The 144,179-nt window shown below is 39.2% G+C and overlaps 4 protein-coding genes and 1 long non-coding RNA gene across 9 annotated transcripts; 4 read left to right on the plus strand and 1 right to left on the minus strand.

Annotated features, from left to right (window-relative positions):
• Positions 1-10,867: 10,867 nt before the first annotated feature.
• On the plus strand, positions 10,868-65,314 carry rbm20 (RNA binding motif protein 20). Its single transcript, XM_078268619.1, has 14 exons — positions 10,868-10,989; positions 44,667-45,714; positions 46,232-46,296; positions 46,656-46,765; positions 47,913-48,013; positions 54,777-54,923; positions 57,155-57,286; positions 57,367-57,446; positions 57,586-58,297; positions 58,390-58,476; positions 58,637-59,219; positions 60,215-60,280; positions 62,343-62,464; positions 64,353-65,314. Exons 1-14 carry the CDS (start codon positions 10,868-10,870, stop codon positions 64,419-64,421), a joined length of 3,444 nt encoding a protein of 1,147 aa, XP_078124745.1. The 3' UTR covers positions 64,422-65,314.
• A 2,377-nt stretch (positions 65,315-67,691) lies between these two features.
• Positions 67,692-77,630, plus strand: pdcd4b (programmed cell death 4b). 3 transcript variants are annotated; one of them, XM_078278755.1, is made up of 12 exons: positions 67,692-67,789; positions 68,252-68,362; positions 68,751-69,068; positions 72,571-72,665; positions 73,078-73,191; positions 73,351-73,572; positions 74,773-74,870; positions 75,226-75,340; positions 75,915-76,022; positions 76,437-76,547; positions 76,647-76,786; positions 76,912-77,630. In XM_078278755.1, exons 2-12 carry the CDS (start codon positions 68,320-68,322, stop codon positions 76,970-76,972), a joined length of 1,425 nt encoding a protein of 474 aa, XP_078134881.1. In that variant the 5' UTR covers positions 67,692-67,789; positions 68,252-68,319; the 3' UTR covers positions 76,973-77,630. The 3 variants fall into 3 exon arrangements, with proteins under 3 accessions (XP_078134881.1, XP_078134872.1, XP_078134891.1); XM_078278746.1 differs by having other exon boundaries at positions 67,692-67,776; XM_078278765.1 differs by having other exon boundaries at positions 67,692-67,776; positions 68,754-69,068.
• Positions 77,631-83,091: 5,461 nt separating this feature from the next.
• On the plus strand, positions 83,092-97,857 carry shoc2 (SHOC2 leucine rich repeat scaffold protein). Of its 3 annotated transcripts, none has more exons than XM_078278780.1 (9): positions 83,092-83,166; positions 87,683-88,743; positions 89,292-89,429; positions 89,537-89,667; positions 89,992-90,180; positions 91,552-91,674; positions 92,254-92,391; positions 95,504-95,621; positions 97,478-97,857. In XM_078278780.1, exons 2-9 carry the CDS (start codon positions 88,041-88,043, stop codon positions 97,684-97,686), a joined length of 1,749 nt encoding a protein of 582 aa, XP_078134906.1. In that variant the 5' UTR covers positions 83,092-83,166; positions 87,683-88,040; the 3' UTR covers positions 97,687-97,857. The 3 variants fall into 3 exon arrangements, with proteins under 3 accessions (XP_078134906.1, XP_078134916.1, XP_078134924.1); XM_078278790.1 differs by lacking the exon at positions 83,092-83,166 and adding an exon at positions 83,214-83,303; XM_078278798.1 differs by lacking the exon at positions 83,092-83,166 and adding an exon at positions 87,032-87,146.
• A 3,885-nt stretch (positions 97,858-101,742) lies between these two features.
• Positions 101,743-103,967, minus strand: LOC144535963 (uncharacterized). The gene is made up of 3 exons (XR_013503714.1): positions 103,829-103,967; positions 103,701-103,748; positions 101,743-102,977 (listed from the first exon to the last, which is right to left on the minus strand). It is a non-coding gene; the product is annotated as an uncharacterized LOC144535963 (long non-coding RNA).
• Positions 103,968-111,360: 7,393 nt separating this feature from the next.
• Positions 111,361-113,272, plus strand: adra2a (adrenoceptor alpha 2A). The gene is made up of 2 exons (XM_078278817.1): positions 111,361-111,652; positions 111,837-113,272. Exon 2 carries the CDS (start codon positions 112,037-112,039, stop codon positions 113,270-113,272), a length of 1,236 nt encoding a protein of 411 aa, XP_078134943.1. The 5' UTR covers positions 111,361-111,652; positions 111,837-112,036.
• The last annotated feature ends 30,907 nt before the right edge of the window (positions 113,273-144,179 follow it).

Here is a 144,179-nt window from a genome sequence, read left to right on the forward strand (position 1 = left end):
ATTAAATTGAATCTAAATAAGCAGGGTTTTTTTGGCAAAGTATGGGCTTGCAGTGGTAGTTTGTATGTTCAGCAGGTGGGAGTGACATTAGAGACCTCCCCCTTCCGGCGATTTAATTATCTAATTTCCCCACATTGTTAGATTATTATGGTTGAATTTTGTATGGTGATTTGTTAATAATTACAGCTAACTGTATGCTGTCATGTAAGCAACTTAAATGTTTTCCTGTGAACGCAGCATCACACTTCTGTTGCGTGAACTGCTCAGACTCTTTGGTTTTCTACTGAGGTAACAAACTGATGTCTCTAGTTATCATATTTAAATCACTTAATGGAGCATTTGCCATAAACCACAACCCACTTTGTTGTGAGCTGCTAAATTATTTAGGCTACATTTTTGTTCACTGCACCTCTAGCTAGATACACTACGTAGCTTATTTTACCTGTTGTACATCCATGGTTGTAACGGACTAACCGGTAACTGCAGTAAAGCAAACTTGCTAACGCTAAGATTAAGCTGACTAGCTAGTTTGTAAGACTAGCCAGTTAGCTTAAAAAAAACAACAATGCTTAATTTAAAATCTTACAGGTGAGTTAACATGACATCTCTGACTGAACAATGCAGCTGTTGATTGTCCAAAACATTTTTATGTTACTGTTATTGCAGATTATACAGATAATCAAATGAAGTGTTTCAAGCGTAACGACCTTTAGGCTAACTGCCGTACCAAGGAAAGGACTCAGAGATGAATTCAAGTCCTGGGTAAGTTGTAACACAAAACAAACGACTCATTTTTATAGACAGACATTTAAATTGCCATTGCTTGTGTAGGTATGTATTGTTGAATTAAACTACATTTAAACTACAAACACTTCTTTAACCAAGAAAATATCAGTGAAAATATCACTCTCTTTTCCAAAATATATCTTATATTGACCATAGCCTACATACGAAAGCAGAAGCCAGGACTGTTAACATGGGAACCTAAATGAAAAGATGCACGCCATGCTCACGTAACGCGTCTAGTGTGAACCATTGACTTTAAGATTAATTATGTAATACAGTCTATGGTGTGAACCCGGTATGGGATTATTTTTGTGCCTTTAATTCCAAGCAAAACTTACTCAAGTATCAAACAAAGAACACTAACTCAAGCAAAAAAATTGTCACCTCAAAGGTAAAACTTAAAACTTGCAAACAAAACATTTGTGTAGTCGTAAACTATTGGTCTTTTATTTGTTTGATAATATGTCCTTTTGTTTACAGTTCCCTCTGCTTCTTTCTCTATGATCAGTCTTTTGCTCTCTCCGTCACGTTTGCAGTTGCGCTCCCAGCTTTCTCGTTTGCGCTTCCAAATTCTTTGTTTGCAATTCTGGCACAAACCTCTCGCATGGGTGGGTCTTACAGGGGTGTGTTCCCATTGGCTAATGAGTTTTTGGAGTACATTTGAGTGACAGCTCAGTGCCTGGCTGCCCTGACGTTTCAGTGCAGCTAACGTTGGAGACTTTGGAGGACACTCTACACAGCGGATTCCTACAAGATTAATAAAGTGTAAGTATTGATCATATATATTGTCTGTGATCTACGTTGCAAGCATGGTTACTAGACATTTCTTGTTTTGTTGTGTTAAGTTACTAGCTAGTAAAGCTGTGTAAATTAGCATTTAACCTTAGCTAACTGCTAACATTATCTAAAACAAATGCTAGCTTAAATGCTTAAGTTTTACCTTTGAGGTGACCATTTTTTTCCTTGAGTTAGTGTTTTTGTTTGATACTTCACAAGTTTTGCTTGGAATTAAAGGCACAAAAATAATTCCATAGGCTTAAGGCATTTATTACGGTAATAAAGATACCTTGCTTTTTTTTAAATAGCAAGGTATCTTTATTACCGTCATGAAAAAACAGGATACTGTCTTACCATATTGCTGCCGAACCCGACTTTTAACATGTTGCCTTCCATCTAGTGGCTTCTGCACACTGCAACAAAAGATGTTTGCTTTATAGAAAAAACTAAAAAGTTGTATTTAATATGCCTGGTAACTACTGTGAGCGAATGAACCACTAATGCTGCGGCTGTTAGCGTAAAGGTATGAGGTTTTATATTAATCTCCTAATTTTATCTCCGAATTACTAGAATTGTTGGGACATTATAAATTATAGAGTGTGGTCTACACCTACTCTATCTGTAAAGTGTCTCGATATAACTCTTGTTATGATTTGATACTATAAATAAATTGAATTGAATTGAATTCGCTCGGCTGACCGCTCCGTTGCCTCGTCGGTCTGGTCTCCGGTCTCCTTCTCCGCCGCCACCAGTGTCTAGACTCCATCGGGGGGTTATGTTCCTGTTCTCTACCCCTTTAAAAATATCATTAATTCAATGGAGTCTAATCTCGAAAAGACATTGTACATTTTATCATGCAGTTGTACAATAAATATTTTTGCATATCTGCAAATGAAGTCTCTCCTGATTGAAATAACGTTATTTGCTCTATGAAAGACATCGACAAAGACGAAAACTAAGGATTTAAAATTTTATTTTTATTTAGTTAGTTTTGCAAACAGATATTACAGTTTTAGTTTAGTTATCGTTTTTTTGTAATGCCTTGTTTGTTTTTATTTCAGTTAACGACAATATTTTTTCCCACCTAGTTTTCGTTATTTGTTCGTTTTCGTTAACGATTATAACCTTGCGCATGTGTGACACCCAACAAAGATGGTACAGAATTGAGATGTCTCACTCTGTAGCTAAAACAGAGAGCTCAACACACAGGGTCAAAAGAGGAGCTGCAGCAATGTGCAGTACAACAAAAATATGGTGTTTTCTGAAAATTAAACCATGTAAACCTATTCTGGTACAACCTCTAAAACAAGTATGAGCCTAAAAATGAGCATAATATGAGCACTTTAAAGGAACACGCCGACTTATTGGGACTTTAGCTTATTCACCGTATCCCCCAGTTAGATAAGTCCATACATACCCTTCTCATCTCCATGCTACTTGGGCGGAGTGATTTGCTCACAGCACCTGAGAAGCCCAGTGGTGAGGAGCAGAGAGTAACAACGGTGCTTTTCGGGTGTTGCGCTAATCACTCCGCCCAAGTAGCAGTGCTTCGACTTCTGAGAATATAACTCCCAGTTTGTATACGGTTAGAAGATGGGTGTGTCTCATGTGACCTTGTTATTTGTACACGCTGTGACTATACAAATCACAACATGTAAATAGGAAAATGTTGGCGTTAGTTTGTCACTTATTGGGAGCAGTAGGCTAGTTGGAGCCGGTTACCTCCAGGATCTGTGCTAAACTAGGCTAGTGGTGGGTGCGCCAGACAGAGTTATGACACGCACGGAGATGAGAAGGGTATGGACTTGTCTAACTCTGGGGGATACAGTGAATAAGCTAAAGTCCCAATAAGTTGGCATGTTCCTTTAAGATTAATCTGATTTCTTACCATTTTGTCAAAACAAGCATGAAGTTGTGGCTGGTTTAGCTCAGTTGATAGAGCATGTGCACATAACTAAAGGTTTACTCCTCAATGCAGTGGCCATGGGTTCAACTCTGACCTGTGGCCTTTTGCTGCATGTTGTTCCCCCTCTTTTTCCCCTTTCATGTCTTCATCTGTCCTGTGGAAATAAAGGCCTAAAAATGCCCCCCCAAAAAAACCTTAAATAAAATAAGCATGAAGCTTACATTTAATTATATATGATTATACCTGTAAGTAATATCAATAAAAATACTGAGTAGAATTCAAATGAAAGAATAACATTAGTTTTGAGCTTCTCAGACTAACGTGTATTTACCTGACAAGAATCTGCCTGACAGAGAGACATTAAGTTAAGTCCTGTGGTCTGCTGATGAGCTGCTGGAGCCCTACAGCAGGCCCTGGCTCAGACTCCGTGGAACCAAAGGTCACCAGCTGATCTGGCTCCTGATTTCACTATATGACCCTAGCTGCTGGCCCGAGGCCACGTGTAATGTACTCAAGGAAGCTCGGTGTTGTTTTAATAGCTTATTCTGTGATTTACATGGCTTTTTAACCTTCTGTAATTTAAACTGAATTGCTGTAAAATTGTCAAAAAAACACAACAGGAGTGTTTTGAAGTGGTTATCTTTAAGATTTAGTTATTCATTTCTATTATTTTCTAGTACTAAACTGTCTTTGTGCTGTTTTTGCACTTCACTTCAGAGAGATTACTTGTCAATCAAACGACATGGATGACATTTGTCATAAAAAAAATTATCTTGTTAATATTTGAGATTCACTATAAATCTGTGCCGGGGGCTCATGGTGTCTATGGCTGCTCGTGCTAACTATGAGGTTCTTCGTTCAAAAAGAGGCTGCGTGTCCTGAACATCGCAGGACTTCTCCAGGGAAAGACCTACCCAGTACCAGGAATTTCATAGCAGCAACTTTAAAACCTTTGATAAACTGGCAATATGTTGATTAATTAAATAAATAAACAAGAAGATTGTAGATTAATATTCTAAATATTACATTTGAAGGCTTACATTTCACTGTAAGTGATTTATAGAGGTCTGGCAACAATACTTGTGTGGTTTATAAGTAAACAATTATTAGTAGCGTCGTTATAACAGAGGCATTTTCACTGCTATTTAAGGGCATTCTACAATCAGAATTTCTACTTTTTTGCCTCTAAATAGATTTTTGAGTAGTATTTTCACCAATAATCCTGAAAGGTAAAAATGACAGAGTAGCCTATAGTTATGCTGCTACAGTTTAGTCAGGAGAATATTTCATTTCATTTTGCTGTTAATGTCTTTTCTGTGACACTACAATCTTTAAGCAGGTTCTTAGAAATGTTCTTTTATGGAGAACAGATCTCTGAGTTAAGGAGGGATGGTTGGCAGGGCGTATACAGAGATGCTGCAGTCAGGATTTCACTTTGATGATTCCATTGAAATCACATGCAACTAAGTAACTGAAAGCAGCCAGAGCTACTTTCTTAACATAATAGTTTTTTTCTCTATTTGCATTCTGCTTGAGTCATATTTAAGTCAAGTAATAGTACTTCTACTTCAGAATCATGTTATGACTCTTTTTAATCCCTGACAGGAACCTCGACTCGTCTTTACAAACTGTTACCCATCAAAGGATTATTATGGTAAGTGTGAAGTTGTAAATTCACAGTTTAATTTGTATTCACGCATACAAGTTAGAATACCAAGTTAACTACAAGAATCTGTTCAATCTTTTTTTATTTTTATTTTTTTAAAAGACTTGCCACTTAGTTATTTGTAAGTTAGTGTAGGGGCTGTTTAAGTCTATAAAATGTGAACGTGTTAACAAACTCTTTCCTAATCTCAGGTGTTTAAAGCTTCTCAGGTTTGGGACTAAATCCATTTACACAGGATCTGACGCAGGTTCCATTGCTGGTGTTACTGTCATTCATGGCTATAAAACTTTAACTGTGCATAAACTCACTTCTACTTTTGGCTGTTTAAAACAGGCTTTTTCCTTTCTGTGCTCCATTAAGCCAGTAACATGATTAGACGATAGCGATTCTGTGGCATGGCTGTGTGTCACTGTGTATTTTAGTTCAACAATAAAGGCAATGTGTATTTTAGTTCAACAAAATGCAACTGCTGTCAAAAGAATTTACAGGCTGTTGTTGTCAGTGATTGCTAGTGCCTCATTCTTTTTTTAAGCTGGTTTTATGAGGGCATATGTTCTCTGGATCCATGGACAAATGCTGATAGCTGGTCATGACTTCTCAGAAGTCTGGGTTAGCCACGAGGGCACCAATGTCTGTACTGCAAATGACAATGTTTTTTTGTAGTAATTTAGACAGTGTGTGTCTATATTTTCCAGGCTGTAGATGTATGCACATGCTTGGGTTCTAAACATCTGTAAATTGATCAATTGGCACACTCATAATATGAGAGAAGTGAAGCTATGTTTTAAGCCAAGTAGCTTCAGGACAGAAAAACCGGCAATGGAAACTGCAAACCCTTTAACCTAAGACTTTTCTTGGCATTGGATTATTGGTGAATGTTAGTTTGATTGTGTAAATGCTCTGCCAGAGGCTTTTTCAACCTGCAAAGTATACACTTCTGAGAGACATTTTGAATCCAATTAAATGTTTGTTCTGTTTGACAAGAAATGGATAATTTAAAAAGATACAATTATCTTTAAGAAAAATAACCAAATAAACACTGTTGTTGATGAACATACACAAACTATATATGTCATTGTTGCTTGCTGGTGTGCCTGTTCAAGTGTGCACGCAATAAAAGAGGCCTGCTGAAATAGATACCTTCTTCTCATGCAATGACCATAACCACTTATGACCTTCAGCGTGTATGTGTGTGTATGTAAGTGTGTCACATGTGTTTGTGAATGAATTTGTGAGCTTTGGCTTGTCACATACTTTTGCTTGCTCAGTTCTCAACATAGAGGTCTCACTCTAATGAGGCTAAAGGTAGAATATTAGAATGGCTTTAATTAACAGACTAAGCCTGGTTAATGGCTTCACACATGTCAGCTTAAATCCACTGCAAAATAAACATTCCCCTCTTTATGGGAATGCTCAGCTTCAGAGTGGAATTCCCAGCTGCACCCGGAGCATTTTCTGGAAAACTGATCGCCTGGAAAGGGAGATGTTCTTACTTAGCACAGTCTTACTTTGGTATTTGGCAAATGGTATGGATTGTTAGGGTTGTCTTTGTTTCACTGAATTATTGTGTCACAAAATATAATGGTGATACTGATACAGAGATGTGCCATTACATTTTTCATCCAACCAGATTAGCACAAACCATTTCTCTGTTACCTTCATCCCCGTAAAACTAGAAACACTCTAAATACCTCATAATTTTCTTATAATGACTGCATGCATGGTAAGATATACTGTACTGCTAAATTCACACATACCAATTTTGGGACACACTGTAAGCTTAAGCACGGACACACACACACACACACACACACACACACACACACACACACACACACACACACACACACACACACACACACACAGAGTTATGGCCTCATACCTAAGTCTGCCTTGATTATTTTCCAAAATATATATAAAAAAATGGGACACACTTTACTTGAAGGTATCTACATAAGAGTGACATGACACTGTCATGACACATGAACCCTAACTCTAACTCTAACCCTAACCCTAACTCTAACTCTAACCCTAACCCTAACTCTAACTCTAACTCTAACTCTAACTTGTCATGACCAAAACCAAATGACACTTACTAAAAGAAGCGTTACTTATGTCATAAACGTTTATGACTTGTTTATAATGTTTATGACACGTTCATGACAGTGTCATGTCACTCTTATGTAGATACCTTCAAGTAAAGTGTAACCAAAAAATGTTCTTTCCATACAGACATTTACAATATTTCAGGCAGTTCAATTTAATCATATATTTGCATACCACAGAGACAACTTCTCCCGTCATACAAAACATGCAGTCTATCGAGTAGGGCTGGACATTCCTATTTTTAGTATGTATCAGCAGTGCTAGAGAGCATGGTTGGATGTTTTGTGAGAGACTCAAATATTCTGAGCATTTGATTTCTTCAAAAGATGAATTCCTATAACATGTAGAATCAATCATTTCAAATGTAAAAAACAATGCAACGAAAGCAAAAGGCTTAAACTTGTTTTTCAATATATGCACTAATAAGTTAAAGCATGAAACAACTTAAAAGACATTTACAGACAATTGTTGAGTAATGTAAGTGTTCAGTGGGGATTTTAGTACAAGAGTAGTAAAGGGCAACCACTTGTTTGCACCCCTAGCTTCAGGTAAATCCTTCTGCAACGGAGAGCCGTATCTGCAAATCTGGCTTTTCTTGTCTTGTTGTGACTCAGAGTTCCACACTTTGTCATCGGCTAGTTCTCTTGTGCCACTCTCCATCATCAAAAATTACTTTTCAACACTCAGTATTTCAACCCCAACTGGCTACACTGAATATGACGGATCACTTCTCAGCATGTTCTCAGTTCACACGACTGCGCTAATGTTAGCTCGTGAGGAAGCATTGGTGAATTATGGGAAATGTGGTTCAATGGCACACTTTTAGAGTAGTGAGAAGGCTTTACTGATATTCTGATTGACTACTAATACCATAATGATTAGAACCAGACAGCATTTTTACACGGGCAGTAAACAGTCACATGCACAGACTCAAGTACTTTGACATGGGTGTCACTGTGATCATTTTTAAAGGTTGGATTAGCAGCAGTAAAGTCGTATGTGTGTACTGTATGTAGGTGTTCATTTTCAAAAAAGTTTTTCCATTCCATAAATGGCTACAGTGCAGTGGCTCATTTGTTTGAATATCAAAGAGGATGGTGATGTACGAGAAGGGAATTGTTAAAATGTATGTACAAGAAACATCCTTTCAGTACATTTGTGAAAGTAACTATTTTATTAGTGATGTGGATGTTGATGGTTCTGAAAGATTGCTGGAGATTCACTGGGCAAACAGTTGCAGTAATTATTGTAAAACAGTAATTGTAATTCACTTATGTTACTGCCATGCTCAACACTGTGTCATTCAGACGAGCTCCATTATAAAAACCACTTCATGCTACAGTGGTATCTGCTTTCTCACAGGGCCAAAAATAAGTTGGGGGATTGTTATGTATAGTCACATGACTATATGCACATGCTTGCAAACACGCAATGCTTAGCAAGTGTTTCCTGGTGGTTGCCAGCAAGGAATCTATCAGATATGTTTTGACTTTTGCCATTCATCATCGAAGCAGACAATGTGAAGATGGAGAGAATGCTCTCTCTCTTGGTGGATTAAGAAAGTGTTTTACCATGATGTATGATTCAGGTCCTTGTGCACTGCTGGGAGAGAGACAGCGTGCTTTTGTCTGCAGTCGGCTGAGATTTGAACTGATCAACAATGTCCCTAGATAGTAACTCTGAAATACACAACACATTTACATTTGACCATAAACTTGTAGAATGCGAAGCAACTTTTTGCCTTGCCTTATTTGCTCGAATTTGACTGCTAGACTGTTTTTGCAGTCTGTGTTTATTTTTCCCTAATAGCCGCTAGCTGTAACTAACGCACCAACCATGTGTGTGTGTGTGTGTGTGTGTGTGTGTGTGTGTGTGTGTGTGTGTGTGTGTGTGTGTGTGTGTGTGTGTGTGCGTGCGTGCGTGCGTGCGTGCGTGCGTGTGTGTGTGTGTGACAGGACTCGGATCTCAGAGCTCACCAAAAACTCCAGTTTTTTTTTTTTCCTCTGGTCTCTCTCATCTTTGTACATTTATAAAGTAGATTCATAAAGTCCTAGAATAAGTCAAAATATTGAATTACACTATAAGAATGCTTGCGTTATGTGAACTTAGGCCAATTGTTAGTGTTTGGTTCACATTAGAAAACTTAAAAATAAAATCCATTCATAAAATTTACACCACTTTTCTAGGTTAAAGCAGAGTAGCACATTTTCTTTGTGTTTTGGCTGTATATAATCTATATATCCTTGCTATTTTTTTAGCTTTTATTTATCGTCTTATCTGGTAACCTTTAAAAGGTGTCACAATTTGTTGTGAATCCTATGTCATACAAATCATTTGTAAGCAAATATCTATTTTTTGGTTTCATTTCATTTCATTTATTATACAGGAAAATTAAAAGTAACATTAAGTTACAATATAAACGGGCCTTACTCAGTTTAAAAACTGGCTTCCAGCAGGTTCCTGTTCTGCAGAAATATAGAACATTGAACATAGTTACGGCACATGAGGACAGAAACATTTGTACAGGACATCAGCAGCATTAGACAGATACAGATACAGGTTTCTGGAAATAGACATGGGACTTCAGATTCTCAGACTGATCCTTTGGAAACAGTCTTTGCTCCCAGTCACAATATTAATCCCCTTGCCAAATGACAACATATCTATCCTATCCTATCAAACCAAAATAAATAAATAAATAATAAAAACTCCAACCTGGCAACACCAAGCTAGACCTTGTCTCTTCCTTTTGAGGTGTGGTATATCCTTTGAGGATTGTCGATGTGCTCTCACTCAGTACTATTCTTCTCCTAATGGTGATTTATTACCAAACACGCCCCACCTTTTGGCTCACAGATGTGAAACCTCAGACTGCCAGACCATTACAAAATGTGAATAATCTGACACGGTGTTTCAGGGGCTGGAGATCGGACCCGTCCAATGATTCAGCAGCTAAATTGATACCGACACCTACTGAGTGACTGATTGCATTCCCAGAACCCCAGTGCTTCCCTTCATTGGCCAGACTATGTGAGGGTGTGTGTGTCTGTGGGTTTGTGTTTGTGTGGGACTGTAGAGGTGATAATCAGTTGTGGCAGGAGGGACTTTCTTTTCCCTGTTGTGCCGCGTGGAGCTGTCCCGGGCAGGGACTCCCAGTTGGTCCCTTTCAACTCACCCCCCTTCTGCTGTCCCCTGAGCCCACCTCTTCTGCTATTCTCCCTTAAACTTCACTCAGTCAGCGTCCTGTTTGCCTTTGAAGAGGCTCTGATCTGATTCCCCCATCTTTTGACACTTGAGAGAAGAGTGAAGGAAAGTCTTGTAGGTATACATTGCGTAGTTCATAGGGAAAGCGAGTTGGAGAGAAGAGGCTAAAGGGTGCTTTGCTGCCTTTGCTGCCTTTGCTGCTGTCGATCAGGACTAGCTGAGTAGAAGAGCCCCTGCTGAAAAGCTCAGCAGCCGGTCTTTTCCTTCCTGCTGGCCTCTCTGTCATCTGTCCATGCAGTAAGGGGAGAGAAAAACAGAGCAGGACTTACTGTCTATGGGCTGTGGTAGTTATTTTTGAAGGGAGTGTTTGGGGAGGTTCGGGGGGTTAAGGCTGCAGGTGGTGCTAGGGAGTTTGTTTGGCAATGCAGCAAGCTTGGGATCGGACAAGTAGCACTGACAGTGTCAAGAGAGGCCATACAAAAATGCTGGGAAAAGGACAAAGTGGCGGATACCCCCCCGAGACAACGAGTGAACTCTTGCAGAGGTAAGAGAAAGTTATGTCCACCACAAAATCAGCAGGTGTATACAGTATAAGCACATCCCTGGTGCTCACATGGCTGTAGGAAAAAAAAAAGATATGTTCCACAGGGATTTGGATGATGGTATTTGTGATTACACTGTAACTTCCAAATGTAGCTGTGGTGGGGGGAAGTATTTCTGGAAGATGAATTATATATGTGCTGGAATGTCCGCCCTTATGAAACCTCCCGCAGTGTGTCTGGTCTGAATTACATATCAATAAAACTACAATCTGCAGTTTGTCTCGTAACTAAGTATTTGGATATTTCTCATAAAGTAGTATGGGTTTTTATTTAAAGTTAGATTAATGTGAAGTTGTACATAGCATAAAGGTGTTTGTGTTTAGGTAAAGACTAGCCTGACTTCTCAATATAGGTGAGAGACAATCATTGTAGTAATTTGTATTATACACTATTATACATATACATCCTTGCAACTAACTAATGTTGCACAATTAACTGTTAATTTGTTTCTTGTATTACGTACTTAAGACAAAAAAATGGGACTAGGTTTTATTTAAACAGAAAATGTCAATTTGCTTTAAATTCTTTTTAAAACAACTCATGTTCTTAACTTTATCTGCCACAAAATCAAATCTTTGGTTGGCGTTTTACAAAGAAACAAATTTGGGACAGGGTGCAAAGTTGAATCTTATCTTACATTTGTACAACTATTATATGTATTGTGTACATCAAGGAGAATAAAATATAATTTTAAAAGCTATATTAATACAAAAATGTCACAAGCACATATTTTTTTAACACTGATCACATAAGGTTTAAAAATGTTTAATGCTTGTTTATTTAATATAATTAGCTAAACTACTTGCTGCTATGTTATCTTTTTTTTTTTTATCGGCATCTTTCACCACAGTAGTAGTTAAACACAAGCAATCTTTTAAGTGAATGTGGTTATCAATACAAATCTGTTTCTGCTAGTTACATTAAAATGATACAAAATAAGTTTTTTACTGTGTACTGCATACAAAAAAATGACCAAATTCTTCTAATTCCTGTAAGATTCAATCTTATCTGTGAGACTTAAATTTTGGTGACATTTAAAAAAAAAAAATTGTTAATTCAGAATTGGGAAATTACAATGCAATGTGTCTAAAACAAAAATGCATCTGCTGAAGTCATTTAAGTCAGGCTGTGAAAACATGTCAAGGCCCTACATTCAGTCTGTCAGTTTCGCTATATAGCTGTATTTCAGCACTGGGTGAGGTAATAAAAAAGTTGACATATGTCACAGCTAATTTGCAATGCAACAAAAATGTGCTTTGCAGCTTTGTGTATTAAGTGCGGACTGAATTGTTTCTTTTTTTCTTTATGAATTAGTATTGTCCACATTACAGCAGTAATGGACTGAAAAAAGATTGAACATCAGATTGTCACCGTTTAAGACAGTGTAGTCCGTTGCAGCCTTACTGTGTGGTTTAATGTATACTGGATGCTCCTCAATGCCCTGGAAGCTGGCTTTATTGGTCAAAAATGTGTCATGGACATAGGAGTGATAATGAATAATTGCGAGTGTGTATTTTGTGTTGTTGTGGCATCATTTAATTAGATTACATGCTAAGCGACAAAGTAAAAGGGTACAGCAGTCCATACATGGATTTTCAGTCTGCTGCTTATTTTAGATCATCACCTCATTAAGGATGTGCCGCCACACCTGATATCCAGCAGGGTTTTCTAAGATTTTGTTTACGAAATGTTTTTGGTCTGTTAATGCACAACTGCTCAAAGCCATATACACCAAATTCCATGTTTATGCTATTATAATTGCACATCTGTCTGTTTCCATTTCACTCTAATTGCTGAACTGTTACAGAATATACTTAATACAGTTACACTCAATTGAATTGATTGGCTTTACATTGAAAATACTTAAGATTTACAATGTAGTTAGTTACATAAAATCAAGTCAATTTTATTTTAAATTGCCCATCACAATTCTTTTTTTTTTTTCCTGTAAGGGGCTTTACAATCTGTACTGCATACGACACCCTCTATCCTTTGACCTTTCTTGTTTTCAAGAATTTCAAATTCCAAAATGTAATGGATTAGGAATGCAGCTCGGCTTTATGCAAGAAAGCACAACATTGAATTATCCTACTGGTAATAGATTTATTACTTTATTTAATGATTAATTATCCTACACGTTTTTCACTTTCTTATTAAGTGAGGTTTATTTATATAGCCCAATATTATTAGGCCCACGTTAACAATGGTTCCTGGCCCAGACCAAGCTTTCTAAGCAAAACTCCCTAAAAAAGTCTAATGAGAAAAACGGGTTTTTTTTTAAAGGGAGAAACTCGGCTACTCCAAGAGAGATCCCCCACCTTGGACAATCCTCCAACATTGATAGATGTTGTAGATAGAAAAAGACAATTAAAATAATCTAACAAACAAAACAACATTAACAGAACATTGTATAACAATAATAGAAACACATAGTCGAACAATATCACATTTGGATATAACAAACCAATATAATTAATCAAATAGGCCCAGAGGGAGTAGCTCAATTGAACATAAACAGTTCAATAGCAGATCGCTTGGAGGGACAAGCTTCCTATATATTTTTCTTTTTTTAACAATCTCTTATCAATCTCTCTTAAATCCTCTCTTTTCTAGTAAATAACCTTGTGTAAAGGACCTTGTTTGTTCTGTTTGAGTCAGAGTTTTGATGTAATCATAGTTGCCGTTTCAACACCCGTCAGGGTTTTTTCAGTGATACTGTTACAGGATAAAAGTTGTGGTCTTAAATTCTTAGGTTTTGCTCTTAAGTGATATACAAACCTGCCATTTGTTGGTCATTCTCTGAACAGGCCATCAAATATTAAGACCAAGTTGTCAGTTGCATTCATTCCTGTATGTATATATTTTGTATAATTAATATAACAATAAGTAAAAATCCATAGTACAAAGCTTTAAGCTCAGGTTGAAATGCAGATAACATAAGGCCAGGGTAAAATACACGGTAGTACTACTTACTTTTTACTTACTTCAAGTTAGAACTACTTACTTTTAACTCCTTATATAGCTCTAACATGATAAAATAAAATGATCTAAAAAGGTACTCTATGTGTCTTTCCTAAGGTAGGTATGATGCATTGGCCTATGCTTTAGCATGCATGTCCGTCTAGACTTAGCGGACTTTCTGTGACTGTTAAGAATGTGAACCACCGTCTACACTTGTGCATAATTAACAGTGAAAGTCGTATGGTTAAAGCTAGACAATCTAAGACAATAGCAAGTCAATCTACTGGCCTTTTAATGTAGCTCTGTATTGTGGACCCAGGCAAGCAAGTTCAACAGTAGAAACTAGTCAGAGACAAGTGATATGATGAATTATGATGGTACTGAAAGATCCACGTAGCTAGAGTTATAGTCTTGTTTTTCCTTTGGTTTGGTGATGAAGTCTTTATGATGGATTGTTCTTCAACAGATTTGTGGTCAAAAAGATTAGTTAAGCATGGTTAACATGTATTGTCTCTACATTTTCACATTAACATTCATCCATTCCCTCTTTTTGCTATTTCACGTTCCTCATCTTACCGCTCTTTCCCACCTGCTGGCTCTATATCACTCTGGCAGCATGTCACAGAAGGGAAAGTTGTCTAAGCAAATTTTACCTTGTACCACAGTCCCTGCAGCTCTTCAGCAGCACACTGACGTGGGAAAATGCCACTGGAAAGGTAAATCCGACTGAGTTGTGCTTTCCTGTCATTTATTCTGCTTTATTGGGGGCCACGCTTTTTGTTTGCGGGGGGGAGTTTTTTCTTGAACTGTTAAGCCAGCAGAGCTGCAGCCTACATTTAATGACATAATCCTGAAGGTACCAAATGTTGTTATATTGCCATACTGACACTCAAGATTGTAAAGCGAGAACGTTTTGCTGTAAAGTACTATAAAATAAATCCTTTAGATGTTATGTTGCCTTTTTTGTGGCACGTTGGAAAAACACTCCTGTGTCAATTTCAAAAGCATTAGAACAGATAGCTAAGTAATGACTGAGTAATTCCCATATTACAAAAAGAAGACATTTATCTCCCATTTCTTTACCCCACCCCTAGTATTTTTTTGTATTTAAAAAAAAAAAAAAATCGAATTTCATATTTAACCATGGCTGACTGAAAACAAAAACTGGTGGCATTGTCACTGATTTTATGGAAACAAGCAATTTATTTTGTGCAGTTACTCTATTCTACGTTCTTAAGCCAATAATTTGTTTAGCTGAATCTTGCACCTTTAGGTTTGTTATGAAAAAGGATTTTTCTGCCTATAGCGGCAGGTGTGATTTTGCATGTTTTTGTTTTGTTCTGTAACTGACCTGTGATCTATTCATCTACCCATTATCTCTGTCTGTTCATGTGATGAAATATTTCAAAATATTAGAAGAAACACCAAAGGTAGGCCCTAACTTAAACAGACTGGTGAAGTGAGAGTTTCCTGTCCCACTGAAGGTCATTAACAAGAGCTAATCTGGCGGGCTTTCTTGCACCTCATATGGCTCTACCCAAAAGCTTGTCTAGACTTAGATGTGGCGATTGATTAGGAAGCTGGCTTTACAGCTCTGTGACATTGCGGGTCTCCTTTGAAATCCATGGAATTTGTTTGAACAAGGCTGAGTAAAATAAATGCAGTGAGTATTTTAATTTGTTGTTTCAGACAAGGAACAGACACAGGATTTCAGACACGTTTCTTTTCGTAATCCTGCAACTCAGCTGTGGTTCAGAATTCCCCTATACAGGCTAGGTGGTTGTACGAAAAGGAAAGGCAGTGTATGAACAATGGTCAATGTGTCTATTGCCTCCTACACAATTAAAATGTAATCTAAATTTTGAAATACCATTAGGAGGATTTTTGTGATATTTACATTAACCCCTCACAGAGACTAGACGTTATTTCTTCTTCAGCAGCAGTTAAGTACAGAAGCAAGAGAATAGTTATGCCCTGGCCTCACTTGTAGGTGAGAAGAGTTTTCTCTCAATTTGCCAACAGAAAGTGTCTATTTATTGTCATCTCCTGTAGTCTTACTACCATCTCCCCCCCCCCACCACCACCATCACTACCTTAAGCATGTGTTCATTGCTGTGTTGACACGTGGCAGCAACTGTGGCTAATCTTGATGTTAAATGGCTGACAGTTGCATGGCACCAAGCAGGGGCCTCTGAGGCCAGTCTTCTTAAGTGGTGACATAAGTCAAGTCTAGGTGCATCCTGTACATTAGTAAATCAGCATAAGATTGTTATGTAAAAAACACCCATGATATCAGCCTAAATCACAACATTGTGCCGTGAGAAAAAAAAAGTACCATTCCCTCCAATTTATTTGCCCAAATGAAATTCTAGTGGCAGGTACATACACCTCTCTGTGTCTAATTTAAAGTGACATTATAACAGAAAAACATAAACTTGTAACTCAGCACAACAACAACAACAACACACTTGCACTTCTAATTTTAAAGACATCTAGTTCTTGTACCTTCTGACTGAATCGTTCCACGCCATGATTCCATTGCCAAAACTGTTAAATGCATATTCTTAAACCATTTTAGCATACGATCTGTAAAATATGTTTATAAAAAACATCAGCACACTATGTAACTCTTCTGTATGGATTGGTTGGTTGGTTTCGGTTGGTTTGTTGTATTATTGTAAACATCAAAGAACAGTTTGAAGAAAAGTTGTCATTTGGCTTTCATTTTACTGTTACGCCAGAAATTGTACAACCCCGGGATGTCAAAATTCATTCGTAAACTTCACCAAATATCTAACTGTACTGTATATTTTTCTCTGTGGTTCTGATTCTGCAGCATACAGTATTATTATGTCCTAGTGGAAGGGGGTTTGCAGGTGTTGAATTGGTAGACTTAGCAGGGCTAACTACAGTGGTGCTCATAAGTTTATGAACCTCTGCTAAAGTTGACTAAAAAGAGGAATAAAAAAAAATCATCTTTTGGAAATTGATCTTAATGCCTTAATTAAAAAATGAGGAAAGATCCAACCTTTAAGGACCCCAATTTTCTCTGTGAATGAATAATGTATGGTAAATAAATAAATGTTCTTCCTTGCAATACAGGGGGCATAAGTAAGTACACCCCTATGTTAAATTCCCATAGAGGCAGGCAGATTCTTATTTTTAAAGGCCAGTTATTTCATGGATCCAGGATACTATGCATCCTGATAAAGTTCCCTTGGCCTTTGGAATTGAAATAGCCCCACATCATCACATACCCTTCGCCATACCTAAAGATTGGCATGGGGTACTTTCCATAAGATCATCTCTCAATGCAAATCCAACCAGCTATTAGGCTAACTGAAATAAAACCATGCCAATCTCTATGTATGGTGAAGGGTATGTGATGATGTAGCAGGAATTGACCTTAGCTCAAACTACAGGAGAAAATGAATCAAGTTCTTAGTCCTTCATCACTACCCAGTCCTTAATGCTTAAATATATGAGCTGGCAGAGTTTAAAGGTCTCGGTGTAAGCACAATCTAAATTTAAAGGGTTGTTCATATGAAACTAATGAAGTGCAATGCCCCTTGGGAAATATTAGAAGCAGGCTGCAAGACTCATTAAGATGAGACTAGATTAGATGAGATAAGAATAAATAATTTATTAATTTGTGTTTGTATGTATGTTTGTCTCTGTGTGTGCATAGTGACTTTGGTTTTGTGTTTTCATGTGTTTGTGGGATGTGTTGTGGTGTTTTCTAGTTTTTGTATGTACAAATATGTAAATTCTGTAAAACTTTTTTCCACAATGAAATGTAATTATTGTTTCTAGAGATTTTAAATGAATGTACTCGAATTTAAGTTTTTTTTAGTAAAGTATAAGGATGGAGTTAACTACGTAGAAGAAAAAAAACATACTTTCTCAAAAATGTCCACTTGAGTTTTCACCATTCTGTTGATTAGGTACTCTAGGTACTAGTGTAGGTAGGCTGGGGTACGTGGGCACTTTGCTTGAATACAGCATTATTAATTCCCCCATTAGGTTCCATGAGTCATAAGTGAGTCAGGCACTGTTTTAAGATCTTGTCAATACTGCCACTGCTGTCCTATTTTCTTTTGACTAGGCTAACATGAGTAAGAGGCCTCTGCTCATTGTTATCAGTCAGATGCTTTTGGTATTTGTTCAAGAGATAGTGAAGGGAGGGAATAGGGAGGATTGAATGTTGCTGCTACTTTGCATGGCAGATACAGTACAGAGTTGTTTTTGTCGACAATGTAGACAGTGTGCAAAAGCCCATACTGACTGACCAAACTGATTTTTGTCACTTTTTGTCACAAAACCAACTGTCATAAAGGAGCTACTTAACAGTAAAAACATTTTACCTCTTTGTTTTGGTTGTTTCATTGCTGTCTAAGGTGAGTGCACAACATTGACTTTTCTATGTTATAAACCATATACACATGGGACCTTGCTGAGCTAAGGGGACAGTGTTAAAGAATGCTATGAAGAACACAGGAACAACCCATTATTTAAGCCTGGAGTCTACCTCTCTGAGCAGAGCTAGTTATTTTTCTAAGCAGAGAGAAGTTTTCTGCATACAAGACATAAGAGGCTTTATTGTCATTACTGACACTACTGTCTTACAGTATCACAACGAAAGTGTGTTTGTATTCGCTAAACAACAACAATCAAAACAAACACTAAGAATGTAAGAAGCAATTTAAATTCTGGACGTGTATTGTCCTGAATCTCCTACCAGATGGTAGGAGCCTGAAGAGGCATGGTGAGCAGGGTGGGTGATATTGGTGGCCCTGCTTCAGCATCGGGCCTCAAAGTTGTCGCCGACTGCTGGTAGTTGAGTTCTGATGATCTTCTGGGCTGCCTAAGTGACCCTCTGCAGTGCCCCCTGTTTCATTCTGTTGCATCTGGTATACCATGCTGGGATGCAATAAGTCAGTATGCTTTACCACCTTTCCAAGTTAATGAGGAGGTTTTGGACATACAAGGGTCTACAAGGAAATGTTCCACAGTTGACAGGCTTGTAGGTACAGTCAGCGAAGTCACACAGTTTGTACACGGGGGGGACATGCGGTCCGCAATTTTGCAGATGACAAAATTTCATGTCACTTGTCTCACAAACTGTCCTACCTACATGGATGCGAAAGTATCATTTAGGCCTTAGTGAACACATTTTTTATTTATTATTTTAACCTCCACAGTGCCCAGCATGTGGAGACCAGCATGGTACAGACCATGCTTGGTCTGTACGGGGACTTCAACCGGCGACCCTCCAGACTGAGCTACTGCCGCCCCACAGCTCTCTTGTTTATAAAGCAGTATATAGCGTTATGGTAAAAGCCCTTGAGAATGTATAGAAAGCATGTTGCCCTCAAGGTTTAGCAGTTGAAAAGTGGGGGTATCTAAATGACACATAAACCCACCCGTTTTAAGTCTTACACAGCCACTCTGCTCTGTTCTGTTAGGCCGGCACCAACAGCTGAGGCCAGGGGAGATTGTAGCACGTGTGGTCACCCCAAAGGCATTTTGCTTTTGTCCACACGGTGACAGGGACAGAACACAATTTTTTCTAAATTTACAGTACCTCTGCCACACACGTGAGGCAGGCAGACCAAAAAAAGATACAAGACACATGACATCAGAAGAGTCAGTTATAAATTACGGTTTACATAAATCAAAAGAGCGAGACTGTTAGAGATTATCAGACCAAAACGGTCTACAGTATTCAGCAGTAAATCACCAAGAAAATCTGAGTTTTTCTGCTTGGGGTGTAGATGTGTTAACATTCTGAGTTTTTTTTTAATTTGTTAAAAATCTGCAGACAATTCCGTGTCCGCAGATTCTGTGTTGCCCTGGTGATTTTATTGAATTAGAGCTTGAATTCTATCACTGTCAGTGTGAGGATGAACAAGTGGCCCCTATCTCATCATTAGGGCTGGCTATGTATAGGCTTGGCCTTGAAAGAAATAGGCTGCTCAAGAGGGAATACCAGGCAGTCAGAAGGGGGGCATGGGGTGTTAATTACCTCCCTATAATTATTAATAATCCCCAGATAAATGATCAGTTAGGGAAATATGATTCACCCATCCTGACATCAATGAGTAGGACGTGGCAGTGCTTTAGACCAGGGAGATAGTCATGTATTTGTTAGGCCACAAAGCTTTTGGTTAACTTTCCATAGGTAAAAAAAAAAAGTTGGTCTAGTTTTTAGTTGTATCAAATGGTTAATATGATGTTAAGCCTACTCGTAGCCTTTGTCAAGTGTTAAGATGTTGCAGTAGGATGCAGTGACAGTGTAATGTACTGTGCGCTAAGAACTTGGACACAATTCAGTGACAAGACTGTGTGCCTCCCTCTTACACTGAATTACATATACCATTGATAGATGCATTGATACACACTAGACAGTACAGCAAGCATGGGCGTAAATCTGATCTAACAGTAGGGGGGGACAATAAACAAAATTTCTGAAGAGCAATTTTTGAAGAGGACACAAATAATACAGCCACAATTATACTCGTAGAGGACATGTGTACACAGATGAAAGCCTTTATACCATCATTAGTGTAGCTTGGAGACTGTACCATTATCCTTCTTTTCAGCGTTTCTCTTGATTCAATAAAAAAGCTGACAAAGTTGACCAAAATATTCTTCTTTAAAACCATGTATTTATTTCTAAGTTGTTTACAATCAAGCCACAAAAATACCTTAAAACATAATGACTTATTTTGAAAATATTTCCCCATATGAATGAATTACAACGCTTTTGTACACTTGTTAAATTAGCTGATCATAATGTAAATTAGTGAGCCACTGGTAAAGCTCATCTGCTCACCCTGACAGCCACACACCTCCAAAAATATGAACTAAGCTCAACACACTTACCTGAGACTCTACACCTGTCTGTCCCTGGTCTCCCTGTTCCTCAGGTCTTTCTGTCTTTTCTCTGTCATTTTTAACAACAACACAAATCTTTAACGTCAGATGTCTAAATATGAGTTAGTTTCATAGGTTCACCATATTATAATTCTAAAATGATCTTGCCCTCCACATAAATATTAGGTTTCTTGTGGGACAGAGGATATATATTTAACTGATCAGCCACTTAACTTCATATTCAGCAAAACACAACTGTAGATCACACACATAACGTTAGGTTTATCGCTGTGGTAACGTTAGTTGTAGTGGGTGCATTTCTATCCAACAAGCTATTAAATAAGCTAGGTAACGTTACATTATATTAAACTAACATAGCGAACTTTTTGTCATGACTAATTCGTTAATTACTCAGCATCATTTCTATTTGAGAAAAGAACAACTTCATCCGATGTTTAATGTGAATAAAATAGCACTGAACCGCCCACTTACTACATTCTTGTCACTACCGATGTGACTGAGTGCAGATCCTAATTTACAGCAGGCAGTGGACCAAACCACTGTGAGGCAAGGGAGGGGGGACTCAAAATGTTTCTAAACTTAAAAAGCATTTTTGGGGGTTTGTATTGTTTTACTACTTACACAGATATTTTAAGTATACATCATTATGTTATTTACAATACACAGCATTGTATTAATGATATTTCTAGGGGGGGACAACCATTAGATGGGGAGGGGTCCTGACCCCCCCGACCCCCCTGGGATTTACGCCCTTGACCGCAAGGGGAATTTTTGGCTGGACTGCGAAAGACTGTTGCTGAGTGAGTGAGTGAGTGATGAAGTTACACCATTGGTCGGAAATGGCCAGTAACTATTCATATTTTACCAGGCCCTCAACAGATTAACATTGTTTTGGCTGGTGAGTGAAGCAAATCTACCACCCACTTGCATATTTTACCAACATTTGGCTGGTGGATGGTGCTAATTTTGTACTCTGGTTGCAACCTAGGTGTGGTCTGTTTAACAAAGTAACATTATTTACTCTGTAACACTTTAGATGAGTAATCCAGATTCTTTTTTTTTTAAATAGCATGATTATATTGTTGAATTCTTTATATTAAAGCACTCCTCAATTATCTGTCTCAAACGTATTTAAACCACTACTTCAGTAGACAACACACAAGTATTTCACGATCATACACGGTCCAGCCGTATACTAGGTTTCAACATAGCCTTGTTTTTTTTTGGCTTTAGGTATAAGCAAGTCATCTGTTTGTGGTAGGCTGCCTTTTAAGTCAAGGGAATATGTGGCCCAAGGGTGAAGGTGATAAAATATTGGTATTTGACCTTTGTACTATAATCTGGCCACAAGGTTAACAGTTTTATCCTTAGCAATTTGTCAACTTTTTAAAAAGCAGTTTTGGCAAATTCATAAAGGTCACCAAGACAAACTTTCCTCAGAGTAATGTGATACACATTTGATCCACTATCAAATCACTGTAATAGATAAACTTTGAAATATTACAAAGTGTTATGACATGTTATCTAAGCCCATTTGATTCAGGTTAATGTCAACCTTCCAAATTTGGTATTTTCAACAACTTTATATGGGCATACAGTATGTCCTTGTAAATATAACAGCTTTTGGCCTGGAGGAGTTTCAGGGCCAGTTTACTTTGGCAGTAGAGTTAGGTTCAAATGCTTTCGTCACTGAACTCTAGTTGACTGCTCCTGGAGGTAAATTTAGCGGCAGGACACACATTGGCTTGTACAGTTAACGATACGTTTTGCATATTTTGTACCATTTTTCCGCCTAATGCAATGTAAAGAATGCAGAATTAGACACAGTAGAGTCTGGCATTTCTAGAAGTAGGCACGTAGGTATTTCATTAAAATAGTATATCACGCATAGTGGTTGCACACCATGTGTGATTATTCAGTTTATTTATATTTTACATATCTATCTTGTGTGTGCAAAGCACTTAAGGATTACCAAACTGATTTGTTTGCTGTTTGTGTAGTAAAGAGACATGTGCAGGTTGTAAATAAAAGCTTTTACGTGTTCAATCCATTACCACCAGATTACTCAATCTAAGTAACTGCCTCTGTTTCTTCACCAAATTATTACACTCTATGTATGAGACTCTCCTTAACATGTAGCAGATGAAGGCTCATCAGCACCGTTCACACTTCTATACACTTGACCTTATGTGCCATTGAGCGGCAGCTTGAGGAATCCTGGTGATTGTTGTGGTGTTAAAGCTACACTGTGTAAGAATTTCCCCATCTAGCGGTGAAATTGTATATGACAACCAACTGAATATTACTTTCTAGCCCCTCCCATTCCGATCGCGTCTTAACTCCTACGGTGTCCGTATTATTCCAAGAAGTACGACTTTGTCCGTGAGTGTTCCTTCCAGTGTAATAATAGTTTTACCTTTTCGTTATTTTGGTACCATTTCATTGCTAACATCAGCTATCAGGTTTCCAAAAGAATGCAAGCTAATGTTAGTAAATTATCAGCGTGATCCTCCATCTTCAACAGGCTTTCAAATCTGCCAGCAGTCACGTGTAATCTCACCCTGGCATTCGTCACGGTGCCACTGAGTGTAAAAGCGCGAAAGGCGGAGGTATGTCCCTCTTTGGCTAATGTATTTTAAAGATGGAGTACATACGAGCGACTCGCTCGTATGTATTATAATAGTATATATGTGTATAATAGAGTTGGCTCATGTTGCTTTTTGACCCGTTCCTATTTGTTTACCCCCTTCTGAGATGAACTTAAAACTTGGCTGAGGCAGTACATGGTACACTGCTTTCTGTCTGGCACATTCAGAAATGCTGCATGAAGGGGAACCAGGTGGGCAGTGTATAAATTATCAGACTTTCTATGTCCCCAACACACCCTCCAGCCCTCCCCACCTTAATTTACCAGCAGGTGTATTTGCAATACTGGCCAGGTTTGTACTCAGTTAGGGGTTAATATATAACTGTAAAACTCAGCAATTGTAATTACAAATATAATCTACGCCAATGTTTTATGGATAGAAAAGACTTACTTATTGTATTTCATTGCTAGGGATGTAACAGACATATGTTTTGAAGACACTACCAATTATTTATTTTAGGTTTACATTCTGAAAGTTAATTTTCAATCTTTTGCAATCAAAGTTATTGTTTGACTCATTTGTCATCCCATTGTTGTAACATACGTTGCTTTGTCGTGCCAAAAATTAGAGGTGATAATACATGACAAATTAAGCGTGCAATTTCTTGTTTTGCTTTTTTGGCTTTTTTCCACTTTCTCGCTATAAATGATTAATTTTACATTTGCCTTTTGTGTGATCTATATATAATAATATATAATATAATGTATATAATGTTGATGATGTTGTCTACAGTGTCTGTTTTATGTAGTAATTTGTGTCTCCTGGGTCCTGTATAGAGTGCAACCTTTGCTATAAAAGAACTATATAGCATCTATTTTGTAGAAACGCTGCAGCTACAGTTGCACATTAACCTAACCACTCAAACCCTTACACTATTTCACACTTTAGCCACAGATTTTACACCAGTGGGATCCCACAGAACTTTAGAACAGATTAACATTAAGGGATTAGATTTAAATGGGCTGAGCAGAATAGGAAGATTGACTCTCATGAGACCACATTGCCACCAGTGAGAACCACTCACTCTGTCACCAAGCCCACTTTGTATTATCTTTCCTGTAATCAAAAACCATGGCACCATGCCAAACTCTGCACCATAACAGTACATTAATTAATGGCAGTTTTTTTTAAATATGTTTTCAAAACTCAAAAACAAAGGTCATTTCACAATGCTTTTCCTTTAACAGTACCTTAACATCTTTGCGTGCCAAATGTTTTATCGACTGCCTTTACAACAAAAAAAGATTCCACGTTATTGGGATACGGGAAAAGAAAATTAGAGAATAACAGTGTGCAATAACATGGTTATTAAATGCATTTACACACAGTTGGTCAGTAATCAGAAATGGACGTAAAACCTAACATAGTTTCAACTAAGACTGGCATATGTAAAGTGCATTCAAAGTAATGTTCTATAAATGACCTGTAGCTATATATGACTCTGCAACTTGAGAATTTGTATTTTTCTCTTTTAGGTCGAAGCATTTAGGCTGACTGTTCTGTAAGAGGACAGGCTCAATCAAAGTTGTATCTGCTGACCACTGACCAGCTCCTCTAGAGCAGTTGAAGGTTAAATTACTTGCTCAAAATCACCTTAAGGTGCGTTCTTTAGCTTTACCAGTTCTACCCAGATTTATACTGCCAGTCTGGAGATCTTTCAGACATAAACTTGTTTCTCTACGCTTCAGGTGACATCATCAACTGTATTTATTCATTTTATCATCATAAAACATATGCAGTGATTCAACAAATGCAGTTTCATGTTAACTTTCGGAGTAGCCATGGCATCAGCATATATATTTCTAAGGAGGTGAATGTCAGTTCCAGCAGCATTAAAGCGTAACTCTCGCCAAAATGCAACCTAGGGTCATTTTGTGATTGTACTTGAGTCAGACTTTAGTTTAAAAGCATAATTAGGACAGAAACGCCACTTTTAAGATTCACCGTATTTTTGTTTTTTTGGTCAAATGGCCTTTTGAATGGGAGTGCTAGGGGCACTTTTATGATAGCATCAAAATCACTATTTTTAAAACACTAAGAAGGCTCGACACAACATGAAACTTTGCTCGAAGTATCACCAGGGGCTCTACACATGAACTCGAGCATTGAGAACATTGTTTGTGTACCCAGAGTTTACTAAAAAGAAAGGTTTTGGACAACTCACTGTAGCTGTTGTTTTTCCGGTCGAGTCGAGGGAGGAGAGTAAAGATGGAAAGCTCCTAAAGCTTAGTTCCATATAAATGCATGGATAATTTATTGTTTTGTCGTTAGTGAAACACAATATTGACCTTTTAGTTGAAAAAGGAGCCTCATATAAGAATGACATTTCCTCCTATGGAGTCCGTTCATTCGCATTCGGAGATCGACTATTTTTGACTGAAAAAATGGCGGATAGCGTAAACAATAACTGCTAACGTGAGTTGCATAACTTTCTTTTTAGTAAACTGTGTACACAAACAATGTTCTCAATGCTCGAGTTTATGTGTAGAGACCCTGGTGATACTTTTGCCTTTTGTTTTAAAAATAGTGATTTTGATGCTATCATAAAAGTGCCCCTAGCACTCCCATTCAAAAGGCCATTTGACCGAAAAACGAAAAAACGGTAAATCTTAAAAGTGGCGTTTCTGTCCTAATTATGCTTTTAAACGAAAGTTTGACTCGGGTACATTCACAAAAAGACCCTAGGTTGCATTTTGGCGAGAGTTACGCTTTAACTGCAAGGTTATGTGCCTCCCTGATGCAGTAGCATAAATTGACCTTTAGTCTGCCATCTCTTCTTTCTAAATCTAGTATATTTTGCATGTTACAGTGGTGAGTCATGTAAAGGTTTGTGGGTCTGGAGCAAGCATAAACCTTACATAACACTAAAACAGTTATTTTGGAAACTAGGATATATCATGCATCATCGTCGTGTTGATGTAACAACAAGTTTGAAGCTCAAATTAAATGAGTTTTTTTTCTCTTTATTAGGTAGTGATTATTATTTAAATTGCTTGATCTCTTTAGCTTTAATAGCAATGTCAGTATTGTTCTTACAGTTCATTGGTCATGTAGGTTAATGGCAAATGAGTGAGTGAAAGCAAAATAATCCTCTCCATTTCATCATTATACTTGACTCATTGCTGTTATGCAACTCTCTTGTCTCTCAGTCTGTCACTCATTGCTCTTTTTCCACCAGTACCATTTTTTCCTCATTTACTCTTCCCAATACACATTTGTGTACTCATACGTATACACACCCACACACTGGGTTAGATGACCACACATAGGTGTGATGATTACATATATTCTTTGGTCCAACCCATGTCAGAAAAGTTTACAGAATGTAATTGCACATTGTATTTGTTTTGCTTGACTTTTGGTTTGAGATTTTGTTGGAGGGTGTAGTCCAAAATAATCTTATTCCAGTCCATCCAGCTTTAGACAAGACAACTTGGAGACTGATGAACTAACTTTTTTTTTTTTATTATTATTTTCAGGAATTAGTTGGGACAAAGGAATTAGCCTTTGTCCCACCTACCTACCTACCTAACCACACCAACAGCTAAAAAAACTGTTATCACACTTAATGTTATCATAGACATTGCTTGTACATGTTTGTGGCTCTACCTGGAATAATAGTTTAAAATTACTCCTTTATAAAGACATCTTTGCATTCTTAAACTCATTTAAAAACTCACCCATTTTGTACATTAACTCATGGTGCTGGTTCCAAGCTAAAAACAATGTTATGTCAACCTATTCCTAGCCTTTGGTATCAGCCTCACTACTATCGCTATCAGGGAGTGTCAGGGACGGATGAAGAGATGTCTATGTATGTATGTGTTTGTGTGTGTGTGTGTGTGTGTGTGTGTGTGTGTGTGTGTGTGTGTGTGTGTGTGTGTGTGTGTGTGTGTGTGTGTGTGTGTGTGCGTGCGTGTGTGCGTGCGTGTGTGTCTGGGGAGGCACAGCTAAGAGAGAAAGAAAGTGGGAAGGCAGAGAGGGTGAAACAGAAAAAAACACAGTAAAAGAGGGATGTAGATGCATACACAGACAAATAGAGAAAATGATAGAGCAATGCTGTCATGACTGGCAGTTTGAGGAACAGATTAGAAATCAGGCATGCTAATGGGCCACCTAAAATACCCAGTGTGATGAGGGAAGTAGCCTAGAAGGTCTCTGTTTGTCAGCACAAGGTCAAAACCCATACCAGAGACCGATTATTCTCCCAGGTGATCGATTGCACCTCAGGGAGGTTGGAGGGCGCAGGTGGTGGCAGCGTACATCCCTTTTCAGATAGCCGTTATTAAGTAATTGGCTATAATTGCACTGCTGAAATAAATCTCTTCCCTGCCTTCCACATTTCTCTGAGTAAAACAAACTGTTTTAGACAAAACTTGTCAGAGTGTACACTGCACATAAATAAATAAGATTGCATTTATGTTTTAGTGTGTGGGTCTGGAACAGCTCAGATACAGCTGTCAGTGAGTCATCAATGTGAAGATAGCAGAGCAGTAACCTTCCTGCCTCCCTGCAGTGTGTGGATTTGCCCGTTTCCCCCTTACAGATAGTAAACTGAAGATAAAACTTCTCTATCTCAGATTGGCTCAGTGTATTGTCTTGCAGTGCAAATACCTTCCATTTAATGCATGAGCACTTTCTGGACCTATATAATGGACAAGCACTTCATGGACAAACAAGTCAAATCCTAATGTATTATTTTTCTTCAGATCTGACATGCTTCTCCCTTCCCCTGGCAGCTCTGGTTTCCCCAGTCTTAGATGCTGTGTTAAAGGACAATTCCGGTGCAAAATGAACCCAGGGGTTAATAACATATGTGTACCTAGTCTACCGTTCTCTGGGACATGTTTTCATGCTAATCGAATGCGTCTCTAGCTTGAGACAAGCTATCGGCAAACCGGTTGTTAGCTGCTAACGCTACCTTTCGGGGCAGAGGGTAAATCGCTATTTTATACCACTAACAAGGCTCAAAATAGCACCACACTTCAACAGTTTATTAAAAAGATAGATTACAAAGACCGTTTCGTTCATGTTTACAAGCAGGCGCCATCTTGAAAACAGTCATGAGCAGTCGAATCAAGAACGCTGTGTTTGAGCTATGTTACTGGTTGCACGGCGTTCCTCGTTCGACTGCTCATGACTGTTTTCCAACATGGTGGCCGCATGTAAACATGTACGCTACTGTCTTTATAATCTATCTTTTTAATAAACTGTCTGTACACTTACAAAGTTCTCAATGCTTCGGTTTACATGTAGGGACCCTCATTATGCTACCGTTGAAGTGTGGTGCTATTTTGAGCCTTGTTAGTGGTATAAAATAGTGATTTACCATGTGCCCCGAAAGGTAGCCTTAGCAGCTAAACACCGGTTTGCCGATGCAGAGACGCATTTGATTAGCATGAAAACATGTCCCAGAGAACGGTAGACTAGGTACACATATGTTATTAACTCCTAGGTTCATTTTGCGCCGGAATTGTCCTTTAATTTATTTTAGTTTAGTTTATTAAGTAAACCAATAAATTAAATTATTAAATTATATGTGCATGAAACTAATGGTAGATCCTGTTTATTTGAAGCTATAAAGTTATGAAACACAAAATTAAAAGACTTATTTTATTGTTTCTATCTAATGACCAGGCTCCACAGAGAAGTCCCTTGATGGTCATTACTCCAGGGCATAGCCGACCCATTCTGTCCACCGGCTTTGAGAGGGATTTCTCACTTACACTGGGATTTTGCTGAAAAAGTTGCTGCGTTCACTCACTTTCATTATTTTGGTAATTTGTACTAATGGCTATTTGAGCAGCCTATGCCTGCAGCTTCCTGGGATGAGACATGTTGAGCCATATGGCCACAGTGCCCTCCCTATTACTATCAGACCTGTACGTATTCCGTCCACCATGTGGGTGCAGGCTTGTGTGATTGGCTGTTTTCCCCAAAATATTTCACCCATCTGTTGTCTTTACTTTAAAGATATCACTTTGGCTTGTGGTGTGCCTGCTGATAGCATGATAATGTAGTATTTCAGCATTTCAAGACATCATTTTAATCCATTTTCGTTTTCATTTCATCAATACTCCACACAGTTTTTGACGGAATCTATCTAACAGTTGTCAGTATTTGAATTTTAGAAGAAACAAACATTGGACCACATAAAAAAGAAATCCAACAGATTCTCAAATATTGGCATTAGAAATCCATTATTTACCCTATACTCCTCATAACATCCTAATTTTCTCTTTCAATATTTAACATTAAGTCACCTAAATGTGCCAAATATTACTTAAACGTATTTATGGGACTCAACAATAGGCCATACTATTATTCATCATATGTCTTTCATTTTCTTCCTTTAGACCTGTTTGCATTAGACATATATTACAAAGGAACATGCATAACAAAATAGAGATAGTCTACTATGTTTATAAATACAGTGCCGATCACTTTATTTTGTTAAACCTGAGGTCCCCTAATAATCTCATGCATGCATGATTAGTTTTCCTTGATAACTGATTATGCACCAGGGTTAAATAGCAGGGATTTTATTTGTAATCTTTTGTTTCCTGAACAGTCTCAAACCACATTGCTTCCCTTGGAAATCACGTTCAACCACCTGTTGCAGTGGTGCTGTACTTGTACTGTTTGTTTACTTTCAATACTGTATGCTTGATTTGATTTGAAAATGTACAGTTTTACGTATTCACCATGAATACACAATAATATAAAAATAGGGCAGGAAACCCTAAGGCTATCCTAATTACTGTTCAAAGGCAATGAGATAATTAAAAACATTATGGGAGGAGAGAAGGGAGTTGTACTGCCATTGGCTAGGAAGTCAGTGATTGGGACAATGCAACTGGGTTTGATTGGTATTTGTAAGCACGGCAGCAGTGACAGATGGTAAATTGCTTTGGACTGAGATGGAGTAGAGTGAGAGTGAGGTAAGAATGAAGAGAGGGGGATATGGAAGGAAGGAAGGAAGGAAGGAAGGAAGGAAGGAAGGAAGGAAGGAAGGAAGGAAGGAAGGAAGGAAGGAAGGAGAGAAGGACTGAAGGAGGGGTTGTGGGAATCATCGCTACGTCACCTTGTACACCAATATAGCTTCGATGTTGCTGACCGCTGTCGGGGAAGACTTCAGTTAGGTGTTCATGCTGTACCCTGCAGCTGTTCGTGAATAGAACAAATTTGCAGCCTGAAGAAAGTGTAATTGTCTATTTTATAGGTTTATATTTGGAACTGCAGAATTTCATTAAGAAAAAAAGTATATACTTTTATTGTGTCACTGGACAGCACAACAGCTAAAAGAAATTTACTGTCTACACCCAGGCAGCAGCTATAAATAACAATTTCAGAGCAGCAGGAAAAATGGCTCGTCAGGCTCAGTTGTCAAAGCCAACACAATCCCTCCCCCACTCCTCATATTTCTTCACCTCTGAGTCTTGTGACACTTCCTGTGCTTAAATCCCTAACTGGCAAATATTTCTATAATCCAATTTAAACAACATTAACTTGCTAAAGAAATGCTTTCTTATTTTGTACCTGATTTGGGCTTGCCATTTAACTGTAATTCTCCCTCTTATATACGTAGCTCCTTCTCCCTCAGCTTTTTTGAGTGACTGGAAGTTTAAGGGAATGTTCTTTTGTCAAACTTGTGGCTACCGTGACAGGAGCTATAGCTGCTGTAAGTTTAGACTTTCCCTTTAGCCTGTGTGGTCACCATCCCTTCCTTTTGATAGCAGCAACTTTGGATCTCTGATGTCACTCTGTCCAAAGACCAAGAAAGCTGTCTCAGCACCCAGTTTGACACTCAATGTCAGTGGATCCCAGGTAACTGGAGGGCTTTTCTTAGCTCTTGTCAGCACACGCAAATCAAAACTGACCATAGAACACCTGATAGGCCAGAAAAGAGGGGCAAGTGTTGATAATCTGTCAGAAAAGCAGTGGTGTTGGAATTCATAGTTTACATTAGAAAGCTTTGCTGGTTTACTTTACAAATGTGCATGATGAGCACATTTTTAGTCCAGGCAAGACAGCTATGAATTGTGTTTTTACACTGTTGTAAAACCGTCTTCTTGAGTCTTGATTCTTTTAATTTTTAGAGGTTTATCTTCAAACTTCTTAGCAAATGCCCCAAACAGGTGTTACTCTAAAGTCCTCACATGGGCACTATGTCAGCAGAGCTTGTAAAACTAATTGCAGATTTCCTGCTTAGGGCCATTTTTTTTGAATGCTTTTAAAGTTTTATAGTTGGGAGGCAGCTGTCAAGTCAGAAGCTTCCTTTTGACCTGTATGTTTCTCTGTGACCCCAATATCCCGTGTTACGCTGTCCTAATGGTTGAAACAAGATCACCTACAGCTACCATGTGTATGTGAGAGAGAAGTGGAGAAAAATGTTTCTCCCGCCTAGCCTCTCAGGGTTTAGTGTTTCTGGGTTTAACTTGTTTGTCTGTGACTCAGTCAGTGACTTAATCTCAGGGATGTGAACTTATAGGTTTATTTGACAGTGGAACGCCAAGCCCGGGTACTTGCGGTTCTAGTTACCTCACAAACTTTAGTTTACGTTTTGATATCACTTCATAAAACCCTGTGACTGATCCCGAGCATACATCTGACTATTTTACAAGCATTTTCAGAGAAACATGGAATGAATCAAAGTCATGCCTTATTGTGAACGCGCCAGCTTTATGGTGGACATGAGGGGCCAGACCCTGTGTCTCTGTTGCCAAGATACCTCACCCATTGCTAGGGTGCCGTAAATCAGGAACCACCCCCATTTGCAAATGTGCCAAATGCGGAGCAAGGCAAGCTGACCCTGCTTCCTCACCCATACCTCGCCCCTTGAAACCATCTCATCTCATGGCATGATGGTGGCTATGTGTTGACTATGCAAGCCATGGCTACATGTCTGATTTGTTGAAAAGTTAAATTAAGGCTCTGGAATGTCAGTAACTGTTTATGCCATATTGGGAAGAGTCAAGGTTGCATGGTCTCATGGTGTCTTGAGTCGCATATTCTAAAGTTCATGTGTAATTGTATGCATATCTCTTTAAACATTTGCTGGTGCATTTGGTGTCTGCAATGAGCACTCTGTCTATATACTGTATAAGGTTTAGCCAACTATGTATAAGGACTTGGCAAAAATGATCTCTTAAGCACTTTTATCCTATTTCAAAGGTGACTTACCAAAGTAACATTACATAAATGATCTCTTAAGCACTTTTATCCTATTTCAAAGGTGACTTACCAAAGTAACATTACATTATGAGTCACAATATGTAAATCACAGCCTGCAAATATAAGCATTGTGGCTCCCATTCTAGCAGGTTGGGTAGGAACTTCTGATCAAAATAAGTACAGTGCCCTCATATGGCAGGCTGATACATTCTTTTCAGACCTCCCGGGGCCAGTTATGGAAATATGTGGCACCACCTAGTGGGCCACGTAAAAAGTGTTCTGTAAGACACCTATGCTGTGTCTGTGTGTGCCTTCACCAGCCTCTGGCCATAATCATAAACTCTGTCCTATCCAACACACACACACAGTGGCAGGAAACAGCAGATTTGCTAAACAACAAAAACAAAAAATAAAATATACTACTTCATAATATGAAATCAACAGTGAGTTGAAAGGGTTTAGGTAAACACCAGTGACTTCTCTGCGTCTAGGATTTCTTTCAAATCTCTGTTTCCAGCTGTAGTTTAAGATCAAAAACTCCTAAACTCGCCTACCAACACCTACTTGCATTTACAGCTGCTCATCACAGGAGGGCAGTTTTATGAGGACAAGACAAGTCTCAGGGGCTCCTGGATAGCTCACCTGGTAGAGCGTGCAACCCATGTACAAAGACTCAGTCCTTGTCATAGCAGCCGCAGGTTCAACTCTGACCTGCGGCCCTTTGCTGCATGTCATTCCCCCTCTCTGTCTCTCTCCCTTCACATCTTCAGCTGTCCTATATAATAGATGCCCAAAAAAATAATAATAATAAAAAAAACACTTAACAATGCAAACTGAAATACACATGATAAAACAGTTTGATTATCACTGTGCAATAACATACAGTATTACTGCATTTGTCTATTAGATCTCAGCTCTAGTGAGATATCTTACTAGGTCTCAATTTAAACAAAAATTGAAATACGTATAATTATACATCATTTTGAATTATATTATTATTATAATCATAATCATTAGAATACAAGGTCATACATTTGAGTTGTTTTAACATCAGTATTAGACCATATTGTGATACCTGTGAGCCCACATAAAAAATACCTCAGTGGGCACTCATCTGTATGGCAGCATAAAACCTGGCCAGGCCTGACTGTTGTTGTTATTGCTGTACCCTTGTCTCTATGTTCAAATTACTTTGTAGTTCACTGCATTAGTGGGCATACACATAATAATGATATGAATAATAATAATAATAATAATAATATATTCAGGTGATATGCCTTTTGATTATCATATATCATATTATATCATATTGTATTAGCACAGAATAAAAAGCGGCTTGTTCTCCTCTGCCCTCTGGGCGTGATGCTAACAGATGGAGTGACTATAAATCTGTCAGGGTGATACCTCCCTTGGAGTTGAATGCTTGGTAAAGCGCTCATTTGCAGCTGCAAAAAATCCACAGATGGAGCTCTATAGAAGAAGGATACATAAGAAAAATTATGTATACAGTAGCCTTACATGTATTTTGATGTAAGATAATTTTTTTCATGGGATACCTGTCCGTACTGTTCATACTGGTTGTTGTTTTTTGTCTGTATAAAACTGCAACAAACTGTTTTGTGTAATTCTGAATACAGTTGGAGTACATGCCATAAAATAACAAAATAGTGAAAAAGATAATTAACGGGGAAAAAAAGTATTTTTCATTTTTATTTTACATATCTTTAATTGAGGAGTGATATAACATAAAAGCGAAATCGTAACAGCACCTTTAAAGAATGGTATATTAAAAATAGAAATGGAAATTAAGTACAAATGTTTGCATTTTACAGCATTACATTTTTGTAATTTTATTGTATTAAATTGGAAATAATTGGCCTCATATCCCTTTATACACATTAAAAAGAAGGAAATCCTTTCATTGTAAAAAAAAAAAAAGAAGAAAAAAAAGGAGAACATTTAATGTGATTAACTTATTCACACAATGCAGGCACTAAGGGACATAAAGAACACACAAATAAGTTGTAGAAAATCAGCTACTCTGGTTGCAGTGTGTTTTAAGCTCATCACACATTAGTCACAATTATTCTTTCAGTCAGGCCAAAACGACTACATATTTTCATATTATTGCATGGTTGTTATATTATATTTTAATGTGAATATCATGCTTTATGTACCTAAAACTTGTATATCTTCAGCTTACCTAATGTGTAGCATATGAAATTTAAATTAATTAAGGATAAACATTCCTATAAACATAGGAATAAGTTACCAGTTATTCAAATGGCAGAGTCAACAGTTGGCTTATTGGTTGCCTTTACTATAAATAATTTATTTTAAAATAATGCTTTAAAAAATACCCTTTTTGAATTTGTTTAAAAAAAATTGTATTTGTGAAATGTTCAAATGAAAAATATTTTTTACATACAGTTAAATGGAGGTCAGCTTAAAAGTTGATTTGAAATGTTACAAGCACAGGAATGTCTGAGCTGCACATATTAACTTGTAAAGAGATACCTCACATAAAACCTCAGTCAGTAAAATAGATTAAAACACTTCATGTTTTGCAAGTTAATACATTTCACATTAACTTTTTATTGTATTTGTTTTAATCTATGAAGAGTAATGCCAGTGCATTTTCTTGATATATTTGTGCAAGTAATCTGGAAACTCTTCTCCTTTACATTTTCCTTTTTGGAATAAATAGTTGGTGGTAGAGCTTTTTTTTCCACTGTTTGAAGTCTTATCATTATCTAGTTTGCTGTGACCGAGATGAGTGTGTACATCACATTATGCTCTGTGTCTGTCGATCACCAGGCACACTCATGAAGGAAAGAGTCCATCAAAACCATTTTACCTCACAAACTAAATCGGCTATATCTGTGAGTGGCATATTGTTTGGTGTTCTTTAAATAATATACAGCTTTGAGAGGGGCAATTATATGTCACTACAAAAGATGTGTGTGGTAGTAGGTCAGTAGTAATTTGCGGTTTTCTACTACTTTGAACTTGACTCCCGACTCTACTTTATTTGGGCTGTGGAAGCAGCCGCTTAAAGATTGCACAGCATGGCCCCCTCTGTTAATACTTTCCTGTGTTGGTCTACCCCCGTCCTCACACACACATGGTGACCACTTGTGACTTTTCATCACATGCGTCTCCTCTGCCTGTCCGGTGGTCAGTAACACAGGAGAGCAGTGTCACTCACATAGGGTGAAGACCAGTAGCTGTGATGTGATGCTATTGTACATGCTAGCACTAGTCGTCATGTTAGAGGGTAGAGCCATACGTCAGTCTCAGCTGCTGTGCAGAGGTCAGGCTACATAGAAGCAGTGCAGAGTTTAGTGTCAGAGGTGTAACTTGGACCTCCGCTGCCTGTCTTTTAAAGGTTGGTGTGTTTCTGCAATACCTCCAGGTGTGCTTTTCAGTATGCCTGTTGTAGCGTACTGTATGTGGTGGTAAGTCTTGTCAGCTGGACTGTGTTGGGGATCCACATGGAGGTAGGATTTATAGCTGTCGATTGAGCTGTACTGTGTTTTAACATTGTGGATTATTTTGTTGGATGTTTAATTGGACTCAGTGGAGGGTTATTCTATAGCTGGACTGGACTTGAATCCTTCCTCTAATTTGTTACTTCCTCCACTGAGGATCTGTGAAATGATTGGGCCCATGTGGCGTTTTATTATGACTGTGTAGCTGTCTTTGATCTTTGTGAAAGTGCCCGTGTGTGGGTTTTTTTTTTTTTTAACTTTGTGACGACAATGTGGTTTAGAATTAGACTTTCAAAACAGAATGTTTGTTCTCCAAAGCTGTCCTGGAAAATATACATATTTGATGCAGTTTGCTTAAAGTGTTATTATAACATGTATATTGTGTTGCTAGGCCACTGGGCATACATTTGCACAGAGAGATGCTGACCTTTTAGATTAAATGTATTTTTCAAATATTTATGCATGTTTAACTTTAAAGTTGAAAGTTGTGGATGTACCCTAGAAGCTTTTAATACATGATAGGAAACCATTATACATCAATGTCTATTGATGTTGGCGTCAGCTGTTTATGGTTTGCATTTAGACTATTAAATCCCAGATGAGTTCCTTTGCAAACTGAATGATGCAGCACTGAGTCACATCTGTAATAATTGGCAATTGTTGCAAGTAAATGTTCACATTTAATTGTTACCTGTAGTCTGTTAATAATTTAATTGTCTTATGAAAAATGTTAATACTACGAGTTGTTTTTCTTCTTAATGTAAACTTACTACTTCTTACCTATTCTTTTATTGATGCATGACATCAATTAGTTGTATTTCACAAGTATTATGTTGTTTTTATTAGGGCATTAATTAAGAAGGCATGTGTTAAGCAGGGATCCTGCTAGACATTAAGAATATCATATTTTCTTGTAAGGCTTTGTACCTGGGGCTGGCCGCTGGAAAGCCAAGTCTCTCGAGCAGATACAAGTTAAAAGTAATTTCAAATACCACAGCCATTTCTCCATGATATATGATTATTTGCTTCAGTTGGAAATTCAATTCTAGGTGTTTTTACAAATTGATCCGTAGACCTACACCGGACAGTTCAATTTGAGGTCCAGATGAGTTCCAATGCAGAAGCCTACACATTATCACTTAAGGCAGTGTAAAACAATTACACTTTCCCATGTTGTCGTAGTAGATATTTGGTAAACGTAAAAGAAATGAGTCTGGACAGGCAGAATTGGCAACAGAAGTCCCATTGCTGAGCTAGAATGGGTCAAATAAAATGGGACCGATCAGACAGAATACAATTTCACTCAGAAAAATTTACATTCTTATTTTAAAAATGAATAAATAAATAAATAATATATATATCTATATCTATATATATATATATATATATATATATATATATATATATATACTATATATATATATATATATATATATATATATATATATATATATTAGCCTATAGTATTTCTTTTGAAGCCTCATGAGCTGCTGGTTAAAACAATGTGAGCTGTGGAAGTACAGTACTTTGAACACTACAGGTGACTTACAAATGAAACAAGATCTACTACTCCGTACTTTAACGTGGCTGTCGTGCAGATATTGCATGATTTTTATTATTGAACCTGCTCTTCATTCTTTACTTTATTACTTTTAAGTTGTGAAACAAAACAGAAATACCTTGGCATGTGTACACTTACAAATGTGTTTACATGTAGGAGTTTTTAAATGACCACATGAAGCTATTCTCAAGACTGAGCTCATGAACTCTGCTATGACATACTGTAGCTTTGACTGTGAAGGCTTTTTTCGGCGGTCAAAGGTTCAGTCCCGAAGAGCACAGCAACACATGAACAACAGACTGGCATTTTATTTGAAAAATAAAAAAAAAACATAGAAGGGTCAAAACATCACAGCCAAAACAAAACATCTGCATACTGTTTTTTGATCTCATACATAATGTTATGAAATGTTTGCAACAGTTTTCTCTTTGTGATGCAACAACACAAGTGTGTAATGGAATTGTAAATAATGGGAATTTGCACACTTAAATATACATCGATCCAAGCTCAATACAACTTTTTCCTCATAGACTTTCTAAAAACGTTTGTCTTTGTTTGCACCTTTAATATTTTGTGTATTTTAAATTATGTGAATTGTCTCTTGCTTTCTTCCTCATAAACTGACTTTATGACTAGATTTCATTCTTCATAAATTTGCTTTTCTCTGCTACTGAAAGCCTGATAGCAGCCCTAATTGCCTGCATTAAATCAATTAGCAAATATTCTTGAGGTAGGCTGTCTCGGTTGCTCCACCATTGACATGCCAGTAATGACATTTTTTAAAAGCAGTTTGTATTCCCAGTTGAAGCGTATGGTAGAAAAAAAGAGTAGATAATGCATAAATAATGTGGCTTCTCTGCTCTCTGCTCAAATGCAGAGACCATACAATGCTCGTTTCGCCCAATTTTGGAATCACTTTAGTTTATAAATTTGTCATTTGCAACAAAGAGCAGCTCATTTTTGTGTTATTTACTACACATAGTTAGCTACTCTCTGTGGTACTCTCTGCTAACAACGCATTTGAACATGCTTTTTTAAAATGTTATTATGAATATAGTGAATATAATTAAATGTAGGTTGATATGTTCTTTCAAAGATGTCAATTCCACTGCAGTTGTAGTAGTAATGTGTCCATGTGGTGTGGCTGTGTGTACTGGTCCAAATTAAGATGAATTAAATCCCAATTTAACACATTGTGACTCATTTTCTTAATACTTTAATGAGCAAGCTTTACTCTCTTTCCATCTACCTTGACACCCATAGTCCTTATATCTACATCATAAGATTGGTCTGAAGTGTCCAGCACTGTGCCAATAGCCCAAGAGTCCATATTAGTCTATCAAGAACACTGTTTATCAGGATGGCAGAGGGCAACTCCAGTATTTATAGCTTTGAGTCATAAGCTGGAATGGTGTAAGTGTATCTCTCCATCAGCATGCTTGCTCACTTAAGAGGGTGTACAATCTGCAGTGGAACTTGGAACTGTCAATTGTACGAAGTGAGTTAATTACCATAATTACGTGTGTAACTCCTCAAACTCTGGTATGTGATTTTAATATAGGTCTCTTTTATGTTTTTGTTATTGTATTTATTGCAAATACAAAAAACTTAAACCATGCTAAAACACCCATGTGATCCTTGAACTTAATGCACATCATTTTGGTGTCTATTAGAGGTTTGTTCTAAAACACAAACATCAGTACTTAAAATAGCATTTTAATTTATTTTTAAGCAATCAGCTTTTATATCAGTAACACTTTTAGTGATTGAAGTTGCCTTAAATTAAGTTTTCATAAATCTACCATTACCATGTGTGAAATTGGTGGGGCAAGTGAAAGTAACACAAAACAACACTGGAACAAGTATGCCGAAAGCAAAGATATATTGATGTCATTAAGTCATTGTGATGTAGAACTGTGGACACAGAATCTGTCATCAGTTGTCTCTAAATTGATTTTGGATTGTTTGGTTCTATGATGGTTATATAATTACTTTATGCCATTATTTGCCAGCCATTACACTTCATTGTAAAGTTGAGTGATATAAATGAAAACTGGAATTGCACAACCTTAAAAATCTATGCATAAATGCAATATTTTAATATTATGTCATTATTATTTTATGTCAGTTACAGCATTAAGGTTTTTAAGTCCCCAAAATTGACATTGTTTCCTTGAGTTTTCATTTTGGATTTGTGGTATAATTTCAGAAACATATGTCTACAGCAGGATAGTTTATAGCTCAGTACAGCTTAGAGCATGAATTATGGTGGTGATATGAGGAGTTTATGATGTGGCAATGTAATCACAAGACCACATCACAACTACATAAGCCAGTAGGAAGACAGGCCCGGAGGTAATAATCCTCCGCAAGATTCAGTTGCATAAATTCATACTGTATTTAAAATTGTCTTCTGAACTTTAGTTACTATATTTAAGAAGAACAATAAAAACCTCTTTTATAATCCACCTATCGACATGCGGAGTACAACCTTTTAAGAAGAAGCTGTGGAAACATGACCACAAATAACCATTATTCAGTGCATCACTTTCTCTGCGTGCAAAACTTCATGGCTGACAAATCATTGTTTAGAACAAATTGGGATTTTGACACGTCTAATCTGATTGGCCTGTCACCTTTAAGCAGGGTTAGTAGGAGCAGTTTCTAGATAGGGCAGTGTCAGGTGCTTAACATAGATGATGTGATGAATAGTTGAGTAACTAAGTTTAGACAGCATGCGAGAGCATTCATCACAAAAGGACAGGCCAGTCAAACAGGGTAACAGCACCAGTGGGTGATGTAGTTCTAAATGGTTCTATTAGCAGTTTGTGTTGTAAGATGGTGGTGTACAGAACAATATAGCAGTAGGAAAATAGGCACTTAGGCAGCTAACCTCTTGATATTTGAACCATGCTCTATACAGCTGTCCTTGTTTTACTTCAACTACTCTCTCTTTATCCAAGAAATTGAAATGATGTTACACCGCCTCTCTGTGGAAGGTGAAATCCATAATTGTCCATATGTTGTTAAGAATGAATTGAAATTATGTTTGAACTACAAAAGATGGCAGAGCTTCTAGAATTGGTCTTGTTATAAAAGTTCACAATGTTGTGTGTAACCAGCTACAAAAAAATGATATTATGCTTGAGTAAATAAAACCCCAATTAACAAAACTGGTTAAAAAAAATGATATTAATATTTAAATAAATCACAGGAGAGTCCGGTACAGCCTGACTCTGGAGATAAAACTGAGATTACCTCTCCTATTCAAGTTTATGTTCTGCTTGTTAAACGGTTGTTTGGTAAATTACTCTTAAACACATTAAGAGAGGATTTTAATTGCTTTTTTATTTTCAATTCTTATCATTTTGGTATGATTTTCCTTTGGTGGCTGGCTAAAACCTCTTTGGGGGCGGCGCCAAAAACTCCTCTATGCAGGAAAAAGCCTTCTAAATCAAGGAGGAACCTTCAAATAATCTGCTGGGAGGGGGCCTTTCCTCTTTCATCATATCATCTTGTCCTGGGCACAAGCAAGACACACGGTGGCCCTGAGCGGAGAAGAATGAGCAAGTCTGTCCATTTTACCTGTTACTCAACTCGACAATCATATCTGTGAAACTAGGAGACAGACAGGGGTTGAAAATCCTAGGACAACTGTTGCTACATCATGCCCTCCACATTGACTTCATTCCCAGTTTAGTATACCTAGACCATTGTTGTCCCTGGTTCTGCTGCTTGCGTGTAGAACCGAGTTGCCATGGATAGTCTTCTCACTGTCACTAGTAGTTCACACAATACAGTGCAGTAGTAAATGGTGACTTAGCAGAGCATGTGTTCCAAAAAAGAAACTATGAAATTATAAAATATAAGATATTCTCGGCGCAACATTTGTTCCACTCAGCTGACATAACCATCTTTCCTAGCTACTTTCGTCAGCCATACAACCAACGAAAAATACATTTGCTTACCATAAACAAGCACATTTGTTATGTTAGAGAACAGCATCCAGCTGTGCGATACCTCTTGGCACTGATTATTTCCTTTGGTTTATCCTAAACCCAGCAATACTGACAGCCAGCTGATGGCTGTGCCCAACTGCTGGTCCATCTGCTGGTTGGTCACTTAGAGATTTGCCTTGTCAGCAGATGCTAGCTGTGAGGCACACAATTGTGTGAATATGGGGAGCTGAAACTTTCTGAAAGCTACCGTCAACAAGAATAGGAAAGCAGTGAGGTAGCTACTGAGTAAATGTCTCTTCATAATGCCAGTGATATCTTTTTCTGTAGTTCTAAGATTAATGAAATTAGCTAATGTAACATAGCTGCCGATGGCTGCTAGTTAGCAGAGCCTCATACGAATGTTCTTTAACCCTTTCCAACTGTACAAAAGTGGTCATTGTTTGGTAGTTTTGTAATAGTATACTAATAATATCTGTATAAAGCATTTACTTGCTCCAGCCAATCTGTGTAACATGCAGAGCCACAGTTGTGACACACAGCAGTCAATTATGTTATGAAAATGGTGTAATGAAAACAGTGTGAACTTAACTGAAAGCAAAGCAATGCTATTTTCTTTTTTCAATATTACAGTTTTTTTCCAACTGCTTAAACACGTTTTGAAAACTATGTCTTCTTTTTTCAAAACTCTACACACAATTCCCAAAACTGCACACATAAAATGCAAAATGCCTCACATCTCCTTCAAAATGAAACACTGCATTCAAAATGCCATAAACACATCTCAAAATGAAGCATTTGCATCAAATGGCAAACACTTTTTTCATAATAGTACATTTTTGGATATACACATGGTATATCCAAAAATGTTGTAGAACACACTGTTCTAAATCTAAAGCTCTTTTGTCTTTCATAGGCTTATATCTACATTTACAATGTTCTCGAGTGAAAGTAGTCTGCTGAGAGTGGTTGAAAAGTGCACTGTAAACAACAATGCAATGTTACAGTAAAACAGAAAATAATTATTGGGCAAAACATTATGTTTGTAAGAGTAGCACAGTGTTGTATACAGTAGCTTGAAATAAGAAAACAAAACTACAAACATATGTGAACCAAAGGTATTATTTTTAGAATAAAGAATATGGGTTTGTGTGTGTGTGTGTGTGTGTGTGTGTGTGTGTGTGTGTGTGTGTGTGTGTGTGTGTGCGTGCTTGTGTGTCGGGGCGGGGGGGTAATTGTATGCACTTTGTGCAAAACAAAGTGTGATTGATATATAATGCTGAAATAGCCATTAGATAGTTGCATGCCTGTTATCATTTCTGAAGGTTTGAAGTATGGACGCCACTGTAAAGCTACTCAAGATGGGCTTCTCTCATGGTCAATCCGTGGTTGATCCCATGATGAATACAGTTTTTTCCAATTGCTAACACACTAAAATGGCATGCATAGCACAATTATTTAAACTGACACAGAGAGTAAAACCTCTTCTCAAGTCTAAACACATTTTCTGCTTTGCACACATTTTGCAATTCAAAATGGCACTTTTTACACTGAACACGGTTCTCTGCATGAGACACAACAATCTGACATAAAGTCACGTGTTTGCCATTTCAAAACACTGCCATTCAAAATGACACTACATGAGCTAATTGGCCAATATATGCGCCACCTGGCCAAACACCTAAATAGTTAATTGTGACCACTTCAATCAGGAAGTAAGCACTATGAAAAGACCACAGGTGAGCATCTTTTTTTTATATATATATTTTTCTGCAATTTTCTTTTTTCTTTTTCAGTTTACTGTTTTTTTGTGAACATATTTTAGTTCAGTCCAATGTAAATATATCTGCTGTGCATATGTTGCACTGACTTGTTGGGTGAAAAATAATAAAAATAAATGTTTCAACAGCGTGTACATGTGTGTGTATCTGCAAATAGTTCTGTGCATGTGAACAATCTGAAAACTTTTCTACAGTTTGAAGTATTATTTACTACTATTATTACTATTTTAGTATTATGGCAAAGCATACTAAAGATGAGAGTGCTTTTCATTATGCCTAACAGTGTGTAGGTGGTCAGACAAAAATCTGGTAATTTGAATGAAGTGTGTGCCATTTGGTGCAAACGTTTGAGTTTAATAATGCTATATGTAGTTTTGGTTGCAGTGCTTATTTTTGCAGGATATATGAGGTATTTTGCAGTTTGGGTGTGTAGTTTTGTGAATTACACATGTGAGGAGTGTGTGTGTGTGTGTGTGTGTGTGTGTGTGTGTGTGTGTGTGTGTGTGTGTGTGTGTGTGTGTGTGTGTGCCCTGGTAAATAAGTGTAGCATTTTGATTGGTTGTCACTTCCTGTTAGATTTTCGTGTCTTAGGTAGAGAATTGTGTGTAATGTTTTGAAAAAAGTGTTTTATGCAATTGAAAAGTGAAAGGCTGAGAAATAGCTTATGGCTTTGGAGATTTGGTGTGTAGTTTTGCACTTTGAGTGAGAGGTTTCAAAAATCGTGTGACATGAAAAGATTTTGTGTGTAAGCAGTTGAAAAAAAAACTGTAAGATAAAACGTGCTGCTTTAAATAAGGTAACATTTGAAATACTATGACATACTATTATGAACATCCATTGCTCTTCCATGCCTCTTTCCTCACCTTGTAATTAAAAATGGAAAACCAGTCCCAATCACCCCCCATTAATTCTCTGTGTATTAAGTGTATTTAATCGGTTTAAAATGTATAATAGACACTTTCTCTTCCGCCACAATTCAACCACCCATACTTCTATATTCAAGCAGTAGTTATCTTGAAAAACAAATGCCTTTAACATCAATTGCTGAGTTACAAAACAAATATAAAGTATTATTGTGTGATATTATGGAGGGTGGATTTGTTCTTTGAGGTTTCTAAAGTATGTGATGTTTATCTTTTTTCCCCCATAGCCTCAGTGCGGTGCCTGTGGACAGCGCCAATAAGAAGAGCCTCCAGGTAGGGGGCCAGCTGCCAGGCGGTGTGCAGGTGGGACCTCAGCAGCAGAACCAGCAGCTCCTCCTGACCCCAGCCAGCCTCCAGCTCGCTCAGCTCCAGGCCCAGCTTACCCTCCATCGCCTGAAACTGGCTCAGGGGGGCAATACAGCCACTGCTGCCACTGTTCTCAATCAGGTTCTTTCCAATGTCGCCATGTCCCAACCTCTGTTCAATCAGCTACGGACTTCAACTATGGTTGGGAACCCTCAGGGTGCCTTCCCCACGGGGGTGCTAGGTTTTTCCTCCTCCAATTCAGCCTTGGGGGCCTTGGTGGGTGGTGGATTCAATCAAAACCCAGGGAATGTGAGACTGAACCATCCTGGTGGAGGGGGCACAGTGGGCCAACAGGGTGCAGAGTATGGTAAAACCTCAGGATCAACATACCCTTGTGATACTGACAGGCGTGTTCAGTACAACTTAGTTGGGGGGACATCTGCAGCATCAGCCACTGCTGGTGATGGACAGTACACAGTGATTAACACTCAGGCAAAAAACATTAAAAATGTTGGTTTTCAGAGAGATTTCTATGGGCATGATATGCTGGGGCAACAATCTGGGTTTAGCATCAATGAGCAGAACATGCATGTTTATAACTCCACTGGGCATAAGGAGCAATGGAAAGGCCCTGCTAACTTGAGCCACACTGGAAAAGCGGATATGGTTTCTAACGCTGCAAATGTGTGGACAGCAGCTGGGCAGCAAATTCGGCCCAGAACGGAACTGTATAACCCAGAGGAGCCAACCCCTGATCCCAAGTTTAATCCCAGTAGTGGGGTTTCCTCTTTTGCTTCCAGTGGAACACAGGGGTTTGGGGGCTACCAGCCCCTGCATGGAAGTGAGGAAACCCTATCATCAGGCACCAGGACACTTCAGCCTTATCAACTCAATGATTACCATGCCGTCACACCAAATCAACTGCCACACCAGTGTAGCATCTGTGACAAGAAGGTCTACAACCTCAAAGTGAGTAAACTGATCAGTCAAAATGTAAATGCTTGTACTTATGTAAATTGGAGGTTTGTAAACAACGGTAGCTGTAGACCACCTGAAACTAAACAGAATGATTCACCTGCAAGTCTATTTTTCAGCTCACACCTCAATTAAAAATGGGAAATGGAGAATTGAGCCACCTGGCAATACAATCCTCATGTAGTTTGCCTTCCAATAAAACAAGGTCATGTTATGCTTGTAAGATTTTCATGTCCTGGATTTGGATGATACAATGGCCTGAAAATAGCTGATATACTGTATCTTAATGTTTTGATTTGAGGGGCAGCCACGAATTTACTAATCCAAGATGTCACATAATAAAGAAACAACATCTTAGTGGCTGCTCTCAGACATGAGCTTATACAAGGGGTATGCAAGACCTATCACACTGTCTGTGTGTGTGTGTGTGTGTGTGTGTGTGTGTGTGTGTGTGTGTGTGTGTGTGTGTGTGTGTGTGTGTGTGTGTGTGTGTGTGTGTGTGTGTTTTTAGGACTGGGACCAGCACGTGAAGGGAAAACTACACCTGCAGAACCGAACCTTGTACACAAATGAAAGGTGAACTAAAATCCTTTGGACAGTTACAAGTTTTACTTCTGAGTGGCAATTTAAGATGCACATGGTTTATTCTGATTCTTGTTGATTTGTTTGCTTTTCTTATTATCCTTTACCATGGGTTGGCCATTTCCCCAACTCGCTTACCAGCTATGTTTAAATGTGGTTTTGTTTAAGCTTTAGCACTATTTGATCAGTTTGGAGTAAATATCTCTCTTGAGTGTTGGAAGCCTTTTATTTAGCTTTTCCTTCCTCTATATACAGCTGTCTTAATGTTTCTATGAATATGAGCTCTGTCACAAGATATGAGTGAGCAAGGCAGGGGAGAGGCAGCTAAAATCAGCCTTCTCTGATTGTTGCAGCTCCGCAGTGGTATCAGCTGGAGCTGTTCACTACCCTCTCAGTAGGTCTTCTGATGGAGGTCTAAACCCCGGAGGGACAAACTCCATGGTCTACTCAGCTGCAAGTCAAGGTAGGATAACCCATTTGTTACCACAAGTGCCTCTATTTGCTCATGATGTTCTACTGATGTTTTTCTGAGCGCTGGAATATGTGAAACAGAGTGATAGATGGAGGTCAGGGAGTATTTTTAGAGTTACGTGAGGGAATGAGGCAGCATGTTTTTATAACTTGACACAGTGTATTTTAATACATTGATGTATGCTGTTAGAATATCCAAAATATGGTGCACAACAACACTTAGCCAACCCTTAATTTGCACTTACTACTTTTGGTGCACATATTATAACAGCAAACCCACCAAGCTAATGACGCATGCGTAGTGCTTTTCTACACAGAATCAAATTGAGGACATGTTTTCTATCGCATCGCTAGTATCTGTCCACCCTGTATCTATATTCCTTTCTATATCCCTTATGTATAATTACTTTAAGACAAACCACCTGTGGGTGGCTGCGGACAGCCTGAAAGAGCCTTTGCACCTAACCCTTTGAGCAGCCTGGGAGAGATTGTTCTTCAATCAGAAATACATGGTTACCAATAAATATGTGACCTATAATTCTTCTTCTTTCAGTTAAGTATTCAGTGTTTGGTGAACATTAGCGGTAAATAAGAAGGAAAAATGTTCTTCTTTTGAGCTACCCAGGACCCACAACTGTTGTAGCCAGCACTGTGGGCCATTGTTGAGATTTAAAGCCAAAAAAATGAATTGTAAGTTTTAAAAAATCTTGTCTTTAGAATTTAAATTAAATCTTGAATTAATATGTGTAGGTATATTTTAGAGGTACCCTCAAACTTCCATTTAAAAGGTGTTTTCAAACTGTCCGTTTTAAACACCAACCCACAGCTGGAAAAACAAACCATAGGGTATTCATGAATCTGACAGTATATTGACATCACAGTAAAGTGTCACTAGTAGCACCAGTATCATATATCCCAGATGTCAGTTCTTAGCACTGATGGATGTTTTGAATCCTTTTATTCCAACCAAGTGTTTTCAAATTTCCTAATAATTATACAACAAATAAACTAATAAGTGAGAAAAAAAATAATAATGAAAGTTGAATGATAACATTGAGCCTTTGATTCAGCAAATGTAACTTCATTCCACATTTGGTCAACTGTATAAGGCAAATCCAAATTTCAAATTGTTTCCACAGATGTATCCTCAGGAGCCAATACATCATACTTGCCAGCTGCAGCCATGAAGCCTTATACCCCATCAGACACAGGATTTGCCGCACACCAGCCAGAGTCAAAGGTCAGACAAATGTATGGTTTTTTTTCCCTCAGGATTATTAGAGCTTGCCCGTGGCATATAACTCAAATTTTGTGACAGGCCCTAAAGAATGCTAATGACAAGAAACAAATGAATACGGCTATAGATTGATTATATCTTGTTAAAGGGAAATGTTCAAAGTGATTTATAATTCATATTTGACTCATATCAATGACTGCTGCAATAACAGACTCTGAGGGCAGACAGAGCGATGCCAGTTTTATCTTTTTGTTATTCTTGCTAGGCAACCACCCAATAACCTGTTCTCAGCCAACCGTTATTTTGCTGTAAAGTTAAATGACATCGGGCGCTTTTCCGCTCTGAGTTGAAGTTTTTTCAACTCGATGCATTCAGGGCTGTCCTGCAAAAACACGAGGCGCATAGAGCGGAAAAACTTGAGGCGCTCAGCAAAAGCAGCGAGCAACGCTTCACTCTCATTGAAAGCAATAACAAAAAGCCGCCCCAGGCTGCTAAAATGCGCTCTGTCTGATCAGGGTGCAGACTGATGATATTGTTGTACGTTATATTTTATCTCTATTTACCTAGAATACTGCATTTCTCCTATATAATGCATTTCTTCCATGTATCTATAAACAATTTGTAGCTCAGCAGCATGAAAAAGTGCATAAGGTGCTGAATGAATGGACCCAGATCCTCTTGTTGACAGCTGCTGGGGCCCAACAGCAGGCTTTGTCTGAGCTTGACAACTCTTTTCCACTAAACTGGATAGCCTGGCAAACTGTGTCATTAAATGTTGGCTAGACACTACGTGTTGAGATTTTTTAAATATCCTTGTTTTATCACTTAATGATTATCTAGCCCCTGGATACAATTTATGCGGTAAAATGGGGATATATGATAAAATAGCTTCTGTATTGAGGAAGATAAGATAAGGTAGGATAAGATAAGATAAGCTAAAACTTAAACAAAACACAGACAATTTTCTTGCATTATTCATACTTATGTGTTTTATGCTGCATTATCATGTTTTTGTTATTGCTAATTACATTACTGATTCATCAGTTCCACATTAGGCAGGGGGAAACACATTTGACATTTTGAACTGCGTCCTGCAAATGTGTTAAGGCCAGACATAACTCAGCAGTGTCTTAAATTGTCTGCCTTTTTCAGAACAGAAAGAGTTTTTTGTTAACCAAAGCAGCTGTCCACACAAGCTCTGCACAGGCTCATGCTCCAACTACATTACACACATGTACTGTGGAGCTAACTGAACGTGTTTATTTGTACTTAAAAATCGTATTTACTCTACTTATACACGTAACCAAGCCATCATGTAATTACTGTGACTGAATAGAAGTCTTGTGGACGTTGATAGAGGATTTGAATAGGCTTTTGAAGGGCTGCTGCTGCAGTGACGCTTGCCTGGCATGACGTGGTAAAAAGAAAGAGATGAAAACGAGCAGTATTATTTATCCACATTGTACTATAGACAGAACAGAAGTAGTACTATATTATTTTCTATGACTTTTTATTTCATTGCCAGGCGACAGAATCTGTAAACATACTCAAATTTAAGACTTTGATTACAGTGGAGGGTGCAAATATAATACATTGTAGGAATGTATAGGGTTACCAATAGGTAAGAAATGGTCTATGTTATGTTATGACTATGTCTTTGGCTACAATTAAATAAGATTATTTCTTATAGCTTATTTTTTACTCCTTGCTGCCCCACAGTCAGTTTGCCTGTCCAAAAGTGTTAGCGTTGGGTTTGAAAAACAGCAGCTGTTGATAGGCATCCATACGAAGGCAGGTCTCTTGTAAAGCACAGTGCAGATGATGAGCGAGGTGATTAGCCCCAGTGAACCTGTGGAAAGCCATCTCTGGTGCCCTGTGCGCAGCTTTCAACAGTCAGCAGGCATTAACACGCTTACAATGCAGGAGCACATACCTGCACACAGATACATGCTGTACTGTACACCCTGTACTTTATGTATTTTAGCTGCAGTTTTCTTAACTTGAAACATATCCTACCAACCCTTAAAGAAATTGTTCAAGTTATGTCCAAAAAATACATCGGCTCTTTAATGAAGCCACAGTATATCACATTTATACTAATCACTATACAAAATGTAGGCTGTTGTTGTATGACTAATAATATTTACTATGAAGTAATACTTATTATAATATTGAATGAAAACCATATAGGGTAATGAATCAATTTATAAACATTTTTACTTGTATTTCAGCATGATGTATTTGGTATATTTTGACATTTTGTTTTTTTTTCATAAATGTGAAATGCACAAAAGGATTGCACTTAAAGAGAATATAAATAAATATTACATGCATTTACATACAGATAACTTAAAAAGAAAAAAAGAAGCTAGTAGTATATAGTAAAAAAGAAATATCTAGTACGACTAAAATACAACGGATAATTTGGGCCCCGTAGAGAAATGTGTATAAGATCTAAGAATAAAGAATGATGTGGTTGATGCTGGCTGTTCCAGATTTGAGGCCATGTTGTTTACATTACATCCCCTCTACTGTAAAAGGACTTCTTCCGTTCCAACAAACATGCGTGACTCTGCAGTTTTATCTTAGCCAGTTCCTTTTCTTTTGTTGCCAGTGGAACCAAATTTAACAGGAGCCTGAACTCAGTGATGTGAAAGTCAAATGCTTCATTGGTTGGTTATTGACAAAGGCTTTTATTGTATCAGTGGGAAAATATTTATAGGCTGTGCTTCATGAGCTAATGTTGGTTGCTATAAACACACACCTGTCGAAGCAGAACAGGTGGGGTTTTATTGGTTTTAGAGCCCTGTGTTGAACAGAGAGCACTTACACAAATGCACACGCACAACCACATGCATAATCATAAACTTATTTTTGGTTTATTAAGTTTCATTTGTGTATGTTTGTCTATGAAAATTAAAAAGTAAACACGTACATCTCAATGAAATAGATGTGATTTTGTGATCAAAATAAACAACAATTACTACAACCTGTACAGAGAAGCTCACACACATGTGCATAACATACAAGCATACCACATGCATGCTTGCACATACACAGCAGTCAGTAGTTTGGACTGCAGTTTCCAGCTGCCCAGTTTGAAGTAGCACAGTAGCTTCATATGATAAGATACCTCAAACAGAGATAAACACAGGATTACAGCTAACTGCTGTCAGAAGCACAGACCTTAAGACCCCCGGGTCACACCCCCAGGCAGCGGTGTAACGTTTCAGACTGGTGAGTGACTGGTAAAGCGATCTGAGGGATCGGCGTGCCAGCGCCATGCGAAGGAACGTGGGGAGAAACTGTGAAACCAGACTGACCATCTCCCTGGGTCCTTCAACATGGAACCTACTTTGTACAAATAAACAGACGTGTCTTTAGGAGAGATTCCAGCTAATGTCAGTCAGCACGCTGTCAGTGAAAAAAGGAAAGCACTGTGTGAAATGGTTGTCCTTTACACCATTTGGCCCTAGTTCAGTTGGTCATAGGGTTGGCCGGTTGGGAGTCCTTCAGCAACAGAACATATGCCTGAACACACTGTGGTAGATAAAGCCATTACCTCTGATGACTGTAGTGTAGGGTACAAATTGTCTCATCCGTACGTTTATAGATAAATACATTGAAGGAAAAAAATTGCTGTATTTTGTGTTTTCTTTGTGCTGAACAACTGAAAAGTAAAATGTAGTGTGATAAAGCCTATATTATGGAGAAATGTGAATACACAAGGTTTTAATCATACTTAATCCCCAGTTCAATAAAAATTATATTTTGATTTATAGCCTAAAACTGAGATTGTTTTGCTAAGGACTTGTGTCAACTGAAAATTCATTGTTTCCAAAAGTTTTGTTTTTGTTGTTCTATGCATTGAAAGTCTCAACCACCAAAGTGTGTATACTGTAGTGCCTCCTTGTGAGTAGGCAATGACATGGCATAACTCTGCGCCTCTGGTTTGCGGTTAACAGAAACAGCTACCGTTCAAAGCCTGAGCCAACCTTGACAGTGATATCAGTGCTGTAGACAAACTGTCTGAGCTTTCAGACACAGACAAGTCAGACATTAGTGAGTGCAGTGAGCAAGACTCTTGTTCTCTCTAATAGTCCAAGAACATAAACAGCCTATTCCTGGATCTGTTTATTGAGCCCAACCTGCACTGACCTTTATGTGTTCTGGTGGTGGCTCAGAGCTGTTGAATAAAATTATCGCTCTTATCATCTGAAGCTGTTGATGTCAGCTTGCTGGCCAGAAACCATTAAGTTGTCATAGAAATAAAGTGATCTGGCTCATCCAGATCATTTGATCAGTGTTGTATGAATAGTAATATGGCCTTTTCACAATTTGTGAATAGAGTATCCCATTTAAAAACATGTGTCCTCAGTTTATTAACTACTAATATCAGGATTTTGTGAGATACAATCACATTATTTATGGATTTTGTGATCAGTGCTTCAAGTATGTTTTGAATACTGCCACACTTGCATCGGATTATGTTTCGACATGCATAGTAAAGTGACTTTGAGATTGTAAAAGTTTCCTCCTCCCCTTTAAACATTCTACACTTCCCATCTATTGGTCCCAGTATAAAGTGTATGTTGGTGTTGGGTTTTCCCTGAACAAATTCCCTGTAAAAACAGAGACCCTTGCTGCTGGTCCAAGGTGGAATTAGGACCTCGTTCTGTCCCACACATGGAACTGTCTGTCAGGTCTGTCAGCCAGAGATGCAGGAAGGAGGAGGAGGGGCACTGGAAAACTTGCAGTTGCAGCACAATGTTTGCAGAAATAAGACTCCAAGACATGACGAGCTGAATTTACAACCGCTTTCTGCAATGATGTTAGAGGAACATGAGGTGTCAGACAGTATGTCCACCGGCTAGTTTGATGATGAGTAAAGAAAGACAGATTCAATCAGTCAGTGGTTTGCCTTTGCGTTCTAAATGTAGTATGTACATTGTTGGGAAAGGTTAAACAACAACTGAAAGCGTGCATATGATGCATGACGGATGCTGGACTTCTTCTTCACATGCCTCTGAACCAGGCACCCATAGTCCCTTCTATGGTGGAGCTAGTTCTCTATAAAAGCTATAAAAGTAAAAAATAATCAAGCAATAGATTGTCAGAAATAGTGATAATACAATACCTAAAACCAAAACAGATTAAAGTAGTTTCACTATCTCTGTACTGTCTCTCTGCAGCCCACTAGAGCCACGATCGGGCCCAAAAAAATCTGACCTGAACCTACATGAACCAGCATATATTTCTGTGCAAGCCTGACCAGAGCCGAACTACGGCAGCAGTTTCACGCCCGAGCCCGGTTAAAAACACAAATTCATATTAACAAATTTAATACAAGCTAAAGTCAACTAAAGTCTTTTCAGCGCGGTAACAGACATTTGTGACCTTATCTCCGATATGCACATTCTCTAATGTTCAGCACAGCCCAAAAACTGTTACTGTATATGCCATATTAAATAAAGATTGCATAACATTTCTCCATATCGATGAGAGTCAGTGCTGTCAGTGACATGATTTTTGAACAGCAGCGAAAAATCAATGAGACAATCAAATGACCACGACATTACACAGATAAGGTCTGCATGAAAAAAGAAACACCGTGACATTTGCGCAAACCCGACCAAATTCAAACCCGGGGAAATATTGAGAAATAACAGAATCCGGCGGCAATGCAGGTCAATATAGTTGGCAGCCCAGAGGGATTTGTGTCAAATGTGTGAAATGTCTGGGGCCAGTCAGCTGACAAGTCTCTAAATCCAAACAAGTAAACTTTGATTATCACTGTTGCACTACTGCCAAGGAACTATTAATAGATGGAATGAGGTGGGTTGTATCAAGAAGGGAAAGTGACATGACATCCTGTGTGATAGTGTTACATTGACGTTAGATGGACTAGTTTCCTACAGTATGATTGGCTTTGATGTGCTACACATCAAGACAGAGACTTTTGGAAGAATGTTTTTTTTGCTATCGAGCCCACAGTTAGATAAGGAGATATAATTTTAGTTTCCGTTTCATCTGTGCATATCTGATTGAAAGTTATGCCTACAATTACTGGAAGCAAGGGGAAACTGCTAGCCTAGCTATTTCAAAAGTGAAAAAATAAAAACTTTGAAAACTTCTTAACTGTCTATTCACATGTTATATCTTGTATATTTGCCTATGTAGAAATAGAAAAGGAAGTGGTTGGAGGCGTTGGCTTACACATTGCAAACTAATTCCTTGACCTACGACAGATGGGTTCAGTGCACGCAGGATCTTAGAGGTTCTTATCATAGGGTTGGCAGGTTTGCGCACTAAAGTTAACAACTGAACAAAACCAGATGACTTGCCCAGTTCATGGTGTTGAAGCTGCAGGGGGTAGAATGCAAAAAACGCCATAGTTTGAATTAGAGTGAGACCTCTTCTCTCTCTCTCTGTTGCACAGGCAATGTGTGCACAAAACAGAGCGTCATCTCTCTGAAATGACCTGGGATTGACAAAATCCTACCGTCACAGGCTAGATTTAATTAAGCCTCAAAACAGAGCCCAACGGCAAAAATAAGGTGCCTCAGCCAGCTTTAATGTAATTTTAAGCAGTTACTTTGACTCTGGTTTGGTGCAAGTTTGAATGTTTAAATATTGATATAACAGTATTAGGGTTGTTGACATAATTCAACACATTTTATTGTCAGATGTCCAATAGTTGTTTTGCTAATGATCTGTGTGATATTTAAATAATATTCATGGTTGTAATTGTTTTGATTATTTGCAGCCATTTTCACCCAGAAAGTCCACAGCAGGGCGAGTCATTCACATCTGCAACCTCCCTGAAGGCAGCTGCACAGAGAATGATGTCATCAACCTGGGACTACCCTTTGGCAAAGTCACCAACTACATCCTCATGCGCTCTACCCATCAGGTACAAGAACCTTATTGTTGAGTCATTATTTGTTATTCATATACATGTCCTGATGACAGAAAAGGTGTTGATCCTGTAAATATTTTGTGCACATAACATGCATCAGATCTCCAAGCTTTCATTCCATCCCATCTCTTCTGGTGTTGTATGTGATGCCTTGCAAGCTATTAATCCCAGGGGTTCAATTGGCAGGGACAAATTGGATCCTTTCTTTCTTAAACTGGCTGCTCCACTTATTGCTGAGCAATTAACTCATATCTTCAACCTTTCTATTTCAACTGGCATATTTCCCAGTATCTGGAAATTGGCACACATAACTCCACCTTGCTTGACTCCTGGAATCTCTGGTAAATAATCAACTTAAGGTTTTCCTCAGTAGTTCTGCAGTTTTGAGTCCTCACCAATCAGGATTAAGAGCCAATCACAGTAGCATCTCAGCTGTTACATTAGTCGCAAATAATATTATAGCTGCCCTTGATGAAAAGAAGCATTGTACCTCCCTTTTTGTCAACCTTTCAAAAGCTAGATGATAAGTCATGTGATTGCTTTGAAAATTATTTACATGGGAGAGCTCAGTGTGTAAAGTCCGGAAACATCCAATCTCTGTTCTTGCCAATTTCTAAGGGGGTCCTGCAAGGATCAGTTCTGGCACCTGTCCTTTTTTATATTTATATCAATAATATTGTTTCTTCTTTGAATGACTGCCATGTCCATCTTTATGCAGACGACACAATTATATATTGCATTGCAGATTCTGTTCAGCTTGCCTTGGAGAAGCTACAGCTTGCTTTTAATGCCCTACAGGAAGTGCTGGTTAAACATAAGCTGGTTCTAAATGCAAGTAGGACAAAATGTATTTTGTTTACTAAGGCCAGGAATATTGACTATATAGCTTGTTTATACACACTGCAAGTAGATCAAAAATAGAGCGTGTGTCCAAGTACAAATATCTTGGCATCTGGTTTGATGAGAAGTTTTCGTTTCTAGAAACTAGGATTCCTTTACAGAAACAAATCCTGCTTCCCTTTATCAAGCAGAAAAATAATTCTTGAAGCAGTTTTTCTTCCAGTGCTTGATTATGGTGACGTTATTTAAAGAAGTGCTGCTCCATCTAATCTCATATGCCTTGACACAATTTATCACTCCGCTCTAAGATTTATCACTGGAGAGAGCTACAACACCCATCACTGTGCACTCTATGCTAAAGCGGGTCTATCTTCATTAGCAGAAAGACGTGAAAACCACTGGTGTCTGTTCATTTTTGAGGCCATTAACGGTAAGCTCCCTCCTTATATTTCTGCTCTGTTAGAGTGGAACTCAGGGCCTTATCAAACAAATCTAACAACCAACTTTTACTTAAGGTCCCAAGGGTTCAATCAGAACTAGGGAAATCAGCATTCTTCTATAATGCACCAACCACCTGGAACACGCTACAACAATCATTTAAATTAAGTTATCTTCCAACATATGGGCAGTTTAGAGCACTGGTTTTAAATACTCATAATTTTGGATGTAATTGCTTTTAGTCATTTAAATGCTAATTTTATCTGGATTCCCTTGCGATTGTATTTATAAGTATATATGTTGATTGCTCATAATTGTTATTAATGATTTCTACAGTCTTTGCATTGAGTATTTATATATGTGCAAAAATTGTAAATTGTGTTCTAAATTATATTGTGTATTTATTTTATGTTATCTCAGCTACATTGAGAATGAGGGCTTGCCCTCAATTGTACTCCCGAGAACTAAATAAAGGTTGATGATGATGATGATGATATTTTCACTTGGAAAAAAAATTATCCAAATGCAAATCACCAAGTTATTTATGTGCATTTTTGTGATTTCATCAGCTTTTTTCTGCTGCAGCTGTTATTTGATATCATGTACTTTGACACAACTTACTAGATGTTTAACTACCAGTACATGACAGCTCACTCAGGTTCCCAGGTTTCAGATATCATAACTGAACTACACCATTAATATCACCCCTATCAAATTTAAAGCATTCATAATAAAATTGTCAGTTACAGGGACTAAAACAACTGTTCTGATGATTTATTATGGCAATGATATGTGATACATTGTGATGATGATTTTTTTAAAGATTTGCTTGCATCCAGTCTGACATCGGAGATGTGAAACATGTTTGTGCAGATGTCCTGCAGGACAAACCATATAACTGTCAGAAGGGGATTATTGTTTACAGCACTTTTCTCTTGTCCTACAAGGCATTTCTGGAGATGGCATATGTTGAAGCAGCTCAGGCCATGGTTCAATACTACCAACTTACTCCAGCAATGGTTAACAATCAGAAACTACTCATACGAATGTCTAAGAGGTACAAGGAGCTGCAACTCAAGGTAACACTGAAGAACAAAGTAAACAGCAGGTTATAGGTTGCATTAGCCAATTACTGAACACAAATGTATTTTCTGTATAGAAACCAGGTAAAGATGTTCAATCGATCATCCAGGATCTCACCTCTCAGAGGGAAAGGGATGAGATGCCAGAAGTTGAACAGTAAGGAAACTTTTCATTTGTTTCATTAATTATCATTATTGAAGTTGAGTCAGTGTGACATTTCTGACCTCATAAATAACAACACAAAGTACATCTTTAGAGGATTTCTCCATGTAATCTACCCATCATCTCCCTCCAGCTACATGCCAGAGAGAGCACGCTCCCGCAGCCCTATCAGCCGCTCTCTGAGTCCTCATTCCCACAGCCCCAGTTTTACATCATGCAGCTCAGCCCACAGCCCCCAGGGGGCACCATGCAGGGGTCCGGAGAGAGGCAGCAATGGCTTGGGCCCCCGCCGGGGCTCTTGGGATTGGTCATCACACTTACGCAGGGGTGAGGATGAAAGGGAGAGGGATGACCCATGGAGGAATGGGGGCAACGTGGATGACGATCGGCCCAATGGAAGGGCAGCTGACCGTCGGAAGGCTTACCAGAAACCCTTGGATCATATCAGCTCGAGATCTGCAGATGAGCGAGGAGGAGGAGGAGGAGGAGGAGGTGAAGGGATGAGGGGCAACAGAGACTGGCACCCACGAGGCAGCCCTCAAGGCATGTCCTTCAACTCTTACAGGAATATGGAGGACGATTTCTACATGAAGGAACAAATGTACAAGTCAGACAAGCCACCCAGACCTCCATACCAAAGGCATGATGCAAAGCCAAAGAAGAGGGATGGTGGTGACTACCACAGTAGATCGAGGCATTCAGAGTTTGAGATAACTGAGGAGCCACTTCGCAGAACACTAGAAGACAAGAGGCAGGGTTCACCAGACAGGGGCAGGAGCAAAAAGATAAGCAGGAGGCACACCACTGTGGAAAAACATGAGAAAGAAAATGCTACTGAAAATACCGTGAGTTCCTTTTGTAAATATATATTATTTGTTGTTGTATACTTACTTTGCATGGCACAGCCTTTTAGCTGCTAAGTCATTCCTTTTTCCAGGATCGCCAGTCAAAAGAAAAATCTGTTTCACCTCAGCAAAGCAATATGCCAAAAGAGGCTACTGAATGTAGTACAGAAAGAGACACTGTAAGTAAACATTTTTATCAAACTCTTCAAACTCATTCACGCCCCTATTTGACCCTACCGGTTAACTGTAAACTTGTGTACATCCTCTTTAAAGCTACAGGTTGCTACTACTGCAGTTGGAGTAGAATATTAACAGCTCTTTTTCTTGATCACTTTTAAGGTGAAGGAGTGGGGAAGTGGAGATGACACTGATGAAGAGTGTTGGTATCCTAATAACATGGAGGAACTAGTCACTGTAGATGAAGTGGGAGGAGAAGATGATTCCATAATTGAGCCGGATCTTCCAGGGCTTGAAGAGTATGTATCCTGCCCCAAAGAGTCTGCAGAGGAAGAAGCAGTCGAGGAGCATATATTACCACCTACCTCCTCCTCGTCCTTGGAGGTCGGGGAGACGTCCAACGAGAAGTCTAACCAGGAAAAGGATGCTGGAGGCCCGGCAGAAACATCTGTAGACGAGAAACCAGGGAATGTTTTAACTGCAACCAGTCCTGAAGACCAGACACTCAGTCCAGAGATTTCAGAGCTCCCAATCACTAACCTTAGTGACTTCCCCAGTGAGGAGTTCAAGGCTGCACTGGAGGAGACATGTTTAATGGAAAAAGTAACCAAAAGTGGACCCCCAGAGGAGCCACTGGAAAATCACATTTGTGTATCAGAGGACAGCAAAACCCTGGAAGTAGGACAGGTCACAGAAACAATCAGTAATGGGGTTCAACACAAGGATGCTGATATGCTTAAAAAAGGTACTTTTCAAAAGAGTTGTCAAATCTTAATAGTAGATTCACGTGTAGTCTCGCTTTACCAGACCTTCCTCCACAGCACTGCGGAGGAGGGTCTGGCTAGTCCACACAGCATTCCAGGATGGGAGAAAAACATGCTCTGGTTTATTGCCATTTCTTTAAACCAATCACAATCGTGTTGGGCAGGTGCTTAGTACCCGACAAAGCCACTTTGCCACTGCAAAATAACCTCGGGAAGGAACTCGTTTTGGTGTAACACGTGTACTTTCAAAAGTTGTTTTAGTCGTGGAACAGAAAACTCAGATTGGACAGATAGTCTAGCTAGCTGTCTGGATTTACCCTGCAGAGATCTGAGGAGCAGTTAACCATAGTCCTCCTAAATCGACCGGAGTTTAAAATTCCAACACAAAGGAAGCGGAAGGTAACGGACATCCCGGCGAAAAGAGCGTGATCCGGCGGAACCGGAGCAATCCCAGTAGTGGAACGTCGTGGATATAGACTAATTCACGTGAGCTCCAGTGTTCGGTTACATTAAGAATCCTAATGGATAGGTTTAGATGTTTTTAAGTCTATCTCAACAGGATGGATTAGGCAATTATCAAAAAAATCAACTCAACTAACTTCAATAAACTATCTTGCTAAACTATTAATCATTTAAGTATTTACGTTTAGTCCAAAAATGCATTCTGAAGTTCAAAAAATAAACAAGAGTTTCACATAGTATGTGTAGGACCACAAAATGGTCTGTAGTTAATGGGCTGTGGTCATGATTACAATTATAGAATATCTACATTGCCTCCAGTAACGACTGTTGCAAACTGTATTTTTTTATCTTGTTTCAGATATTTCCTGCAACTCTGTCATGTAATGTCCTAAACTTGTGTCAAACATTTTTATATATTTTTGAGTAAAAGTCAATACGTAACATGCCCCCAAAGAGCATCATTTGTAATGTTTTGTGCATCATGCCTTTCTAATAATTGATATGTCTTTTACAGAGATTGAGGCCCCCTCGCCGTCTCGTGAGCAAGACAAAGCTGTCAGTGAACACAGCATCCCTTTGGGTAAATGTAACAAGTTTCATTATCACTCTGATTCTAACTTGAATGTTTTAAAATACATTGAAAATGAGAACAATACCCACTATATTTGAGATCCTCAATGATTTTATTCATTCTGTCCGCAAATATCAGGTTATGTAAAAAAGATTTAATGAAAATAATGATAAAACCAGATCAGATTTCTCTGGCTGAATTAAACCCAGTCCAAGGGTCCTTGAACTGGTCTATATTTAATCATTGTCACAGAGACAAGTTCATTGAGTCTTCAGCTTGTGGTTTTAAGGCGCTGACACACCAACCCGATTATCGGCCGTCGGACAGTCTGGCGAGGTCAGTGACTCGAGTCTGTTCGAAGGCCGTCGGCCTTCATTTGGGCACATTTGACTTGTTGACGGGCAGTCGGACTCAATGACCAATCTGATTGGTGGAGTGCTAACCCGGAAATGATGAGCGGGATGAGCATGACGAACGCCTCTCATAATCTGACGGAAATCTTTTAAATTGACCTTTGGCGATCTGAAATGAAGACAGATTCAGCAACTGCATGGCCTATTTCTTGCTCAAAATGTTTTCAGAAACACATTTCGGTGAAATGTTTTTATAAAATACGAGATCGAATTTTGAACGAGCCGCCATTAAGGTCGGTTTTGAAATTCGGGAGAAGCCAGACCCGCATGACGCGTTCGTCCAATCAGCTGCCGGTTTTAATTTTTTGGGCGACAATAAAGATTAGTGCCGCCTGCTGTTATGGAGACGTATAACGTCTCACGCACGTGCAGAACGTACGCTCAAGTCGCTGTCGCTTCGGTGTGTTCCGTGGCACTTTTTTGACCAACTTGGGGTCAGTCTGACTGCCTTTTCTGCTGACGGTCGGCCGTCGGGTTGGTGTGTCAGAGTCTTTAGTCCTAAAGATAAAGTCGTATCATGTACCCCATTAAGTGAACTGACAGCCTGTTGCATTAGCACTCTAATTGAGTGGAATTGCTTGGTCACTTTGCTGACCTATTTCTGTGAGCAGGTTGTGAAATGCACCCCTGAGAGATGAGTATTTATGTTATCATTAGGGCTAGAATGACACAGCCAAGCACATGGCCAGTGCTGGGCCTGCTGCATGGAGACTGGTGCAGTGTAACAACAATAGGACAACATGAGACACATGAGTGTGGCTATTTCTGTTAATAGTATGATGCCCTGAGAGTGTGTGTGTGTGTGTGTGTGTGTGTGTGTGTGTGTGTGTGTGTGTGTGTGTGTGTGTGTGTGTGTGTGTGTGTGTGTGTGTGTGTGTGTCCACAGCAAACTGTGTCCACTGATAGCACGGCTGACACAAATGTAACACTAATGAGTCATGTGGTTGTTGTTGTTGCCATTTTGGGTACCATTTTTTTTTATTGTCACAGCCAGACATGAGTCACCTTTTTAAGGGACTAAAATAACATGCATACTAATATAGGAAATAAACCATTAAGTAACAGAATAGTGTCACTTCCCCTTTAATTCATTCAACATTGATGTTGTTGATACATCCAGTTTACTAACATCCAGTCTCATGGTTTCAGCTTGTATAAGTTATTTGTTTCCAGATACAATACATTTTGCTGTCAATGTGTGAAGTTCCTCTCTGAATAGAGTTACCTTTAATTTGTATTTCATATCTGAGTGACATAAAACACTTGCAAGTAAATTAAAAAAGTTTTCATTTTGGTTGTATCTTTTTTCAGTAATATATGTTGTCCCTTTTTTTCATTCCTTCAAAAAATATTATGTTGACGAGAATTGATCATGAAGTTAATTATTTAGCTTGCTGTTGACAGAGGCATGCTTTAGTTTCTTTGTGTCGTTTTGAATAAAGAGGGTGACAAAACAAATGAGGATCCAGTACAGTAAATAAAAGAAACATGATATTTTTACTTTCAAAATTTGGATACAATTTCCATTTTAAAACTAAGACAAATTGCAGCAACTTGCCTCAAGTACTATCACTTTAAATATGCTTTGTGAGGACCCTCATCTGTCAGGTGTTGGTTTCTGCGATTGAATTCTAATAGTTGTGTTTGCCGTCTAACAGGTGTTGAGTTTGTTGTGCCGAGGACCGGCTTCTACTGTAAACTCTGCGGACTGTTCTATAATAGTGAGGAGACTGCAAAGACCACTCACTGCCGCAGCACCGTACACTACAGGAACCTACAGGTACACACTGCACAGAGACACACTGGTCCTTCAGGTGAAGTTGGTGATGATGACGAGAAGGAATAAAGTGATAATCGGGAATTATACAATTCAACATTTTATTCATTCTTTAGTGAATTATATGAGCATGCTAACCCTCGCTGAGGTAGATCTGTTTATCTGACAGTTAATGTACATGTAGTACTGTATGTACATATACAACATGTCTGCATGTGCATTTGCTGTCACACCTTTTATACTAGCAAACGTAATATATATATATACCAACCAATATATATATATGTATATATATATATTGGTTGGTATATATATATTACGTATATATATATATATATATATATATATATATATATATATATATATATATATATAAAACATTTGAATATGTATGCCTGTATGCTCCACTGTACTGAGAGCACTGCTGGTGTGGTCCACTGTTAGTGTGGTCTGGTAGCAAAATTCACAAGATTTCACCACCTGTTCCTGGGTTGGTAAGTTATCTCTTCACATACATGCAGCACATGCATTTTATATTAATTTTGTTGCCTTTCTTCTTTTCTTCTTGTCTAATTTTGGGGATACATTTTACTTTAAATGTTCAATTAAATATGGCGTTTTCTAAACAGGACTGCAAAAGACAGTGAATATAGCCTACTAATAAACTAATCATATTAGTTTTAATAATTGAGTAACTTTTTAAATGCCAAATTTAGTGGATCCAGTTTCTCAAATGTGCAGATTTATATGACTTTAAATGAAATGTCTGTGCTTTGTACTATTTGTTGGACAAAATAAAGCAATATAAAGATTACTACAGACTACAGTCTTTTTCAAACAGTTAATTGAAAAAATAATCAACAGATTAATCAAAAATCGAAAATAAAATGCACAAATACTGTCTCACACACACACACACACACACACACACACACACACACACACGAACGAACATACACATTGCATGTAAAATTACAACTGTATTAGGTTTCTGATTATTGGCCACTCAGCACCGAGCCATCTTGTATTTCTCTTGTCCCCGGCAGCACAGCTGAGGCAAGCCTGAGGAGCAGAGATTTAAATGTTTGATGGATTACATTCCAAGAGGAAAAGAACAGTTTGAAACAGTTGTGCTGTCTGTCAAAGCTCTCTGTGTGTATGTGTTCTGGTGTTTAATACTTTTAGATCATTTTTTGTCCTTTTCTTTTTACCATAGATTTCTGTTTAACTCTACTCACTCATCTACGTAGTTTAACTTTAACACAGAGAAGTGCATATCTTTTTTCAATTATTATCAATTCAGTTTAAAATACAACACAGCATCAGCCACAGCTTTTAACCAGTCTTTAACTGCTGTACAAAAAAAAGAAAAGAAAAGCGAAGAGAAAGTGAGCGAGGCTCCCGTTCTCAGATATTTGAGTCAAGATTAACTGAACTGAAGCTAATTGCTAATTTTTTATTCATATACCAAATATTTGGATTATAATGTGTCACTTCATTATTGTATTTCTGGAAACTTCTTTCAAAATGGATTTGGACAAATAGGGACTGCAGTTCTCGTCACTGACACTTATGATCACTCAACTGAAAACCATTTTCATAAAATGTTTAAATAGCTCTAAAAAAAAACGTTCAGTAAAATCCAACATGCTGGTGGTGGAAATGATTGGCCAGCTGGTTGTTTGCAACGCTGACATTTACCAAGATGCTGCTTTCTTGTCCTGACCTTTCTTGAAAAAGAAACATTTTATCTCAGTGGAGCTGCCGCAAAGAGGTCTTGGTTGTAGTTTGGAGAAAACACTTTACCATGTGTTAACAGACCTCTGTGCAGTCAGATTAGTCATTTTGGATTGTAAATCTTTGCTTTTTCTGTTCTTCTACTCGTCCACAGAAATACCTGTCCCAGCTGGCAGAGGAGAGTCTGTCGGGCATACTTGCTGAACCCTCAGCTACACACTGACATCAGCTTGACCTCTCAGGTCTTGTACAGCAAACAGCAGAGGAAAGATTCTCGTATGTGTGCTGTGTGTGCAAGGCTATGGACAACTACAGCATAGATAATGTGACTCATGGAAGCTAGAGCATGTAGACAATTGCACTGCTTTTCTTATTATGGGAGAAGGGATGTGTAGATGTCTTGAATGGTACTGACAATCCCTGCCAAATGTGTACAAAGCTGAGGTGTAATGTATATGGAGGCTACAATATGTAATGGCATCTTTGGGGGGTTATCAATTTTCTTACAGTTTACTTCACTGGACTGTGTGTGATAAAAAATGTTTTTGTTATATTCTTTTTGGAATGCAAATGTATTTGCAATGATGATTATTACTGAAAAGACACATTTTACAGAATGGGCTTCATGTTAGTCAATTTTCTGAGTTTGAATCAATTTTAGCAATGATACATTTACATCTTCAAAATGTCTTGAAATATGTGCCAAGGAATGTTTTTACTCAGTTAAAAAACTGAGTCAGATTCTCAGGTTTGTTGTATTTGTTTAATAGATTGCAATGTTTAGCTTAGTACACAACATTTCATTTGTATTTCATGTGAGGCTTTTAATGTTTTCTTTTCATCTGTCAGGTAAAAATGTAAATCACTTGGATTGATAATCATGCAACTACGCAAAAGGATATTTATTTTCTCAAAGTTTTATATTGGATTGAATTCATAAGACAATCCCAGTCATATTTGCCGACATATGTTGAACGCCTTCAATATCGAAGACCTTAAACTGGACCATGTGTTTAATTTATCAGAGTTAAACATGCAATGTTTCATGTTTAGTGAAACATGTCAAATGATTTGTTCAGAGGGATTATCACGCCAGACTCTGTTTTTGTATACTGTGAATACTGATCCTGTGACATCAATTATAGTGTTGTTTTCTTTGACAAACTTTTCATATGATTTTTGATGTAAAAAAAACAAAAAAAACATGAATAAACATTTTAAACGTGTCTCAAGTAATCAATGTGTAGAGTCTAACATATTGTGTATGCTATGTGATTTATAATGGCCACACAGTCACAACACAGACAGGTAGGCTACAGTGCACCATCCATCCATCCATCCATCCTTTTTCTGTACTAGTTTTTGGTAGGACTTGAGTTTGGAATGTTGCAAAAGAGCTCCCCCAAGTGTTGAGGCAAAAAACACATCTGTGTGTTAAAACTAGGTCTAAATACAGGTGTTGGTCATATAATTAGAATATCATGAAAAAGTTGATTTATTTCAGTAATTCCATTCAAAAAGTGAAACTTGTATAATGTACAACTCTGTCACTCCACACAGAGTGATATATTTCAAGGGTTTATTTCTTTTACTTTTGATGATTAGAACTGACAACTAATGAAAACCCCAAATTCAGTATCTCAGAAAATTAGAATATTGTGACAAGGTACAATATTGAAGACACCTGGTGCCACACTCTAATCAGCTAATTAACTCAAAACACCTGCAAAGGCCTTTAAATGGTCCCTCAGTCTAGTTCTGTAGGATACACAATCATGGGAAAGACTGCTGACTTGACAGTTGTCCAAAAGACAACCATTGGCACCTTGCACAAGGAGGGCAAGACACAAAAGGTCGTTGCTAAAGAGGCTGGCTGTTCACAAAGCTCTTTGTCCAAGCACATTAATAGAGAGGTGAAGGGAAGGAAAAGATGTGGTAGAAAAAAGTGTACAAGCAATAGGGATAACCGCACCCTGGAGAGGATTGTGAAACAAAACCCATTAAAAAATGTGGGGGAGATTCACAAAGAGTGGACTGCAGCTGGAGTCAGTGCTTCAAGAACCACCACGCACAGACGTAAGCAAGACATGGGTTTCAGCTGTCGCATTCCTTGTGTCAAGCCACTCCTGAACAAGACACAGCGTAAGAAGCGTCTCACCTGGGCTAAAGAGTTGTCTGGGCTGAGTGGTCCAAAGTTATGTTCTCTGATGAAAGTACATTTTGTATTTCCTTTGGAAATCAAGGTCCCAGAGTCTGGAGGAAGAGAGGAGAGGCACAGAATCCACGTTGCTTGAAGTCCAGTGTAAAGTTTCCACAGTCAGTGATGGTTTGGGGTGCCATGTCATCTGCTGGTGTTGGTCCACTGTGTTTTCTGAGGTCCAAGGTCAACGCAGCCGTCTACCAGGAAGTTTTAGAACACTTCATGCTTCCTGCTGCTGACCAACTTTATAGAGATGCAGATTTCATTTTCCAACAGGACTTGGCACCTGCACACAGTGCCAAAGCTACCAGTACCTGGTTTAAGGACCATGGTATCCCTGTTCTTAATTGGCCAGCAAACTCGCCTGACCTTAACCCTATAGAAAATCTATGGGGTGTTGTGAAGAGGAAGATGCGATACGCCAGACCCAACAATGCTGAAGAGCTGAAGGCCACTATCAGAGCAACCTGGGCTCTCGTAACACCTGAGCAGTGCCACAGACTGATCGACTCCATGCCACGCCGCATTGCTGCAGTAATTCAGGCAAAAGGAGCCCCAACTAAGTATTGAGTGCTGTACATGCTCATACTTTTCATGTTCATACTTTTCAGTTGGCCAATATTTCTAAAAATCCTATTTTTGTATTGGTCTTAAGTAATATTCTAATTTTCTGAGATACTGAATTTGGGGTTTTCATTAGTTGTCAGTTCTAATCATCAAAAGTAAAAGAAATAAACACTTGAAATATATCAGTCTGTGTGGAATGAATGTATACATTATAGAAGTTTAACTTTTTGAATGGAATTACTGGAATAAATCAACTTTTTCATGATATTCTAATTATATGACCAGCACCTGTAGCTGTGTAAGTCAGTTTGGATATTCTTGTTTGTTTGGACATTTAACCTTGATCATCTGCTAAATGATTGTACTTTTATTAAAAACGTCCCGGTCAGACAGTTATTCTGCTTACTCACATAGTATGTTTACACAGTGAACTGTTCAGACTGCATGCTTTGGCCAGAAAAACAAATACTAATTTGACAGAGTCAATTAATCTTTATCATCAATATCATCGTCGCCATCATCATCAATAATGACTAGAATGTTGTAACCGATGTGAAAATATCCCAAAATAGAAAGAGCTGTTTCTAGTACCGCAGATAGGGAGCAACGCTTTGTAAACAACATAAACTACACAGAACATGCGAGAAGAAAACCGTGTTGCATTTTCATTGGTTCTTTGCTTTAAAAACGCACACCCCCAGCCAATCAGAGAAGGAAAATACAGACCTACGTGCCTGCGTTGCTGGGTAGATAAAACAAAAAACAACAGGATTCGTGTTAAGAGTTTGAAGCTTTGGACGCAAGACAGACGGTCAGTTTTCATTGTGAGTTATTTAATCGACAGAGCAAGGCAGATAGAAATGCATGTTTTATGTCAGTGTTGTTAAGACTTACAATGTTTTCGCTGTAACTAAAAAATGTACACCGAGCTAGCGGACAGTTTTTATATTTTACTGACGTCTGAGCTTCAACAAACGATAAATGGCGAGTCAGTAACATCAACGAACGGTCAGCTAATAAACTGTAAACTGCATATTTAGATAAAGTGTATGAGTAGGATCGTTTTATATGTGCAGTTAAATACTCTGGAGACAGTAGAGTCTTTTGACGCAGCTCTTCATTTTGACACTAACGCTAAACATTCAAGCTAACGCAACGCTATTGTTTATCAACAGTGTCACTTTGAATGAATAGGGGGAGGGGAGGCTGTTGCGTGGCATCATATGTCTGGGCATGTTATTAATCTTGTCTGCATATAAAATCCTGTTTCCTCTTCAACATTGCAGGTTTTATTTGAAATAATTTTTTTGCACGCTGTTCTGCTGCAAAATCTCTTTTCTATTTAAAAAAAAAAATGGCAACTGACTGCGAGGCCTGGCTGAACGCAAACCCCGTTGGTGAGTGTGACAACAATTTAAATGTCTCATCCGCTGTGTCTTATTATATGTGTTATTATGTGGGGCACTGGGGATTTTTCATGCGGAAGTGGTTGACTGCTTATTTTCTTGCACTGCCTGCAGGTTCTGTGATGCTGAATGTAGCATTGATGACATTCTGCTATTCATCCTACATTTTGTGGGTGACTGCAGATAGAAATTGACTGAGTATAATTAAGTCTGACATCAAGCATCTTCTCCTGAGTTTATTGGATTTGCACATGGCCCCGGCTGAAATAAATACTACGAAGAACAGTCGGCTCTAATCTCCCTGATCTGCTCTGCACAGAAAAACAGTACCACTTACTCATCAACTTAAACTCTCCCCTATTTTGTCCTTGAAATCCAGCAGAGGCGGAGGACCTGAGTGACTCCTTTTTATCTGGCGAGGAAGACAATGCGGGATTGGTTGTCAACAAAAACTTCAGAAATGAGATAAATGGCAACTTGCTGTCCTCGTCGAGCAACAGCATCCATGAAGCACGTCTCAAGGCGAAGGCCAAGCGGAGGCTGAGAAAGAACTCGTCCAGGGACTCCGGCAGGGGGGACTCTCTCAGCGATAACGGGGACGTGGTCAGTGGAACCTCGGTGGCACCAAGCAGCCCTAAGAGCAAGCTGCTGGACAGAAAGTCCCGACTGGGCAAGGGCAGAGGTCTGCCAAAGAAAGGTACGAAGATTTAACATTTCAAATGAAGAAGTCAGTCCAGTTTACTTTTTAATATGGCAATATTATATTGTCAATACTACAATATGATGTATGTTAAAGTCATTTCTGTGTGATACCAAAGAGATCAAATGTCTCAGTTTCTCTAATTTTCATAACCTTTTGCTTAAAATTACCACAGGCGAGTAAAAGTAAATCAAAGAGCCTCTGGTGTTTTAGTGCCCTGTGCTACAAAGAGAAGGCCTTCATCACTGTGTGACTGGCCCTCCATCTAGGAGCCATAAACCAATTAGCATGTACACAAATGGCTAGGTGATTGTGAGCAGGTCATGCCCATTTAAAAGCACCCTTTTCTTTTAATCTGCTCCGCCAAGCTTTTCTGTAAATTTCCATTAGAGGTTAAATAATAATCTTGGCAACATTTGTGTTTAGTGTACCAGAAGTTGCTTTTGTTTGTGATAATCTGTCAACCCATTGGATGTGACATTATTATTTCACCTTTTGGACTGCCATGAGTGGAGACGGAGACAGCTGGCTGTTATTTGAAGGGAAATTGACTGGAATGCTCCTTTAATTTAATAAGGTTAATGGAGCATATGTCTGTCCTGTGTATGAGATTTGTTAACTGTTTTTGTGTTGCTGGACAGCCCAATGACAGCTATATAATAATAATAATAATAATAATAATAATAATTGTATTTGTATAGCACCTTTTAAAAACATTAGTTTACAAATAGCTTTGACAGGAGAAACAAAAGCACATACAAATAAACATACAGCATACACATTGTAATTGTGTAAGATAGAAGATGGGGCAGCTTTGAAGGACAGAAAAACGACAATATAATACTTTCTTATTGGGTGACCCTAATGATAACAGCATTAGGTATTCAGCTGATGCTGTATAATGGCTTACTTGCTTTATCCAATTTATACATTAAACCAAATATAGCTCCTCTGATCCGCCTTTCCCCGAACTGAACTTTTAAAAGTAACACTGATACATCACACACATACTCTTACTGCGGGTCCTCATTCAGTGATGTAAGCATGCACTATATGCCTATATGTCCCAGCAGACTGCAGTACAGTTCAGTCACTTAGCTCTTCCCGTGGAAGAGAAGTGTAGTTTCTCTTGGCACAATGTCTGTCCATTTTGCTGGTTGCATAACAGAACTGTCACGTCAGTGGGGCCCTGTTATTTGAGCTCTGAGCTCTCCTGCATTAAAAGTTCATGTATTGCAATTTTGAAAGACAAATGCAGTGGATGTGCAGAATCTCTGGCGAGAGCAAACTAGCATCCACCATGTTTTAATGCTGAAGTGGAACAGTTTTTCCACAACCAATGTGGGCTGTGCTAAATATAGTGGCATGTACCACTGTGCCTGGTTGGGACTAATGGAGGTTTTAGCTGCTTGATACTGGGTTCTTAAGCTGTCTTCAGTCTGACCTCAGACCCAGCAGATGTTTGTTTGTGTAACACAAACAAAAGCGTCACCTCCCTAGATACAGGGCTTATATCACAGCATGTTTGGTCCTTGGGTTACATTTCTTTTAGCATGGGTATTAGTAGAGATAACACATACAGATAATGATCCATATAACATTAGTAATATTATAACAACTATATTATTTCTTTTTTGACCGCTGGACAAGACCTTCGTGAAGTCTAACTCATGTTATAAACTATAGCAGAGAGATGTGCTGTGTGATATAAGGAAGTCTGAAAGAGAATTGTTGTGGGTTATTTTGGGTACAGAGATCATATACATGAAGCATCATTGGTTAAAATCTATTGTGTGGTTTTGACTAAAACACTAAGCAACTGCCTGCACAATCAGTTAAAGGCCTATTGGTTGACAGTTGGTCAAAAGCATCTCACTTTTCTCGACTGCTATTTCCTTCTTGACGTTAGAACTGTTACTTCTCCTTTAAAATGAATCCAAGAGGCTTGACACTGCAAGGCCTTTAATGATAATATTACACACATTTGAATGGATGTCTCCAGAGATGTTTGGAGGTCAGGTCAGGACAACAAAATAACCAGTGGGGGTTGTCCCCCATATTGCGCATGCGTCACTTTGCGACAGCCCCACACAGGTAGGCTAGCAGATCTGTTTTGCTGTTTGCTGCCACAGAATAATGAGATAGGTACATTACATAGCAGTAATTTATTATTTAGCATAAGGCATCACATTTTCACGACATGATCCCTGATGTCAGTTCTAGATTAGAGGCTGAAGTAGCCTACAAGAACCTGCTAACGAGAGACTTCTGTAATGTCAATACAATATAAATGGACATGCATAACGAAGTTCGTTCACTGCTGGCTACAAGTTGGCAATCAAACCCAACAAAGGCTGTCACTTGAATGGCGTTTTGAGCTAACATTAGCATTCAAACAGTCATAGATAGCTAAAACGTTTGCCGGATCCCTCGGCGTTATGCCGTAAACCGTTTAAATCTGAGCATGTGCAACTCACATCTGCACTCGACTCACATCTGGTAGTGACAGGGGTTCTGACTCTCATCACAGCATGGGGGTGGTCAGTAGCCTGACAAGCCAGACCCACATCAAGGTCTGGGAACTCACCATTGACAGGGCTCAATCCGAGGGGCGGGATAAACGGTTGTCTTTCATATTCCCCTGCACTCATAGCCAACCAGAGCAACGCTAGTTGATAGATTAAACTTTTGCCGTTTCCGGTCGGCAAAACTCTGAACACATCTTCCTTTTTTAAGAATGATTTCAGTGCTTAACTCCAAGTCTTCCAGAGTCGCGGCCAAAGCCGATTCGAAAGACCTCTGTTCGCCAGCAGCAGCAGCCATCTTCTTTGTTTTCAAGTAGCAGGGAATTCACGCAGAACAGTCGCAACTCTGCCGTCCTTATGTTAAGCCCGCCCACCGACTCTATTCACGACGTGATTGGCCTGACCAGAATTTGGTTTTTCCAGCTCGCAAGCCAACGGAGAGTTAATAGACTACATTTGCTGCCGCTAGGGTGCGTCTAGATTTCTAGGCTAGGTGGTCAGGCTTTTAATGAGCAGATTCTGAAAATGTGACTGGGTTTTGTCTGACACTAGCACCATACAGTGGGTGTTTGACCCTAAGTTGCTCATAAGATTTAATCTGAAAAAGGTTACAAAAACACTTCCGATTCAAGACGTTTCCCTGCTATAGATCAGCATCCCCTTTCTGTTTCCGTGTCTCAATCTTTACCCTCAGTACCACGACACCACCTTCTTCTTATGTCTGCTTTGAAACGGCTTTGAGGGTGTTTCTCAGGAGTTATATTTCAGGGACATCATGTTCAGAGATGAGATGTTTTCAGAACAACTCATGTTTCAAGTAACCAGAGATATGTGCCACTCAATCTTTTGAAAATGACACTGCTCATGGCCTTGGTTTTTTTTTTTTTTTTTTTTTACCATATTGCCTTTTAAAATGAGCCATCAGGATGTTGTCAGATCTCATGTCGAACATCGTCACTGACGTTTCTCTGCAGGTGGGGCTGGAGGAAAAGGTGTGTGGGGCCGATCTGGTGAAGTTTATGAATTGGAGGAGGTCGATCAGAAAGACCCCAACTATGACGAAGCTCAGGTACTGACTGTGGTGTTGACATCTTTATTATACATGTAGTGTTCGGAATAGCATGGTCACTTGTTAAAATCTGATGCAATCAATGCAAAACCCTGCAATAAAAGAAATGTATGTGGGGCTTATAACGTGTAATGTTTGTTGAGACTTTGTTGCTATGTAGTAATTTTTGAAGGTGTAGTTTATGACGTTGCTGTACTAACTTGCATCATATTGTAGGTTTTTCCCATTATTTGTATGTACGGTGAATAAAATAACAAGTGTCGTATTAATCTGTCATATAAATACCAAAAACTGTACAAGTGAGTCATTTACTGTAAATGTTAATTCTTGATAAAACTACCAGCATGTGTGGCAGCTCATCCTTATTTAATCTCCCAAATGCTTGACCTAGAATGTGATTGTGTTTTGACAGGAAAACTGTGTGTATGAGACTGTGGTTCCCCCGCTGGATGAGAGGGACTTTGAGAAGACAGTCACCCCCATAGTGCAAGAGTACTTTGAACATGGAGACACAAATGAAGTAGCGGTAAGTGTGCAGGAAACATCCTGTCGGTGTACTTGTGCGTGACAGCAGCAGAAAGAAACGGAAATCTACATAGAAAGTTCTCTAAAAATAACAAGAATTGAAAGACGGGAACACAGCCATTAGAGCCCATGCCAAGTTCATGTTTCTCTCCACATCCAGGAGCTGCTTGCAGAACTGAACCTGGGACCGATGCAGAGCAAAGTGCCGTCGCTGGCTGTGTCGCTGGCCCTGGAGGCCAAAGCCAGCCACCGGGAGCTCACCTCCAGGCTGCTGGCCGACCTGTGCGGGCCGGTGCTGTCCCTCAGCGACATGGAAAAGTCCTTCGACCAACTGCTCCTAGAGCTGCCCGATTTGGTCTTGGACACACCCGGAGCCCCACAGGTGAGTCAACTGAGGGTCTGGAGATAAGTGTGTACACCCGTAGCTCAATTACCAACTTATAGCTGGGCAATAATGGCCAACATCTTCTATCCCGAATTAGGTAATTTCATATCTCAATCAATATACAGTATAACACAATATAGCATACGTTCTGGTAATTAAATAACCACATGGTGAAGCCTATTTTTGTATACTCATGTAAATTACGATATGTATCTGTCAATCCATTACAGTCAACACACAAGACTTGTTTCATACTGAAAGTATGCATTCTGTTTGAGGTGAATGTTGAGAGAGATAGAGAGACCCCCCCCCCTTTTCAGCCTGCACGGACATGAGATCTCTGTCCATTGTCTGTCTGCTCTCACAAAATGCAAGCTCAGCAAAGGACGCTCAAAGGGTTATTGGTCGCCACCCCTCACACCCTTCCTGTCCCTGTCTCGTTGGGGCTCACTAGTCATTTCTGTCCTACTTTCACAGTTCTCTGTGGGTAATGACTCTGCCTTGCCCCCGCCTCCCTCCCTTTACCCATTTCACTCTCTCTTTCTCAGTTTCTCTCACACACATTGCACACTCCTCTCTTTCTCCTCATATGCCTGCCAGTCTAGACACAGCCACGGGTCAAATGAGACGGAGCTGCCTCTTGTCTGAACAGGAACAATGATCAGTGTTGAGCACAGGCTTTGTGGAGGCCAGAAGAGCAAAGCCAGCTCTTTCGTTTCCCTAAATCATGTGCTTGCACTACTGTAAACAAACCCATACACACGTGCCCCTGAGGCCACTGCCAGTCATCTGTCATGTTAGTGTTTTTGTGGGGCCTCCATGTATTCTCATGCAACAAAACTATATTCTATTTACTGTTGCAAGAAGACACTGTTCCTTGAAGTAATGGAATAAAACAACTTTGCGTTAGTGATTTTGAAATATGACTTTGTCCTGTATTTTCTATATAACAAATACAAATTAATTCCCAGATTACAAAAATTAATCAATAGGGAGCCATAGAAATGCCAGTGTCTTTCTGAATAAATGCTTATTCCTCACTCATCCGTAGAGCTGGAATCGCAATATGAATGTGAATCGTTGTTTTTTTTTGTTTTTTTTTTGCACACCCCTAGTGTTTTACGTGTCAGGCATTCATGAACATGAGGCCCTTGACTTTCATACATTTTTTTTCCGTCTTTTGTGTTCATTTTCCAGTTGGTGGGCCAATTCATTGCACGCGCTGTGAGCGACCAAATATTGTCCAAGAGCTACATCGATGGCTACAAAGGCAGAGTTGACTGTCAATACACAAGGTATGGGATGTTTGGCCGAGCTCAGCTTGTGCCGTTATTTTGGTTTCCTGTTTTATGCTCTTATTATGTAAATCCTTAGTGATTATGTCAGGGTTTAAAGTAAGTACACTAATGTGATAAACAAAGGTTCTCTCAAACATTACAAGCAACTTTTGGTAAAGGGGCTCTGTATCAAAGCCACAGCACCCACAAAACAAACATGCGAAACACCAGATCTTTTGTATATTGGCGGAGAAGCAGTGAGATCACTTCCATGTAGGAGCGATGGGACAATAATGGATGTAGGTATGAAAGAAAGTGTTGCAGTGTGACAACATTGCCCCACAAACCTTGGCTGTTTTTTTTTATCTTCCAGAGTGTCACTAGACCGGGCAGCGGTGCTGCTGAGGATGAGTATGGGTGGCCTACGCATAGACAACCAGTGGGGGACAGGCGGGGGCCAGAGACCTGTCATACAGCTCATTAAAGAGGTAGATTACATAAAGCAGACTTGAGAAGACACCAGTAGTAGACCTGTTGTTTTTTTATTTCACTTTTTCTAACTAAAATTCAGTAGACTATTTTTTTATTTTTTTATTTCTTTTGTGAAATATTAGCGTTGTGTGTGTCTGTGTTACAAAGCTTTATCTGGTTCAGTAAATTTGCCACCACAAGAAAGACATTTTTGATGGCTGAGAAACCTGAACCGTTTCATCATTTCTGTGCAAACGCTGCCCTAACTTTTATCAATGAGGCACCCCTTGAGGAAAACAGTGTTCAGGTTTACTTCTCAAACGCTCAAGAACAAACAGTACTACATTAACAATGTTTAGCAGTTTCAATGTACCTGTCTGGCTCACTGTTCTTTTGAGAAGGGGGTTTCTATGAATATTGGGTGCGATACCATGATTCCTAAACCTCTATTCCGCTTAGAGAGCCTTAACGCTCATTCAAGTCCAAGAATTCCCTACAATTACGACTGATTGGTGCTCTTTTTACAACTTGTAGCTGTAAGAAAAATGCCATAGGTTAAGAATAGTGATTTCCTATTCTCTGTATTGTCAGATGAACCTGCTGCTGAAGGAGTACATCCTGTCTGGAGACAGCAAGGAGGCTGAGAAGTGCCTGAAAGATCTGGAGGTTCCCCATTTCCACCATGAGTTTGTCTACGAGGTAAACCCTTTGCTTTAGATTAAAGCAGGACAGCCCAAGCTCAGTCTTACCTGTAAAGTATCACATTTCAGGTGTCTCAGAGGCTAAACTATACATACAATAATTCTGCAAAACTCTTAATTAAACAAATGGAAAAAAAAACAAAAAAACAATCATGATTTTGAGTTGTTGTTGTGAGAGCCGCCTTCGTCATCGACTTTCTAAAGCCAGAAAGACGATGTTTATCTATACCTGAACAATATTGTGTGTGCAGATGACACTACGCCTACGTTTTTATCTTTTAATTTTCAATCCCCATTGAAGAGTGTAAATAAAATAACTGTACGTTTTGTTCTGCAGTAAGTGCTTCCAGTGGATAGTAGCAAAGGTTTTTGAGCACTAATACAAAGCTGTGAATATTTCTATTTCCCTAAGGCAATTGTGATGATGTTGGAGTCCAAAGGAGAGAAAACACTGAAAATGATTCTGCAGTTACTCAAGTCGCTCTCTGTCTCTTCCGTCATCAGTATAGACCAAATGAGAAGGGTAAGGCGCCCCCTGGTGTTTGAATTATGCACCAGCTCATTTGTTTGCTAGCCTTAGAAAATACTGGTTTATATACAGTGTCTTTTTTTTCTTTTATAGGGCTATGAAAGAGTTTATATGGACATTGCTGAAATCAACATTGATGTCCCTCGTGCATACTTCATCCTGGAGAAATGTGTTGACAAAAGCTTCAGTTTGGGGATCATTGATGTAAAGTTAAGAGATCTTTGTCCCTGTCGGTAAGTGCACGCTACTAGTTTTCTCAGACACACACCTTACACTCATCTCCGAAGGGAGATGTGTTTCCCCGATTTTCTATTTGTTTTGTTATTACTGTATGTTAATATGTTCTGTCTCTCGTCAGAGGCCGGAAGAGATTTGTCAGCGAGGGAGATGGTGGTGTTGTCAAACTTGAAAGTTACTGAGGAGCCCTTTTTAATGTGCCAGAGTTCCTGGAAAGAAGAAGATAAAGCTACTTTTTTACTTGCGTATTTTTCAAAAATATTGGGGTACCATTTTTTTCTGGAAAAATAAAGTTCATTTCTAAAATTGAGGTGGGGTAGGAAAAAAAACTGCACTTTTGATTGAAACTGAAGTAGATCACTTTCTTCAAGGTGTTTCAATATAAACGTATACATAAGCTAACCCTTAAAGTGCCACACCTCGCAGTGTCAGTCATTCCATGTCGTTTTTGTACAGTATTTTCTTGATTTCACTGCCACTCCTTTTGTTTTGTAGAAAGCAGTGTTTGTACGGAGATGACTTGTTTGTGTCAAAAGCTTTATAAAGGGGTATAAAAAAAAAAATAAAGAAAAGGGGAGCACGTTGGTTAAATGCAATACTAGCTCCATAACTAGCTGCTGTTTCTATGCTGTGCTTAACTTTTTTTCTTTTTACCCTTTAAATTACACAAATGCAACACAAAGACAATACAAAGACATGAGTACAGTGCAAAAACAAATACCAGTTGGGTAACTTCAGAAAATAGTGTTTAGAGTGTTTATTTTTTATATCTGGGGAGTACTGGCGTTGTAAATGTACCAGTATTGGACCTTGTTTGTTCATTAAATCACTATTAAAATACCCAAGACTGTTTTTGTGAATGTCACAATATAAACACAAAATTACTAACTACATGTTGCAACTTCACTCTTTGATCTGACACATTAATTGTTCTGCTCTACATTCACTCAAGAAGGAAGCCGTTAACTGACATTTTCTTGTATGCATTAATGCCAACTTACAGATGCAGTAATACAAATGGGGAGTCTGAAGAAGTACGGAGGTCTTGGAAAATTTGGCAATAGATGTAATCCTTGCAGTAGATTATTTGACAATGACTAGTGAGTGAAGACTTTCAATAGAGTTGAGTGCTTTATAAACCCAAACATTGCACCTAACTTTCCATGTAATGTAAATACTAGTTCTACCAGTGTGTGAAGACTCTGGGTTTGTGCCCTCTATCTGAAGGAATTTTCTGCCTGACCATTCCTGCTGTTAAAAATCCTCCGTGTGTCGTCTACTGCAACTGCTCCTTCATTGCCAGTTCCTGCTGCTTGACGGCCTCTTGAGCCTCCATCTGCATCTTCTCCAGTTTCTCTAGGGTGACTGATTTGAGTGGGAGCAGCTTTGGCTTACACAGAACCATGGTAGGGACATCATCCATGGCAAGTTGGCCTGTAGATGTTGCCAAAACAGAAAAAAAAAATTCAACTCCATACATTCTCAAATCATTTAAACTAATCTTGGCTTAAATGCAAAATAATGAGACTTTGCTGGATTGTTGCTATTTTTCCACAGATGCCTTTTACAGCGGTGCAAGCTGCATTCTACCTATCTACAAACTTTTAAATAAAGCATCACAGCCAAACAGTTTTGCAGTTCAAATTGTGTCATTCTAGTAGCCTAAGACCCCCAGGATTTTTTATGTTATAATGTTACTGATGGTCAGTTTTGACCAATCACTCTCACTGCATGTACCATCTGGACATTTCACACATCTAATGCTCTGCCCCTGAACAGCTTGTACCCATTAGAAGGCATCACACTTTTAACAGGAGAACTACATTTTTATCCAGCTATGGTACTAACCCCAATTATATAATAGTTTGTACAGCAACAATGTCCATGGTGTTGAGCTGTAAGAGACTAAAGAGTGAGCACACAGCACCCACTGACTAATTTTGCAAGCTTTTGCACATTTCTAAACAGTTCGCATGTTGTATTGAGCTCCACAAACAGCCTTTTGTTTGTAACTACTGCTGTCCAAATAGCTAACTGTTGTGGTACAAACCTGTTTTAGGCAGAACTTCTCTGAATATTGACTTGACTTCTGGCATTGTGTCCTCTTGAGTGCTTGCTGAAAGGTAAACATATTAGTTTATTGAATTTAGCATGTTTAAACTGACGTAGATGAAACATTTACAGTCAGGTCCATAAATATTGGGACATCGACACAATTCTAATCTTTTTGGCTCTATACACCACCACAATGGAGTTGAAATGAAACAAATCCCTGATGGGACAGATGCAGACTTTCAGCTTTAATTTGAGGGTATTTACATCCAAATCAGGTGAACGGTGTAGGAATTACAAAAGTTTGTATATGTGCCTCCCACTTTCTAAGGGACCAAAAGTAATGGGACAATTGGCTGCTCAGCTGTTCCATGGCCAGGTGTGTGTTATTCCCTCATTATCCCATTTACAAGGAGCAGATAAAAGGTCCAGAGTTCATTTCAAGTGTGCTATTTGCATTTGGAATCTGTTGCTGTCAACTCTCAATATGAGATCCAAAGAGCTGTCACTATCAGTGAAGCAAGCCATCATTAGGCTAAAAAAATCTAAACAAACCCATCAGAGAGATAGCAAAAACATTAGGTGTGGCCAAATCAACTGTTTGGAACATTCTTAAAAAGAAAGAACGCACCGGTGAGCTCAGCAACACCAAAAGACCCGGAAGACCACGGAAAACAACTGTGGTGGATGACCGAAGAATACTTTCCTGGTGAAGAAAACACCCTTCACAACAGTTGGCCAGATCAAGAACACTCTCCAGGAGGTAGGTGTATGTGTGTCAAAGTCAACAATCAGAGAAGACTTCACCAGAGTGAATATAGAGGGTTCACTACAAGATGTAAACCATTGGTGAGCCTCAAAAAACAGGAAGGCCAGATTAGAGTTTGCCAAACATATAAAAAAGCCTTCACATTTCTGGAACAACATCCTATGGACAGATGAGACAAAGATCAACTTGTACCAGAGTGATGGGAAGAGAAGAGTATGGAGAAGGAAAGGAACTGCTCATGATCCAAAGCATACCACCTCATCAGTGAAGTGTGGTGGTGGTAGTGTCATGGCGTGGGCATGTATGGCTGCCAATGGAACTGCTTCTCTTGTATTTATTGATGATGTGACTGCTGACAAAAGCAGCAGGATGAATTCTGAAGTGTTTCGGGCAATATTATCTGCTCATATTCAGCCAAATGCTTCAGAACTCATTGGACGGCGCTTCAGTGCAGATGGACAATGACCCGAAGCATACTGCGAAAGCAACCAAAGAGTTTTTTAAGGGAAAGAAGTGGAATGTTATGCAATGGCCAAGTCAATCACCTGACCTGAATCCGATTGAGCATGCATTTCACTTGCTGAAGACAAAACTGAAGGGGAAAATGCCCCAAGAACAAGCAGGAACTGAAGACAGTTGCAGTAGAGGCCTGGCAGAGCATCACCAGGGATGAAACCCAGCGTCTGGTGATGTCTATGCGTTCCAGACTTCAGGCTGTAATTGAATGCAAAGGATTTGCAACCAAGTATTAAAAAGTGAAAGTTTGATTTATGATTGTTAATCTGTCCCATTACTTTTGGTCCCTTAAAAAGTGGGAGGCACATATACAAACTGTTGTAATTCCTACACCATTCACCTGATTTGGATGTAAATACCCTCAAATTAAAGCTGAAAGTCTGCAGTTAAAGCACATCTTGTTCGTTTCATTTCAACTCCATTGTGGTGGTGTATAGAGCCAAAAAGATTAGAATTGTGTCGATGTCCCAATATTTATGGACCTGACTGTATGAAACCAAGGTCTACAGGCAGTGAACGAAATATCTGCGAAGCAGCTCTGCTCAAGAAGAGAAGCCAAATATTTAAAAATTTGAAATTGTGGGGTCATCAAGATAGCTACTAATGTTGCTGAGTATGTTTTAGTTAATAAATGGTGATCAAAATGGAATTTAAAAAAATTGCGCAAAGTACTGTAACAGTTAAAGTAAATATAAAATAGAAATATAACGTGTAAAAGACACTATAACAAATAAGCACAATAGACTTGTTCTAAGGCATGACTGTAATGTGACTAATGTAGACCAATGTGATTGTAACCCTAACCCATTGCATTCATGCAAGATAGAGGTACAAGCTTAGCTTGAACTGTAGCACACTCATGTTTAAACTTGTTCAACTTTAATTACATGCACTATAGTGTTATTAATATCAGGTTTAACTTCAGTAATACGGAAGATAATGAGATAAAATGTGGTTTGCAGCCAGGTGACATACTTAGACACAGATAACACTAGACCATCCTAAAGGAAATAAATAATCTCACATCAGTGCTGTCCTGTGGTGTATTTGTGACATTAACAGGGTTCATATGCATTTTATCCAATACTTTTCCATGACTTTTTGGTAAATTTCCATGACTATGTGTTCCTGAAAATGTCAGTCGACATTATACAATAAGAATAAAAATCTGTGTTAAAGTTTACCCTCAGAGGTTTAACAATAAAATGAATGGCAATTGATGTGGTTCATAGTGGGAGTCGTAATATCGCGCCCCGAACAGAACGGTGAGGTTAGGACGACGTGAAATACATGTATTAAACACATATTATTATACTGTGTTAAAGAAAAATTCCATGACTTTTCCTAAACTTTCTGGGTCTTTTTATGTTTCCAAAACCTTTCCAGGCCTGGAATTTTCATTTTTCAAATTCCATAACTTTTCCAAGTTTTTTCAAAACGTATTCCCTGCATTAAGCTGGTGCAATATGTTGAATGTTCACGTTACGTTCACATATTTTATTCGACCCCGAATTGCACAAGATGATTTTGATGTAGCGTTAATTTAGTGAGTTCATATCCGAGTATATTAACATTAACGAGGTGACCGACTGGGTAGTTGGGCTAATTCAAAGATTGGGAGTAAAAATCGCATCTCGTCTTTCATAGCATAATAGCTGTTAGCTAGCTCAAAATAACGCCAACGTTAGCTAGCTAGCTAGCTAGCTAGCTAGGTTCAGCACGTAAGGGCACAGCATAGGACCAGCTAAAGTGACGTTAAACGGTAGCTTTCTTTTAGCAAAGTCAAATATATTACCGCTTACAATATACTTCAAAATATTTCCGTTGTCATGTGTAAACACGTTAAATAATAAAAAAAAAATGAATTGTTGATAACCCTACCGTTAGCACCAGAAGAGAAGAGATTACAGCGGTTGTCAGGCCAACGCTTCCGCGAGAATCACGTGACCTTCTTCTTCTTCGCTTTGTTTCTCAGCGCTTCACTGAGATCTACAGGCGGCTCTCACAACAACAACTCAAAATCATGATTGTTTTTTTTATTTTTCATTTGTTTAATTAAGAGTTTTGCATAATTATTGTATGAATGTTTTTGAGGTGAATGTAGTTAGATATATACAATGTAAGTTCTTTACTTATTAAAGCTAATGCTACTTTATTCTTCTATTCCACTGCATTTCAGAGGGAAATATTGTACTCCTATGTATTTATTTGACAGCTACGTTTACTAGTTACAACTGTGGAAGCCCATTTCTGCCAATGTGATGAAAAAAAAAAAGATCATGTAAGTCATTAGAATTAGAAAGTTTCTCAAAATAATGACTTATTATCTCAAAATAATGAGAAACGTTTTAAAATAATGACTTTATCTCAATATGCATATTTCCGCCAATGGAAGCCAATCGTGGTGAAATATTAAATTTATCCAAGTGATGAGGAAACTTGAAACCCTTAGACACATACACTGAGAATGGAGTTTTGTGTCCAGCAGTTCCAATTTTCAAATGAAACATATTTACATATTCATATATTCTGGATTTTTTTTAATTAGGGATGGGTAGATGTAAGATTTTTTTTAACAAGGTAGCTGGAATTTCTTGGGGATAGTAAAGCTTATTCCAAGCAGATTCTATGTCTTGTCTGTCATATCTGTAGGGAGTCTTTAAATAATAATAAAAATTGAATGCATGACTTTTACTTGTAGTGGCTTATTATTATTATTATTAATTATTATTGTTATTATTATTATTATTATTATTTATATTATTATTAGGCAATTAATACATTATTATTATTACTACTACTACTACTACTACTTCATACAAAACTTAAACATTATTTACTTCTAAGATGTACACTATACTTCTATACATGTAAATTAAGACTAATATAGAATATTTGATTGTATTTCAAAGTCTCGTGATAACATTGGTTAGGCGTGCGAATGACGCAGTTTGGTGGCAGGGGAGGGAGGGGAGCAGAGAGCAGCAGTGTAGGAAAAGAGGAGGAAGCAGCAAGGATGGCGGAGTCACACCTCTGAAGGTAAAACAGTTAGCTATATTATATCATTAACAGTGGATGTTTCACCCCCACAGCACGATAACGCACCACTCCAAAGATAATACACGTGTCAGCCGCTTGTTACGGCGTGTGAAACATTAAAGTGTCATTTTGCGGTGGTGAGTACGAACGCACTCTTTTGTTCAGCTTCGGAATGGCCGCTGTTTTTCAGAGTGTTTTCTTTTTTTCCTCGGCTAATATTCAATACAAGGACGGATCTTGTACACTGTGTTACAGTTAGTTCGCACCTTGTGTGCTTTAATTAAGTGGCCGTTCTGCTGCGATATCAGCTGTCTCCACCGGCTGTTCTCTTTGGGTGTCTACTGCCCGCTTAGCTGGCTGCAGCAGAGATTTCCCCTCTCGGTCGAACTCACGGCGGACGGGTCGGTCCGCGTCCGCCAGCCGCTCTACTCGGGCCTACACATAGGTAGCTCTGCTTGAGAGAAAGCTAACCGCTGGATGTTGGTAAGTATGCCAGGGAAAGCCTCCACATCCTTTGCACCGTCCTATACGCGTAGTAATAGACGTTATTTTTTATTATTTCACATTGGCCGTACTGTTACTTTGTTTCGTTTGACTCACAATATATCTTGCTAAAATACTGTTAGCTGGCGGGCTCGCTAGCTGACGTTAGCAGTCTGGCACAACTGACGTTCGCTGTTGACGTTTAGCTTAGCTGCTTTTATTTCCTGCCTTGTTGTCAGTTCTTTTAGTAGGCTTAGCCAGTGAATTTTCCATCTTTTCAAAGATTGGTCACAAGATCTATGTATTGTAGATATTTTCTCCCAGTCACTTTCAAGGCTGGTTTAGCTAACATTAGATGTGTTTAGCCTACGTGAGTTGATGTTAGGTTAACAGCCAAAACGTAACATTTAGCATTACTGTTGGCGTCAAGGTATTATATCACAGAATTACACATATATCCTGAACTTTTGCACGTTCCCTCAACGTTTTTGCACATTCTGCACAACACCTGGCAGCCTTGTTTTTCTTATTGTAAAGCAGTTATATTGCACATATTTGTAAGGTTATCGTGTCTTTTACCTATTTTTTGTTGTAATATTCTATATTTATGTTCTTTTCTCTTGCAGTACTTTGCTTTATTGTTTATTTCCTTTTAATACGTTTCTGTATGCACCAATCCCCAAGGCAAATTCCTTGTAAGTGTTAAGGTACTTGGCAATAAATCCTATTCTGATTGTGATGCTCAAACAATGGTACCAACCCTAGTGTTTTTTCCTTAGGTGTCCATGTTATGTAAATTAATTAATTTCAAAATACGATTTGACATCGCGAACTGTTACCGTTTTATCAGTAATCTGTTTCCAAGGATTTGTCATTGGCACATGTAGCCATCAAGCTAGCTGCGTCCTGTGGAGTGCTGTGTAGTAGCAGTAGCTGATAGCTGCCACCTCACCTCCTGGTTTGCTATTCACCTCAATATTACACGAATAACCATTTTCACTGACAGACCAGGTTATTCCTGGTTTGTAATTTCTTACACTCCGGTAGTAGCTCACTGTCAAGCAGTAACACAGGATCTGGGTCTTAGATATTTCCTGAATCCGAATCTGTAGTGCATTTTGTCATATCATAACTTCAGTTTGTTACATTTGCTTTATTGTATTCTTTGATTGCCTTACAATGGTGCATTTCTTATTTAATCAAAAAGGCATTGAAATGAACAACCAAAAGCACGAGAACAGTAGACAGTACTGCTTAGGCCTAAATGCACTAGCATTGTAAGATGGGCCCAATGTATCCTTAATGGAAACTTCATTAGTCTCTATGTGGGTTGCAAGTGCCATGAATTACAAGTGTGTAGTAGCTCTTTATGGTTGTGTTGGAAGTACATGCATTAGCTTTTCTCTGAAGCTGTATATGAGTTGAACCTCATATGTATTTCTACTAAATGAGTAGTATTAACTTAATGGAACTCATTACATTCTTGCAAGTCTTGTCCTAGCACTTGCCTGTTGAATTGACATTGTCCAATGGTTCTGGTCAACATACAACCAGGACGTTTAAAAAAAAAAAAAAAAAAAAAGCTTCCTCCACAACTGGATACTAGGCTGTTGTGAAGGCCGATGTTAAGGCATTAAACCGATTCAGAGCATCCATCAATAGGGCAGTTTTCTGATCAAAAAACCATTTAATTGTATGGCCAGTGTCCATATAGTGATTCTGCTGTTTTCTGCACAGCTAACGGTTTGTTTACATTTCTACATATCCCCTCCCTTATGTTCAGACTGTTTAGGCTATTCAGTCATTACATTCATGCAAAACAAGTGGGCACTGCCCTAAATATGTATACCTGCTTTGGTTTGGTTAATATTTTGTTCTCATGACCTGGCCAAGCCATAAACAAGAGTTCCTGCATGGGTTACTAAGCTTGATTTCTTTACCAAAAATTGATATGATAGTCATAAACATTACAGTTAGTAAAATTAACTAGGATATGACCTTTCTGAATTGAATGATAAACTTTTTTTTCTGGTCTTGTTTTGTCTTTGTTTTAAGGTTTAAGCGGAAAACATCAAGTCTTTAAATAGAGAGATGACTTTATACAGATAATGTTTAGATGTGGCTTGTTATAAACCATATGATGTACCAGGGCAGGGACATAGAGAGTACAACCATAAAAGGAAGTTGCTTGCAGTTTGGGTTGGATAGCCCCAGCAGTTGGGCTGGCCTGGTTATTCTCATTTTATGTTAATAATTATTTTCTACAATAATAGTGATTCACCCTCTTATTTATGATCGTCTGAAAGAGTAATGGATACCTTTTTTATTTACCGAGCACACTGTCAAGCATTCTGTCATATTAGGGGTGCTGCTATTGCTCTTACCAAAAAGGTCATATTACCTGTTGTTGTGGGGACTTCATGCTTTGAAGGCCACTTCTAAAGATTACTCTCAGCAGTCCTAACCTTTTTACTTATCTCTGATCCTGAGCCAAACCTGCCTCTCTTTTTTGCCACAGCTTAGCTTGTACTAGTGCAGGAGAGCTTTACACAGTCACAGAGGAACAACAGCAACAGAGACTAAACAGAGACATGCCTCCAGAGACATTTTGGCTCAGTTTGTCATGTAAGATCCAGAGAGTTGAGAGTTTTGTCTTGGTGTCTTTGAGATGTTAATATTCAATGCGATTGTTGCGTTATAGGCTTCATAGAAGAAGGCTAAATAGCTGAATGCATGTTTAGTGGGGGGCCGTAGACTTACAGTATTGTCAACACCCGCTGGGCCATGTTTTTAGTTAGTAGGAGTAAGTTCGTGTGAGGTTATGGTTATGCTCAGTACATTCAACAGATTTTCATGCCTCATAAATATAGAAGAATATTGTCAGGGTATTAGGGCTCCTTTTAATGTAGGCCTATTTGTGCATTTCTTTCTACATAATGGAGCTTACATTGCACCCTTAGCTCACAGCAGGCCCAACTTAAAATTAGTTTAAATGATAGTTAATATTTCTTTATTCTAATATTTATTAGTATAGTGTCCCATGTCGCATAATATCTGTTGAGAGAGGAGTGTCGGTGTGGATTTGTTGTGGCAGGACAGCTTGGAAAACCTCTCTTTTAGACTTATGCCATGAAAAAGTTTTCTTTAGAGGTGTGGTTCACAGGGCTGGGTATCGTTCAAAAATGTTCAATAACAATACCGTGACTTCAATACCGATTCCTAAACAATACTTTTTTCGATACCAATTATTTTTTTTAAAAGATGCTTTTTTTTCCCCCGCTTTTCTGCCTTTATTTTGACAGGACAGCTAGGTGAGAAAGGGGAGAGAGAGAGGGGGAAGACGTGCAGGAAATCGTCACAGGTCGGAATCGAACCCTGCACCTCTGCATCGAGGCATAAACCGCTCAGTATATGTGCGCCTGCTCTACCCACTGACCAACCCGGCTGCTTTTCGATACCAATTTTACAAAAAATTACATTACAGCAACAAATCTAACGTAAGACAGCCAATCAGAAAACTTTATTAGATCTTGGTAGAAGCGTGCTGTGGGCCTATTGGCTCGCCGACGCTCATTAGATTTACTTTGATACTAAAGAGTAAAAAAAGTAATTTTTTTTGTATTGAATTCGGTACCCAGCCTTAGTGGTTCACCTGCAAAATGCCGCTTTCACTGTTCGTCAATCAGTGTTTATTTGAGGGAATCTGATCTGATCTGAATCTGATCTGAGTTTATTCGCATTTTCTTCTCAATTTCCTCCTCACTCTCCAACAGTGGGAGCATATTCTGATCTGTGTCCCCCACTAGAAGACCCTGTTTACTATAAATTGTGGCGAGCAGTGTCATCTTTGAGTAGAAAATGTTAACAGTTTTTGGATGCATGAGGACAGAAAATCCAGATGAAAATTAGTTTTGTTCCAGATTTTGTTTCTCTCTGTAAATTGGCAGAAAACAAAAAGGATGAGCCTTAGGAACACATTGTGTGAAAATTAAATTGTAAATGTAAACAAAATGTATTTCTCTTTTCTCAACAGCAAATCTTCGAGGGATTAAAAGAAACAAACTTGATAACATTTGCAGCCTGAACTTATATCCGAAGGTCCTGGGATTGTATGCAGTTCAAACACTTAAGCATGTGGCCTATGGGTGCCACAGTCCAGCTTCTTCAAAGGATTTTTTCTCCCATGGCATTTTAACAAAGTATCAAAAGTATCCCAAAAACCTTTGGATCACAAGGCCTTTATTTCAAGGATCATAAAAAAAATGTGTGGGCCTGTATAGGGATGTTTTCTTTAAAAGCCTCCTTGGCTATCTGTGTCTCTTTTTTCCCGAATAAGTAACCTGACGAGAGACTCCCATGAGCAACTTTACAGGAGGCCCGATAACGTCGACATGAGTAGTACTTTAGGCAAAGAAAAAGACCCGAAAGAGAAGGACCCCAAAGGTGGTCCAGCCGGGAAAGAAAGGGAAAAGGAGGCCAAGGCTCTAGCCGGCTTAGTAAAGGATGGTGGCAAAGAAACGAAGACCAAAGGGAAAGATGCCAAAGAAGGAAAGAAGGACACCAGCAGCTCAACACCGGGTGTTGCCTTCTCTGTTGACAATACGATAAAGCGGCCAAACCCGGCACCAGGTACGCGCAAGAAGTCCAGCAATGCCGAGGTGATCAAAGAGCTCAACAAGTGTCGGGAGGAGAACTCAATGAGACTGGACCTATCTAAAAGGTCTATTCACATGCTGCCCACCTCCATTAAGGAGTTGACGCAGCTGGCTGAACTCTACTTATACAGCAACAAGCTGCAGAGCCTGCCGGCGGAGGTGGGTTGCCTATTAGGCCTGGTCACTTTGGCCCTGAGTGAGAACTCCCTGACCAGTTTGCCCGACTCCCTGGACTCCCTTAAGAAGCTTCGAATGCTCGACCTCCGGCACAACAAGCTGAGAGAGATACCGGCTGTGGTCTACCGGCTGACATCTCTGACCACGCTGTACCTGCGCTTCAACCGCATTACAACTGTGGAGAAGGACATCCGAAACCTATCCAAGCTCACTATGCTCAGCATTCGTGAGAACAAAATTAAACAGCTGCCCGCAGAGATAGGTGAGCAAAAATGTGTAAAGACCGGATAATTTCCTCTAATTAAGGCAAGTTTGTTTTGCCTAGTGGCCATGAGAAATCAAATAATTGTGGGAGGTAGTCGGTTACCAATGGGTTTATAGCAGTCAGCTTGCGTTCATTTCCAGTGCAGCTTATCTTGTGCTCATAATGCATTTTGCACATCTTATTCGGTTCAGTAAAACATTCTTATACTATGCTGTGCCCTAGCACTAATGGGTATTGAGTACACACCCTTCTTCAGCTCCAGCAGTAATACATATCTTACTGTTAAAAACCACAAACAAATTACTGAATGTTGAAGCGATGAATTCAGTTGCTCATTGTGTCCCGTACACTTAGTGTCTTATTGTACTGTAAGAGAGAGTAGTGGCTACAACACTTGGTTAGTTTTCGTAAGCTATGCACCAATGGCATTCTGACTTTGTGAAGAATGAGATAAATGAATGGATGTCTTCAGTACAGCAGGTGGGTTAATGAAAGTGCTTTCATCTTTAGCTAAATATCTGAATTTGGTGTGCATCTTTTTGCAGGGGAGCTATGCAACCTGATAACTCTGGATGTTGCCCATAACCAGTTGGAACACCTACCGAAGGAGATTGGGAATTGCACACAGATAACCAACCTCGACTTGCAGCACAATGAGCTCTTGGACCTCCCAGAGACTATAGGTAATTAAGTGTATTTTACGACTCAAAACCAACGTTATTGCATAATTATTTTAACAATGTTAAGGTAAAATAAAAGTTTACTTAGATATGTTTTTTTGTCATTGTAGGCAACCTGGCAAGCATAAATCGTTTAGGTCTACGATACAATAGATTGTCAGCCATCCCCAGATCATTAGCCACATGTCGAGAACTGGAGGAGCTAAATCTTGAAAACAACAACATTTCGGTGTTGCCAGAGGTACGTGGAACCAAAAATAGAATGCCATTTAAAATATCATTGCTACATAATAACAAAAAATAATAATACTCATCACTTGCAGTCTTAATTTGTATTACACTAACATCAACTGTTTCCTGCAATGCTCTTGTAAATTCAAAAACAAATTGACAAACAACACGTTCATCTTGGAGCCTTGAGAGTCTATAATAACTGTTTTTTGCATAGAGCTAATCTTAAATTCTTGTGTATAACTGAGGTCCACTCGTGCATCCGGAGTAAAAATCACAGCCTGTAGTGATGAAGTCCTGTCCTTTTCATACATCTGTTGCTGTGCTTGACCAGGGCCTACTGTCAAGTTTGGTTAACCTGACCAGTCTAACACTGGCAAGGAACTGCTTCCAGTCGTACCCTGTGGGTGGACCATCCCAGTTCTCCACCATCTACTCCCTCAACATGGAGCACAACCGCATCAACAAGATCCCCTTTGGTATCTTCTCCAGAGCCAAAGTGTTAAGCAAGCTTAACATGAAGGTATATATGCATGCTTGTTTGTAAAATGATTGAGATAAATTCTTAAGTCAGCTGTCTTTTAAACTTTCTAAACAATGTAGAAACAATCATGAATCAATACCTTCTTAATTTTGTCTGCTTGAAACTTTTATTTTTGCCAAAGTCAGGTGTGATCACGGCATCACAAGATATCAAAGTCTTTGATGACTAGACAGCACACATTTAGACTTTTCATAAGACAAAAGCACAGGTGTTATTAATAACATTAATGATGGCTCTGTTCTATTCAAGTGTCCCAGTAAGCCATGGCGGTGAGTCAGCATGCCAGGACCCTGAAACTGAAGCTGCTAAATTCAGCCATTATAGTTATTTTATATACACCTGTGAATTTCCTGCTGCGACATGTAAACATATCTTCAGTAAAAAAAAAAAAAAAAAAAGGCCTGTGAAAACGTGAGATTAAATTATACCTGAGCTATACTATGTCAGAAACAAAACGTATACACTCACATAAGTAATATAGAAGTTTTTAAATCTTAAACATACGTAGTGAGGAATGTAAATTTGAGATGGTAAATCCACTGCCTTGTAGGTCTTCAGCATTGTGTACTGTTGACTTGGATACTTTATAATACAACTGAGCTGGTACTGTAAAGGTGTGTATAATTGTACAATTAAAGCAGAACAAGGTTTAATGATGAATCTTTCGGTTACACTTTACTTGACGTTTTCTACATAAGAGTGACATGACACTGTCATGAACGTCTCATAAAGCATAAACAAGTCATAAACGTTTATGACATAACGCCTCTTTTAGTAAGTGCCATTCGGTTTTGTCATGACAAGTTAGAATTAGGGTTCATGTTTCATGACTGTGTCATGACAGCGTCATGTCACTCTTATGTAGAAAACTTCAAGTAAAGTGTTACCCATCTTTCATTATTTTAAAGAAGCCAGGTTGTACATACTTTTTTAAGTGTCTATTTTTGATGCCAGGGTGAGAATCTGTTTGTCATAGTGAGAAGAAGTAGTGCAGGAAATCCAGAAATAAAATACTGCATTTACATGTAGTATTACATCATGCTGTGTGTTAAATGCCAGTGCCACTTTAATTCAACACCGTAGAGTGGAACTGCATCGAAACAAATGCCTATTTGCTTATACAGTATTTATCTCAACTGTACTGGCCTTAAGCCAGGCGTGCACAGCCATTAAAAACCTTTAACTTGTTACATGGTGTATGTCCATACTGGATGTAGTTTGACATTTTTTTCCTGGCATATTACACTGCCATAGTGCACTAGTTTACTCAGCCTTCTGAACAGCGTTGTTGTTGTGTTGACCCTGTGAATTGTTATTTTGCTAATAAAGGTATGCCATTGTCTTCTTCAGGACAACCAGTTAACATCTCTGCCATTGGACTTTGGCACATGGACTAGCATGGTCGAGCTTAACCTGGCCACCAATCAGCTGACAAAGATCCCAGAGGATGTCTGTGGTTTAGTCTCTCTGGAGGTAAGTCTTGCATTCACACATAGTAGTAATTAAGCTTGCCATTGCAGTACCCAGTGAGTTTATTGAAGAAGTGGAAGGTACCATTACATAAATTGTAGATTTTGTGCAACCAGTAATTAGGAATAAAAGAGTTGGAGCCAGACATTACAACCCTTATCTTGGGAGTGTATCGTTGAGGCAAATGGCTTGTGTAACAAACAGATAGCCTACTAGGACTTTACTTAGCAACTCTTAGTCACGGTATTAAGTTTTGGGTTTGGTTAAAAATGCATAACTACTGCACAGACACTACAAAAACTGTAGTAACCTGAGTTTTGGCTGCAAATAAAAGTATAAAGTCACACTAAACATGAATATTAGTAGAGCAGTGCAGTGTGAGTAGTATACCTTTTTTTTGTTTTTTAATTTTCATGGTTTCACTTGAATCAAAAAATTACCAATGTCTTCATTGGTTATTTTACATCATTGTCAAAGACACAGAAAGATGTTGATTCTGTGTCAAGACTGATTGCTTTATTGCTTGTGCCATGATGCAAGACTGTCACTTTAGACCTGTTTTCTTTTCCATTATCTCCACAGGTGTTAATATTGTCCAATAATCTTCTCAAGAAGTTACCGCATGGTATTGGGAATTTGAGAAAGCTACGGGAACTTGACTTAGAGGAAAACAAGTTGGAATCTCTACCTAATGAAATTGCGTATCTTAAAGATTTACAGGTACGTTTTCCAGAAATGCAGTTCTCGCCATTATACTTGAGGCTCTTTGTTAATGATTTTTAAAGAATTTTGTAGTATCTGGTTTGTATCTGTTGCTATGGGTAATAATAACTATTAGAATCTAATCTGCTGCTTATTTCTTTTAGATGCATTTGGTAAGGCTCATTTTCAGTTCATGGCTGAGGGCCCTGTAAAAGTTTTTAAATTAAGATTTCAGCGACTGGTAATATCCCACACTGCAACAGATGGCAATGCGTGCCTCAAATGTTGCTGTAAATAAAGGTGGATTTTTGCTTTTAATATACTTATATATAATATACTTATTTTCTTGCTCTGAAGCCCAGTTTTAGAATGTTGCAGGGAAAAGTTGCAGGGGTCTGAACTGGCCAGTTTTAGCTCAACTCAAGCCAGCTGATAATCACCTGCGACTCCGCTAGTCGCCAGTGGCTGGTTTTAGAATGTAAGGGACCTCACCTGTTTCAACAGCCTATCAACTCATAGCGAAATTAGCTGGTCAGGTCACTTAGTAACTGTCAGCTGAATGAAATGGCAGAGTTTTGGACGGAGTCTCAAGAAGCAAGCGCGAGCAAGTGAATGTAGAGAAGGAGAGGCGTTGGAACAAAGCAGTAAATCAGAGAAATGAGACGTTTTCACCGTTTGATCACTACTAGAAATGCAACTGTAGCAAGTATCTCACTATCACTATCCCCAATTCATATTTTAAGACGCTACAAATTATACCCAGCTAAAAAAACAACTGAAAAGCTGGAACTTGGAACGGAAGTAAAGAGAGTCGTTGCTGTGGAGATGATGCACCATCTTGTCTAGTCGCATTGATGTAAACTAGAAGGTTTCAGACCATTGTAGACCGGGGCCATGCAAGTTTCAATTAAGTCTCTTTGGTCTGAACTGGGCCTAATAACGGACCAGTAATAAGAATCAGGAACTAATGCGAACCTAAATCAGTAAGCCAAATCACAATTGGTATCAACACAGTTTTTAAAACAGTATCCAATCCTGGTTAGTGGGTTGAAAGAACCAGAATTAGAATTGACTTTATTGTAATTGTAAGTACATACAACGATATTAATTCTATAGTACATTTAAAGTAAGAACATAGAGCAGAGAATGTGAAGCTGGTAAAAGGATTAAAACATGGTAAAATAATTTAGTAAAATGGTAAATGATTTACTCGCATTGACCCTTTGCACAAGACGTCACGCTCCACTCGCGCGAATTATGAATGCCATGACGGACGGCGGAAGAGCTATATATATATATATATATATATATATATATATATATATATATATATATATATATATATATATATATATATATATATAGCTCTATCTATGCTGTAGAAAGACGGCAAGCTAAACTTGTAAATTTTCGTTTGTGTTCTACATTCACAATCTGCAGAGTAATCCTCACCAACACAAGCATGTGTATGTATTGCCTTTCTGTTTTAAATGAGTGATTTAATAAAATTATCCTCAACCAGCTAGCTGCTGTGCTAACCAGCTGTCCTGCTAACCGGTCCAACCTGATGATGACCCACATAACTAGCTAACATCGATTATTCACTGACCTAGCTACATATCCAAAAAAGAAAGCCGTTCCCTTGATCATTTAACTTAACACACATACAAAAAATATCGGTTAAGATAAAGATGACATGGCACGGAAACTAGCTTCAAAAACGAGTTAAGTGCGGGTCTGCGGAGCTCCTACCCCGGCTAGCTGACGAGCTAGCTGCAGCTAGCTTTGGACTGCTTGCTAGCTGCTACCCATCGCGTCGTAATATCCACCGGTCAAATCTAAACATAGGCTACACAGCGAATATAATCACAGATAAGAAGATGGCTAGATGTTACAATTATTTCTGGTTACTACTTATCATATACACTGCATGGATTAACGTGTGATAGATAATTAATGACTGCACTTCCCAGAGCTGGGATACGTTCAGGCATCCATTAGCTAGGAAGTTGCATTGGCACACCCAGTGAACAACGGTATGTGGGTAGCCACGACCGACCATGTCCTCTAAAAACATGGGCTACGTGTTCTATAAATCTTTACTTAAGTAAAGAATAGATTTTAATACAAAATAAACCCTAGATTGATGTCTTATCTTTGCCATTATGAGGTACCTCCCCCCCGCCGTTAGCGTAGCATCGCGTACCTGTCACCCAGCCAGCTACAAAGAACTGGGAAGCATCCAGACTTTTAAAAGCTTTGAGATCAGCACCAGTATATGGGGAAACCACGTTTACCACATAGTGGTACAGATCATGTGGACTGAAGTCGGGCAGACTCGGTGATTTAATGAGGTCCGTGAAAACGGAGGGAGAACGAATTAAGGGTCGGTATGCAATCCTGCTATCTCCAACTTCTCCAAATACGGCTCTTTGTGAGCACCTACCAGATGCCCTACCTCGACCGATAACGGCACGACAACTTGTTTTTCAATAGAAGAAGCCATATAAAGCCATAAATACAGTTTATTTAGTGTTATGTATTTCAAACTGATTGAAACTATGAAACTTTCCGCTCATCCACTACTGTTTAGCCTGTGCTTCCGCCGTCCGTCATGGCGCCGTCACGTGGTCGTGTGGCGTGTTTGCAAAGGGTCAATTGCACACTGTAATGTAAAGTGCAGGTGCATCGCAGCATGAGTGGATGAAAGTATTGTTTTTTTTCTCATTTAATGTGCAAATTGCTTGTGGGAATAAAAACCGTTCCTGAATCTGGAGGTGCATGTTTTGGCTAACCTATAACGGCCATTCATTTAATTAAACTAATAATAATTTAATGATGGTGTTGGACGAGTGAACTGGTGTGCAGTAATAGGTCAAAGATACTCAAACTAATGTAATGTCATTCCAGCAAACTAAAACATTGAGAGGCTAATCCTTGGCTATATACAAATCATAATTTTAAATTTTTTAGGAACGGGTTATTGAACATGCTGTCTACCCACTAGATAATCATCCACATTTGGTCTCTGTGAGGGCGACGGTGTTGGTTATAACAGGGTTATAAATGGTTTGATTGTAATTATACTTTGCGATTGGTAAATGCAATTCTCATTTCAACAACCCTTTAGAAATTGGTGTTGACAAATAATCAGCTGACCACGTTACCCAGAGGCATTGGCCACCTCACCAACCTGACTCATCTTGGTTTGGGGGAGAACCTGCTGCAACACCTTCCAGAGGAGATTGGTAAGTACTTCCCTCAAACCCCCAACTACTTAGATCAGTAACATGCTCATCTTATCTGTTCAGGGTTTTACTTTACTACTCAAAGGCCTTCAGTGATGGTGGGGAACCAGAGCTGATCTTGGGACGCTCTACTGTAGGTGAAAAGTGTGTCTAGGAGACGAGTGGGAAAACCACAATCTTAAATTTTGGCGCATCATTTTGTTATCATTTAACATATGTTACATCTAACACACCATTAAACTAAACACAAAAACGCAGTAAAACAATAATAAAAGAACTACAGCTCATTATTCTGTAGTGACAATGTACGACTGTACGTGACCTGCACATTGTACGTTCATACACACAAGTTAGGTAAACTCTAATATTTATCATAATCTACAAACTCGTTTGTGTCATCAACAATATTAAAGGAGTTGGTGGCACTTTCTGAAAATCTAATTTTATAAACTATAACATACTTTTTTTTTTTATTTAAAGTGTAGCATTGTTTTCTTGATGAAAGCTATCTTAACCATTAGGATTTAAGAGCTTAACAGTATGTCCCGCCTCTGATTCTTCCCCCGAGTGATTAGGTTAGCATTGCTAGGCTGGTGACTGCTGATCTTAGGAGTTAAGCTAGAGATTAAAATGAGTGGAGGAAGAAGCTAAAGGTGGGTGTATATTTAGAAGGCTTAGAGGTATTTAGGTTGCCATTAGAAACGACTACATGTCAATCATTTTTTAGTATGACTATACAGTATAATGTATGAACATCACCACTAATAGTTTGTCATTTAAAAAACTACAGTGTTTCAACCATATCATGTCTTTCCAGGGCTGGTACAAATAAATATAGTAATGCAGTATTATTAGAGCTGAAACGATTAGTTGACCTACTAACTACCAACTATTTTGATCATTTATTTATTATCATTTATTATTTCAGTTAAGCAAAAATACCAAACCTTGTGAGAATGTTCTGCTTTTCTTTGTCATATATGGTAGTAAATTAAATCCTTTGGGGGTTTGGTCAGATAAAAGAAGGAATTTGGAGACGTCACCTTGGGTCTTAGAAATTGTGCATGAGCGTTTGAGCATTTTCTTCCACATTTCTTTTCAAATTGACATATAAATCAAGAAAAATGGCATAATAATCAATAAAAAAAAAAAGAAGATATATTTAGCGATGGCCCGATACCATTTTTTGCTTCCCGATACCGATTCTGATACCTGAACTTGCGTATCGGACGATACCGAGTACCGATCCGATACCAGTGCATCATATATTTTATTATGTTTTAACATAATAATATGTATAGTATACTACTATCCCTGTATGGATGTGATATGATTTCTTTCTTTGTTGTCAGTCTGGCTCAGGTTAAACTCTTTGTGAAACATGAACAAACACAAACAATGAATGCCACAGAACTTTCTGTTATTATCCAGTTTGACAGTCAGTTATAACGGAAAAAGAACATAAATAAACTACTTTAACGTAGATTTTCTTTAGGGCTTTATTACGTAGTATCGGATCGGTGCATTAACTCCAGCACTTCCCGATACTGATACCAGCGTTTTAGGCAGTATCGGAGCCGACACCGATACTGGTATCGGAACATCTCTAGATATATTACTATTTGTACTGTAACCTTCTCAAATCGTATGTTTACAATCACAGCTCAAATTGGTATAACAACGGAATTATTGCATCAAGAGTGGCGATGAGCACTTTTTTTTTTTATTCCTGAAAATCATATTTTATTGACCTGTATTGCTCGTAGGTTGTTGATTTTAGACCCGTTTTCCCTTGGTGACAGCATCGTTTTCAGTACACGACGCAACTAACATCAGTAACTGATGTCTGTCCTCAGGTACACTGGAGAACTTGGAGGAACTGTACCTCAATGACAACCCCAACCTGCACAGCCTCCCGTTCGAGCTGGCACTGTGCAGCAAGCTGTCCATCATGAGCATCGAGAACTGTCCCCTCAGCCACCTGCCGCCCCAGATTGTCGCGGGAGGCCCCTCCTTCATCATCCAGTTCCTCAAGATGCAGGGACCATACCGTGCCATGGTCTGAGCCAAGAGCAGCTCAATCCCAGTCCTTCTTACCTCCAAACCCTCCACTTGCTCTGCACCCTCTCGCCTGCCCGCCCCCATTATGTGTATCATACACTGTAAAGAAAACAGACTGGCCACAATCAGTGTCGGGGGCAAATACGAGGAGGAGGAGGAGGAGGAGGAGGAGGAGGAAGAGGAAGGAGGAGGAGAAGGAGGAAGGAGGAGGAGGAGGAGGAGGAGGAGGAAGGAAGAAGGAGGAAGAAGAAGAAGATGTTTCTTTCGCCATCCTTGGGCAGAAACGAGGTCAATCGTCTGAGACTTGATTTCTGTGTTACTCCAGAGTTCATCACGGTCATTTTAGGACCCCAGCCACCCCCACTTATGTTTCATTCCGAATCATACAAGAGGAAAATATTTCCATCTCTTTGCCAAAACTGAAGATATATGAAGTTATATATATATATTGAGTAACTGTGAGCTAAGTGGCAAATCTTTTAACCATATAAACCGTGCTCCCATTGCCAATGTATTTACAGTAATTACAAGCATCTATTATGTGAGCAAGGATACAATTGTATGCAAAAACAAACAAAAAAAGTCTTTGGAACTTCACATTTACTGCTGCTGCCGTAATTTTAACTTTGTCATCTTGTTATATTTTCTTTTGATATTCACTTTATTTTTTATTTTATTTTATTTTTTTACATCACCTTCACTCAAGATAACTTATGCTAACTGCTTCTTGACCATAGAGAACAAAGGTCTAATGATGGCGTGTTTATAATTTTTATCATTTGTTTATTTTTTAAAAACTGTGCCTATGTTTAGACTGATCCAGTGGTTCATTTCTAAACAAAATTTTCCATGAGAATACAAAGATATAAATTATTTCAATAATTCTTTTTTATTACTGCTGTTTTGACTTTAGTTTTTCCTTTTTTTAGTGTTCCTTTTTGCTGTTGCATTAATCTGTAAAGCAAGTGATATCAGTTGTAAAATAGGGTGATTGGAGATAGTTTTAAGAAATAGCAGCAGTAGTTGTTAAACATTAAGCTAGTAATGTATACATATGAGAAATGCCAATCATACATGCTTGAGAAAAAAAAAAAAAAAGCAAGTTGGACTTTTCTCCAAATCGGGTGGTGCCGTGACCCCCGTCTATATTGCTTTCGTGTGACAAAAAGGTATTGGAAAAAGGTGATGGGATACATGATGAGACTTTTTTTTATATATTATTCAAATCCTGGTTGTTGCCTTGAGTGCAATTTTTAGTTATGTTTACTGGTTTGATATTCTCTTCAGTGTTGGGCTGCATAGCTGTCATTCAATTGACCATTGACCAACATATCGCGCATAAAAAAAAAAAAAGACATTATCTGGGTCTCTGGAGCAAGTGGAGAGTGTTAGAGTTACAAAAAGAGGTTTGATAATTAAACATTGACAGGTAACACTTCCTTTTTCGTTAATTTCCTCATTATTTCTGTAGTTTCTTGTTTTCGACAGGGTCTCCTAAGAATCTTAATTACATGGTGGGAAAATGTTCCCTTGATTTAGAATTGTAATTTCATTTTTCTTTTATATATCTTCTTTTGTCCCACACTGTCCCAGCAATGCTGCTGCTCTTATGCACTTTTAAAATAAAAAAAGAAGACATTGGCATCCTCTATATTACGAAAAGAACACACCGTAGCCTCTCATTGGTTATTTTGAATGGGGGCATTTTGTTTCATAAAGTATTTTATCTGTTAAACGACTGGTTTATTATGTAAATTTGTATCAATTAAATATAAATGTTGAGTTAAGCGGGCTCAGAATATACTAGTAACTTTCTTTGAGGAAGTTTTATCCTGTCAATCTTAAAAAGGAACTTGCTCTCTTGAACTGTAAAAGGGTCTGTGTGGCTTTGAGATGTTTTAAGATTCCCATATCCTTCTTTCGCCATTGCAAGCAAAACGGCTTATTGCAGTTCAGAACGGCATTGTTTATTTTAAATCAATTTACATTGAGTGTTTTATTTTTTCTAAATGATGAAATGTACATTCAGTTAGTATTATTTCAAGTGACAGTACATTAAAAATCCCAACAAAAAGGTAATCAAACAAACACTTTACTTTTTTCTTTTTTTTTGGAAATGTGTTGCATCCCCGCTCTATAATCAATCATGATTCTGTTATGTATTGAAACTATGGGTCTATTTTATTTTTTTGCAGCGGCTTGGTGTGTTTTTGTGGGCTGTGGTTCGCGCTCCACCACGGGAGGCCTGTGTGATGAGAGCGCCACAGCTCACCTTCGGGGGTGGGGCCGGGTCATGGGGAACGATGTACCGCTGCTTCTAATTTACCAGCAGAACCTGTTGCTGCTTTTGGACTGAAACATATGCTGTACAAGACAAAGGGGGTGGGGGAGCCGTGGAGGGAAGGAGGCGGGAAACGACCCACTCCCAACACTGATACAGACTTCACTCGAAAACCTGACGAGGGACAGATCCACTGACCTTTTCGATCTGGCGTCAGGCCCGGTGGTTTTCTCACAGATCAAATCGTTCGGACACAACGATGAGACAACACAACAAGGTGCATATTTGAGCTTAACGCAGTTACAGTACAAGACTGTCGGAAAAAGACAACACAAAAAATGTAAAAAGGGCTTTCTGTGTTCACGCTCAACAACACACCGGAGGCATTGCATTCCTGGGTTTTCTATAAAAGCTTTGGAAGTTTCTTTTTTTTTTGTCTATTTACTTTTAGCTGTAAACAAAAAATGCCTTCAACAAGTACTCAAAAGTGACATGTGCATTAGGTATGCAGCGAGAGTGCTGTGACCCATTTTTACATTCAGTCTCAATGTTTTTACTTTTTTCATGTGCCATTTTGCAAGGTTGAGGATGCTAGTGTATGAAGACGCAGAGGATGATGGGAGGCGTGACCCAAACTGAACTGGGCTAATTTACCAGAGACCATTTAGAGAGGAACGCAGAGAGGTGTGACTTGTTGGATCAAAAGTGATGACGACATATTGCATACTGGTGCATCCAAAAATAATGGGAGTACAATTGGTGTTTATTTTTCTATTGTCTGTGATTTTAGGCCGTTGAGAGCATCGCAGAATCAAAGTCATTTTGCTTTTTTTGCTTTTTATTCTGGATCATACAACTTGTCTTTTTCTTGCCTGGTTATTTTGTACAGGAAACAAGCATGTTGAACACATTTGACATGATTTGTCTGGGTCAGAATTGGGTGTTTTTGCATAAAGGACTTGGATTTAGTGGCTATTTGGTGTATCTGCAAATGCTCCCTTTTTGTATATTGCAAAGGGTATCAAAGCATTGTGTGGCAATGCTTATCCTACTTAATCTACATTGACAAACAGCCTTAATGGTCTTTTTTATGTGTTTGTTTGGCTATTTCTTGTGTCTATGGCCACTGACTGTACTTGATGACAAGCAACTGGTCGTTACAATGTAAATTTGGGTCTAGTTTCTTTCTGTCTTATTTTTCCTTTTACTCTGTACAGTAATCTGACGTTGCGGTAGACTCAGTATTACAAAATCTGTAATGTGATGAGAGTTTTAGAAAAAGACAAGATAATGCCATTATGCTACCAAGTGGATGTGCATTAGCTTGCGTCTCACTTGTCTTTGGCATTAAAGGGGAATTCCACCAAAACTGACTTGCATTTTTATTCTGCAAAGGCTGAGCTTTTTTTATTTCCACAGAAATAAGATGTTTTTTTCTTTTTCATGTTTTTCTCGCTAGTCATATCATGTTTGAGTAATAAGATTGCAAGATCAGGGGAAATAAAATTATGTGACTTCAAATATATACTTTTATATGGGTCTTTTTTTTTTTACCACATCTATATCAAGTTGCAGCCGTTTTCAGAAAAGACAAACATGACTTTAGATAGTTCAGCTCGATGTTGTAAGAACAGTTTCTCCATCTTGAGAGCACAAGTCTATGTAAAAGTCTGCTTTTGTAATTAAACCAAGTCACTTTTGGTGGAAAGGCCCTTTTAATGTGAAGCCACCAGCTCTTTCTCTTACCTGAATCCCACCTGCACACACCCACAACCCCCCCCATAGTATGTCCATACATTTACTTGTCTGCCTTATGTGCACCAAGCAAAACCTTTATGACCGTTTGCTTTAATCAACAAAGACAGATAATCACTTTTCTTCTTTTCTTTCTTTAATGTCAGTGAAGGGATCTGGGTCCACAGATTGAACAGATGTTGAAAGCAAAGTTTTTGGGTCAGTTGTCTTGACTGGGTGAGCAGATGCAGACATGACTACCTCTATGTGAGTCTTCATTGCTAACCACAGTGACCAAGATCCAGTCTGAGGTGTTTCTACCTGTGTACATACAAAGCTGCGTGTTGGCAGCAGGAACTTGGATTTGGACTAGCAATTCAACCACAACTTGTTTTACTAAGCATCCTTCTGTTGTTTTATTAAGTATTATTTGGCAAATGAAAAGGAGGAAAAATGTGTGTGCTTGGTTGTAAATGACAAACTTAATCAATGCCGCCCTATTGTAAGACAGTTATCCTGAAACCAACTAGTTGCAGAGTGCTACTTTGCAATTGAGTGAAAATGACCATGTTTGGTGATGTTCTGTATGTACATACATCTTTTTAACTGTTATAAACCAATACATATTTACAAATTTATGATGTGTTGCGTATCTATATTTCGGTTTCACTAAACCCCACAAACAGCACACGATGAGATTGACAAGTTGACTGACATACAAAAAACTGTTAATGCTTATTTTCTTAATGTAAAAAAAAAGTTGTGTTGTCATAACAACATACATTTACTGTACACAAGGACTATTAATGTTTTGAGAGCGATTTAAAATTTAAGTTGATATTCAAATGTAAAGATTTTAACGTTTTAAACGTAAACCAATATTTGATCAGCTAATGATTTGTCTTTGGATTTGTTATTCTTATTTAATACATTTGCGGAAATCATCATCAGAGCTTTTTGTCAAAATTCTCAGAACAGATTCGGTGTTACAGTGTAATTCTTAGCTTGCTGTCTGCACATTTCCATTACAGAAGAAATACATAGATACATCTATCTATGTAACAATAAAAAATATTTTTTAGGCTACATTTTGCATCAAATCGTCCTCATTGCCAAAATTCCAAAGGGACTTCCTCTGTAGTGCGTGAAACGTAAAGGTCTTCATGTTGCTGAGGTGCACAATGCTACTGTCACTGTTTACACTGGCTGGCTGGCTGGCATCTCCCCCAAAAAGTATTAATATCTGAATCCATTTCACATGAACGGGTCAGAACAAAAACCTGCAGAAATAAAATGAATACAGAAGCAGAAAATGAAAGCAAACCTAAAAAATGTGAGTTTGTCATGTTGGTGTGCAGGCAGGGTGTGTAACTGGAAGCATGTGAGTGACTTCACTCAAACGTTTGTCTTATTTAGGTGTTAGCACTGCATCAGAGCTGAAGCTGCTCTTCTCTACAACTGCTCTGGGAAATATTGTTTCCACTACACTATCCTGTCTGGTTGTATTTTATATGCAGCATTTTCACATATACATGCAACTTTTGTCATCATTTTGATTGATAATTCTAATGTCATAACCAAAACCACGGAGGTAGTATTTGCATTGTGGTGCATCGTCTCCCAGAACATTTGTTTATGTTTGATCTGCACTTCTCTTTTCATACCTGATCACATCATAAACAGCTATGCCTTTTTCACAATCTGTCAATAATCCTGTAATCATGATGGTGAGCCACGGGTATATATATATTTTTTTAATATATTTATTCCTGTGGTGTGTGTCTCTGCTCCAGTGCAACACCGCCCACTGCGGGTGAATTAAAGTATAAAAATGATCGCAGCTGCTTGCATTTCTCTCATAACTGAGAACTTTGCCGGCGGGCAAATGAGATGACAGGAGTATGAAGATTATAACACTACCACTTGAAAGTCACGCAAATGAAGCGTGAAATCTTTTTTTAGTTTTACTGAACTGTGGAGCTGCTGCGGAATCATTTCCCCACCTGCTTGTCCTCGTCCTTATAGCCAAAAGGGGCTCTTAGTGAAATCACCTGTAGGTAAAAACAAAGGTAAGTGAAAACAGACCCTGAGAGCACTGACCTCCAATTCCTCATCCTCTAAATTGTCATACCTCTGTAAATATTTTTTTTCCCACGTCGTCGTCCTCCTGGGACTGGGCTTTTGTAGGAGACGACAGGTGTCACTGTATCCTTGCGCTTTGTCAGTACCATACATCAACAAGCGTCATGAGAAATTGCTGTTTACCCCAAAACAGCTGTTATTGTACCTACCAGCCTGGAAATACAGGATTATCAGGGTGATATGAGCACGGTCTCACAGGTGTGGCTTTGAATATTCATCAACAAGCCTCTCAGACATTTCTTAGATACTTACTGGGCAAGTGAATGTCAAATAATCCATTAGGGTATCTTCTGCAAAGTGTAAATTCAAAGTGTCGATTATTAGAAAATCCATATCTTCTTGTTCTGATCAGTAGGGGAGAATAAACTTCCATTTTCGCAGTAACAGGTGTGAGTGACATCGTGCTCAACCAACATGGTTGAGCACGATGGAAATGGAAAGCCTTGCACACTTACACTGATAAGAAATTACATTTTAAGTATAAGAATTAGAGGTAGGCTAATACTTTAGTTTACTGGTTGTAATTTTCTAATAATGCCCCAGGAAGTTTCCTGAAAGAGACATTATAGGAGAAATGAATTTCCTTGAAAGAAAAGCTCCATTTAACCATTAAATGTAGGCCTATGGTTGTTTTTTCAAACATTCCTACATCAGAAAGAAATCCAAAGTCAGAAAATGATTTAGTGCAAGGTAAGTAACACAAGGAATTTGCCTTGGTGGTCGGTGCATAGTACATAAACATGTTAAACATATATGAAATAAACATTAAATACAAACACAAATATATAGGCTACAATATAACTGTTTAACAATCCTCGGGGCTTTATCGACCAACCACGTATATAATGCAGATTAAGCTGTATATATTAAAATAATATTTGCATACTTGTAAACTTTACTAAATGTAGCATTTACGGGTGCCCAGATAGCTCAGCTGGTAGAGCGGGCGCCCATATATAGAGGTTTACTCCTTGCCGCAGCGGGCCTGGGTTCGACTCTGACATTTCCCCCTCTCTCTCCCCTTTCATGTCTTCAGCTGTCCTGTCCTAAAATGCCCAAAAACGAATCTTAAAGAAAAGACTGTAGCATTAACAACAAAAACACGCACTTAGGACATAGCTTAGCTACTTCTCATAGACTGATACCAAACTGAGTTCCACATCTTTAAAGGTCCTGTGGGCCTACTCGCCCCATGACGATTGTGATTGGTTTAAAGAAATGCCAATAAACCAGCACATGTTTTTCTCCCATCTGGAAATGCTGTGTGGACTACCCAGACCCTCTTTTGCAGCGCTGTGGAGGAAGGTCTGGCAAAGCGAAACTAATATAGCAGTAAACAAATATTTGTGATGTAAAGATATAGTGATATAGAGTAATGGCGTGCTGAGCAGTGGAGTCAATGCAGTGTGACAATGGAGTCACATTACTTCAGTGTGTGTTGTAATCCAAGCTTCTTCGTTCTTTGTTTTGGGTAGCCGGTCTGGCCGCACGTGCATGTTAGTGCATGAGAGTCCCTACCTTTGCAACTGTTGGCCCTCCCCGTTTCTTCCTCCCTTTGTGTTCACGTCCCACTGGCTGGCTGGTCGCCGGCACCGCCGCTCTGCCCTGTGCGCTGGCCAGGCTTCTGCGGGAGCTAGCAGTGCTAGCCGCCGCCATTACGGCTCAGCCACCTCTATGTTTGCTTTTCACGTCAGAGAAGGCGAAAGCTTTGTGCAGCCATTCGCGGCCCAGACTCTGAATGTCAATCAAACTGGTGAGAGGCGCGTGGAGGCAATCCCAGCCCAGACTGAGTTTTGTTCAGTATTTCAAGTACAGCACCTCTAACGTTATACTCACCCAGTGTACACTGACTAGAACACTCTACGTTTTTCTGACAGTTTATTAGAATTAATTAATTGGAAAAGGACCAATTGAATTTGAAGGACTTATTTTCCCTATAATTAGTACCAAATTACATAGTTCTTTCCAGGAAACGTCTTCAAAGGTATTTATAGTAAGGACCTGTAAAATAAAGCATTAACAAATTGGAAGTAGAAATTGTACTCACCATCTAAAAATGTGATTTTTAAAATGCTCATTTATATCATTCATGTAATCAATTTAAAAGCCAGTGTATACTTACAGTGTGACAGAGTGTTGAATAATGAACAGAGATTGAATAAAAGCATCTGAGTAGACACGAAATTAAGGCCAGACAGACCAAAAACATAAAAAGTAAATGTGGTTATGTACAGCTCAAATAAATCTATTATTTAACTATTCAAAGTGTGTGACATGCTTTAAAAATTGTTGTAAGAACAAAAAAATAGAGCTATAGAGCATCACTGTGGAACAGACTGGAATTAGGGAACATCCTTTATCCACAAATAAAGAGATCAGCAGCATAAACACCTGCAGTAGAGACTATCAAATCACCTTGACATTTTAGAAATGTATTATGTTGGACCATGACAGGACCAAAATGTGTGTAAGAGTAGCAGGATTTAGATGGCACCGAAACTTTGATCCAGCGGACACGACACGTCGTGTACACCACGTCCAGCACAGACTGATGACGAGGGGTGTACACCACGTTCTTCCACAGTTTCTCAGGAATTTCCTCCTAGCCTTCCTAGAGGGATTTACCAGAGAGAGTAAAAAATAAAATAGTCTGAGTCAGAGCTTTTGTGGTAAGAAGTGGCTCCAGCTCCAGGAATACTGGGAGTTTAGTAATTGTTGAATCCCCTGATGGATGAAATCTGAAGACATGTTGTTTATTTTATTTTTTTTCATTTGCTGAAATGACGCACAATAATAACCATCAATTTACAACGTCCATAAAAAAAGGGAAAGACTGTTAGTTGCGTGAGTTTTTATGGTTGTCATTTGAAAACCATATTGCTAACAAGCTAAAGCGTTAACGTTGCTTTAATATCATAGCTGCCACTGTTAATGGTTGTGATAAAACTCAACCTGTTCATGAGTTAAAATGTTAGTGCTCAAAATGTCTTAGGAATTTAGTAACACTTAGCAGTAAATATTAAGCTACTTGTTATATTTTTAGCAGGTTTTACGTTCTCTGTTTAGCATTTTTTTAAACACATTGTCTGGCTTACTGCTGGTTTATATCATATTTATTTAAAGCTATAGTGCGTAGTTTCTGTCTCCCCCATGAGGAATTCTTAGGCCGGCCACACACTGGCTGCGTCGCGTGAGCGTGGCGTTTCTGTTGCGTGTCAGCTGCGTGGCGGCTGCGTGGATTTTTCTATGTCTTTACACACCAGAAACGTGTCTGACGCGGCGCTGCTGCTGCTAGCCTTGTCTGTACACATGTATGTTTCCCATTGATAAAATGAAATACCATGTTAAACATAAGCATATACTGATTTGATTACAGCAAAGACAACGTCGGCAGTATTGACGGCAAAATAGGCTACAGAATATTTCGTTCTGTATTGACAGGTGCAATATTAGAAAATCGATTTTTTTTTTTTTATTACATTTATATCGGCTCGAGCCGCACCTGAGACGTGTGTGTCACGCAGGCAGTGCGTAAGCTCTAACCTGTTAACATAGGAGCCGAAATATAAACGGACACGCCACGCAGCTGACATCCTCACACGACCCATCCAGTGTGTAACCGGCCTATGTAATGACACTGTCACTGACACTGTCGGCGCGTCCGCATGATACAGCCTTCCGTGATCGCGCCCCCGCCCCTAGCCTACTCCACGCAGTTGCTGGTATGCAAGGAGGACACGGAGCATTAAAAAAACATGATGAGCTCTTCAGAAGAGGTAATTATCTTCACTCGAGCTTCTGCGCGGGAAAGTCACCGGACGACACAATCTTCTGAACATAGCCAGAGTGAGAACTACAGAGAGAGTTGAGTGGAGCCGATAGTCTTAATTAGCTTTGGATCAACTCATTTGGTAATGGCTTGAATGTAACGGACGTTCATTAATATCAAAAAGTTACGCACTAAAGCTTTAATATAGGTTTCATTTAATGAAACCAACCAATGAAAAAGACTAAAGAGACAGGATCACACCAGCCTTGACGCTATGAGTGGGGGAAATGACCCCTTCCCTACTTCTTACTGCACTACTTTCAGGCCCTTGTTCAGACTACACCCATCTTTGAACTTGGCCTTTATTTTGATCTCAACTACTCACCTAAGAGTTTCGTGACTGCATCCTGCACGGTTGTGACTCTAGTGCAGTGACAAAATCTGTCCACAGGCCGACATATCATATAAACACCTGGCAAATAACTTAACCGCTACAATAGGGGTCTCCAGGACCCCATTTTGCCATGATGACAAACACACACACACACACACACACACAATGTCTCCAGGTCGATGTTGCCAGCCGGTTTCATGTTTTTTATGTGGATCTGCATGATCTCCAGTCTGCCGGTCGAATCAGGGATTCCAATGTCCATCTCTCGGTCTGTTTGGTCGGTTTGTGGCTGCCATGACAACTACATGATCTCTTTGCTTCAGGCCATCCATCAGGGTCAGGAGCTGGGAGACTATATGCCTCTCCACTTCACCATGGGTCTACACACACACACACACACACACACACACACACACACACACACACACACACACACACACACACACACACACACACATGTGTTTGTGGTTTTTTTCTCTGTGCTGTTCTCACTGGTTTGACGTAAGTGGGCCTCAGTGGGAACAATGTGATGTCATCACTACATACATGCACCAATCAGAGTTTAGCTGCATTTCAATCAGAATCTGATGATAGTTTGATGAAAGTTTCCAGGCCATTGTCACTGAAATCTCATCAAACCACACACACACACACACACACACACACACACACACACACACACACACACACACACACACACACACAGCGTCGCTGTTGTGGCTTAATAAACTTATTTTTAAGACTTACTATAACTGTTTCATGTCTGCCTCCACTTACCACACCTTATGTATGTGGACAAAGTAAACAAGATGGAACTTGTTTTTCACGGATCAACAAATGAATGCAGGTGTCAGGTAAGGTTAAATATTTGCCTTGTTACAACGGACTTCAAATGTTACATGAGTGCATAGAGACAACACCTTGCTTTATAAAATACATTTATAATGGTAAAATATACAATGTACAATATAAATAAAATAAAATAATATATATATATATATAAAATAAAAAATATTACAATTGACCCCAGCTCCCTTTGGTCTGTTCTAGTCTTGCGTTGCCAGACCTTCCTCCACAGTGCTTCTAAGGAGGGTCTGGCTAGTCTCCAGCATTCCAGGTTGAGAGAAACATGTGCTCTGGTTTATTGGCATTTCTTTAAACCAATCACAATCGTCTAAGCACCAGGCAGAGCCACGGTATTGGGAAGGAACTTGTTTTGGTGGAACGTGTACATTCAAAAGTTGTTTTAGTCGTGCAACAGAAAACTCCGATTGGACAGATAATCTAGATCTGTCTGGATTTACCCTGCAGAGATCTGAGGAGCAGTTAACCACAGTCCTCATAAATTGACCGGAGTTTAAAATTACAACACAAAGAAAGAGGTCGTGGATGTCTGTTCAAACACCAGGCTGTCTACCCTGCATATTTTAGAGCGTTTTGAGGCCACATATTGATAAAGTACACACAGAGGGAAATCCAAAACTCCCATTATTTTAGACTTACATGTAGACCTCCGTACAGTGAGGATGAATGATAGCCTGCCTGTCTAACTGCTCCCAAATCACATGTGTAAACACCATAGTGCCTGTTCCCATGCTTCCTTGGGGCAAATCTTTATCAAATACAGGTCTGTGAATCAATGTGAGGTCTGCTGCTCCTGACAACGTTTAGGGACTCCCTTGGACATGAAGTGTAAAAGGTGGCTACATCAATTAAGTTTGGACAAAGTAATAAAATGCTTGTGTTGATATCCACGTGGTGTGGCTCTGTCTGCTGCGTAGCAACGGAGTCTTGCAGCTGCACTGCAAAAAATGTCTGTCCCAACAGGTCCTGTAGTTTACTCTTTACATGTTGTCTATATTTTTTTTAAACTCTGTGAATGTGTGTTTAATTGGTTTCAGCAATACTCTAGTCTTAAAGAATAAAAGTAGATACTGACATGTCAGTGTCAAAACAAAATGAAGACTTTTTTTTTTATAGAGAATGACATTGAAAGTGAGGGTGTAAAGAGAACAAAATGAATCCAACCAACTTTAAATCAGGCATCACCTGATCAAATTGACAACAAAATGAAACACTTTGTTGATGACTGCCCAGATAGAATCAGACTATCATGATCAACATAAACTTAGTGTACTTCCTAATTTTCTTAAAACTACCCTCTGTCATATATATAAAACAAAAACCCTGCAGTTCTGTGCCTTTAAATGATTAACTTCTCTAATGCACTTTCATTTATTTATTTGAATTTGGGCACTGCACTGTAACTGTGTTTTGCCTGTGTATTTGTATTTTACATCCAATTGTACTCTAATGCAAACCATTATAACAAAAAACAACTATAGCCTAACTCTGAAATTTCTAGTCGAAAGAGGTAGTGATTTAGCCTGGTCCTACCAGACTCTCGTACATTTTATTAGTACAGAGAGTCTGGCCTCTCTCCATTGACAAGTGTTAACTTCCTTGAAGGCGGGTACTCTGTTGAAGTTTAAAACTACTGGATCTGCCCAGAGCTACTCTAGATCTGCCATAACCATAAAACGTTTGGTCGTGACGTCGGCTTAGCATCGCTAGCATTCGCCTTCCTTCACCACTAACGGAGCGAGCTGGAAAATCAAACTTTTACCGAACCCCGTGGGGAGGAGGGCCACAACATCATGGCCACCAACACAACTCGGCAAAGATTGTTCTTGCTCGGGCTTTAACTTCTGGATATCGGTCAATGTTGCCACAACGGCATCTTTCTCCGCCACCATTACGGAACTCACCGAAGGTTACCGAACCTCAACGTCATCTTTCTCAGTCACTCCCTCTGTTCGCTGATTGGACCGCCAAATATTTGGTCTGAGAAAACCCAAGAATATACCGCAAACCCAGACAGAGTACTGAAGGAAAATGAAAATTGAGCGGAAGTACGTAGGAGGGCGGAGCCAGGCTAGTAGTAATTATTACAAGGCAATTCATTTTTATATGGAACTATTTTTATTATCATAATGATGTGGCATCTTCGTATTATAGCCTACACGTTAATGTAAATGTTATATGTGTATATTTGTATGTGCCTAAAGTATAGTTAATGTAAAAACGAATTTAATGTCATATTGTTTTGGAGCACATTGCAGGCTTCATGTGTTATAATTAATACATTGTATTTTCTTTTTTTCTGGCTCGTGATAATTCATTTCTGCTGGTGTTTTTGTAATTCCTTCACTACGCTACAAGCTTCCTTGTGTTATTATCTGTGGTGTCACATGTTGTCATGGCCACATGTCTATCCATGTTGACACTGTGGACGCACAGTGACTTACAGCGAGCGGGACACTTTTTGCAGCGTGCGGGCTATAAAGAGAGGGAGTGGCGCACTGGTTAACACTGAGGAGAGAGACTCCACACTGACAGCAGCACGGCAGCGCCTGGGATAACATGATTAGCGCTCTATTAGATCCACGACTGAACACCATTAGATGCAGCACAGGGATCATTGTGTGGGGAGAAAGAGGAGACACGAAGGGAAGACTTTGCGCTTCATCCGCCCCATGGATCTTCTTTGCTTCCAATTGATCTGCTTAAAGAAGTTACCCACTGACAGCCTTTTTAACGCCCGTGCGTCTCTGGCACTGGAGAGGTTGTGTAACCGCTTTCTGCCCCAGGTAAGATTATTTCGCACTTTATATGGCCTTTCTTCTCACTGTTATTCAGGGAAAAGTCAAAGACATAAGACATAGCCTAATGCTTGAGCTAATTAAAATAATATAAAAGACGTATCATAATTGATTGAAAAGTGTAGGCCTATATAGAATTCTGAATTTTCCTCCTCTTGCCTCATAATTTCAGATGGACTGACAGCCTCATAAAAGAGCGCTTCTCCTTGGGGAGCATACAGGATGAAAGAGAAAAAAGCCGGGAAAGCCTCAGAGGAGTGATTTAGTTCTTTCCTTTCTCATCCCTGCTGTAAGCTATAGCTCTGTACTTCCTGGTGATGTTATTTGTTAACCTCAGGTGAACTCACATAGGAAGTGGGCCATTCTGCTGTAATGGGGTTTGACAACGAGACCAACCAGACTCTTCCAGACGTGCCCCCTTACAGCCTCCGCATCTCCCTGCCGCTCACTGTGCTGGTGGGGATCATGATCCTGCTGATAGTGTTTGGCAACGTGCTGGTGGTCATAGCTGTGTTTACAAGCCGGGCCCTGAGGGCTCCGCAGAACTTATTCTTAGTGTCCCTGGCGTCAGCGGACATTTTGGTGGCTACCCTCGTGATGCCTTTCTCCTTGGCCAATGAGCTTATGGGATATTGGTACTTTGGGGAGGTGTGGTGTGAGATATATCTGGCACTTGATGTTCTTTTCTGCACCGCCTCCATCGCCCACCTCTGTGCCATCAGCTTAGACCGCTACTGGTCCATTACACAGGCCATCGAGTACAACCTGAAGAGGACGCCACAACGCATCAAGTGCATCATCTTCATAGTGTGGGTCATCGCGGCAGTTATCTCCTTCCCTCCTCTAATCACCATGGAGAAAGAAAACAACGTGGAGGACCCTGTGTGTAAGATCAGTAATGAAAAGTGGTACGTCATCTCCTCCTGCATCGGCTCCTTCTTCCTCCCCTGCCTCATCATGGTTCTGGTCTACGTGCGGATCTACCAGATCGCCAAAAAGAGAACACGGGCGCCACCGGGAGACAGGAAGCGGAAGGAGGTGCCGAAGACAGCCACCGTCGCTGCTGCCAACCAGAAGGAGAATGGCTGCCACGAGAAGCTGAATGGCGAGCAGGACATTGAGCTGAAGGAGGGAGTGGCAGGGGAAGGAGGAGCGGATGAGAAGGGCGAAGTCAACGGGGTGGACCTTGAGGAGTCGTCCTCCTCCGACCACAAAGTGAACAATCCCTGCTCGATCAAAAAGAAAGCGACCAAGGGGAAAACCAAACTGAGCCAAATCAAACCGGGGGACGATGGCGTCCAAAAGAGGGCGGCGAGCACCAAGGGCAGCCGCTGGAAGGGCCGACAGAACCGGGAGAAACGCTTCACCTTCGTCCTGGCCGTGGTCATTGGAGTGTTTGTCATCTGTTGGTTTCCCTTTTTCTTTACATACATGCTGAAGACGCTGTGCGAGTCCTGCCCGGTGCCCGACACCCTGTTCAAGTTCTTCTTCTGGTTTGGCTATTGCAACAGTGCGCTGAACCCCATCATTTACACTATCTTCAACAATGACTTTAGGAGGTCGTTCAAAAAGATACTGTGCAAGAGGGACACTAGAAGATATGTATGATTTTACTACTACATTGTACATAAATTATAAAATACATACACCATTGTGCATGAGTCACTGGCTTGTACGCTCTAGGTGTAACTGCTTGGAAAGGCTTTCCCAGGATGAGCTTTACATGCAGCATCTTTTCAGAACATACGCCATAACGCCACCCACAGCTTCAACAGCGATCACACAGAGAGGTTTAACCCAAACAACACCACAGTGAAACCATGTTTTCATTGTAAATGTTATTTTTATTTTTTATCAATGAAACCAACATACTGTAGTGAAGTCATGGTGTGTTGTACTTTACAACAGTTTGTTGTGCAAAATGACCTGTCTGAATATTTGTCTCTATTTCCATTGTTATGGATACAGTGTTGTGTCATTTTGTATGATAGGATGATGAAAAATACTCGCTCTTTAAAGAATAAAACCATTTCCTGAACTGGTCTCAAGGCTCCACAGCAAGTTAAAGCATGATGTTGTATGTTACACTGTCTTGACACACACACACACACACACACACACACACACACACACACACACACACACACACACACACAGACACTATAAAGCTAAAAGGGAAAAGGCAGCAGTAGAGTCAGTTATAGAAAACATTTGAATCAGAATTACGTGACCTGGTGTGAAAACTTTGGGATGAGGAGGGCAAACCAACAAGTCCTCTTGTGCAGTGAATTGTAGACCAGAGCATTACGACGTCTGTTGAATTTGACCTTTACAAGAGATTAAAAAGGAGCGCGGCTCTTAATGAGCCCAGATAGAACATATGCAAACGTTTTTCGGCCCTCAGATTAATCATTTGACCTCATTTCCCAAGTGTGTGTTTTCTTAAGCTTTCTGAGGCATTTAATGAATCAGTTGTAAATAATTACACAGTTGTAATGCGTGGTACAGGAAGTAGAGAAGTAATGGTTCATTTGCTTCTTTGTGTTACCACAGTCTGCGTCATTAAGTGTAGACATGGAGCCTGTCAGACCAGAACCCAATTGACTGCTCTCTCTCTCTCTCGCTCTCTCTCTCGCTCTCTCTCGCTCTCTCTCTCTCTCTCTCTCGCTCTCTCTCTCTCTCTCTCTCTCTCTCTCTCTCTCTCTCTCTCTCTTTACTCTGCTCTGCTCAAGTCTAGGAGAATGGATGAATATAACAAAAGAGTGACTATCAGCTGTGCGGTGAATACAGAGAATATAACGTTTCCCAGTGGATGGACTGTAATTAAATGCATTCCTTTTGACAGTCAGGAAGGCAGGTGAACAGCACTCTCCTCAGAAAGCTAAGTGGTTCTTCTGGGAGTCTCTGACAGTATATCCAGCACCTCATCCAACACAGCCTGGATGGTGCTTGTCAGAGACATTTCTAGGATATGGAGACATTGTGGGCTTAGCCCAGACTTCTGTAAGGGGGACAAGTGGGATCCTCCCTTGAGATTTTCTTTTTATAAACAAGCTCTTTTTTGATGTTTTTTTATGCACTCTGGCACCTTATTTACAGTCAAAGTGCGTCTTAATCATGGAAAAATTGAATGTGTACCTCAAACATCATTGTCAACTACTCCAGTAGTAGTAATTAGTCTTAGTATTGAGTAGAAACACTTATATCATTAAACATTTATTGGCTAGAGTTGAGAAAACAGTTTGATGTATTTATGTTGACAGTGATGGAATGTATTACATTTACTCAAGTACTGTAGCCAACTACAATTTTGAGATACTTGTACTTGAGTATTTCTGCTGTCTCTCTCTCTCTCTCTCTCTCCCTCTCTCTCCCTCTCTCTCTCTCCCTCTCTCTCTCTCTCTCTCTCTCTCCCTCTCTCTCTCTCTCCCTCTCGCTCTCTCTCTCTCTCTCCCTCTCTCTCCCTCTTGCTCTCTCTCTCTCTCTCCCTCTCTCTCGTTTACAAAATGCGTAAGTGTTTCAGTCTGTGAGAAAGAGGGAGTATGCGTGAGAATGTGCATGTGTGTGTTTTCAGTGCATAAACACATAGGGTGAGCTCCCAGTGGACACACACGCTTGACTTTCAGTTGATGTTGGCAAAAGAAAATCCTAAATTACGTGCTCCAAATATTAGAAGCCAGCTTGAATAGAGAGGAAAGGTGTCTGATTAATGTTCATTCGTGAAACATCCCCATTCAAAATAGAGAGACCATTTCAGAAAACTTGAGAAGAATTTAAGAATTAATTTACAGTAAATGCCTTTAAATCTTTTCTGACACTGACAAAGGTGCCATTTGTTTGAAATGAAAGGATGGGTTAAAATTTTTTCAAGTATGTCATAACAAAATACTCACATGGCCATTAAAGAGTTCCTGATCGCTGTAATCCTGCTTCCTTTCCGTTACAGTGAAAAAATCTGCAACTCCAATCTAAGAGATGGGGAACAAAATCGACAGTTCTTCTGTGCAAAAACTTAAGGCAAGACTATGCAACTTTTGAAAGAAATAACACAGGAGTCTTCCTCCTACAAATAAAAAGTTGAATACATAGAGAAATAAAAACTAATGTTAAACATAAGGTAGATTCTTGCTCAGTAACTCTGACTCAGTTTGCTGATTTTATGACTCTTCAATACTTGTACTACTAGTTACCTTGCATTTACCATGATCAAGCAATTGCCACTTGCCCCCCCTTGGCCCCAATTCACATAGGCGTGCTCTAACTAATAAAGCTAATTTTAGGCTTCTTGCTGTACCGATCTATTCCAAAGTGACAGTCTTTTCCTCTTCCACAGACAGTGTTTCCTTGCTAAGCTGTGGCACAGAGATAGTAGTGCAAAGAGGGAATTTCACAACTGTGGATGCGAGTCACTAGCCAAGGTGTATCAGCAAATGTCATAAAAAACAAACCAATTTCATACATTTAGCAGGTTATCACTACAACATTTTTGCTTTTCACGTGTCACATGGCGTGTTAAATGTTAAATGGACAGGAATGACATGAAAAACTGAACTTTTTGAAACCCCAAATGTCCTTAAAAGTGATATTTATACAACTTCCAATGAGATCACCTTGGGCTAACTCAGACTGTCGAAGCATCATTTTGAATGACTTTTGAATGCATTTTTGCACAGAGCGTGGACTGTGGATTTTGCTCCCCATCACTTACTTTGGAATTGGTCTACAGAGTGATCTCATCAAGGTTAGTATAAACAGGAGGAGCAATTAAACTGACTAATAACTCTTTACATGTACATAAGGGCATGTGAGTATAAAAAAAAAGTAAAAAATTTGACCCTATCCTTGAAAATGTGAAGCAGCACAGAGGGTTTGTCAGTGGACTTTTAGTGATAAATATGTGTGTTTGTCTCGTCTTGCCCTCCTTTTCCTCTCAGTACCTCACACATCAACAAGCAGCAGTGATATCATTAGGCACATGTGCTTGCTAACAGGCAATTGGAAGAAGCCAGCTTTTAAACTCAGCAGATTCCTCTCCACACATTACACACACACACACACACACACACACACACACACACACACACACACACACACACACACACACACACACACACACACACACATACGCAAACAGTGTCTCCAGGTCGATATCGCCAGCCAGTTTCTTAGCTTCTTAGCTTCTTAGTTTTTTATGTGGATCTGCATGATCTCCAGTCTGCCGGTCGAATCAGGGATTCCAATGTCAATCTCTCGGTCAAACCTGCCTGGAGAGAGACATCACCATATTTGAAAAAGTGTGAGTGTGTGTGTGTGTGTGTGTGTGTATGTGTGTGTGTGTGTGTGTGTGTGTGTGTGTATGTGTGTGTGTGTGTGTGTGGGGCCGTCCTGACCAAAGCGTCTCAGAGCACAGTCCTGTTAGGTTGGTTTGTGGCTGCCATGACAACTACATGAGCTGTCAGGAGCTGGGAGACTAATACGCCTCTCTCACACACACACACACACACACACACACACACACACACACACACACACACACACACACACACACACACACCACACACACACACAGACAGGTTTGCGGCACTATCTTTGTGGGGACCCGTCATTGACACAATGCATTCCCTAGCCCCTTACCCTAACCTTAACCCTCACAACTAAATGCCTGACCTTAACCCTTACCCTCACCCTTACCATAACCTAATTCTATCCCTAATCCTAAAACCAAGTCTTAACCCTCAAACAGCCCTTTAAACTTGTGGGGTCCAGCATTTTGGCCCCACAAAGCTGTCGGGACCCCACAAGTATACTGGACTCCCGGTTTTTGGACCTCACGAAAATAGTTAAACAAGAACACACACACACACACACACACACACACACACACACACACACACACACACACTTTGCCTCTGGGAATCGGGGTATGGAACATCAGGTTAGAGTGCACATTTGTCTCCAAAAGGCTAACCATGGTGGCTAAGTGCAGCTACCATTCAAAGAGACAGGGACAAAATGTCAGCAGGCACAAAAACTATACAGGACAAACAATCATTTGTAGCAGGATGGTGTGGACGTTGTGGCGGGATGCAGTTGCATTTGACTTGGCTGCCTCACTTTTGAGGTGACAGTCTGTGTGTGTGTGTGTGTGTGTGTGTGTGTGTGTGTGTGTGTGTGTGTGTGTGTGTGTGTGCGTGCATGTGTGTGTGTGTGTATAGATGTGGGAGGATGGGTGTGCCTGCTTTGTGCAATTGTACTGTAGGTGGCCGATGTGAAGAGGTCATGATGACGATGAGTATTGACTGAGACACCCACATGCAACAACCTGCACATCTTTTTTATTTAATTTTTTTAGTGTGACATCCGTCTATTCGAGGTGGCTGCAGTATACATGACTATTCACAGTGTTATTGATGACTCATTCTTGTTTTCCCCTACTTTCATTTGCTTGTCTTCAATGCAGCAATTTCACAAGGGGTCTTTACACCATTCAAGAACATATTCAAGTGGGATCATATTTTCTGACAGTCGGCTCATAGTTGGCTGTCAGCTCCTTAGTCTAACAACTGTTTCAGAGACAGGCTGATTAGCCGTCAGGCATCAGGGTCTGATTGGAGACACAAAACAACACTGGGCAGTGGATATTTCCCTGGGAAATAATTTGTCTAGACAAATCTATTTCCCAGAAGCTCATTATGATTGAGAGCAATGAGCTCTCATCGTTCACAGAGACCACACGGCATTATGCGACATGATTATTAGACCTGCGAGGTAATTCGCTGCGGCTGAAGAAAGGAGACAGCGTAGGGTTTGATGTTCCAATGCACTGCATAACAAACATTTTTGCTCGATAAATGACAAACGCTAAATCAATTATTGAATTTATCTTTAATTTAAGTTATCGTTCTAAAATCGTATGTATATATATATATGCATATAGCATTCTAAATGTTATTGACAATGCAGTTTAGTTGTATGGGATTAAAAAATTGGGTAATTTTTAGGAGACAGAGTTGATTTTTATGGATTAAGTTACCAGTATTAAAGTAATTGAAATTAGCCCCACCTTTACTAGCTGCAACGTTATTGATTCCTACACTTTAAAGCATCAATATATAGGCTATATTATTCTGAAATAGGCCATTCTGCATAATGAGTACTTTTATTTTTGGTACTTTAAGTATATTTTCATGGTAATACTTATGTACTTACTTAAGTAATAATTTGAATGCAAGACTTATTTGTAACAAAGTAGCCTACTTCTGAGTACTTCTCCCACCACTGATCACGTGTCATCCTGCTTTAATGTCCTACTGGTGTTCTGGCACAACGATGGTTAAAAGGAGTATTACGAAACAGAGAGTTTAACAGAGGTGGAAGATTAAAAAAACAACCAGCACATTTCCAGCTCCTGGCACATTGTGCAGCTCTGCAATTATTGCAGACAAAAGTGCCAAAGAGTTGAGCTCTCCATGATTCAGGCTCTTTGCTTGAACTCCCTTGTCTCTCCACGAGTGACGGACAGCAGAGAAGAATATCTGTTTGGTGACACAGGAACAGCAAAGTCAGTGTGACGCAGCGAGGGCAGTTGAAGTGGGTTGCTGTAGTGTCTGTAATGACTGTCTAGTGTGTACTGATGGACAGGCCGGTGGGCGTTTGAAGGAGATTATACCTGAGCACTCTGCTGTTTCATCGCCGAAGCCCCTAATGATGGTGACTTAATGAAAGCAGCTGGTTGGTGGATAGCAGCTTGTTGTGTTTGTCATGAATTTAGCCAAGTGTTTGTTTTGATGTTTGTCTTTGAATAGTTCATACTGCAGCTCTGTTTCTCTAATGCCAATTGGACCGTTTCAGTTTGTCTAAATGTAAAATATATTTACAATTGTACAAAAATGATTGTGTGTCAGTGTGTGCTGTGTGACTGTGATTTGATAATGTAATTTTTAGTAGGGTGGCCCTGAAGTGCAAACCACGGCGCTCATAATCAAGTAAATATTGCTAAGGCAACGTGGATAGCCGGATTCATTTTGTTTCAAAGCTTTAGGTGAGAACTCCATGCACCATGGACAGAAAGCCAGGTCACAACTGCATTTTTTGCACTTTGATGCATTACTGTATAAGCTGGTGTTGTCTGATGATTGCAGGTTTCTTTGAATAGAGCCTCGTGGTAACATTGTCCTTTATCATTTTTGTTCATTGATTACTGTAACAGAAATGCATCATTCCTTGTGCACCACTCCAACCACAATAGATCAGAACATGCTATTCTAATGCGTTTTATGCCTCCTTACAACCTTTAGGAGTCAAACACAATGCTAATAATATCTAAGTTAATATTTAACTATGAAACAGTCACCAAATGGCCCTTTAAAGACATTCTAGGCAACCTCATACATTAGTGGATCGAAAGGGCAGGCAACTAAAAAATGTGAACTTCAGTTCCCATGAAATCCTGTGAGGTGTTGGCAGTAGACTGCTCACATTATAGGTACAACTTGACTGCTGGTGGTGTTTTTTACCAAACAGATGCAACATGCTAAAGATCTCTTAGTACGTTCAGTTCACACACTGCTGTAGAGATGATGTGTGATCAGAGAAATGTCTGTAAACAACACCAGCATTTTTTTTTAGATAAGTAGGACAAATATACTGGGCTTCAGATCATCGTGCTGGATTGTATTGTTTTGTTGCAGGCAGACTGCAAAACTGATTAAAACTTGGTTTCAAAACTGAAAGAGTAACTTTGATCTAAACTCTCTTTTTTGAGTTAGTAAATTACATGTACAGTCACCTTAATATGCTGTCAGTCAATCCTGGTCCCATTTTATAGTGTTTATCGCAACAGAAGATATATTTCTTTTTTTCCAGAGAAAGTCCAGTACTTCTGTCCTCTATACCCCTCACACTGGTATACTATCGCTACTACTTGTGAGCTAGTACTCACATATGTTTTTAATTTGTGAAGGGGATGTATTTAAGACAATACAGGGTGATATGTCAGTCTCAGTATTCTCTATAACATTAGATAAGCATGCTTAAATAAGCTATTAAAGTTAAACACAAGACAAGTGTTATTTATAAAAACATTACTTAAAAAGCAAAGCTAATCTGCTTCATCAGAACTCTGTGTGTGTGTGTGTGTGTGTGTGTGTGTGTGTGTGTGTGTGTGTGTGTGGTTTGATGAGATTTCAGTGACAATGGCCTGGAAACACAACTATCATCAGATTCTGATTGAAATGCAGCTAAACTCTGATTGGTGCATGTATGTAGTGATGACATCACATTGTTCCCACTGAGGCCCACTTACGTCAAACCAGTGAGAACAGCACAGAGAAAAAACCACAAACACAGAAATCTCACATGAAATAATCAACACTGCTCTCACTTTGGCAGAACATCTTTGCCATAACATCACAGAGATGACGTTTTCAGAGCCTTTAAGATTAAAGATTTAATGGCATCCACAACGTACCTTGTACAGCTTTAAAGAAGCATAAAAACAGAACAACTTCAGTAGAAAAAAAAGTTGCCATAGCAACAGCAACAATAGGATGTGTTTTATTCAATTACTTTTCTCGTTCATTGTGAGTCTCCTGTTCATTGTGAGATGTTTGAGCTGAGGTTGTAAATGTTACATCATAGATTTAAATGTCCCATTCCCACTGGCTCAATGTATTGTGATTTATTTCCGGAGTCAGAGTGCATTTCTACTGGGACCCCTTAGTAATACAATACTGTGGTCATCAAATTCATTCATCAAATTCATCAAAAATAGTAGCAGTAATAATGTAACGGGTGCTTCAAAAACACCAAACCATCAGTATATACATTTTGTCATAGAGCATACCTAACAACAAAAAATAGACATAAAATGGGATTAATCCCTGACCCATATTGTTCATTTTGCCCCCCCCCGGAACCATTGGCTCTTTTTTACATGTTGTATAGGAGTGTCCAGGAGTATTTGATAATAGTTAGATAATAGTAATAAATTAGTTAATAGGGGTATGATTACCAATGGAACCATATTGTACATCTTCTAAATGATGACTCTTACCTTTCTCTTCTCGAAAGTCTGGCTAAAAGGCTTGACTGCAGCCAAGAAGATTGTAGTCCAATGTTGGAAACCTCCTCATGATATTTCAAGTACTCACTGGCTTTGGAGTTTTTTGGACATTTCTTACCTGGAACTATCTTCAGCGCGAGTCAACGATGCACAACCAAATACGATTTCAATTTGGACAGATTTGATATCTAAGTTAAAAGATCTTCTGACTAAAAAAGAATGATATCCTTGAGTGGATATTATTATTATGGTGGTTGGTGGAGGAAGGGGAAGGGGAGCATGGGGGGATAAGGAAGTAGGTGGAGGGAGGGATGGGGGTAGCGTAAGGGCTAAGGGTAGAGGGATAGGATAAATCAAAATGTTTTTTGCAACCTGTATTCTATACAGACTTGAGTTGTAAAATGATGATGTTGCCATAAAAAAAAAATCAATGATAAAAAAAGTAGTAGTAGTAGTAGTAGTAGTAGAATTACAAAGTAAAGAAGCAGAATGACAAAATTAGGTAAATTAAGTATCCTATTCAGTTTGTCTCAGCAAGTGTGGTCATGCAAAAGACTATTTAGAAACTGTATTTTAAAGTCTCAGGTATCAGTAAATTTGTAGTTGCCTAGTTTCTGTGGTTTGTTTAACTTGTTCTTACTTCCATCTAACAAACTGCAGCCTCACTGTTTTCTGGTCTACAGCTGTGTCTGTAATCTTAATTTAAGTGACTTGACTGAGAAATGCATTATAGGTAATTATCCGTATTGTGGAAAATGTTTGAGGGGTGTGCCAGTAAGTATGAATCCAAATGGTGTAGAGCCAAGGGTTTACGAGCAGCAGGTGTGTATGTGTGTGTGTGTGTGTGTGTGTGTGTGTGTGTGTGTGTGTGTGTGTGTGTGTGTGTGTGTGTGTGTGTGTCTGAGAAAGAGTGGGTGAAAGAGACAGAGAAATTTAAAAAGAGTAAAGTGACAGCAGCCACTTTGGCGGGAACACAAAGTCCATCTCATCTATATGCTAAAGCCTTCCGCCCTATTATGCATGACAAGTTGTTACAACCTGAAGCTCTGCTCCGCTGACTACTTTATATATTGCTGCCTCCAAACTATATTCTGACTGTCATCTTCTCATGTAGCAGTGCCCTTTTTGTCAAAGCTGATGTGATTCTGCCTCTTCCCATCAATGAGAATAATCCCATTTACCTGAGACAAAAGGCTTATCTTTCATATCAATGCCAATGGTAAATTAGTCTGAGGCCCAGGCATGGAAAATGGACATGATAGCCCATTTTTATGGGTGGATTGGGTTATGTGGCTGGCAAACACAAATGGAAGAAAACCACCGGTATTCTCTCTGGAACATTCTGAGGAAGTCATCATGTGTACATTAAACAGTGGCGTGGCTGGGAGAAAATGGGTTAGGAAACCCTGGGACATTGTGCACAACTGAACAAGTCATTACAAAAACAGCTGCATATTACAATATGTGAAAACAGAGCGCCAGCAAATCTGTGCTTTCTCACTTTGCTTTCATTCATTTCCCTCCGCATAAAATCAGAGTGTACCATGCTGTGTGTTGTTAAAGTTAAACAGAAAAACTCTTTTATTATACTCTGCCTGGCCTCTCCCAGAGAACGCTTACCTACAAATTGAGTTTAATGCTCCCCTGAGAGTGTGCATTTGTAAATATTTGAACTGCGAAACATGAAACATAATTGCTTAAGAGAAATCAGGTGGGAGACAAATATTCCTTTGTTGGATGAAGGGAAAAGTGGTGGCTACGGCCGGACTTTGCTACCGTGGCTGCATTGTTCCTTCAAATGAATCAATAACACAGGCTTGTTGCAGCACATTAGACTGCATTTTACTGTGTACAACATTAAGCTATTATTTGTGTGAGAGAACAGTATTGTTAAACTAGTATTACAACAGTCTTCTAAGCTCACACAAAACCGTTGACACAGCCATATCTGAGAGATATATCTCAATAACCCTCTCCTCCGGTTGTGTTCAGCAGAAACCCTTTTAAACAAAGCCAGTGAAGCCATAGTGTCCTTTTCCCAACAAAGGTCAGCCTTTAAATGGATCTCTGAGCAAGTCTGCGGGGAGCCACATTACGTTCAGCTCTCAGTTTCACTGGGCACTGTATTAATACATAAGTGTTCGGTTTATGTTTGTGCATCCATCCGTGCATTTGTTTAATTTCTATGTGTGTGTGTGTGTGTGTGTGTGTGTGTGTGTGTGTGTGTGTGTGTGTGTGTCTACTATCACACACTTTGGTTTTAGTACTAAGACAAAGAGAAGATTCTGCTTTCCAGATCTGCCCTGAAAGCTCCACAATGTATTTCCCCTTAAACTTCTCCATCTGCTCTTCCCTTCCCATGTGGATATATATATTGAGGAAACTAAAATAAAAAAAAAAAAAAAAATACTCAACAAATACACGCACAGATTTCATGTGGAACATCTGCTTTAATTTATGTCTCCTTTAATTCTTTAATTTATCCAGCCTTTTGGCAGGGGAGTTGGAAGTGGGCTGAAAAAGTGAAACAGCTATGCATGGGCAGCAGAGAGGTAGACAGCAGCGGGGAGAGGGCCTGTCTGTGAATACTGATGGGATAATCATTTGTGTTTCGATTGTGCATGAAAAAGCTAAACATCGTTGGAGCCGGGAAAAAAGAAAGTGGGAGTCGAACTTCAGGGAGGACCACATCTGGCGTGGTCTCTCACTCTCTCCTACTCCTCGTCCTGTTTTTCGGGTTCTTGTTTGTTTCTGGGGGAATTACTCAGGCCGTGGGGGAGTTATCTGATGGAAATACAGACATCAATCTCCCAAACATACGGGAGGCATAGAAACACATCAAAGAAGGGTTCTCAGCACATGGTTTGGCATTAATCTTGAATTACATGAAATGCGCTCAAAATGCATGCTCTCGTATTACAGATAGCCTACATGGGAAAACAGTTCACAACCCTTGTTCCCATTTCATAAAACATCTCACAATTTTGCCAAACTCTTGAGAAGCCGATCAAGTTCAGCGAGCGGATGTTTACATTCTGGCCATCAGTCATCGTTATTCATCATTAACATCCTGACAGCTAGAAAAATCTATTTTTTTCAATATCTCTGCTGTCGAAATGGATTTTGACAGAACAGTGTCAAGTCCTTAAAATGCGCCCTGCTGAGTTATGATGGTGGCTGGCTCCTTAAGACTGTGTGTGTGTGTGTGTGTGTGTGTGTGTGTGTGTGTGTAGTTCTCCACAGTAGTCAGTTCTCACAGGATTTTAAACGTCCTCTGGGAATAAAATGATAAACAGCTCAGCTTATTCTGGAACTGCCCAACCTCCTTCTCCTCTCCTCTTCCTCTCATCCTCCCCCTCTCCTGTCCTCCCCACCTCACTGTTCCTCTCTTCCTCTCCTCTTCTCCTCTCCTCATTTCCTTTTCTTTCTCGTCTCTTCACCTACTCTCCTCTCCTGCCGCATTTCCTTTCCCTTTGCCTTCTCTCCTTTCTCCTCTCTTGTCCTCTTTTCCTACATCCATTTTCATTTCCGCTACCCTGTTTCCTTTTCTTGTCTTTAATCTTGTTTCCTTTACTTCTCACCTCTCCTCTCTGCTGTTTCCTTTCCGTATGTTTTGTCTTTTTTTTCCTTTGTCCTCTCCTCTTCCTCATCTTTTCTCGTTCCTCTTCCTTACCTCGTCTCTTACTTTCTGGCTCCTTTCTCCTTTTCTTTCATTTCCTCCTCTCCTCTCTTTTCATTTCCTCCCATTTACTTATATTTCCTCCCCCATTCCTCTCCTGTCATTTCATATTCTCTTCTTCTTTTCCTCCTTGCATCTGGTGACCTCTCCTCCCCAGTGACCGTTTGACTAAGTGGGAACTTGTTGCAGAAATATGAAAACAACAAGCCAGACACAAGTCAGAGGGATGTGACTGCTGCCGGTAGATAAGAGCCAAACTGCCTGTGACTTTTGGAGTCCCTTCTCACAATCACGCTGTATGTATGGCAGCCGGCACATTATCGCTGCTATGTTATGGTGGACAGAAATTATAGTATTACCAGAGGGGGATTCAATTGCAGGGACCTTGTGCGTAATTTCAGGGACCTCCCAGAGGTGCTGCATCCATACTCCAATTACACTGTTATTTTGCAGGGGGATGATGAACTTATTATTCTGATATAACGCTGGAGAGATGAAACACAAACAGGAACATTCACAAACAATACACTCACCGAGCTAAATCTGCTGCATGGAAAAATATTTGCAGCCTTATGGACCCAGACATTAGAGGGTTAAAAACTACAGCCCTAACGAGAAGGAGCAGGCAGAAACTCTGGCTATTACAGTAGTTATAAAGCAAATAAACATGAGTGGACAAGGCAGTTTTAGGTAGTGTGAAGGCGTCTTCTTCGTGGTGATATTTGATTAGAGAGATATTAGAGTGTTTACTCAGAGGAAGGTCTGTCCATCATAAAACAAAGGTAACTGACTGAGCCCCACTAACAGTAATAGTAAGCTTGTGTGTGTGTGTGTGTGTGTGTGTGTGTGTGTGTGTGTGTGTGTGTGTGTGTGTGTTTGTGTGTGTGGTTTTCATTGGTCTTTTGTCTTTATGTCCCGTAAATTATTTCTGCAGCTAAATTATATATTTCATTTTCCATCAGTATTTTCCTGGCTTTAATTCTTCAAATGTTTTATTTTATTTTGTTCTGCAGTGTTCTTTTTGTCTTATTTTATTAGTGCTGTTATACTTTCATGACTCTTCAGTGAAGTAGTGTATTGAATATTCATCCAATATGCACTTTCACTTTGCAAGCTGAACCTCCATTTCAAGAATACCAATAAGCAGGAGAAGGATTAGAATAGAAGTATAGATGAAGTGCAGCAGGTACACCAAGGTTTTCAGCATAAAGGAAACATTTATAAACATTCCACTTTGCTGTCTGAAAATAACTGAGAAGATATGCTTTATTTCTGTGCTGCTCTTGCAGTAAGCTGAATGGCTAAAGCGGTTTTATTAACATTTAGCCTACATTAACTGAAGTAATTACAAACTTTATTTCCATTTTGTAAAACTTGATACTTTTGTAATACTTTATGCTTCTACTTCACTACATTTCAGAGGGAAATATTGTACTTTTTACTCCACTGAAGAGATTTTTTTTGGTCACTTGAAAGCAGTGGAAACAAGTTGTGAACATAACATTTGCATATTAGACTATCACCTTTTCATTTGATATGGCAAACGTGTTAGCAACAGTCGCTTATTTACACATCATCGAAGCAACATTACAGTACTGTATCATTGGAGAAGTGTGTCTGGCCACCTGATTGTGGCGTGTCAATGGTAATTGTGTATACTTATTATAAAGTATTACCAATGCACTAAAAATATATAGCTTTGTAGAGATAAATGGAACTGCAGCTAAGGGAAATTGGTTGCTAGTTTTTAGTCTTTCACCACTCTTGATTTTGTGTTCAGATAATCGAAGCTTCCCAGCATGTTAACTATCACTATTTTGTGAGAACACATCTTATTTGCAACTTTTTTGTTATCTGAGTCGAACATGTTGGTGCTGGATAGCTTTTTTTCACTTTCAGAAGCTCTAATCAGAGGACATGAAAAGGTCTAAAAAACTGTTACAGTAACACAAAACAACTTACAACTAGGCTACGTTCACACTGCAAGTCTTAATGCTTAATTCAGATTTTTTGCTCAGATCAGATTTTTTGTTTGGCTGTTCACATTATCTTTTAAAATGTGGCCTATATCAGATTCCAGTGTGAACTGTTTGCGGTTTCGAACTTACCCGCATGCGCAAAAGAGCAATAACAATGACATCAGACGCAGCATGCTGTTGCACTAAAGTTAGGGAGTTATGGAGGAAGTAAGCATTTTCGCTTTTATTTCAAAATGTTTGTCATGTAGACAGACAAATTTGCTATTTTGGCCTAACCCTAAACCGTTTGCTATTTTTTCAAAAACGGAGCAGTTACGGTATGATCCTTCTAGTTTTGATTGAATTGAAGTATCTCCCCATACACTAATTAGGTCTAACACCTCACTCTCCCTCCATTGACTTGCTCCATCACTGTTCTCCATTTTGTAGGCCTAGTCAAGTTTTTAATTTTACTGTCTGTGTCTAGGGCTAACTAATGCCGGTGCATAATTGTGACAAATGTTGTAGATGTGATGTAGATTGACGTAAAAGTCGCATCAAATCCTCCTTGGTTGTTCACACTGTGGCCGCATTGAAAAAAATCCGACCTGGGTCTGATTCGGGACCACATATGGAAGTGGTATAAATCTGATTTGAAAAGATCTGATCTGGGCAAGATTTGAGTGTTCACACTACTTCTGAAGAAGTCTGACCTGGTCACTTGACCCCAAAAAAAAAATCAGATTTGGGCCACTTTTGCCTGCAGTCTGAACGTAGCCTTACGTGCTTCAAATTAATTTTCACTTTCAGTTGAATTATTAGTTCCACTTCCACTATTTGTCCCTGGCATCTCACTGTAATTTGCACAGTTTTTATAGGCAGTTGTTATCTGCTTTCTGTTTGTGTACAGCTGGTTTTCCACTGGACCTCCATGATGCCACAAACTGTGGTTACAAAGAGTTTTGAGATGCAAGTGTTAGCAACTCTGGATCCTAACAGGAGACTGTAAGTGAGTCTTGAACTGACTGTCCTTCACAACAAGTGCTCCAAATTAAATGTCACAATACAGTGTTTGTACAGGCCCTCTAGAAGGACACAGAAGCATTTTCTTATCTGACGGCCCTATCAGCAGGACGCCGGTTCTCTGTTTCATCCAAGTTAATGGTTTGGGTTAAAATAAGGGTTATGGTTGGGGGACGTCCATCGTCATGGTTACATTAATAAACACATGGTTAAGTATAGGGAACAATCGCCGTCATGCTTTAATAAAACCGAGGTTGACTGTCGGTTAGAAATGGGAAACAAACAGCAGTCTCCTTGTTAATGATTCATTCTGAGCATCCTGTTTAGAGGAAAATACAAGCACAAGCAACACACAGGTTAGGTCTATGTTTTATTGTTCATATCTTCAAACAGTATGTTACACTTTTACAAGACAAAAGGACTATCTAAATAAGCAACTGATGGGCGAACACGTGAACATTGTTTCGGACGCGTTTTCTGGGCTATAAATTGTCACGGCATAAACCACAACCCTGGGAAAACTTGATGCTAGCAATACAGGCCAGGCCAGGCTACAGGTAAGGTGAAAAGGCCTACCTGTCCTCGCTGCTCTGGCACCGCTTCGATCCGTCACTCAATCAGCTCACTCCTTGGTCCGACACTGGTTAGCATTAATACTCTGTTGACAGTTAACATTAACACAACTTAATGGGAAAAAGGGGATTCTCTGTCGCGACACACAGAGAAACCTCCGTCTGCCTCAAACTCTCATCTCAGTCTCTCGCCAGCTGCTCTCAATCTTCTCTTGTAAACTAGTAGTGGCCTTGTGACCTAAGCCTGACAGCCATGTAGAACAGCCAATACAATGGCAGGAAAACTTACAGATGTGTCACAGTGTTTCCCAGAAACCAGCGCTCTCACTCCCTGGTAAAATCCAAACCCAGTAACAACAACATCAGAGATACATAAACAAAATATGTGCGCACGGTGCATACAGGGTTACGGTGACCAGCGCCACTGGTTGCACTTGTAGCTCAAAGTAGATAAAAACTTGCGTGCAATGTTGCAAGATAATCAGATCAAAGACCCAACACAGTTTTCTCATGGCTTCCCACATTACCTTCCTCTCAAACCAACAAGCTTTTAATTGTTTTAATGTAATTGAGTATCTCCAATGCTTTAGCCCAGCCTCTCTGATAGTGAGATATCAACTGCCAACTCTCCCCCCTTTCTGAGGCCTCGCTTGGCTGTGTTAAATAACGAAAGCTGCCATCATAGCCAAGCGGAGCAGATGCCCTCTTGTCTTTGCATTAATTAATTGTACTAAATGTCAGTAGCTGCTGGTGAGGGTGCAGGCGATTAAAGGCGGCCATCATTTAGCAGGTCATGATTTTGATAAGAGCAATTAGCCCACAAGCTGCTGCAGGAAATCAATGGGCAAAGGAAGAGGCTGCCTTCCTAGAAATTCCCAGGACTGAGTCTGCCAGCGTTAGGAGCAGAGGAGGAGAGAACATCACAACAAGACTCATCAGGTGAATCCTGAGGCGTCATCATCTCCTAGAAAGCTTTGAAAAGTAAACAAAAAAAAGTGAATAAAAGCTTGTTATGCAAAATAGGAGATGAAGTTGTCATGTTGATGGATGATTAATGTCAGAGGTGAAAAAATGTCAACTTTGTAAACTTTTTAAGTTTAACTCCGATGAGAGAAGCTTGTATCCAACTTTTTTTATTTGATGAAAGCCCAGTTTTCATCCAACTCCAATCAGAAGTGCGTTTCCATTTGGTCCAAATCATCTAGAACTTTCGGAAGCCATTATTCAGACAAATTAAAAAAAGCCTGCAAAGCTAAATGTCAAAGCGTTTTTGATTCATTTTAAACTTTAGCCAGTGGGACAGTACAGACACTTTAAATAATAATTTCCAAGAAAGACTTGAGGTGTCAATAAAAGGCTTTCCCTCTCTTGTCCTTTGAATATTTACCTCCATTCTTATGATTATGTGCGCGCTGGCAAGTTTGGTTCACATGCGTGTGAGCGATGCCGAGGGCAGATAAAGCATCCTATGGTAATGAAATACTCTGCAGCTGAGTGATGGCTGTCCTCACTCCTCAGGCTTTATTAGGTTTAGCCCTCTTTAAATGTCTCTGTGGTGGCTTGGAGAAAACTTCACTTTCAGCTGTGTGGTGCACATAGCACAGACAACGTTGTGGAGCATTAACTTTACCAGTTCTCAAGGTGGTGACGGGTCGTCGCTGTCGTCATTTTCTCCCAACCAGGGAAAACAGCTATGCGCTCGTATTGATGTATGGCTGAAATTTTACTGTGACATTTAGAGTCTCCTACACAGAGGCTGTAATATCGACATGCTCTTTGGCACACAAAAATCTGTCAGCTATATGGTGACGTACAGGGGTAAAAAGATGATGGAAAAGATTGTATTTGTCAGTTACTGTATGGCATAGGCCCTGAGGTCATTAAGACTTTGTTAATACACAAGTGACCAGAAATTAAAGAAAAAAAAGGTTCTCATAGCGGTGGTACAATCATTGTGAGACATTGTCTTTAGGGGATTTTTTTGTTGTTGACATTTTGATTTTTGTGGGTTATTTTTCTTCAGCAGACATTTGTCACATTGTGGGAAAAAGACTTTTTCCCGTTGGTTTCCATACAGTGCCATTGTAAGCATTCCTTATTAAAACCACAGAGATAGCTCAGCCTCGTAACTTCATCTGTACACTTTCCACTCTGATATAAGTCACACACAAAAAAAAGTCAGAATATCTTTATAGACATCTGCCTATTGAAACTTTTATACTGACTGTCTGGTTCAGTAGAGACGCCAAAAAACACTCACACCTCTCAGTTCGGTGTAGTGAAGAGTTCAGGTTGCCTGACATTTTTTGTAGTGTTCAAATGGTAAAAGCATCCCATTGTGTTGTATCTTCACATGTGAGGAGCAGAGGCATGCAAAGGCATCAGAAAACAATCTCTTCCAAAATGTAAGTATTGTTACATTTTTTGTTGCAGTTTATTGTTTTTACACTGTATCAAATTTGAGGGAGTTATGGTGCCAGTGTTATGTCATTATTTGGTAGATTTTAAGGAAATGCATACATATATATTAGTACAGTATAAAGTATAGTTTTATTACTTTATTTTTTAATTGCACCAACTGACTGTTAACATATAATATAATAATAATCCTAATATTGCTTTACTTTAACATGTATCACTAGAAGTTAATGTACTTTTGTTTCTTTCTGTCTCCGACATATATTGTTCTGAAAAAGGCTCACAGCTGTTTCTAAACTAAAAAATAAGTTTTAGTTTCTTTGATCTGTAATCTTATAGGGTAATTATCGAGATAACAATATCGGCCAAGATAATCAGACGGTGAACTATATTTTTTTCTGTTTTGGCCAGCTTTGAAATAATACACATATAAAGCAGCCAACATTTTTATTGCATTCTCTACTCCACAATCAGTTTTAAAGGATAAAAAGTGTGAATTCATAAAAAAAAAAAAAAAACATCATTCACATACGTATTCATACAAATGACCAATCATCCTACAGCTTGTCTGTACTGTCCCACTGGCTCGATGCTTTATTTATAGAGATAACGCACTTCTGACCAAAGTCTAACGGATGAACACCAACAAGCCATAAAGGAAAATCTGGAGTGTCCAAACCAAACCTATCACCATGTCATAACCAACAACACACAAACACTGTCCTCAGTTAATTTCCATTGTTGTCGTTTGATGTTTAAAAACAGATGACAGAGAAGAGGATTCATTAAAAAAAAGACACAAGGAGAACAGAGGCTTTTAACAATCTAACTCTGACACCCATATGGCCAGTTTGTACAGTCCTCCACACCATAAGGTCATATAAGTCTTTTATTCATCATACGACCCACAGGAATGTTTTCCGTCCTCATATCTAAACCAGAGAATGTATTGGTCGCGGTTTTAAACGCATTGTCAACGTTGTGAAACTGTCACAGTTTGGTTAGATTTAGGCACAAAAACTACTTTGTTAAGTTTAGAAAAAGATTGTGGTTTGGGTTAAAATCCATTCAATCCAATTTGTGCACTTCACATCCAGTTACGCATGTGACGGCAATTGTGACATAGTTTTGTTTGTTCCATAGACAAAAAAAACAACCTTTACATTTACTTTTATTTTCAAACAGCACAGGAACCCCAGTCTCCAGGGTAAAAGTCCTTTGTTTGTTTGACCCATCCACCACCCCAACCTACCTCTTTCCTACTAGCTTCCTGCTTTGATCCCGCCATGATTACTGAGGCCAATAGAGGGCGCCGCCACTATAAATGTAAATATGGGTCGCAATTGCTTCTTGAACAAACGACTTATGCCGTTTTTTCCAGGGAGGACAGTTTCATTTCAGAGTGACTTTGTGTGTGACAGATGTCTACTGACATTTGATTTGTATGAATATGTTGCTTTTAGTGAATGGTGGAAGTATAGGCATATTGTAACAAAAGAGTTACTTTTAAACCAGCCATGATTGTTCTTGTTTCCACAACATAGGTCATACTATTTCCTTTTGGGGGTTTTTGGTGACTTTTTTTTATACATTTAAAGAACCTTTTTTTTTAGTCTGATTCCAGTGTTTTTAAAATTTAGTAGTTTTTCACCAGTAGTTTTATGGCCAGAGTTTTCCTGCCATTCCAAGGGATCAAACTGCAACCGCTACGCCTGAATAGTTATATGAAACGGTGAATCCTGAAAGAAGCCCTTGATCGTTCATTTAAAGACCTGACACCAAACCCTGACCTTTTCTGTTGATATTTCAGATCCATGAAACGTCACTAAACACTATTACAGCTTCAGTGGAAATATCTCAGTGTGTTGACTTCAGTGTGATGTCATCTATGTTTGATTAGTCATCTGCAAGGACAAAAACATGTAGAAATTCATGATACGTGACCAATGTTTTTAATGATGTTAAAAACGTTTTATGAAGTATTTTATCCTTCACACTGAAGGATGTGGAAGAAGTGAATCACTGATGCTCCCAGTATCTGCAGCAGCAGTGTGAGAGACTGGCTATACTGGGCCGCTCAGGTATGAATGTGTCTCCCCTGGGGGCTGCTGCTCTACATAATCAATCCATTTGCCAATGTACCTGCTAAAAGATAATTCCTGTTATGATTTGACACTATAAATAAAACTGAATTGAATTGAATTAAAAGAAAGGCTGAAAAGTGCTAGGATGCCTACACAGTCAGCATGGTAATTAATTGTGTTAATCTCCTCTTCCAGGCCTCATCTGATTCTCTGGACAACGCTGTGTGAAAATGGGTTGCAGAGTCACTGAAGGAAAATGCTTCGACAACAAACCCTGAATTCAAGGGGATGTTTAGCTGTCTGCTTTGTGCCACAGAGAATACGTAGTAGAAAAGAATATCCATTTTTTTAGGAAAATGTGTTACATTACATATGAAGCATATTAAACATTGTGCATTCTTCATACCTCTTTACAAATATATGTTCATGCAAATTCAGCATTCTAGTTTTACAAACAAAGAACTGCGGTTCAGAGTAAAGAACGCCCTGTTATTCCTCCAGAATTATGTGTGAAAAGTCATACTGCATCTCTTTGCTGCTCTCTGTTTCATTCGCAAACATCGAATACCAAATAAGAAAACACAGCAATCTGTGTAAAGCTTTAGGAGGATTTGTTCTCTTTTTGTGCATCATGACAACATCTCCATTTAGGAGTAAAGCCTGCGAGTGATTCATGTGGCTGCTGCTTTTTCACGAACAAAGTGTATCACCTCTGTGCACATTGACGACATTGAGTTGAGGGGGTGGGGGGCTGCTAATGCTAGGAGCAAGCACTAACCAGAAAAAATAAATGAATCACAATGCATGAAAGTGGTAAGCGGATATTACAGAGGCCAAAGTGTCATATGAAACCAATTCTACAAATTAGATATTTACTCATCTTTGGGAGAAAAACAGAAGAGAGCAGAGAGAGCTAGGGCTGATGTAATGTGGATTCACAGCACAGAGCAGACAGTGTTTAACGATAATGTCTAAATACAGAACAGACCCCGCGGTTTGGGGCGCACTAAACAACCGTGTATCCGTGGCCTAACAATCCTGTAACCATAACCAGCAAATCACTACCATTAATAAAAATAAATACTTCATTTTCTCAGTGTTTGGGGTGCTAAACCATAGTAAGATGTTATCATATTAGACACATATCATGGAGTAGTGCATAGTATTGTCAGAAACCTTCAATTTTAATGTGAATTGTAATATCAAAGTCTGTGCGGGGAGTTCAGGGTGGATGGATAGATCAACAAATCATCAGTCAATCATTGAAATGACTGGAAGCAGTGAGCTACCATGTAGCTGTGTAAACGCTCCTTCAGGGTAAACAAAGGATGGATTCCCACATCAGCAGCATGACTGATGAGAAAGTGTGTATTGATCAGAGAAAATATTCATAACTTGTTATTGAAATATTCCCCTGACTCAAAAGTGTGTGAGGGAAATAAATAAAAAAAAAAGAGTGGAAGCAGAAAAACTATTTTTTTTAAATCAACATTAGAGCAATTCATATTGGTAACTTGAGAGAACAGACATGAGCAAAAAGTTATGGTTCACTGGGGAAATTAATATGTTCCACCTTAACCACAGCTCTGACACTGATGCACTGCACAAATCTGCTCAGGAAAGGAGAAAAATAAAAACGGTCACATTCTCAGAACAGCAGCTGAAAACTCTGCAAACCCCAATTTAAATGTAAGCTGTTGCAAATGTTGAACAGGTGGAATTAGTGATTAATGCTTCACCGCTTTGGTGCTTGTTTTACTGTGATCTGGCTGTGTTTGCTCCTGCTGCTCTCCATCTGTCATAAACATGTTTCCCCCACAGGTGCAAGTGGCCTCTGGTGTTATTTGTATTTGTGGTAGCCGTCTTCTGCTGCTCCTGTTATTCAGTTTTTTTCCTGCTTTGCTGCTGGTATCTGTGCTGCTGGTCTCTTTTTACTGATTTGCCAGTTGCTAGCCTCATTGCTTCATCTGCTGCACGTTATACCCTCTTTCTGCTCCACTACCCCCTAGTGTTTTATTGGTATTTTGTTTGAATCACATGCTTCCCCACTATGAAGAGGCTCTTTACCTCCCCAGGCCATCTTTATCAAATAACAGTTTGCTTTTTAATCTACTTGTCTGTATGCTTAAAAAGTTTCTAAATGTCTTACAATGAAAACAAATGCTGAATTCACATCTGCCACTCTTCTCTGGACATGTGTTATAACCTGCACAAATGCATTGTCAGGGCTTCTATTCTGCAGCGCCAAGCTAACACAATAACAAAGATGCTGTTATAGTTTGACTACCATATTTGGCCCATATGTTGTGAAAGTTTGATTGCCAACTGAAAGGTGTAATCATATGCCATGTTGCATCTTGTATTTCTCTGAGCTCTTGTTGTCTTGCACTGCTTACCAAGACAGAAGCAGCCCATCTTGCCCCTATTCCACAGGAGAGGGAGACAATCCTGGATTGAATGTTCCTGTAACACAAAACTCATAAAATCACAGGTTGCCAAATGATTTCTTGTCATGCCTGAAAAGAAGGAGAGACGACGGCAGAATTAGAATTTTAAGAAAAAGGGAATAATAATCCCTGTGGTGCACAATCGCTATACAGCAAGAGTAAGATGGATACATCTGTACAGCTCCAGGGCACAATTCTTTAAAGTCAGTACAGCAAACAAAAACAAAGCACAAAACTGCACACTGTGTATAGGTAGTTAGTTATAAATCCCAGTAAGACAGACAGCATATAAACAAAAAACAAGAATTAAACCGCAGAAGCTGCCTCTAGAGGCAACAATGTCAAAACCCTTACAGCTCATAGAGCTGCATCATTGGTGGAGCTAATACATTAAAATTTGTCCTGACGGTGGCCATTAATTAATGAAAATGTAAACAACCGGTTTATAACCTTGGGATTAACGTGCTCAATTAATTTCATAGAAATCTGCAAAACAGATCATGCTATATAATATTACTGACTTGACTTGCAATATAATTAGTCCTAAATTTGGAATAAATGTGTTAAGTTTAGAAATAGATTGTGGTTTGGTTTAAAATCCGTACATTTTTTAACGTTATTTCACTTACGTGTGTACGTACATAATGTAATTACGCACATGACAGAAAACGTGACTTACTTCCGTTTGCTAGGTAACGTTAAAATGACACGCAGCGTACTTTGATTTTTTTTTAAATGGGTCACAAACAGACCCCTGGGTCAAAGTCCTGTGCTTGTTTGACCTATCCACTACCACTCCCATCCACCCTTAATGGACTTACTCTGTCTACCAAGTTACAGGACTTCCTCCACAGTCGCCATAGCAACTGTGTAATGGGGCATGTCAATATTATCTTCACAGCTTGTTGCCCACAAATGCCAAACAATATCAAATAATGTAGCTTTGATATCTGAGGGTGGTGTCGGATGAGGAAAGCTGCTGTATTTATTGCAGAAATCCGCTTATTAAAATTTGATATTTTTGTATACAAGTGGACAATGAGGCATGATAATGGTGCAAAAGGGGAAAATTGGAGGATCACCCAAAGCATAAGGAAATCAGCCCATATGGCTTTAAGATACCTTGTCATGGCAAGTGTTGGTCAAGGGAAGTCTTGATTTGATGATAACACTAGACAAAACACTCACAAAAGCAATGAGGATTCATCATCTGGAGACCATGAATATCCTCAGTGTTATGGAAAGCAGTTGTTGAGGTAATTAAAGTGTCGGAGTGATCAAATGACCAGCATTGCAATTGTATAGCCTGTCAATAGCTAAACAAAAACAAACAAACAAGAAAAAGACAAGGTGAGACAACACAGAACGATAGATTTGACAAAGATGTTTTTTTTTTACTAAATTCCACATCTCAACAACATCCTGAATTATTTAATACAGCACAACACACGATGATAACGATCACATGTAAAGCATCAAAACATTCAGGCCATCCATCTGAACTGTACGTTTGATGTGTTGTAGAATTGTCTTTGATGTTGCTACCCACTTCACAACTTAATTTACCAAAGAGGTCTTATAACCTAATGGGAAAAAAACAACAACCTCACCATGAGGAGAGCTATTGCAGTGGGCTACAAAACATTTAATGAAGAAACTTCACAATTGGACTGGAAAATGGAAGCAATTCTAGTCCAACAGCATTAGACATGCTTTAAACCAAATCTTTAAGGTATTTTTGAGTGTGGTAGAAGCAACACAGTGTAACGGACATTACAACTCCTTTTTTTCCCAAATAAATTATTAAAAACAAATCAGAAAAATGAACACTTCACATAAAACAGATTTGTGGATGTTAGTATTGTCTCCCTGATGTTAACGTTTGTTGTTTATTTGATGAAACCTGCGATGACTTTACTTTTTTTTTATTAATGCTTTATTTGCAAATTCATAACAGTAAAAGAAAGGACAAGCGTAACATAAAAACGTATGCCAAATGCAAAAAAACATAGTTAAACAATGAAGCCACCCACATAATACTAAAACTGATACTCTTTTAAAATTATAACATATGAGACCACAGAAGAGTAGGCTACAATAAAAAGATGTTCATGCCTCCCATTAGAAGAAGATCTGATATCTAAAATTTAGATAAGAGGAGGTTAACCAATATTTTGTTATAGGCTAAATCTTTTTAATCTTCTATAATTTCGAAAGCTGCATTTATGGATATGAAATTTGATAACAAAAATTAGGATTCATAAAAAATATTGGATAACCTCCTCCTTACTGAAATCATAAAACATTTAAAACTGCATCAGCGTTTAACGTTGACGTTTGTTTAAGCCATGTTACATGAGAGGGTTTCATTTTGAGGTCTGAAAGGCTCATCACTGAAGTGTAGGCCTCCTCAAGTGTAATATTGTGATTATACAACAACGGTTACCAACAAAATAAGTGATAATCAATCTGTATTCATATTGTGGAGCAATTCGCTCTTGAAATACAAAAAAAAACAACAGACACCGCACATATAAACACAAAACTGCTTTCCAAGCTCCATCGTGTTGAAACTAAGACATCTGCTGAAAAAATAATTGTATTCATTAGTATGATTGCCGTACTGTTTAGTTCAAAAACATCCAAAACACCAAAGTACGAAAAGACGCAAGCTTTTATTTTGAAAAGTCGAATCTCGGGGATTGCACCAGCCGGGAGGGCATGAGACGGGAGGGCATGAGCAAGGGGGTAAGCCTCTCTCCACAACGCATACCTCCTATGGCGCCATTTTGATGCTAACAAGCACTCACTCGACGTTAGCATTCCATTGACTGCCATTCATTTTGGCGCCACTTTGACAGCAAATAACTTTACATCTGAAGTGTTTAAAGACTCTATTTGTCCATTGTTTATATCTAAAGAAACACGACAATGTATAAAAGGCTCCATTACCTTGTACCTCACGTTATTGCTCCGTAGCAGACGTTTATGTTATCTCTCGGTCTCTGCAAGATTCGGAATGATTGAGATTTCTTTTGGCACAGCTACCAGAAGACTTACAACTTTCAGACACGTTGCTCATGTCACATCTACATCTTCAAGCTCAGTTGGAGGCTGCGCAGTAACGCTCAGCCCTCATGGAAAAGTGCTTCTAATATCCTTTACTGGTCTCCGTCCAGAGCAAATGGATCTGTTGGTCCATTTCTTTAACTGTCTATGGGCATGAGACAGGAGGTCTCCAGGCTGATGCCATACCCGACTACAAAACCTGGCAACCCTGTGACGGCAACCCCCCTCCCCCTTAAACAAACAAATTACTTTTTGCAATGACATCTCAGTCGGAAACCTCCCTGAGGGGGCACCATGTCATTTCCTAGAAGCACTATAACCAAACATATTAATTGATTTAAGGTTAAGTCAAATGAAAATGAAGAGGAATTATCTTTCTGGGAGTGAAAAAGGGAAGAAAAAAAAGAAGGATGATGAGAAAAGAAAACAAGACAGTGGCAAGTAGAGCAGAAAATGAAGATTACGTTGTGTAACAGTAACTGTCTGAATGCTGTTATTTAGCCTTAACTAGTCTATGGGGGAGACACACGCATTAACGTTAGACTTACGGTGGTTATTCTTTCACGTTTTTGTTAACAAACCTAGCAAGCAGTCTGCAGTTATGCTTGCTAGGTCCCCAGGGGACTGCAGCAGCAGCCTCGAGCAGTGTTGCCAACTCTTTTCCAGCGAAAGTAGCTAGCACCAGCTCCAAAAGTTGCTAGATGACATCATATGCTCATTTGCATATATTTGATGTCATTACGCAATCATTTGCATAAAGCGTAGTGGTTGTGTCAGCAAGGTAGATAGAAAGAACACCACACCACAGTCAGGGATGCTTATCACGCTGTCCCCCGTGCTGCACTTGGACACTCTGACCACATCATGGTTCACCTCAGACCTGGCTCCAGACACAAATTCACAGGCGGTCATGCCGTTATTTTTAGGGGTGCACAAATTAAAGTTATTTTTAGGGGTGCACAAATTAAATAAATCTAATCACGTAAGTGATCGTTCGTTATTTATTTAAGGGGCCACTGGAGGAGTTTTTTTGACCTTTAGACGAAATAGACTTGACCCTCCTCTCGCCAGTAATAATTTTCCTATCACCCTCCAAAATGATTTGGAAAAAGAAGCACAACCCTCCCCTTTTGTGCTAGCTTGGGCTTAGCTAACATATACAAACACCATTTGATTTTTTTTACAGCCATGACACATAGTTGTTAACCTCTGCATTCTCATCTTACATATCACACTCCTTTATTATGGTGTGGTGGCCATTTCAGTAGATTTACTCACTAACATAGTTGTGAAAACACAATAAGCATGGAAACTAAATGCACACTTCCTGCATTACTGTATTACTTCAAATACTAAGTTACCCCTCTAGTAAACTAGTATTCACATGAAATAAAACAATTAAACATTGAGACCATTCAGCAAAGGACACTGGGAAATCACCAATTCAACACTGGTTGCTATGGACTCGTCACTAGGCTTCCTCAGTCGTATATTTAGCACATAGGTAAAGCTGCCGAAGCTGAACATTATATTCCAAAACATATATGTTTATTTTTAAAGCAGATTTAAAATTACATTGTAACAATTTAACAATTCGCCCTTATGAAATCCAATCGCGGCACGGCTGTCTTGGAACGCAATAGACAGACCATCAGCACCGGATCGCCCCAGGGCTGCGTTCTTTCTCCTCTGCTCTTCTCCCTGTACACCAACAGCTGCACCTCCAGTCACCAGTCCGTCAAGCTTCTGAAGTTTGCGGACGACTCCTCCCTCATCGGACTCATCTCTGATGGTGACGAGTCCGCCTACAGGTGGGAGGCTGACCACCTGGTGACCTGGTGCAACCAAAACAATCTAGAGCTCAACGCTCTAAAGACACTGGAGATGGTTGTGGACTTCAGGAAGAACCCAGCCCCACCTGCCCCCATCACCCTCTGTGGCTCCACAATTGACACTGTGGAGTCTTTCCGCTTCCTGGGAACTACCATCTCCCAAGATCTCAAGTGGGAGCTGAACATCAACTCCCTCGTCAAGAAAGCACAACAGAGGATGTACTTCCTGCAGCAGCTGAAGAAATTCAACCTGCCAAAGACAATGATGGTGCACTTCTACACAGCCATCATTGAGTTCATCCTCACATCCTCCATCACCATCTGGTATGCTGTTGCCACTGCCAAGGACAAGGGCAGACTGCAGCGTGTCATTCGGTCAGCTGAGAAGGTGATTGGCTGCAATCTGCCACCGCTCCAGGACCTTTACGCCACCAGGACTCTGAAGCGTGCTGGAAAGATTGTGGCCGATCCCTCCCACCCCAGACACAAACTCTTTGAGACACTCCCCTCTGGCAGGAGGCTAAGGGCCATCAGGACCAAAACCTCATGTCACATGAACAGCTTTTCCCTCTCCGCCACTAGCCTTATTAACAAGGCCCGGAAACCACCCTGACTCTCCACCCCTGGCTCTTCATGCCACTGTTCTCTCTCTGCTGTAATGCTCTCTGCGCTTTATTTTTTTATTTATTTCTATCTTTATTTTTAATTTAATTTAATACATACTGTGTACATGTACTTATACTTCTATTGTTTATACCTATACTTATATTGTTTAATATTCCATCCATAGAGAATGTGTGACGTGCACCAACAACACCAAAACAAATTCCTTGTATGTGTTAAAAAAACGTACTTGGCAATAAAACCCTTTCTGATTCTGAAGAAATAGAAATCTTTTGCCAAATAATCACAAATTCAATACAGGAATTATTTGACCTTACAATTATTACTTAGGTAGCCTATATTTGAAGTAAAAAAAGAAATTCTACAAAGGGAGGGAAAAAGATCGATAAAGAATTCTCAAAGAAGGCTGGTTTGCCCAGGTCCAGGCCAGCTCAGCAGCGTCTTTCTCCTGTCGCGTCTCGCTGTCTCTCCTACCTACACCGGCTCCTGTGCAGTTTGGTATATCCAATATGGCCTTGCTGAGGATTGCTGGCAGCAACAGAGGAGGCATCCAACAGCCTTTTAATTATGTCAATATCTTTGGCAGCCACATTCTCTCCTTTTAATTTGGTCTTTCTTTTCAAACTCACAAATTCTTGTAAAACATGAACATTTCCATTACTTAATGTGACCGATTCCACTTAAAACATGACCTACTGTATATAATGCCACAGAACCCTGTTGAAACAGAGCCATATTTGCCATGTCAATGGAGACAAAGGAGACAACCGTTTTTTTGGGGGGTTTTTTGTTCTTATATCAATGCATGTCTACACAGAAAGAAAAGGAAAGACACGTAAACATGTCTGCTGGCAGAACAATGATGAAAGCTGAATTCAGGTCAGGGAAGAAGTTTGTTTATATTTCTGAAGGAGAAGAAATGTTGCAGCATAACAACCGCCACTCTTTCTGTTCATCGAGGACACTTAAGCAACAACTTGCATCTGCATTTTCAAAACAACCCTTTGCCATTGTAATGATGAATACAACTCTGTTGAAACACAGTCACAGTAAAGACATTTCAAAATGAGCCTCCAGCCTGAAGGTAACATTTAAAATGATATATAATTAGGGTTATACATTTTACTTTTAAATTACCAATAACCAAGTGTTTTATTTTTCTAAAAAAAAGGCTTGTAGCATTACATTTTTTCTTCTATTACTGATATAAAAGCCCTCTGGCTCGAAATCAGGCTGGTGGAAAACCCTGTTGTGACCAGCGAGTGGGTCAGCATCACAGGTGTGCAGAAAAAAAGTGTTTTTCCGAGAACGCCTTGAATCAATCTTGGAGGGACAGAGCAAAAGAGCAAAGTGAAAAGAGAGAGTGAGAGAGAATGTGAGCATGAATGCCCCTCACGTATAGCCAGGTGCTCTGTTCTCACTCTGTCGGCTTCGCGGAACTCCAAATTGGCCGATCACCGTATAAAGAGCTTGTTATAGTCAGAAAAGCCTTGTGCCTCAGTGAGGTAAAGATCAGAGGAGAGGCTCTAAAACAATACAGGGTTATTGTGAGCTGTGGGTTGTGCAGGTAGCCTAGGATATAAAAAAAACGTGTCTGGACTAACGATGACAAGCGTGCTGATGAAAATTCTTTAGGTGTTAGGTGACACCTAAGAAAGAGAAAGTTTGAGGAAACAGGACTTTCTATAATTGCTGTCAATTATTTGGTGTATCAGCTTTAACCTTATGAAGCCAAGTAAGAAGGTACGTTATGTGGGCAGTTTTGAAAGAATAATACACTTTACATTAAAGGAATAGTGTGACAATACAATTCTTTAATACCAGTCACTCTCCTATCGACTGTAATCTATTAGATGTGAAGCTACAGCCAGCAGCTTATTTTAGCACAAAGACTAGACTGGCTCTGTCCAACGGAGCAGAATCCATCAACATTTCACCGGCAACGCTTTCTTCCAGTTTCTCCACATTTAATGCAAAAATGGCAACTAACTGTGTGGTTAAATATATTTTTTTGAATAAGTGAACACAGCAGATCTGTACAGGAAAACTCTGCAGGCAGTTTTAACAAGCAGACCTGCAGGATGGAGTACAATCAGAGCACAGAGAGACATTCAACAAGTGTACATCGAGTGCAGTGGCGGCTGTTGGTCTTTCAAAGAGGGGGAGCTCATTTATTCATAGTTTAGTTTATTTATTTGTAATAATGTATATAATAATAATAATAATAATAATAATAATAATAATAATAATAATTTTATTATTATTATTATTATTATATTGTAATAATAAGGAGAGCAGAAAAGACCTGTTACTTTGCCCTATCTTTTGCACTAAATCAATCTTAGGTGTTGATCTGCCCTGCTGTTAAATTCTAAGTTTCTCCTCGTAAGGAAGACTTTCAAATGGCTTTGACAAAATCAGGGTGACAATATTAGCATTGTCTGCCACCAGTTTGCTAGCTGGCTAGTTCACCCCTACAACACTAGCCTAGCCTACTGTATGAATGAATGAATGAACAAACGATCTAACAAAACAATATTAAACTCGAAGGAGGAAATGTGGGAATTAGGTTAAACTGAAACAAGGAATGTGGTGTATAATTGTATGAAATGTATGATGAAAATTGGCTAGCAATTTTGCCAAGCAAATACCAAGAAATAGGTTGCAGCAGTTTGTCTTTAGACTACACTTGCAAAATCCACAATGGGACTGAGCTTTAATAGCTTCAGCGACTTTTTATAGTACA

This window comes from Sander vitreus, chromosome 2 (genome assembly GCF_031162955.1).
Source record: "Sander vitreus isolate 19-12246 chromosome 2, sanVit1, whole genome shotgun sequence".
NCBI classification, from domain to species: Eukaryota; Metazoa; Chordata; class Actinopteri; order Perciformes; family Percidae; genus Sander; species Sander vitreus.

Excerpts from the sequence above, each read along its gene's own strand:
- pdcd4b (XM_078278755.1), top strand. The coding sequence starts at position 68,320 with ATGGCAACTGACTGCGAGGCCTGGCTGAACGCAAACCCCGTTG. Across the intron at positions 73,192-73,350 it reads GAGACACAAATGAAGTAGCG|GAGCTGCTTGCAGAACTGAA; the intron begins GTAAGTGTGCAG and ends CTCCACATCCAG. Across the intron at positions 75,341-75,914 it reads TCATACAGCTCATTAAAGAG|ATGAACCTGCTGCTGAAGGA; the intron begins GTAGATTACATA and ends CTGTATTGTCAG.
- shoc2 (XM_078278780.1), top strand. The coding sequence starts at position 88,041 with ATGAGTAGTACTTTAGGCAAAGAAAAAGACCCGAAAGAGAAGGACCCC. Across the intron at positions 89,430-89,536 it reads GGACCTCCCAGAGACTATAG|GCAACCTGGCAAGCATAAAT; the intron begins GTAATTAAGTGT and ends TTGTCATTGTAG. Across the intron at positions 90,181-91,551 it reads TAAGCAAGCTTAACATGAAG|GACAACCAGTTAACATCTCT; the intron begins GTATATATGCAT and ends TGTCTTCTTCAG.
- adra2a (XM_078278817.1), top strand. The coding sequence starts at position 112,037 with ATGGGGTTTGACAACGAGACCAACCAGACTCTTCCAGACGTGCCCCCT.
- rbm20 (XM_078268619.1), top strand. The coding sequence starts at position 10,868 with ATGCAGCAAGCTTGGGATCGGACAAGTAGCACTGACAGTGTCAAGAGA. Across the intron at positions 57,447-57,585 it reads GAGATGCCAGAAGTTGAACA|CTACATGCCAGAGAGAGCAC; the intron begins GTAAGGAAACTT and ends ATCTCCCTCCAG. Across the intron at positions 62,465-64,352 it reads TACACTACAGGAACCTACAG|AAATACCTGTCCCAGCTGGC; the intron begins GTACACACTGCA and ends ACTCGTCCACAG.